Here is a 143,202-nt window from a genome sequence, read left to right as displayed (position 1 = left end):
TTTTGATGAGTCAATTGGTCCTCTCAACGTTTCCTAGGGATTGTGGGCAGTAGGGAACATAGAGCTTCAGGTGATGTTGAGAGCTTCCATTCAATGACCCTGAAAGTGAAGGCTGGCCTATTGTCCATTTGGATGGTCTGTGACATGGCAAAATGAGGGATGATATGTTCAAGGAGTGCCTGAGCCACCACATCTGCTGTTTCCCTACAGGGGGAAAATGCCTCTTTCCAGCCTGTAAAAGTGTCAACAAGAATTAGGAGGTAACAGAGCTTTTGATGAGTGGGCATGTGGGTAAAGTCAACCTGCCAGTCCTCACCCGGTTGGTGTCCTTGAAGCTGGTGCAGGGGCTGACATATCTGAAGGGCCCCTTGGGTTGGCCTTGGTACACATCTGGCACCAGGAGAGGACCTGTAAAATGCAGGCTTGAAGATGGATGGGGTCAAAGAGGGCTCTAAGAAATGGAACAAAGTCTTGGGGCCTATGTGTAAGGTCTGGTGGATGTCTGAAATGATGGGCAGTGCCTGGTCCTGAGGGAGGATGAGGAGGTTTTTTAAGTAGAACCATCCATCCTTTGTCTGCATGGCACCTTTTTTCAGGAGTTCATCCCTCTCCTCTGGTTGATAACAGGGCTGACAGGAGGGTGTCAAAAACAAATATTGATCCAGTGGAGCTGGAGGCCAGTCCCCAGGCTACTGAGCCAGCCCTGGCATTGCCTAAGGCCACTGGGTCCTTAGAGAACTGATGTCCCTGGCAGTGGACTATGGCTACTTCTGCCAGGAGCTGGAGGCCTCCAAAAGCTTGGCTATAAGGGGTCCATTGACAATGGGAGTGCCCTTGGTAGTGAGGACGCCCTTTTCTTCCAAAGGACAGAATGAGTATGGGCTATTAGAAAGGCATATTTAGAGTCAGTATAGATAGACGTCAGCCTGTTGACCCTTGGCTATTTGGAGAACTTTAGTCAAGGTGATTAATTCGGCCTTTTGTGAAGAGGTCCCCATCAGCAGGTGGGTTACTTCAACAGTTTTAGTGAAAGTGACCACTGCCTACTCTGCCTGTAAGTTTCCTGATGTGTCTATAAGAGAGCTTCCATCAACAAAGAGGGTGAGTTGGGGGTTTGTGAGGGATTGGTCTAGGAGACCAAGCCAGGGTGAGCTTAAGGCCTCCACAGCCTCCGGGCAGAAGTGAAATGGGGTACCAGAGGAGGAAGGGAGAGGGAAAGGGTTGCAGGGTTTAGGGCAGGGCTGGAGGCCAAGGTAATTTGGGGGTTTTCTAGGAAACAGTAAATGAAAGACCTGAACCCATGAGGGCCCAAGTAGGGAGAGAGAAGACTGACTCAGAATGTCTGAGAGGCAGTGGGTGGAGCATACAGAGATTGGTTGGGACAGGGTGATCTTGAGGGCTTCCCAGCCACTGCTAGGGCTCTTAAGCATAGCTGCCATCCACACTGGGGGGGCAGGGGTAGGGATGCTTCCTAGTTGTTTGGACAGAAAAGCAACAGCCCGATTTGAAAGCTCAGCTGTTGGACTAGAACCCCAGTGGTCAGGTAGAGTCTGGAAGAGCTAGGGCAGGGGCTGTTAGGAAGGCATCCCTCAGTAAAGAGAAATGGCAGGGGATGGCGGATGGTGGTTGGGTGGGTGAAGGGCCCTGTGGGGGTCTCTCTGGCTGCTTGGTACAGGGGCTTGGCTGTAATGGAAAAGTTAGGGATCCAGTAATGGAAGAATCCCATCAGGCCCCAAAATGAGAGAATCTGGCTCACCGTGTTTGGGGACTGTAACCCCACAGGGCTGGGACTCTGTCCAGAGGTGAAGGTCTTAGACCCCGGGCTGAGTTCAATACCCAGATGTACCACAGTGGGAGAGCATAGCTGAGCCTTAGATGGGGAAACATGATATCCCAGGGAACTGAGATAGGTCAGGAGCAAAGAGGGGGCCTGTTGGGACAGAGGTGGGGAGGAATTGCAGAGAAGAAGGTCATCTATGTATTGGAGGAGTGTGCTAGGACCGGGGTCCTAGGTGGAAAGATCCTGGGCCAAGGCTTGGCCAAAAAAATGAGGGATGTTCCAGAAACCCTGAGGGGTACCGTCCATGTAAGCTGTTTGGAGGTCTCTGGGTGTCAAGGTCCTCCTAGGTGAAGGCAAAGAGGAAGTATGAGTCAGGGGAACAGTTTTAAAAAAAAAAAAGTGTCTTTGAAATCCAGGACAGTAAAGTGGGAAGTTGTAGGAGGAATGTTAGAAAGAGGGTTGTAGGGGTTGTTAACCACTGGGTGTGTTGGAATAACTGTTTCGTTAATGAGGCAGAGGTCTTAAACTAAACGGGAAGCATCAGAGGGTTTACACACTCAAAGAATAGAGGTGTTGCAGGGCAAGTTGATAGGAATTAAAAGACCCTGAGACAAAAGGTGGGTAATAATGGGCTTGAAGACTCAGTGATGGGTTTCAGAAATAGGAAACTGGGGTCTGGAAGAGAAGAAGGAGTCCTTAAGGAGAACCAGGACTGACGGGATGGTGGTGAGTAGCAACTCACACTTGGGGATCTACTAGATTAGAGAGGGTAGGACAGGGCAGTCTGATGCAGGGGCCTGTGAGGCTGTTAAGGGGAGAAGAGGGTGGGAATCAGGAGAGAGTGTGGGGGCCAAAGTGAGTGTGGCCCCAAAGCAGCTGAGGATATTATGGCTAAGTAGAGGTACAAGGCAGGCAGGTATGACTAGAAAAGGGTGTGAGAAGAATCGCCTTGCAAGAATGCAGAGAAGTGCCAGGCAGTGGTGGCGCACACCTTTAATCCCAGTGCTCTGAAACAGGCAGATGGATCTCTGAGTTCTGGTCTACAGAGTAAGCTCCAGGACAGCAAGGACTAAATAGAGAAACCCTGTCTCACAAAACCAAAAAAATAAAGTTGGTGTCCAACTTTTGGGGCATGAATTTAAAAAAAAAAAAAAAAAAAAAAAAAAAAAAAGCCGCTTGCCTGTGGCTTTGCAGTCACCAGCATAGATGCACCACATAGAGTCTCAACGCCACCTGGACCAGAGTCCCTACCCTGCCAGCTAAGTTTTTGTTGCATCCTCTCTGCAGCAAACTCCAAAGGTTTTGGGGCCCTAAACCCACAGGAGTTAGCCGCTTTCACACACTCCTCCGTGCAGACAGACAGCTGACTCCACAGGCCCAGGCCCAGGCTCAGGCTCCAAACATGCTGGAATTAGCTGCTTCCGCATGTTCCCCAATGCAGACTGCTGGCTCCTTGGCTTCCACCCTCTTCCAGTGGGTCATAGCTTTCTCTGGACCCCCTCCTCAGGCTGCTGCCACACCATCATCTGAACTGTCATTGTCAGCAGATTTGGTGAGTCAATTGGAATTTCTTTTTTTTTTTTTTTTTTTTTTTGTTCATTTTACATACCAACCCCAGTTCCCCCTCCCTCCCCTTCTCCCGCCTCCTCACCTCCCTCCCACTCTGCCCCTATCCACTCCTCAGAGTGGGTAAGGCCTCCGACTGGGATTTCTTAAAGGGAGAAATTAGTTAAAAGGGAGTTTTCCCCCACATTAAAAAGAATGGGAAACGCTATTACAATGGAAGGAGCTGGTCTCTGTTTGATAACACATTAGACAGTTTGAAAATGAAACAATTAAATGAGAGGATAATTAACTTAGATGGGTTTGACATAATGTCAATTATAAACATTATACGTTTGATTAAAAACTGGTTAAAACAGAGAATAGAGATATTCAGACCCAGCTAGAGGATTTTTTTTTTCTTTTTTTTCTTTTTGGTTTTGGTTTTTCAAGACAGGATTTCTCTGTGTAGTTTTGGTGCCTGTCCTGGACCTCACTCTGTAGACCAGGCTGGCCTCGAACTCACAGAGATCCACCTGAGTCTGCCTCCCAAGTGCTAGGATTAAAGGTGTGTGCCACCGCTGCCCAGACAGACAGAAGATTTTAAAGGTGAACCAACCCCAGCATTGCATTATATGGTTACAGAGAAACAGCCTAAGGCTTTCAAACAGCCAACCTTAATCTATCCAGCAACCTTACAGGAACTGCCCAGTGATAGATATCCCCAAGATGGTAAGAGCTGAATGAACTCCTGTGCAAATGTTAGATTTGAGGAAACTCAAAGAAGCAATAATCTCGTATGGCATGCACTCAATGTTTGTGAAGCAGATGTTAAACTTGTGGTCAACTTGTAATAGAATTATCCCTCAAGACTAGAGAGATTTGGTTATAGCAGTCTTAGAGATTGGTCCCCAATTACAATGGAGGATCTGGTGGAAGGATGAAGCTAAACCCACTGAATATTGAAGTAGGGCTAGAGGTATTGAAATTTGCCAAAAACAACTTCTTGGGGAGGGCGATTATGCTGATGTACAAAGACAATCTTTTTTTTTTTTTTTAATCTCAAGACAAAATTTCTCTGTGTAGTTTTGGTGCCTGTCCTGGATCTTGCTCTGTAGACCAGGCTGGCCTCGAAATCACAGAGATCCGCCTGCCTCTGCCTCCCAAGTGCTGGGATTAAAGGCATGCACCACCAATGCCCAGAAAGACAATCTTTATATGATGACCACACCCTGGCTTTATACCCCATAACATAATGCTTGGGATAGAATTGAAGAAATAGAAAAGGGGCTGGAGAGATGGCTCAGTGGTTAAGAGCATTGACTGCTCTTCTAGAGGACTCAGGTTTAATTCCTAGCACCCACATGGCAGCTCACAACTATCTATAGCTCCAAAATCTGACACACTCACACAGACCTATATGCAGGCAAAATGCCAATGCACATAAAATGAAAATAAATAAATTTTAAAAAGAAGAAGTATTGAGTCATTTACTAACAGTATACAGGGCCCAAAAGAACCTTCACTAATTTCTTACAAAGACTGACTTCAGCAGTAAACAGAATGATACCAAATTCAAAAGCTAGACAGATAATAATTTAATCTCTGGCTTTTGAAAATGCCAATGTACAATGCAAAAGGGTAATTAGGCCTTTAAAGGCAAGATCAGCACCCTTGGAGGAATGGATGGATCTGAGGTACAATCAGTATTGAATATCCTGACCATGATGATGCTTAGAAAGAAGAGGTGGTTTCCAGAGGTTTGAAGAAAAATAGTCATGTCAAATGTTTCAATTGCAATAAACAAGGTCACCAAAAGGGACTGTAAACAGAGCATTCCTAGAAATAATGTTTTTTCAAGGAATAATCTCAACAGAATGCCCCTCCCTTCTGGATTATGCAGAAGGTGTAGCAAAGGCAGACATTGGGCTAATGAATGTAGATCAACAAGGGACAGACAAGGTAACCCTTGCCTTTGCTGTCAGGAAATGTCCTGAGGGGCCTCTCACAGGCCCCCAAGTCAAATTCCACTCAGTCCTTCACTGTCATCATGGAGGAAACTTCCCAGAGCAATTAGAGAACCCAGTGCCTATTATAAGAAACCACACTGCTCTGGATGATAGACAGCTGCAGAAGAGAGAACACAAAGTCAGGAGAAACCATAAATCAAAATTGATAAAGATTAGATTGGGAACTCCCTAAAGTTAGGGTTGTACAAGGTGTTTGTTTGTTTGTTTGTTTTTCAGGAGAATGAAGGCTAAGGAATCTGAAGAATATTGGACAAATGAAACATCTGAAGAAAAAGGACAAATCATCCAGAAAAAAAATGCCCCAAGAAAAAGAGTAAATTGGCCTATTGGTATATCCCGTATCTAACAGGATAAATTTCATAAATCTTCCTAACTGTTTGTTTCTGCTTTTCTCTACAGACACATAATGCATTTTTTAATGTAATCCCAGTTCAATTAAAATTTAAATCTGGGCTGGGCAACAGTGGTGCATGCCTTTAATCCCAGCACTTGGGAGGCAGAGCCAGGCAGATCTCTGTGAGTTCGAGGCCAGTCTGGTCTACAGAGCAAGCTCCAGGATAGGCACCAAAACTACACAGAGAAACCCTGTCTTGGAAAACAAACAAACAAACAAAAAATTAAAGCTGGATTTGGAGTTGGTGTGGCTCTCTCCTCTAAATCCAAGCATGCTTGTTAAAGGAAAATGCAAAATCTCTGTATCATGTCAGAAGAGCTACTTGATATGAGGCCGAAGAAAAACCAAAATTAAGGGACTTTTCTATTGCTACAAATCGCATGAACCTTTGGTTTTATTTTAACTCTTTAAAACTTTTTTAAGCTATGAATTTTATATCAAAATTTATAAGATTAATATATATATTTAAAACTTTTCTCATGATATTAATGGTTATATAGAGTACTAACTAATTCTTAAAAAAAAAAAAAAGGCTTCATCTAACTCCTTGTACATGATTTCGGGTTTGAGTCTCTATCAGTTTTCTGCAGTGAACCATGACCACATCTAACAGCAACATTTGAAGTCTCCAAAAAGATAATGGGGACCCACAATGACGATTCCATTAGGGCTATGATAATACCACTAAGCTGACAAACACCACCCAAAGATCAGCTTTGGACTACAAACTGCTCAGGACAATTTCCAGATGGCTAGCTGAGATGATCCAGCCTCACAGACTACTCCAGCCAGGACCTGAGACAAGCCCTGCACTTTCTTATTATGCAGAGACTGGATAACAAATGATAGAGCTGCCTCTCCCAGGACTTGACAATTCACCCAAATTTTCTTTTCAGGATCCCTTAAAGATGCCATCATACCCAGACAGCAGAAAGTAACTTTAAGAACATGATACCCACATTCCCAAGAGATAGGGTGGGTGGTTTTTGGTCATTCAATGAGTTATGGATAATTGTTATGGTTTTGGTTATAAATTGTTATTGGTAATGGTAAAAAAAAAAAGAAGAAGAAGAAGAAGAAGAAGAAGAAGAAGAAGAAGAAGAAGCAGCAGCAGCTAAACAAAGGAGATTATACTCAGGGCTCTTGTTTGAAAAAAAAGGAAAAAGAGGAGGCTATGGATATGATAAGATAAAAAGGTAGATTACTGAATCTACTAGTTTTAAATATTTTACATTGGATTGGATTTTTGTATATTGTATACAAATTGTGTGTATTGATACAAAGTTGAGATTATTTTTGTTAGAACATTCTGTACATACATTTCTAATCTTGTTCAAGGTATTGTACCTATACAGTTCATTTAACAATGTAATGCAAATTGTTAGTCCTTGAAAGTTATTATTATAAACTATTTAGGATAATATAGAAATGCAGGTTAGTAGTTAGTCACCTACTACAATTGAACTTGTAGTCAGATTATGTATGTTTCCAAGGTCAAACAGAGATATATTTTAGATAGGTCATCTTTAAACACTTCAGAGATCTGCAGAATATGGTATTTAAGGTGTTTTAATAACATAGATTCTTTTTGTATGACAAGGAGTCATGTCTGCTCCTGGCAACACCAATATACTTCAGAGAAGATGGTAGGCATCAAAGAAACTTCATATGGACTTTACTTTCTTTGTGGCAAAAGCTAGCCACTGGGCAAGAAAGTAACCTTGCTTTGACTGCTGACAATATGCTGTCCAAAATGGACAAGCAGGACACAAAATAAAGGACTGCCAAACCTTGCCAAGACAATGTAGGAAGGCCCTTCAGAAAATCCTGATTCATAGAAAAGTCTGTCAGATATGCTAAGCCTCTAGGCTGAAAATGGATGCCCCAACATTGCAGAGGAACCTTGGGTGACTGTCTAGGTAGTCAGCTGTTTCTGTCATTTCTCACATTTTTTGGAAGTTGTTTGCTCTACACTTCCTATTTACTCAGGTAATATTTCCTACTTGGGTCTCTGATGGAGTTGAAGACTAGATAGTTATAGTTTTCCTTGTTAACAAACTCAGAAAAGAAACTAAAAAGGTGTAAAGTGTATAAGTTTGAAAGATATCTAAAGATAGTTTTTGGTAGGTAATTCAAGTTAGGATAGAAAATGAATTAGGTACAACACTTTCAACTCACCAAAATATGATAAATAAGGGAGTATTTTCTCTGAATTTGTCAGTTGTTAATGGACTGGATGTTATTAATGCAATTCTTTTCTTTTTTCCAAAACAGGGTTTCTCTGTGTAGTTTTGGTGCCTGTCCTGAATCTCGCTCTATAGACCAGACTGGCCTCAAACTCACAGAGATCCGCCTGGCTCTGCCTCCCGAGTGCTGGGATTAAAGGCATGCGCCACCACCACCTGGCTATAATTCTTGACTGTATATATTGTATATAATTATTGTATTTATTGTCTATAGTTTTTCTTATATTAGTTATAAACTTCTTTTATTATTTTAGACAAAAAAGGGGAAATGTGGTGATATATTTTTAATCTAAGAAATAAAGCTTGCCTGAAGATCAGAGGACAGAACCAGCCACAGAGGTAGGCATAGAGATCAGGCAGTGGTGACACACACCTTTAATCCTAGCACTGGGAGGCAGAGGCAGAGATCAGTGTAGATTTCCATGAATTCAAGGCCACACTGGACAACATGAGGTTAGTCCAGTATAAAAGAGAAACAGCCAAGCAGTGGTGGCACACACCTTTAATCCCAGCACTGGGAAGGTTGAAACAGAAAGTGATATGGCTGGGCAGGGAAAGATTATAAGGTGGAAGAAAATAGGAATTAGGCCCTTTCAGCTGAGGACTCAGGAACATTCAGTCAGAGGATTTGTGGAGTTGTCAAGGTGAGAAGTGGCTCTGGCTTGTTCCTTTGTCTCTCTAATCTTTTAGCATTTACCCCAATATCTGTCTCTAGGTTTTTATTATAAGACCAATTAGGATTTGTGAAAAAAAAAAATACAGGGAAGTGTCAGGGTCTTAGACAGAAATGAAGGGGTCCCATCCACCCTGTGACAGAAATTGGTGAGGGAATTATGGGACCTGAGTGAGAGACAAAATAGGTAGCTCCTGTCCACCAGAAAAGCAATGGACTTACCTGCTACCTGGAGCATTACCCTGGGCTCAGTGAGGGTGATGGAATCTCCAAATCTGGATGGTGTTAGTCTTCTGCCAGGCTGAGGAGTCCAAAGGCTGGAAGAGTCTCAGATGCCAGTGTCCATGAGGCTGGACCTCTGTGGCATGAAATAGAGGATAAGCCCACATGGGGGCATTTTGATTTCCAGTGTCCAGGCTGCTGGCAGACAGGGCATGGCCTTGGCGATGGCTGAGGGTCAAGGCAGCGCCAGGACCACTGGCTTTCCTAGCTGCATTTGAAGCAGGTTCCTGGCAGAGTTGACTCAGACTGAGCTCTAGCAGGATGGAGCCTTGTGGATTTTCTTGTCCTTATGGGGGGCACCAATGGCCTCAGGGCAGCTGCCAAGGCGTGGGCTTGGAGTGTAGCCTTCTGTTCCAGCCAGGCCTGTCCAGAAGACTCAGCTGCCTCCTCTTGGGTGTTAAAAACTTCAGAAGGCTTGGGGACCCTCCTCAGCCCTTTTTAATTTCTTTCTACTATCTGGTGCTGACTGAGAAATGAAAGGGGTGGCTAGGACCGTGGGTCAAGGCAAGTACATTGAACCATGGTCTCTTGTAATCGATGTAGAGAAAGGGCCAGATTTTTGTCAGCTCACTGCGTAATCTCTCAGAGTTTATCAAAAATTAACAACTTTGTCCTGGACCATTTCCATACTCTGAAGGAGGCAGCAGACTATGAGGTCCTTCCTCTGGCGGCCGTTTTGACCTGGCTGATAGTCCCAGTAGGGTTCTGTAGCTGGCACTGCCGTGTCACCCCCAGGGACCGTGTTGACCACGAGGCGGGTTTGGTCTGTGTATTGTCTCCTCGCTGCTGCCCGAATTCAACCTCGCTTCTCGGGAGTGAGGGTGGAGGCCTGGATGACAGAGAGGTCAGGTCATAGGCTCGGGAGAGATAACTAAAACTCCTTGACCTGGTCAGAAGGATTAGCAGAGAAGGAACTAACCACTCTTCTATCTGTGAGACATCCTGAAGGGAGAAGGAGGCATGAATTCCCACAATTCCCCCAGATCTGGCCTCCTCTCAGAGAGGGCAGAGGAGGGCAGGAGGCAGTTTAAATACCCTGTAGGCACAGTCTTGAGCATCTGGGGGAGGAGCCTCCCCTTGGCGGGCTTTCTGAGAGGGGTGGGTTTAGGGATGGGGAGAGCGAGACGGAAACTTAGCCTCCAGCTGAACAGCAGGTGGTATTGCTGTACAGCTGAGACGACCACAGATTGGCAAGTCTTATGACTGGGCTCCCAAATATCCACCTAATTTCTTTCTTTCCTTTTTGATTGTGTGTGTGTGTGTGTGTGTGTGTGTGTGTGTGTGTGTGTGTGTGTGCGCGTGCACTCCACTATGCCCATATGGAGGTCAGAGGTCAACATCAAGTATCTTCTACTGCTCTCTACTTATTTTTTGAGACATGGTCTCTCATTGTACTTGGAGTTTACCATTTCAGAAAGGTGAGCAGGCCAACAAGGGCCCCCCACCCCTGCCAGTCTTCCTTTCCTTCCCAACACTGAGGTCACAGATTCACACCTCACTACTAGACCATTACTCAGGTGCTAAGGATCCAGGGTCAGTTGCTTATGTTTGTACAACACTTTACCTTCACCTAGTGACCATCTCCACAGCCCCTTCTCTTCCTCTTCTCCCTTCCCTGAGCTGTGTCTCAGTATGTAGCCCAGGCTGGCCTCAAGCTCACAGTCCTCCTGTCCAGCCTCCAGAGAGCTGGGTTTACAGGTGTGTACCACCATCCCTGGTTCCAGTCTGATTTTTTTTTTTTTTTTGAGACTAGGTCTCACTATATAATTCTGGCTCAGCCAGGTGGTGGTGGTGCACGCTTTTAATCCTAGCACTTGGGAGGCAGAGGTAGGCGGATCTCTGTGAGTTCAAGGACAGCCTGAGCTACAGAATGAGTTCCAGGAAAGGCTCCAAAGCTATACACAGATAAACCCTGTCTCAAAAAATCCAATAAATAAATGAATGAATGAATGAATAAAATAAAAATTAAAAAACTTAGAAATTAACTCTGGCTGTTCTAGAACTTACCATGTAGACCAGGCTGGCCTCAAACTCACAGAGATTCACTTGCCTCTGCCTCCAGAGTGCTGAGGTTAAAGGCATATTTACCACACCACCCTAGGCTGATATTTTTCATTTTTAAAAATTATTTATTGGTCCAGGCAGTTGTGGCACACACCTTTAATCCCAGTACTCGGGAGGCAGAGGCAGGTGGATATCTGTGAGTTTAAGGCCAGCTTGGTCTACAAAGTGAGTTCCAGGACAGCCTCCAAAGCTACACAGAAAAACCCTTTCTTGAAAAACATAAACAAAAACAAACTCTCTCTCACTATATATGTGTGCACATGTGCATGTGCGTGTATATGTGCTGGAGTTGGCTTAGAAGTTAAGAGCACTGGCTGCTTTTCTCTTCCAGAGGACCCAGGTTTGATTCCCAGCACCCACATGGTAGCTCACAACCATTTGTAACTCCAGTTCCAGAGGATCCAAAACCCTCTTCTGGCCTCCATAGGTACCAAACATGGAAGTAATGCACAGACATATGTGCAGACAAAACATACACATAAATAAAATAAAGGAAAAAGTTAAGATTATTTTATGTAAATATGTATATGCCTGGATATATATATGGACTACATGCATGCAGGAACCTGTGGAGGTCAGAAGAGAGCATTGAATGCTCTAGATCTAGAGTTACAGATGGTTATGAGCCACTGTAGTACTTTGTATGTAATTGGCTCCCATAAGCTCAGGGAGTGGCACTATTAGGAGGTGTGACTTTGTTGGAGTGGGTGTGGCTTGTTGGAGGAAATGTGTCACTGTGGAGGTGGGCTTCGATATCTCATATATGCTCAAGCTGCACCCAGTGTCTCAGACCACTTCCTATTGCCTTCTGATCAAGATGTAGCCAGTACCACATCTGCCTCCATGTGCTGCCAACCACACCCATCATGTCCTACCATGATGATAATAGACTAAACCTCTGAAAATGTAATCCACCTGAATTAAATGTCTTTCCTTTATAAGAGTTGTCATGGTCATGATGGCTCTTACAGCAATGAAAACCCTGACTAAGGCAGCCTCTATGCGGGCACTGGGAACTGGACCTGGATCCTCTGCGAGAGCAGTAAGTGTTCTTAACAGCTGAACCAGCTCTCTAGCACCAACCCTTCCCTATCCCAGTGTGATTTCTTTCTTTTGGTTTTTTGAAACAGGGTTTCTCTGTGTAGCTGTGGCTGTCCTGGTACTTGCTCTGTAGACCAGGCTGACCTTGAACTCAGAGATCCTCCTGCCTCTGCCTCTCAAGTGCTGGGATTTAAGGCATGCACCATCACCACCCAGCCTGTCATGATTTCTTAATTTAAAGCCTGTGAGTCTTGGTTCATAGAGTCCTGATGATATAATCTTTATAAAACAAATTCTTTCCAAAACTACATTGGCAAGCTAGAACTATGTGGTCCTATTGTTTGTTTTTACTGGAGAAAGCCAGATTTTTGGCATAAAAACCAGCCATGTTAATGCCAAGAAATGCCATCTCCATTAGCCACAGAGGTTATGTGGTTATGTTATGAGGCTCATCTCTTTGATACATACCAAGCTTTGCCAAGAGCATGCTCAGTGTGAGTGAGCCCTGATGGCCCAAGATCTCAACACAATTAAGTGTAAAGATGGGAAGCCCAAGAGAAATAAAAGCAGCATTGGGAGTCAGAGGTAGGAGGGTCAGGGGTTCAAGGTGGACCTCAGCTATTCAGTGGTTCCAGACAGCCACATGAGACCCTGTCTCATAAAACAAAAGGAAGCAAAGCTGGGTGTGAGAACATGCTCTTGTCATTCCAGCCTTTGGGAGGTGGAGGCAAGAAATTCAGGTGCTCAAAGTCCTTCACAGCTACCTAGCAAATTGAGATGAGCCTAGGCAATCCTAGACTCTGCCCCCCAAATCAGAGAGCTAGGGAGGTGGCTCAGCAGGTAGATCACTTACTGCCCAAGTGTAAACTTCAGTTCTGAGTCCATGTAGAAGCTGGGTGAGTGTGACTGTCTTCCCGTGACTCTAGTGCTTAGAAGTGGAGACAAGGGGGCTGGAGAGATGGCTCAGAGGTTAAGGGCACTGGCTGCTCTTCCAGAGGTCCTGAGTTCAATTCTCAGCAACCACATGGTGGCTCACAACCATCTGTAATGAACCTCTTCTCTCTGATGCTCTCTTCTGTCATGCAGGCATACATGTAAATTACATAAAATATATGAATAAATACATATTTTAAAAAAAGAAGTGAAGACAAGGGATCCCTGGGGCAAGCTGCCAAGAGAAGCCAACCCTCTGAGACAGCCACCTGATGTGGCCCTATGGTTTACATATGCACGTGTGCGCACACATACCATGAGTTGAGGGGTTGAGGTGGGATGGGGGAGGGGGAGGGACAAGGTCAACAAAGACATGGAGATTGAGTTTTGTTGGTATTCCAGAGTCAGGGGGGCTACAAGTTAGAAGTCAGAGTGAACTGGGGAGGAAGAGAGAGGCAAGCTTCCCCTCTAAAGTTGGCATGGATGAAAGATGAAACGTAGCAGATATCATTTGCCCCAAGACCATTACCAAAGCTCAAGGCCTGGTGAGAACCCCCTTGCAGCTCAGCTCCTTCCTGATTGCCTGCAGAAGCTGCCAGGTTGCCTCTACCTCCTGAATAGAATGCTGGGATTGCAGGCATGTGCCATAGAGCATCCCACTGCAGAGTCCGTGATTGAAAAGTGACAGATGAGCCCACCTTCTTCCTCCTTCTCTAGGAAATCACTCAACATGTTCAGGTGGCAGTGGTTGGACCTGGGGACAAGGCGACCTGTGGCCATGCTGGTGCCAGGCTTCCTCCCTTGCACTGACTCCACTACAGCTCAATGGAAGTCTCTGGACCACTGTGCTGGGGTATTTCCCTAAAGGACAAGCACATAGCATCTGGAATCTAGAGACCACATCATTGTCCCTGGGTGGTCCAGCCCTCCCCTGGCTCTTAACCTGAAGCAATTTAAATATCCTGCCAAGATGGATGCCTCCGGGAGACCCTGGATTCTATCCTGCCTGTACCTACTGACTCGAAGAGGAAGCTGGATTTCCAGATGTCCACAGCTGGTGCCAGGCTCCAGGCAGGCACCAGTGATCTAATCTTCGTGGGAGCTGGCATGGTATGCTGGCACTTCCCAACACCTGGAAAAAGCCTGGGGGATTGCTGTGCTCCCCGAGTCTTTGGCCAGCATCAGGAGAACAAAAATAGCATCAGTTAGAACTAAATCTTTCGGTTTCCCAAATTCAGCAATTCCCCTTCTCGATCTTTCCCCCTCATTGCATGCTTTTAATCCCACAGGAACAGAGAAGTTGAAGAAAATGCTTGGTGCTCAGTGTGTGCATAGCCCCATGTGATACTAAAGAGAGTCCAAAGTTCTTGGCTAAACGCTGTGGCCCTGTCACATCTGGCTCTAGTCATCCTGGCTCCTTCATTCTTCTGGTTCCCACCCACACTCCCAGCACCCACTTTCGTTTTTTCCAAGGCTTTCTCCTCATTTCCTCCTCCCACCTCCACCAGCTCCTGTCCCTGGAGTTCCTACAAGCTCCTATTGATCCTTCAAAACCCAACTCAGAGCCAGCCACTGGGAGGGAAAGGCAGGTTTGCCAAGAGTCTCAGACCAGTGTGGGCCACATAGCAAATTCCAGGACAACCCAGGCTACATAACAAGAACCTGTCCAGAAAAAAAAAATTAGAAACCGAAACAAATTGAAAACTATTGTGCCAAACAAAACAAAAACAAAAACTAGCATGCAGTCGTGTAAGATGACTCTGTCCCAGTTTCTCTTCTCCTTTCTTAGCCAGATACAATTCTTCCCTCCCTTCTGCTCCTCCTGAGGGAGGATGCTATTTTCTTGTGGTTCTATTACACTATATTAGTAAGTGGTTTACACAAACTCAGTGCATAATACGTGTTAGGTACTCAGGAAATCATACACACACACACACACACACACACACACACACACACACATGATCAGACTGGCCTTAATCCCCCTATGTAGGTGAGAATCAATAAACTTTTGCCCTGCCTCTGCGTCTGAGAGCAGGGATTACAGGCATACATGGCCTACCAGGCTCAGTTTATGCAGTGCCGGACACTAGGCAAGCACTCTGCTGACCAAGCTACACCCCCAGCCTGTGAGTTGCTTTCTGCTTCATTGTGAGACTAGGTCTCCCATAGCTCATGCTGGCCTTACACTTGTTTTGTAGCCAAGGATGACCTTGAAACCCTGGTCCTCCTGCCTGCTAGTATCTCCAAGCTGCTTGGATTCCAGGTATGTACTGCTACACACGGCTTCACAACTTCTTTGAACATAACGAGAAACTTCTAATGCCTTCAATCCCAGCACGCGGGAAGCAGAGACAGGCAGATCTCTGTGAGTTCGAGGCCAGTCTGGTCTACAGAGTGAGTTCCAGGACAGCCAGGACTACAGAGGAACCCTATCTCGAAAGAGAGAAACCTCTTTCTTGCCCCAAAATGAAGGCTTCCAAGTCTTTCTCCCAAGGACAGGGCTGTGACCTTCACTTTTGCCAATGTCCAGAGCCTGACTCACTGGAACATGAGGAGGGGCTCCAGATACTGGAGGGATGGTATTGATTCAATCATCTTGTATAACTCTACTCTGGCCAATTTGGGGGCCATCCTTCACTTGGGAAGGAGGGAGTCCTCTTTCTTCCTGTTGTGTCTTGAGTCCTTTCCCGATGGGGAAACGAAGCTCTGTTCTTGGAACTGTGACTGGGGACTTTCGGATTAGGGCCCAGGGCTGACCTACTTCTGCAGGATAGGAAGTGGGTTTTGGAAAACAGTGGATCGTGGCACTGAGCCCAGTTCTGAGACTGTAGTTTAACTGTTTCTCTCTCTGGACCTTGAATTCTCTCATCCGTCAGAAGAGGCCTGTGGTAGTTCTGATGTTCCAGCAAAGCTATGCGAGCAAAGACTTAGCAAGATCCAAAGATACATAGGATGTTGTCAATAAATGAGGCACTCCTGCCTTCCTGGTGATGATGGCACATGTAGTCCCAGCACTTAGGAGGCAGAGGCAGGCAGATCTCTGTGAGTTCAAGGCCAGCCTGGTCTACAGAGTGAGTTCTAGAACAGCCAGGGCTACACAGAGAAACCCTGTCTCAAAAAAGAAGAGGAGGAGGAGAGGAAGAGGAAGAGAAGGGAGAGGAGGAGGAAGAGGAAGGAGGAAGGAGGAGGAGGAGGAGGAGGAGGAGGAGGAGGAGGAGAACTTGTAGTGTAGGCTGTGAAGCCAGGTGACCTGGGTTCAGATCTCTCAGCTCATTCCCTGGGTGAATGGTCCATCAGTCTTTTTTATCTCCAGCAGAGTCATAATGAACTAGTGGAGGGTGCCTGGTGGGGACTGTGACTCATCCATAGAGCAAGTGCTTTAGCATCCACAAGGCCCCAGGGGACAAAATCAGTAAGTGAGAGTGTAAGTCCTCACGATGTGAGCCAGCTCTCTTCCTGTCCAACAAGCTCTCACCTTCGAATAATTGGAATAATATTCATAGTATGTATGTATGTTCACATGGACATGCATGTGCAAATGTATGTACACGTGTGAGTGTGCACATGGACTAGACATCAACCTTGGATGTCATTCCTCTGGAGATACTCACCTTGCTTCACAAGACAGGGTTCTCCCTGGGACCTGGGGCTCACTGATCAGCCATGTTGGTGTGCTTCTGATTACCAAGGGTGTACCAGTCTCTGCTTCCTCAGGACGTGGATTACAAGCACATACCACACAGCTGGTTCTTTTACATGGGTGCTGGGTCTCAAACTGGGGTCCTCATCCTTTCAAAGCAAGCACTCCACTGATGGAGCTATTAATGGGTTTTGAAAAGGAGACAGGGAGAGGCAGGGTAGATGGTTCTGTGGTTGAGAACATGTCCTGTTCTTGAGAGGACCTGACCCCAACTCGCAGCCTCCACGTCAGGTGGCTCACAGTCACCTCCAACTGCAGCTCCAGAGACCCAATGCCCTCTTCTGGCCTTCTGCAGACAGTCTCCAACATGTATGCTGACACACATACATGATTAAAAGTAAAATAAGTGAGCCGGGCATGGTGGCACATGCCTTTAATTCCAGCACCTGGGAGGCCTGGCAGGCCAAGGCAAGCCTAGTCTACATAGTGAGTTCTAGAACAGTCAGGGTGACAGAATCTGACCCTCTCTTTGTCTCTCTTTTGGTTTTTCTAGACAAGGGCTTCTCTGTGTAACAGCCCTGGCTGCCCTGGAACTCGCTCTGTAGACCAGGCTGGCCTTGAACTCAGAGATCCGCCTGCCTCTGCCTCCTGAGTGCTGGAGTTAGAGGCATTCGCCACCACTGCCTGGTTTTTGAGACCTTCTCTCCCCCCCCCCCCCCCCCCCAGAGCTGAGGACTGAACCCAGGGCCTTGTGCTTGCTAGGTAGGCGCTCTACCACTGAGCTAAATCCCCAACCCTGAGACCTTGTCTCAAAACAAATAAATAACCCAGTCTGTGGTGTCAGTTTCAGCAACAGTAAACAGATAAGGATGGTGTGCGAAGCTCTGGATCTGGGTTCGAATCTTAGCTCCCTATCTAGCTGGCTCCTCTTCTCCAAATCCCAGGTGCCCATTGAGATGACTATATCCATCTCACAGAGCTGACTTGAGGAGTGCATGACCACAGGCTTCCATCTGGGGCCAGGCCCACTGCCAGCCAGTGCTCGGGATAGCAGTCTCCTTCCTCGTCCTCTGGCTGGCATTCGGCCGCTTCCCCAAGCTGGCACTGCACACCGGGTTCAAAGTGGCCACCATGGCTATTACTTCTTGGCTGTTTTGTGTCTTTTCAGTCCCATCATCCTCCAGCCCTCAGAATTTCAAAGGAGGAAAAGCTCATGTGTTGTACCACTAGGTTGACAAACGTCCCAGAGGATCCTGCCGGCCAGTCACTGAGCTTGCCGCTCAGCCCCTCAGTCCCATTCACTCACATCTGACAAGGTCAGTGAGGAAGGAACACAGCAGCGATCCAAAGGGCTGTCAAAGGCTCTCAGGGACCACTCTCCCAGCAGGATTTCAGGCCACACAAAAGTGTGTGCCAGGGGTGCTCCATAAAAGCTCCCCCACTCTCGAACATCCATACGTCATGCCCAGAGATACCAAAAAAATGGTTCCCATGCCAACACTGCTGTTAACGTTATATATAAATGTGTGTGTGTGTGTGTGTGTGTGTGTGTGTGTGTGTGTACACAGCCACCCAGAGATGCATGGAAATAAACTCTTGGCACAATCCCCTCCCCCACTCCAAACCAGAAATAACCTTCAAGGATTGGTTGCTGGAGGGAAGACTTTTGAATAAACAGGCATCCAACCAAACCACCTCCCAGTGACACCCGTTTTGGTGTGCATCTGGTTTGTTTCCTGCACCTGGAATAAAGTGATAAATCACTGTTGAAAGAATAAATAAGTGATGGGTGAAAAAGAAGAGAAAGCTGGGGGTGGTGGCGCACGACTTTAATCCCAGCACTCGGGTGGCAGAGACAGGAGGATCCCTGGGAGTTCAAAGTCAGTCTGGTCTACAAATCGAGTTCCAGGACAGCCAGTGCTACACAGAGAAACCCTGTCTCAAAAAACCAAAGGAAAAAACAACAGGAAGGGGGTATAACATGCTGGGCTAGAAGTGTCCTGCTGAATGCCTGGTCACATCGAACCTGTTTTGGTTTGTTTTCTGATGGAGAAACTGAGACTCATGAGGAGGATGGAATTGCTAGGTCTGGAAGAATCTGTAATCGCAGCACTAGTGAGGTAGAGGACCTGAGGCAGGGGGATGGTAAATTCAAGGCCACCTTAGGCTAAATAGTGAGTTCAAACTCCACTTGTGATGATACATAGTGGGATCCTCTCTCTCAACTGATTAATTAATTTAATGAAATAAACCATTCTGGAGAGGACATGGCCATTGTCATTATTAACTCACCTTAGCTGCAGTGACCTACATAGAGTCAAGCCAAATGGATCAGTGCACAGTCTGGCAGGGCAGCTGAATTGGACTTGGTTACAAAATAACACACAACCTGAGCCCTAACCAAACCACACAAAAGAAAAGGACAGGGCATGAAGAGTTTGGGGTGAGTGAACATGATCAAGATACATTATTTACACACGTAAAAGACAAATAAAAGAGATTCTAATTTTTAAGTAGGGGCCAGGTGTGGTGACTGGCACACGCCTTTAATGCCAGCATTTGGGAGGCAGAGGCAGGTGGATCTCTGAGATCAAGGCCAGCCTGGTCTACAGAGGGAGTTCCAGATCAGTCAGGGCTCCATGGCTTGTCTACTACTAAACAAAAGACCAGACTGTGCTGGCTTGTTGTTGTTTTGTTTGTTTGTTTTTGTTTTTCAAGACGGGGTTTTTCTGTGAAACAGTCCTGGCACTAACTTCATAGACCAGGCTGGCCTCGAACTCACGGAGATTTTCCTGTCTCTGCCTCCCAAGTGCTAGGATTAAAGGCATGCGCCACCACTGCCCCCGCAATGTGCTGGCTAATTTTCTGTCACCTTGGCACAAGCTCAAAGAGGGAACCTCAACTGAGAAAACGCCTCCAGAAGACCTGGCTGCAGGACATTTCCTTAATAGTGACTGATGTGGAAGGCCCAGCCTATGGTGGGTGGGGCCATCCCTGGGCTGGTGGTCCTGGGTTCTATAAAAGAGCAGGCTGAGAAAGCCATGAGGAGCAAGCCAGTAAGCAGCACCCCTCCATGGCCCATGCATCAGCTCCTGCCTCCAGGTTCCTGCCGTGTTTGAGTTCCTGCCCTGACTTCCTTCAGTAATAAAATAGTGATGTGGAAATGTGAGCCAAATAATTCCTCCCCAAGTTACCTTTGTCAAGGTGTTATATCACAGCAGTAGTAACCCAAACTAAGACACAGACAAGCAAATATACAGAAATAAGGTAGTGTATTATATACATATACAAATATATCAATATATTTATACAAATATATAAAATATTTAATATACTATATTATGTTATACATATATTATATATCCAAATATATAAAAATAAGATGAATATATATATATATATATATATATATATATATATATATTTTTTTTTTTTTTTTTTTTTTTTTCCCTTGCTGCCGGGCATGGTGGTGCATGCCTTTAATCCTGGCACTCAGGAGGCAGAGGCAGGCAAATCCCAGAGTTTGAGGCCATGATAGGAGCCTTTGAGATAGTGTAACAAACACACACAGAATAAATAAATAAATAAATAAATAGATAGATAGATAGATAGATAGATAAATGAATGAATGAATGAAAAAATTCTGGGTGCCAAGTGTTAAACAGCACATAATTCTAGCACTTGAGAGGTTGAGGCAGGAGGATGGAGCTTTCTGGGACTTCCTTGGCTTGGAGGATGGAGCTCATGGGACCTTGTAGAGAGGCAGGGGAGACCCTGCTGAAGTTTTCAAAAGAACTGCCAGCAGATCCCAAGTCCCAGAACTTCCCTAAATACACAATGGGTGTTGGATTTCTATAATAATTAAAACATTGAGCAATTTGGTGGCTGGTTTAAGGCTGGTGTCACACTATAGGCCTGGTTGTTCTAGAACTAGAATGTAGCCCAGGCTAGCCTCAAATTCCAAACAGTACAAGGATCATGAGTGTGAGTCACCACACTGATTTTGTCTGTGCCGATTACTCAGAAACGATCTCATTTTAAATGGCAGCCATGTGACAGGCATGCTGGAGTTTATTTAACAGGGACAGAAACTGCAATCAGGAGGGTGACAGTCCCCGTCTCCTCGATTGCCTTCTGTAGCTGCGATAAAACACCGACCAAAATCAACCTGGGGTGCAAAGAGTTTATTTCATCTTATACTTTCAGGTACCTTCACTTCGGGGAGCTGGCACAGGTGTCTGGGGGGCAGGAACTGAAGCGGAGACCTCGGAGGAGTGCTGTTTACAGGCATGTTTCCCCTGGTGTGGAGGTTTGAATGGGAATGCCCCCCACAGGCTCATAAATTGGCAGGCTTAGTCCCCCGTTAATTGGAAAGGACTAGGAGGCGTGGCCTTGTAGGAGTGGGTGTGGCCTTGTAGGAGTGGGTGTGGCCTTGTTGGAGGAGGTGTGTCACTTTGAAACCTCAAAGCCCATGCCAGGTCCAGTGGCTCTTGACCTGCCTGCCTGCGGGTCCGGATGTTAAAGCTCTCAGCTACTGCCCTGGCATCATGGGTGCCGTCATGTTCCCTGCCGTGGTGATCATAGGCTAACCCTCTGAAACTGTAAGCAATCCCCAAATTAAACGCTTTCTTTTATAAGAGTTGCCTTGAGCAGGGCAGTGGTGGCGCGTGCCTTTGATTCCAGCACTTGGGAGGGATCTCTGTGAGTTTGAGGCCAGCCTGGTCTACAGAGCTAGTTCCAGGGCAGCCAAGGCTACACAAAGAAACCCTGTCTGAAACAACAACAACAACAAAACAATAAACAAAAAAAAAAAGAGTTGCCTTGGTCATGGCGTGATTAAGACACCTGGTTTGCTCCACTACTTATACAGCCCAGCCCCCTGCCTAGGGTGGCACCTCCCACAGTGGGCTGCATCAGTTAGCAAATAAGAAAAGTCACACACACACACACACACACACACACACACACACACACACACCCTCCCTGCAATCGCCCACAGGCCAATTTGATGGAGGCAATTCCTCAACTGAAGTTCCTCCTTTTCAGGTGACTCTAATGCCAACCAGGTTATAGTGAATTAGGGTTTGGAGTGGAGATTTAACTCAGGTCCGAAACACTAGGTTCTGAGTCTCTGTATTGGCCAGCCTGTCTCTAAAATGAGGGTGATGTGGGGCCTGGGCCTGGGTTATAATTTCTGTTCTTGTTACTATTTGGATTCAGAGATGCAAATTAACGTGCCCAAGTCAGGAAGCTGTGGGGAATGGACTAGAACTCACGTGTTCAGGACCCTGGTCCAGGGTTACCTTAAAGGTCCGCCCTGCCTTCTAAAGCTTAACAAGTCGGGGTGGATCAGTCACCGGGATGTGGCCCCAGGCCTGAGTTCTTTGTGTTTTGGCGCCACCTGGTGGTCATATGCTAACACTGCAGCAAGAAAGCAGAGCCAGCGCATACCCTCTGAAGAACCAGGGTTTTGCCCTGGTGTTTCAGACACAGGCTCCTTGCTGCCCTGGGTGTGTCACGCACCCCCCCCCCCCTTTCTATGCTCCCTGACTGAGTGCCCTCTCCACGTCAACTCCAGTCTTCATACAGCTCCAGGAACAGCTGTGAAAAACCTTTCAAGGCTGGTCAGATGTGGTGGCACACACCTTTAGTCTCAGTGCCCAGGAGGCAGAGGCAGATGGATCTCTGAGGCTTGAGGCCAGCCTGGTCTATATACCTAGTTCCAGGCCATGAAATGGCTATATGAAATCCTGCCTGAAAACAAACCCCCTGAAGCCTGCTTACGATGCCTACGCCACCACATTTGGTCTTACTTTTGTTTGTTTTTAAGACTTTTAACTTGTGGGTATGTGTGAGTGCCTGTGTGTATCTGTACCACGTATACCTGCTCTCCCAGATACGGATTCACTGCTTGTTCAGATTCCACATCCTCCCTTACTTTGTACTGCTGCCTCAGACGTGACATATTTACCTCTACCTTAGGTCATCACATGACACGCTCACCTGGGAGGGTCAGAGGACACGTTTCACCATGAGGCCCTGGGTTCCACCCCCATAAATGAGGTGTGGTGGTGCACACCTGTCATCTCCACACTTAGGAGATAAAGAAGCACAAGGGTCAGAAGTTTAAGATAGGTCATCCTCAGCTACATAATAAGCTCACAGCCAGCCTAGGCTAACACGAAATTCTGTTCTTAATGATTTATTCATGTATTTTTATGTAATTTGCATGTATGCCTGCATGACCGAAGAGAGAATCACAGAGAAGAGAGGTTCAGATTACATGACAGATGGTTGTGAGCCACCATGTGGGTGCTGGGAATTGAACCCAGGTCCTCTGGAAGAGCAGCCAGTGCTCTTAACTGCTGAGCCATCTCTCCAGCCCCGAAATTCTGTCTTAATAATCAGTCTTGGGTACCCCTGTGCATTTCTTATCAACATCAATCAGCTTAACAAATTCTGTTTAAGATGACAATGTATCGGCCGGGCAGTGGTGGCACACACCTTTAATCCCAGCACTCTCGAGGCAGAGGCAGGTGGAAGTCTGAGTTTGAAGCCAGCCTGGGCTACAGAGTTCCAGGACAGTTGGGGCTCATAGAGAGACCCTATCTCAAAAAACAAAGGAAAAAAAAGATGACATGTTGCAGAATATTACTTTAATTATGTAAAGGTGTATTACACTTCTTTATGCTGCATTTGTTTAATGATGTAAAGATGTGTTGCTGTTTGACCTTGCCTGCCTAAGCACCTGATTGGCCTAATAAAAAGCTGAATGGCCAATAGCTAGGCAGTAGAGGGACAGGTGGCGCTGGCTGGCAGAGAGAATAGTAGGAGGGATCTAGGCTTGAGAAGAGAGAAGGAAGGAGAGAGGGAGACCCTGGGGCCAGCCTGGGAAGCAGTCTCCAACAGAGGAAGCAGGAAAGTCAGACATATAGAATGAAAGAAAGGGAAAAAGCCTGAGGCAAAATGGAGATGAAGAGAAACAGGTTAACTTAAGTTGTAAGAGCCAGCAAGAAATGAGCATACGCTAAGGCCAAGTATTCACAGTAAGTCTCCATGTCAGGGGCTGGGGAGATGGCTCAGTGGTTAAGCACTGGCTGCTCTTCCAGAGGAGCCCGGTTCAATTCCCAGCAACCACATGGCAGCTCAGAACCTTCTGGAACCCATGGTAAAACACCAATGCACATAAAAAAATAAAAATAAAAATAAAAATAAAACAAAAACAAAAACAAAAAAACCAACCAAACAAAAAAAAACCCTGTAATTAAAAAAAAAACGTTGCCATTTCATGATTTGGGAGTCGGTTGGTGGCCCAAGAGAAAGCCTGTTACAATGACAATTGTTTTTTTTTGTTTGTTTGTTTGTTTTGTTTTTTGAGACAGGGTTTCTCTGTGTAGCTTTGGAGCCTGTCCTGGATCTCACTTTGTAGACCAGGCTGGCCTCGAACTCACAAAGTTCCACCTGCCTCTGCCTCTGAGTCCTGGGATTAAAGGCATGCGCCACCACCATCCGGCTATGACAATGCATCTTAGTGGCTGTAATGCCCACCAGCCCCGAAGCTCTTACCCAGTACCACACCCATCCATATGCATGTTCTCTCACAGATAATTCGGTTGGGATTTGGGTTGTGAGTATGCTGGACTTGCAGATCAGCTTGAGGGGGCACTTGAGTCATTTATGGTCTGGACCTTTCTGTGCATGGCCAGGTATGCCTCTGTGCTTATTCTCCCCTCCAGGGACACAGTACAGTTCTTCCTGAAGTCATTTGTCCTTACACCCATTGCTGTACTGGAGCCTGTGAGCATCGACAGGCTTCTCCAATCCCTCTGTGCACAGCATACCCTGCTGGCTCTCTGGCTCACAGTTAATGACTTCAGATTACTGACATTTCCCAGTTATTCTGAGGACACACCTCCGTAGTCTCCACAGTCCTCAGCTGGAAGGGGAAGGCCCAAATAGGCAGGAAGCTCAAGTCCTAAGTCAGGGGGGCGTTGTTCATGGTGGCAGGGATGTGTTGTTTACAGAGAGGAAGGAAGGGAAGAGATGTGGGGACCCAGGGGCCATCTGTTCTCTTGGTTGTTGGGAAAGGGATCTGTTAAGAGTACTGATGTGCCGGGCGGTGGGGGCCCACGCCTTTAATCCCAGCACTTGGGAGGCAGAAGCAGGGGAATCTCTGTGAGTTTGAGACCAGCCTGGGCTACCGAGTGAGTTCCAGGACAGCCAAAGCTACAGAGAAACCCTGTCTCAAAAACCAACGAAAACACTGATAACTGCAGGCTGGGCCTGGGGGGGTGGGGGCAGTGGGAATCTGACAGACGTCATGTGTCCCCTTCTTGGGGAAGGGGTGGGCAGCAACCAGTACCACCTCTATCCTGTGTGTGATGCCATCAGGAGAGAGGCCCGGAGCATTCTTCCTGACACACAGCAGAGGAACCAACACTCTTAACACCTTGATCTTGGCCTTTGAGCCTCCAGAACCATGAGACAATGAAGTTCTGTCATGTTAGGCAGTGAGTTTGTGGAAAGAGAAGCCTGTGTGAACTAGGAGGTGAGGAGGGGCTTCCTGGAGGAGTCGCTATTGGTGAGGCCTTGAAGGCTGGGAGTTTATGAGGCAGAGAAGCTGAGGAAGAACATGGTAGACAGGGATGTATATAAAACTGCTGGCTAGGGGCTAGAGAGAGGGCTCAGCAGTCGGAGAGCACCGGCTGCTCTTCCAGAGTCCTGAGTTCAATTCCCTGAAACCACAGGGTGGCTCACAACCATCCGTAGTGAAATTTGGTGTTTTCTTCTGGCCGGCAGGCATAATTCAGGCAGAACAGTGTATACATAATAAATAAATAAAACTTAAACCAAAACATAAAATAAAACTGCTGGCTCTTTCTTGAACCTCTTTGAAAATACCTATGCTACCCAAATATCTGAGACTGCAAAGCCCTTTGCTCTAAGACAATAGAAACACAACTTTTACAGTGTATGTGCATGCATGTGTGTGTGTGTGTGTGTGTGTGTGTGTGTGCGCGTGCGTGTGCGTGCGTGTGTGTGTGTGTGTGTGTGTGTGTGTGTGTGTGTGTGTGTAGGGGGAGGGCACAATTCTCACCAGCAAGGGGTACTCACACGAGCCCCTCCTTGAAGGAGTGGCCAGGTAGGCACAGGAAGCAGTAACCTGGTATTCATCAGACTCTGAGATTTCTGCAAGGGTGGGCAGCTTTGTGCTGACCAGGGTCCCTCTCATGGTCCTACAGGACACACATCACCCAAGAAGAACGGACACTCAGACCCGTGGCGCTTGGTACAAGTACTTTATTTTAATTACAATAGTGCCACACCAAAACTACAGTAGCACGAAACATAATAATACAAAAAATAGGTTCCCCAGCTCCAGACCCCACGTCCTTGTCCCCGCAGGGAAGCGCCCAGGCTTGAGAGGAGGGGTCTTTCTGAGAGCAGTTGCCCTTCTCCTATCTCTGGAGGGGTGGGGATGGGTGGGGGCAGGTGGCTGCTTTTACATCCATCCATCCCTGCTCACCCTGAGCAATGACTGTATTGCTGAACCCCAGCTCAGTACCCTGCTTTTAGACACCGGTGTTGGAATCTTTCCAGGACTGCCTCTCCACAGGGAGGCAGGAGGACCATGGGAAGTGGGGGGGGGGGTGCAGAGGATGCCCAAGAATGTCCATGGCTATGTTGTAGCAGGGCATGGCTCCAACACCTTCCTGCTTCCTGTGTGACCTTTCCCGAAGAGCAAAGAAACTGTGAACGTGCTTACAGGGACCAGGAACTCCATCAGGGGCCAGCTTGCAGCTCCCTGCCCAAGTGCTAAGGCCAACCCTAAACTGGCAGGGCCAAGACTACATTTCTGTGCTTCTTGGCCAAGGAGGATTATGGTATGGGGAAGGCAGGGTTACTGTGCAATGTGGGGGTGTGGCCTGCCGGGTGGTGGCACTACTGGGCTCCCTGGTCACAGGTCACCGGGGCTTGCCTCCCTTCAGCAACCATGATCTAACAATAAGTGCCACCTAGTGGGAACCCACACATCTCCTATTGGGTGATGCTGCTGGGCAGATGACTTCCCTGTACCCCGATCGGGCTGGGAACCTTCCATTCTCGGCATCCTCTGGCTCACAGCCCCCCAACCCCCATGACAGGAGACCCTCCACCTCTAAGAACTGGTTTAATTCTACTGAGTGCCACACACAGGAAGTTGGAAGCCTGAGAGAGGTCAACAGCTCCCCACACTGGACATCTGTAGGCAGGCTGAGGCAGTAACCCTGGGGGTCCTGGGAGAGCGGCTGCGGTGTTGGCTTCTAGTCAGGACATTTGAGGACTTCATGGAGAAAACCAAGGGCTTCAGGCGGGGGCTGCCTCCTTGGAGGAGCTCAGGGGCCACAGCCTCGGTGAAGGCACTAGAGAAGAGGTCCTGGGAACCAGGCCAGGGCAACTCTGGCTACAGAGCTTGGAGAGAGAACTGGACTACTTTTCCTTTACCATGGTGCCAAGGGTCAGCGAGGCAGACCACCTCAGGATGTCGAAATTTGCTACAGAGAGGCAACAGGTCCCCAAGGCCAGAAGAGCAGGACCAAAAGAAAGACATCTTTGGAGAACAGTGTGCATCTTATGGGAGTGGGGCCTCAGCCCTGAGGGGCTCCTATGGTCTGGTTCAGACTGCTTGAGGCCCCCATGGGGACGGCCCTACTCTGGCCTTGTGCGGCCGCAGCTATCATTTGGATATCAGCCCATCCTTGCTGGGGTTCCCATGGTTGGATTTCAGAGACAGGGCAGGTGAGCTGAGGAGGGTCATGCCCAGAAGCTAGGCCCTTCGGCTGATCTCTACATCTCCTGACTGCAGAAACAATCACGCCAACGATGGGCTAACGTAGTACTCAGTGTGATGGCTTGCTCAGCAGCCTGGGGTCCCCTGGGGTAAATCAGTGGGGTTTCCTTTGTCCACAGGTTATTTAGAAAAAGAGAACATAATAAATATACTAATCTTTCCTTTAAAAAAAAAGTGTTTTAAATGCATTTTTTCCCTGAAGATTTCCAGTGTATTCCATAATGCTTAAAAATAGTCTCCCCAAAAATATATCTTTAAAGCATTTAACACAGTGGTATTGTGGTATAACTGGCATTAGATGTGGGCGAGGGGCTGTTTCCCATGGCCATTGTCAGTGTGAGGCCCACTAGCTTGACACACAAACGCCCTCTAGCATCACACATGGGTATCTGGGATGCCAGGGCTTCATAGGGGGTCAGATCTTGGGTTTGAGTGATGAACCTCCATCATAGGCTTCGACAGGATGGCTGTATACCCTCCAGGGTGGGGAAGGGGCCCTAGGCAGCTGAGGGGCTGGGCGGTGGCCTGGAGGCTGGAAGGAGGGTCACAGTGCAGCCCAGCCAAGGAGCTGGCAGCAGGCCCTGTCCCCTCTTCCACGTGTCTGTGCTGCAGCCCTTACCAGACTTCGCATTTGTGATGAGGGTTCATGGGGGAGCCAGGAGGGCAGCGAAAGTGTTCTGAGAACTCCTTGGAGTTAGAGACGGAGCCGATGACCCGGAAGCGGGAGGGGCTGTGCGGGTCGGTGATGAGGCCTTCGTGGGAGCTCTCAGGAGTGCGGACGGAGCACCAGACCTTGGAAGGGGGTAGTAAAGGGAATCTGGGGTCACCGTGGGGCCCTGAAGCAGTTAGACTGGTCCCACTATGACATCAACAGAATGATCCTGAGCTCCCAGCGTGCCAGGAGGACCTCCAGGTGGACCTCTCTCCTTCCTTGCACCTCGCCTCCAAATAAGGGAATGTCCTGAAGAGAGTCTGCTGATTTAGGAAGGCGCCGTTTGAGGGAAACCTGCCTCTGGCTCTTTGGCTCTGGAGCTCTTGCACATTCCCACGGGGACCACACCTGCCTTCCCTCCCAGCGAGCTTACCTGTGCAAATCCTAGGAAGAACAGCTGGTTGTTGGTGAGACCCAGGGTGGGCAGAGTCTGTTCAGCTCCGTTCTTCTTCACCCAGTTCTGGTAAGCCTGGGAGGAGAGAAAAGCAGAGTTGAGACAGGACACAGGTGAGGATGGGCCACTTGTTCAGGGGAAGCCCCACCTACTGGGGCAGAGGCCGTCGGCTTCCTTTTGTGTTCTCATTCAAAAGGGGATGGGTTCAACCCTAAGGCCTAAGTCACAGCTGGGAAGAACCCCTGAACTGCCAAGTCATCTGGCTGCACTTTCCTAACAGGCCCCCGTGCAGCTGGTGCAGGTGCTGGGAGTTCTCAGCCAAGCAACTCAATTAGGCTAGCCCTGGGACTTGAACCCAGAACCCTCTCAGTGTCCCCGTTGTGATCTGAATGGGAAATGTCCCCCATAGGCTCACGTGTTTGAACACCTGGCTACCAGATGGAGATGCTGTCTGGGACCGCTGCAGACTTTTAGGAGGTGGCATCTCACTGGAGGAAGTGGGTCACTAGGGGTTGGGCCTCCAGGCTTTAGAGCTCAGCCCACTTCCTGTTTACTTTCTAAATCCTGACTGCAGAGGCAATGTGGCTGGCCCCTACTCTCACCTTCCCACCAAGACAGACTGTCCCCCATGGCAAACCAGAACAAATCCTTTGTTCCTTAAGTTGTCAGGTGTTTTATTACAAGGAGAGACATAACCAATCCAGTCCCTCTCCCATGCAGGCCCCTCCAGTCTGATGTAGTAGTGGCTTCTGGAAAGAATGGCCAGGCTGTGCAGTGGGCCTGGCCTGTGTCTCAGGAGGGTAGGTTTCCAGCAGGAAGCCTTTGAAGGGCTCTGAAGCTCATGGCTTCCTTGGTCAGCACTCAGCCACTCACCCCATTTATCCACCCAGCAAACCAAGGCCCATGGAACCGCTGTAATGAGCCTCTGTGCATGAGACACTCAGACAGCGCCCAGGCGAACGGAGCAGACATACCCGGTAGGCTGCCTTAAGTCCTCCGTTGTCGGCGATGTTCTCCCCGAGGGTGTGCCGACCGTTCACGGGCTCCCCGTTCACGCTGTAGTTGCTGTATTGCTGAACCATGCACTCAGTCTGCTGCTTGAATGCCTCCACAGACGAGTTCTTCCACCAGGGCCGGAGGTTCCCATCCTTGTCATACTCCCGACCTGTGGAGGAGGAGAGTGGTCACACAGTGGGACCCACTGCCTCTCCTCGGCCACCCTCTAGGCCATGTGGATGGGAGTGATCAACCTGTGTGATGGAGGTTTGGCCAGTCATACCAGAGACTGAGCAGGAAAACAGTCCAGGTCACTGATGGTGGTAAGTTCAAGGACCCAGAGGATGCGGTTAGCTTTCAATACTGGCTAAGGGACCCTAACCCCAAGGAATAGATTCCTAGCCAGGGCTGGCAGTGCCAGGATCACAGGCAGGCCCGAGATTTTCCTTCTGGGCTATGGGCTCCCCAAGGCAGGAGGCAATAAGTGGTAGTTTGGCTGTTAGCTAATGACGAGGGCTCCACTGCCATTTCTCTGACTACGGTCAGACCAGAGAAGTTTCTAGAATGGTAGAGAACTGTACACTCCCCGCTAAATACTATTGCCAACCTCTAAATATGAGCACTCTCCATGAGCAGGGGCTTCACAGTAACCACAGACCTTCCTACCACTACATGGGACCTTCATGGGACCACAGTAGAGAGAAGAGAGGCGTGGACACGTGACAGGACTGTCTGAAGAAGCTCATACTGAAGGCAGCACAGCCAAGCTTTGAACACTGATCCTTCTGTACTAAGATCCTTAGAAGGGAAAGGACCAGGAAACAGACAGGGTGGGCAGGAAGCTGGCCAGTTCTGCCTGAATGGGAGCTGTGGTGATATTGTGTTCCCCAAAAATATTATGCATCCTAATAAACTTATCTGGGGTCAGAGAACAGAACAGCCACTAAGTATAGAAGCCAGAAAATGGTGGCACACACGCCTTTAATCCTATCACTTGGGAGGCAGAGATCCATCCAGATCTCTGTGAGTTTAAAGCCACACTGGAAACAGCCAGGCATGGTGACTCACACCTTTAATCCCGGGAAATGATGGCAGAAAGCAGAAAGGTATTTAAGGCGTGAGGACCAGGAACTAGCCCGGTTAAGCTTCAGGCTTTCGAGAAGCGGTTCAGCTGAGATCCATTTGGATGAGGACTCAGAAGCTTCCAATCTGAGGAAACAGGATCAGCTGAGGAATTGGTGAGGTGAGGTGGTTGTGGCTTGTTCTGCTTCTCTGATCTTCCAGCATTCACCCCAATACCCAGCTCCAGGTTTGTTTTATTTATTTAGGTTTTTTTCAAGACAGGGTTTCTTTGTGTAGCTTTGCATCTTTCCTGGATCTCGCTCTGTACACCAGGCTGGCCTCGAACTCAGAGATCCGCCTGCCTCTGCCTCCTGAGTGCTGGGATTACAGGCATGTGCCACCACCACCCGGCCAGATTTGTTTGGTTAATAAGACCCTTTAGGATCCATGCTACAGGGAGCCCCAAGCAACGTGTACCTTGATCATCGAAAGCATGAGTCAGCTCATGGCCCACTACGACACCAATGCCACCAAAGTTCAAGGCGCTGGAGGAGAAATGCACAGGTGAGAGAGTGAAGCCCGGCTACGTGACCCCAGATCTCAAGACATGGTAGAGACCCACAGGGCTTTCTGGGCATGTGGCCCCTGGAGAGAGCAGGAGGCTGGGCAGAGCTAGCCACAGTTGACTATGCCCTCTGGGAGCTGTGCTCTCGTAAATCACTTCAGTAGAGCTGGGTCTTAATACCTATGAATGAACCGAGGCCGGGGCCAGGTCAGCCTGTCTGCCTAATGTCACACAGTTAATATCCAGCCTGGGATTCAAATCCAGGACTGGGGCTTTCAAAGCCTGCCTGCATGAGACACAGGCACAATGTCTGACCTCCAGCTGTGTTTTAAGACGCTGCCCAGAGAGGTCCTGACTCTGTGCCATGCTCCTCCAAGCCCTACTATGCAGGGGCATCCAGAACCAGGGAGGGAAGGGGGGAAGGGCCTGGGCCACAGAAGCTGTTTTGTCCACTATCTCTATCTCCCTGTTCCAGGCACCTGGGCCCTCCGGGCACCAATGGCTCAAGGAGACTGGCTGGCTAAGTGGTCAGCTATGAGGGCTGGGCAAGACTGGGCTGGCGGTTGCTGAGGTTGGGGGATGGTTGGTAAGAGCACCGGACATGACCTACTTGGGCGAAGAGCGGGTATAGAATGGCGCCTGCAGGATTCCGGCGGGAAAGACAATCTCGTTCTTGGTGGGCGAGTAGTAAGCGTTCACCATGGGTGGGGTCATACTCCACCTGCAAGGCACAAGCACATGTGAGTTCTCTGGCAAAGATCCTGGAAGGGGAGGTGGGCACGGCTTAGAGACCATTGTCAAGGGTCTTAAAAATGTGGATTCTGGACGGGCGGTGGTGGCGAATGCCTGTAATCCCAGCACTCGGGAGGCAGAGGCAGGTGGATCTCTGTGAGTTTGAGGCCAGCCAGTCTACATAATGAGTTCCAGGACATCTGGAACTGTAGAATAGAGAGACTCTGTCTCTTTTTCTTTCTTTCTTTTTTTCTTTTTTTTTTTTTTTTTTTTTTTTTGGTTTTTCGAGACAGGGTTTCCTCTATGTAGCTTTGCGCCTTTCTTGGAACTCACTCTGTAGCTCAGGCTGGCCTCGAACTCCCAGAGATCCGCCTTCCTCTGCCTCCTGAATGCTGGGATTAAAGGCGTGCTCCACCACTGCCCAGCGGAAACTCTGTCTCAAACAAACAAACAAACAAACAAACAAACAAGCAAGCAAACAAACGTGGATTCTGGGGGCTAGAGATGTAGTTCAGAGTGGTGTTTGTCTAAGTTGTACAAAGCCATGGGTTCAATTCCCAACACTGCATAAACCGAGATGACAGTGTATGCCTGTAATCCCATCCTTCACTAGACTGACCAGAGTTCAAGGTCACCCTCTACCGATAGGTCACACCTTTGAATGGAAAGGTCACAATGCATCTATCAGCAGTTCCCAATGAACAGGTGCTCTACCAAAAACCAGATCAACATAGCTGTGGATGGTGGGACATGCCTGAAATCCCAGCACTTAAGATGTGGAGGCAGGAGGATGAAATTGGAATTCAAAGTCATCTTCAGGGGCATAGTGAGTTCAAGGCCAATTTGGGTGACATGTAATCCTGTTTCAAAAAATACCTAAAAAACCAGGGGGGTGGGGGGAGCAAGGGGAGACAGCTCACTGGTAACGTGCTGGTTACTCGTGAAAAGGTTGAAGATCAGGGCCCCAGCAGCCATGTAAATGCCAGGTGGCAGACACAGGGTGGCGGCCTGTAATTCCAGAACTTGGGAGGCAGAGACAGGAGAACCTTGGGACAAATGTGTTAGCTAGATTAGTGACTCTGGTTCAAGAAGGTGACCCTTCCTCAACACAGGAAGTGGACACTGACTGAGGAAGACACTCACATCTGCCCTGTATGAGCTCAGAGGTGCACGCGCACCCACATACCTGCCTCACATTTATGCACATAAACAAAAAAACAAACCAGAAAAATCCACAATCAAAAACAACTCCACCAAGGCCAAACCAACAAGCCACCCTCACTCTCTGAATGTCCTTGAGAGGCAGTATAGCTGTTGAGCCCATTAAACCCAGAGCCCCCAGCCCCAGCCTCTTAATTTTTGGTGTGACCCATGGGAACGCTCACAAAGCACTCTAGCCTTCTTTCTGCTGTGTCCATTTTCAGAGTGGCTGGCAAAGCACAGGCTTCTGGACTGGGATACTGAATGTTTTCTATGACTTCTGGGAAAACAACTGATGTCACCTGTTACCCATGACAAAAATATGAGGCTTCAAAGTAAGTATTGGGTGGGCTGGAGATCCCAGCTGCCATAGGTCAGCTCACAAGTGCCTGTAAATACAGTTCCAGGGGATCTGATGCCCTCTTCTGGCCACCACATATACATGCAGGCAAAACACATATACCAAATATGAAAAATCTTGAAAGGGAAGAGGGAAATTATGTAGTTATCATCTCAAAAATTAAAGTAAGTAATAAAAAATATAATCTTGGGCAGGGTGTGGTGGTACATACCTTTATTTTTTTATTTTTTTGGTTTTTCGAGACAGGGTTTCTCTGTGTAGCTCTGGGCCTTTCCTAGAACTCACTTGGTAGACCAGACTGGCCTTGAACTCACAGAGATCCGCCTGGCTCTGCCTCCTGAGTGCTGGGATTAAAGGCATGTGCCACTACTGCTCAGCTAGCACATACCTTTAATCCTAACACTCAGGAGGCAGAAACAGGTAGATCTCTGTGAGTTCGAGGCCAGCCGGGTCTACAAAGCGAGTTCCAGGACAGCCAGAGCTGTTAACACTGAGAAACGCTGTCTCAAAAAAACAAAAAACAAAAATAAAATAAAATAAAATCTTTTGCTTTAATTTTTTATTATTATTATTTTTCCAAAAGAGGGTTTCTCTGTGTAGCTTTTGAGGTCCTGGAACTCACTCTATAGACCAGGCTGGCCTTGAACTCACAGAGTTCCACCTGCCTCTGCCTCCCAAGTGCTGGGAATAAAGTTGTATGATACTACTGTCTGGCTAATTTTTTTATTATTATAAAAGGAATAGGAATATGTATGTGCAAGTTTTAGAAAAGACTTTTTAAAAAAAAAAAAAAAAAAGATTTATTTATTTATTATGTATACAGTGTTCTGCCTGCATGCCAGAAGAGGGCACCAGATCTCATTACAGATGGCTGTGAGCCACCATGTGGTTGCTGGGAATTGAACTCAGGACCTCTGGAAGAGCAGCTAGTGCTCTTAACTGCTGGGCCATCTCTCCAGTTCCCTAGAAAAGACTATTAAAATCTTACCCCTTCCTGCTGGGCATGGCAATGCATGCTTTTCATACCAGCACTTGCGAGGTAGAGGCAGGTGATCTCTGAGTGTGAAGCCAGCCTGATTTATCTAGTGAGTTCCAGGACGGCTATGCAGAGAGACCCTGTCTCAAAAATCCAAAAACAAAACAAAACTAATGATAAAAGGAAATCTTCCTCTTTTCCTAACCATATGTCTGTAAATCTCTACTTCAAAACAACATGTGATCACAGTTGAATGTAGAGGCAGACATGAGACTCCAGCTGCCTTCTGTTAAACCAGAATGAAAGAAGTCTGGAGAGCCTGGGGTACAGCTCAGTGGTAGGAGAAAGCCCTGCTTCTACCCTAGAATGTGTCTGAAAAGAAAACTCCAACACTTCTCTCTCTCTCTCTCTCTCTCTCTCTCTCTCTCTCTCTCTCTCTCTCACACACACACACACACACACACACACACACACACACACACACACACACCCTATGAAACATTTGTACTTTAGGGCTGAAGAGATGACTCATCAGTTAAGAGCACTTGTTATCACAGAGGACCAGGCTGGCCTCTGCCTCCTAAGTGCTTGGACTAAAGGCATATGCCACCACATCTGGCTACAGGATGTGTTCTTAATTGCTGAGCTATCTAAATCTCTCCTATTCTCATTAGAGAGAGACAGGGTCTCACTATGTAGCCCTAGCTGGCCTGAAACTCTACCAGGCTAGTTTCAAACTCATAGAGATTTGCCTGACTCTGTTTCCTGAGTATTTGGATTAAAGGCATATGCTTACCATGCCCTGCACATAAAATATTTGAGAAAATGGTCATTTTACAAACTTTTCATAAAACCAAAAGAACGCTTGTTTTAAGAGCTTTTTGGGCCAGAGGTGGTGGTAGCAGCGGTAGCAGCAGCACACGCCATTAATCCCAGCACTTGGGAGGCAGAGGCAGGTGGATCTCTGTGAGTTCGATGTCAGCCTGCTCTATGGAGCGAGATTCAGGAAAGATGCAAAGCTAGAAACTATGTCTCAAAAAAACAAACAAAAAACAAAAACAAAAAAAACAAAAAATCCAAAAAACCACCTTTTTGGGTACTTGGTTTTTTTTTAAAAAAAAAAACTATGTTTCATGTTTGTTATGTAGCAGGGGTTGGCCTTAAGCTCCTGTTCCTCCTGCCTCCAGCACCTCCATTCTGAAACTGCAGGTGTACACATCACCCCTGTTTTTTATGAGGTGCTAAGGGTCAAGAATGCTAGGCAAGCACTCCATCACCTGAGCTACACCTGCCGATCTGAGATTGGAGCAGTAATTTTTTAAGCATATGGAAGGGTCCTAAGACCAAAAACTCTATATAGCTAACCTTAGAAAGTGAACTAAACAGCTGGCGGGGAGAGCCAGTGAGGAATGGAAAAAGAGGAAGGACATCTGTCACATGAGCCCAGTCACTGTTTTCCCAGTGCGCACCACAGAGGTATTTCCCTGGGTGTCATTAAACCATGCAAAGATATCAAGAAATTTACACATCACATCTATAGCCAAATAACCACCGATATGCCCATGGGCGCATAACACAATTTATGTGAGAGATCAAGTTAAATTTAAGATCAGATGAATTGGCGGCCATGCCTGTGCTGTACTTTGAAGCTTAAAAGCCCAGCTCTTGCTTTTACCATTGAAGACTTAGAGGAAACAGGTTTCTGAACCTCTTGTCCACAAGAGGGCGCCAGAGGCAAAGGGAAGTACAGTTCAACAGCGACACTGTTGGGGCCCATCCAGAACCTTCTTCACGCCCCTATGGAGAAGCCACCACTTTTGTTCATGAGGACCTGAGGACCACCTGTGGGGCCTGCCCCTCCCCGGGAGTTCTAACATTTCATTGTCACCAGGACATCACCAAGAGTGATGATCTTTTTCCTTCCCACAGCCAAGAATGAGAAGCAAGCTCTAAAACCCGCTGAGTCAGCAGAGCTGGGACAGGAAGCCAGCTCTCCTCAGCTACTCGCCAGCCCCCAGCCAGGACCCATTTTGGCCTTCTGTCTTCATCCCTCAGCCGGTGCTCACAATGGCTGTGTCTGGCTTTTGGCAAGCAAGTGAGGAAGCCATGCTTCACCCACCCCAGGTCACTCTGGGTCTCCCCGTGTGCAAGGAGCCCACACCTTGAGGAACTCACTGATCTCTGTTGGGGGCTTTCCTGAGCTGATCAGCTGTGACCCTCCATGAGAAGTTGAAAAAGCGCATGGCGTTCTCAAAGTAGAGATCAGGAACTGCTGTGTACTGGGGAAGCAAAGCAGAATCAATGATCAGAGCATGCTCAGGCTGGGAACCAAGGGAACAGATGTCCCACAAGGCCAAGCAATTAGTCTACAGGCCAGAGAATGGAATGGAAGGCTCAAGGCTACATGCTCTGAGTCTCTCTTGGCCTTGACCTTCCTCTTCAAAGACACTAAAAGCATCACCCAGAGGTGTCCAAGAGCATCACGGTGCTGTGAGATGTCCTGTTGCAGCACTTGGGACTTCAGCAAGGATATGCCCGGCACTGACAGACATATCATATCCTGTGCCTGCCGTAGCTAATATGGCAAATGCTAGCTATGAAGCTCGTTAAATGTGCTCGTGTGGCATTTATATTTTACTTTAACTGGGGTGTAGCTCCGACGGCAGAGTGCTTGTCTAGCACAAATGAGACCCTGAGGGGGGGTCCAATCCCCAGCACTCATAAGCTGGACATGGTGGTGAATGCTTGTGATCCCAGCACTTGGGAGAGGAGGTGGAGGTAGGAGGATCAGAAGTTCAAGGTCAACCTTGGCCACACAGAGTTCAAGGCTAGTCTGGACTACATAAAACCCTGTCTCTGTGTCAGCAAATAAAATAAAAATTAACTTTTTATTAATACAGACCTGATGCCTCACACCCTCATATACCCCTCAACATGCAGCCTGGGTTATCTGTCCCAGACGAATGCAGAGTTCTTGCTTAGATACATTCTAGATCTTTCTAGCTATTGGAAACAGCTGAGGAGTCCCGGGGCAGTACCTGGTGGCCTCCAGGAGTCCTTGGCTCTGACATCCTGATACCCAGGAGCACTTTAAATGGTTCTCAAGGAATCAGGCTGCAGACAGTCTCACGGCCTCAGAGATAACTTTAATAGATTTAGGTTTTAAATAGAACCACGAGGCGAGAGATAACTTTAATAGATTTAGGTTTTAAATAGAACCACGAGGCGGGGCTACTGTCATTTCAAAAGTGCCCCAAACGACAACTCTCAATCATGAGAACACGAAAGACCTAATCACATGGGTCAGAACCACACTCTGCTTAAGGCAGTTGATTGGCTGAAAGCTCCCAACAGCAGGGATGGCAATTACCCCTTGCTGCCTAAACTGAGTTTTGAACCACCTTTGGGGTGTATGCTTCCTCTTTCTGTTAGCGTTTCAAGGTCAAAGCCAAAAGTCTAATCAAGGTCGGAGGGAGGAAGAGAGGACCCAGGGGCAGGAGGATGTCTGGGAGCAGCAGCAGGAGGTGAGGGCTCACTTTGCTCACTGATTTTCATTGTGCCTTTGAAGATCTGCTTTCTTCCTTATTTCTTCAAAGTGATAATTTTAAAATTTGTATACACTTATGTGTGTATGGGTGACCATGGAGGCGAGAAGGAGTCAGATCCCCTGGAGCTGGAGTGCAGGAAGTTATAAGCTGCCCAACATGGATGCTGAGAAGCCAACCCAGGTCCTCTGTAAGAGCAGCGTGTGCTCTTAACCACTGAGCCATCTCTCCAGCACCTCCCTTACTCTGTTGATTTCTTTGAATTAGAGTCTACACTATAGTCTAGGTTGGCCTTGAACTTGCCAGGTAGCCAAAGATGGCCTTGAACCCCTGCTCGTCCTGCCACAGCTTTTGGAGAGCTAGGATTAGAGACATGTCTTGCCATGTCTGTAATTCCCCCATTCTTTTTTTCTGTTTTGTGGTGATGAGGATGGAACCCATGGTCTCACACACTCTAAGCACATGCTCTACCACTGAGCAACCCTGCCCTAGCCATTCTCCTATGATTTCCCACTCACTCTCTGGAGCTGGCCATTTCTAGTGGGGCACACAGCTTGTGTTCTGGTAATAACCACTGAGCAATGGCTGATGGTGTCTCCAGGGACACAGGAACTCCCACTGGCCCAGGACACAAAGGAACAGGAAAAAACGTCCTCATGCCCATATCCCCGAACCCCACCCCAGGTCACTTTGATACAGGCTGATAAACATGTTATCTCTACCACCTAAATCAGACCAACTCTGCCCTTTTCTCACATGGGCATCAGGGAGTCTGAAGGACAGGTGTAAGCCACTTACATCACTGAACACTTTGTCCAGCTCCTTGGGGTCCATGATGAAGTTGGGGTAGCCTATCATGTTGTAGATGGCATCCGCCTGGATAAAAGGGACAGAGTAAAACAGTACCAAGTGACGCTGGCCAAGCCTGCTCCAGCTCTGTGGGGTCTAGGGTCAGGGTTTGTGCCAAGGAGAGCCAGAGGTAGCCTCCCGCCTCCTTAGGGCTTCTACATCTTTTCCTGGAAATAGTCTGATCAATTCTTATGACATGTCACTTTCCCCAAGAGAGCCATTATGGTTTGGATGTGTGCCTCCAGAGTCTACGCACTGTAACTGAATCCTATTTGGAACAGTGCCGGGAAGGAGGTGATTAGGTCACAAAGCCTTCCTTGGCCCTCGTGAATGAGGGTTCAATCATCAAAGGAGCTGGCTCTTATGAAAGGGTTGGTCTAGCCCCTCTATGGCGCGCATGCTCCTTGCCCTTCCCCCTTCGGCTAGGGGATGTCTCCTGAAAGCACGCCATTGTGGGCTTCAGGATGTCAGAGTCGCAGAAGATTCACAGGGCACAATGGCACCCATGTACATCTTCACTGGAGAGACCCCGTCCCACCCACTCCCTCCTCCATCAAAGGCTCTGCTTCTGTACTGGCAGCCTAGTACCCTCTGAACTCCCAGGCAGCCTCACCTTTTCCTTGGCCGATCTCTGGGTGTCTTCATCCATCCACTTCAGGGTACTAAGGCTCTCCTCAAATGCCTTCTTGATCTCCAAGATTATCTCGCTGGCCTGAGGGGACAGAGGCCACACCAGTAAGGGCTGGGCTATGACATCACCTAAACACATCAGGAGCCCTGTGCAGAAGGATGCTGCCAGCCAAAGGCTAACCTCCGGTGCTGGGTCAGAGAGGAGCCAAGTTTCCCACACATCCTCCCCTGACAGTATCCAGCAAGACAAGACTGCCTCCCACTGTCAGGGCTCAGGTCGCCTAAGATGAGGCAGGCTCTGGGGAAAATCTTCTGTTGCAGGACTTTTCACCAGTGCACTGGGATTCCTTCAGAGAAGACTAGAATACACAGCCTCTCCCACACTGACCGGAGCAAAATACATTTCAACTGAATGAGCTTTGAAATCTAGAGAATTTGCTTCTGAGGGACAGTTTCAAAAAGGTTGCAATCACTCTGGAGATGAAGTAGGAAGCTTGGGAAGGTAACTATGTCATGGCCAGACCTGGAGGCCAAAGACAGGTGGAAGATTCTAGAGGATGGTGGCAGTGTCCCGCAGCAGGAGTGGCGGGATTGAAGGCGGAGGGCCCTTGACTCCGACTGGAGTCTATCTGTTAACGGCCGACTGACACAACTTCTGTGCACTCGGCACAATCAGCAACAAAGCCTGCAGCCGAGGCCGGGCATGTGGCTCTGTCGGTAGAGTGCCTGTCTAGCATGCACTGGGTTCAAACCCCAGCACCCCTAACCACAGGAGGCACTTACTATGTTCTTGCTGTCTTCAGCAAAGGTTGCTTTCACAAACATGGGGCCCAGGGCAAAACCCAGGTTGTTTTCTGTGTCACTCACACAAAACTTCCAGCGGGGGAGGCAGGTCTGGAAAACACACATGTGGGTGTCAGTGGGCTCAGCCCCCTTCCTCCCGGCCCCTCTCATCTGGCCATCCAGAGTTGCAGAGTGAGACCCTGTCTCAGACACACACACACACACACACACACACACACACACACACACACACACACACACACGTACACACAGAGTTGGGCATAGTGGCGCATACCTGTAATCCTAGGACTAGAGAAGTAGAGGCAGAAGGACCGGGGTTCAAGGTCACCATTTTGGGGTACACTGTGAGTTCAAGGCTAGCCTGGGCTACATGAGACCCTGTCTCAAAACAGAAAAAATAGAAAAAGGAAACCAAGATGAATTCTCCTCCAGGGTCTTGGAGCAGGTGAGGGGTGTGGTTGGTGTACGGAGTCAGTCTCTCTCTAGCCTCCACCTTGGCCTCCTCTTGCCTCCCAGGGTATACAGGGAACTTCTCAGGGGGCCAGGATCCCACCCACTCCAGCCTCCTAGAAAGTGCACAGCTCCAGCCACAGCAGAAGGCTCTCTTCTCACAAGGCCTCAAGTTCACAGGATGCCTGACCAGTTAAAACCAGTTTAAAAGGTGGCAGGCTGCAGCCAGAGTCTCCCTGAAGCCCTGGGAAGGCTCAGTCCCACTCGTCCCTGTTGGCAGTCCTGTGGCTGGTGCGACCACACACAAGGAGCCCTGCTCACACAGACAGCTGCTGCTGCAGGGTCCTCTTCACCCCGGAGAGTGGGCCGTAACTACCCTTCACACTCCACAAAGCCGGATTCCTGTCAGCCCCAGGCTGCTCACAATGCAACGCCCGTCACAGACAGGTGGACAGTCAAAGTGTGGGGGTTCATACAGCAATGTGTGGATAATCAAAGTACAGAGGATTTGTTTGTTTGTTTGTTTTTTGTTTTTTCCAGACAGGGTTTCTCTTTGTAGGGCTGGCTGTCCTGGAACTCACTCTGTAGATCAGGCTCTCCTGGAACTCACAGAGATCCGTCTGCCTCTGCCTCATAAGTGTAAGGATTAAAGGTGTGCACCACCACCACGTGTCCAAAATATAGGGTTTTCATACTCAATATGCCAGTTGGCCCAGCAAGGAACAGACTGTCAGGGATCCAGATGCATGGATGAAACCTCCATGTTTACTGATAACAAGAAGTTGGCACAATGTACATGGGAGTGCCCCACCAGGCACTGCCTGCTCAGGCTGTTAGGTCAAAAGTCCTGGGAATATTTCCTATCTGGACTGGGGTGGTGAGTACCTCAGGGATCTCATTTGTCAAAAGTCATACTATGTCATTTTAAGTTTTTAAAAGAAAATTTTGTGTGTGTATTCGCATGTAAGTATGGTATGGGCATGCTAATGTCACAGTGGGGGTGTGGAGGTCAGGGGTCGAGCATTGGTCTTCTTCCATTTTAAGGCCTTGAAGGCAGGATCTCTGTTATTCCACCAGCTCAGTGGGCCCACGAATGTCCTCGGATTCGTCTGTCTCTGGCTACTATCTATCTCTCCGTAGGAGTGCTAGGGTTACAAACTCATACAACTGCATTTGGCTTTTACGTAGGTTTGGGGATTTGCACTCAGGTCCTCCTGCTTGTATTGCCAATGTTTTACCCACTGAGACATCTCTCCAGCCCTATATATCTCACTGTATGTAGATTTTCCCTTACACGTTTTTTAGAGCAAGAAAGAAGGAAAGTGGGTACACTCTGGTGCATGTAACCCCAGCACATGGGAGAGGAGAGGTTCAAGGTTATCCTCAGCTATGTAGTGAGTTTGAGGCCAGCCTGGGCTACACAAGACTGCCTCAAGAAAAGACAGGGCAGGTGAGATGGCCCAGTGGGCAAAAGGGTTTGCTGCAAGTCTGAGGACCTGAGGGTTCAACTCTCGGAACCCCTGATAGACAGAGAACTGACTCCTGCAAACTGTCCTCTGACCTCCACACACATATCATTGTGTGAACGTGTGGGTACACACACACACACATATCACACACACACACACATCACACACTAGTAATTAAATACAAGAAAACTTAGAAAAGACAATAGTGGCCTCCACTCCCAGGCTTGTGAGGATCACATACCACACAAGGGAAGCAGCCATCCATCACTAGAGTGAAGGAGCTGAATGAAGGGTCTAGAAAGAGTCTACCTCCGCTGTCAATCAGTTTAGTTGCTACGATACCTCTTTGCTCTTTGTCTCAGCATCCTTACCTCCTTCCAGATGCTCCTGCCCACTTCCTGCTGGCTCAGGTCCCTTCCTGTGCTCCCATGGACAGCGGCTGCCCCCCCTTGGGTGGCTCTCTTCATTCCCTTCCCTTAGGAGACCCACAGGCACAGTTGCAGCAGAACCATGGTCTCCCTGGGACTCTGCCCCACACGTGGGTGCGCACAGTAGCGTGCTCACCTTCTTGGTCCCGTACATGACCTCCATGAACTTCTCATCGGCGTCCTGAAAGCGCTGATCTAGGAAGGAGCTTGTTTTCCGAACCAGGTTCCACATCATGTAGTTGTTGAGCAGGCTGCGGTGACAGGACCAGAGAGAGCTCAGAGAACCCTGGGCAGCGTTCAAACTCTGACCTGGGCTCTTCTTCAGCCTGTCCGCATGGCTGCTTATCACCCTCTAAGCACAGGGAACATAATCTCTTCAAGGTAAAGCCTAGCTCTTCCAACCATGGAAAACCCCTGTATACTGTTGGTACTCAATAAACGCCATTGCTTGATTACTTCATCCTAGTTAGAAGGTGGGGCCCATGGCCAGCTAGGTTCCACGATTGGCAGCTCCTTCTGACCCATCTCCAGGGTATAGGAAACTTGCCATGCTCGTAAAGAAGTCACTTTAGCACCAAGATGTCTGTTTAACTTAAACACCTGAGGAACATTTGCTTATGATGGAATACTGCGTAGCCAGGAAAACATTTGCAGAGTCGGGATGTTGTGAGGGAGGATGACAAAGGCCATGGGGAAAGCATCTGGTCCTGATGACGGAGGAATACCTTCTATCAGGAAACCTCTCTTTCTCCATGTGCCCACACAAACACACGGACACACATCCTGGGAGCTCCTCTTTTCCTGCTATCCTCCAACATTTCTGTCGTTAAAATCTAAAAAGCGTCACTGAGTATTAACTGAAGCTAGTACCTAGCACTTTCTGGTTGAAGTACTTGTCAGCACGACCTTCTCTTGGTTCTCCTACCTCCCCACAGCCCGACTATGTAGGTGGGAGAGGGATGGGGGGGGGAGGGAGATGAAACTTGCCCAGAAGCTACAAAGCTATGAGAGGGGATCAGGATTCGAACCTGAAGTCATAACCAGGAGCCTCCCACAGAAGTCCCCATCACACCTGAGGGCAGGGCGGCCAGCTGTCCCCGGCCATCTTGTCCCCTTAGTCCCTGTGCAGCACCCTTACCACTTATCGGTGTTGTTGATGAGGGTGGAGACTTGTCCCAGGTACTCCTTGTCATAGACCACGATGGGCTCAGACTCGTTGATCTCCACCGGGTAAAAAATGGTGTTGAGAAAGGGTAACCAGTTGATGGCAGGTGCCAAGGTCTGCAAGGGAAGAGCGCAGTGTGAGTGTGGCCGGGCCATGTCCCCCTCAGCCCAGGTCTCCAGGCCATTCCTCAGAAGAAGGCATCGTCGTGTTCCGATTAAGGGCAGAGTAGGATGCTGTGTGCCAGGGCGGAGCCAGGGCTGGCTGGCCAGTTTCTGTCAGAAACAGTCTAAGGAGCCAGGTGTCAAGACCTCATCTGAGGGGCTTGCAAAGCGACCTGGTGCTTAAGAGTGCTTATTGGGGGGCTGGAGAGATGGCTCAGAGGTTAAGAGCACTGGCTGCTCTTCCAGAGGTCCTGAGTTCAATTCCCAGCAACCACATGGTGGCTCACAACCATGGGTAATGAGATCTGGTGCCCTCTCCTGGCCTGCAGGCATATGTGCAGTCAGAACACTGCATACATATTAAATAAATAAATAATCTTAAAAAAAAAAAAAAGGGAGTGCTTTCTGATCTTGTCTGCCAGAACCAAGGTTCCTAGCACCCATGTTAGGAGGCTCACAACCACCTGTAACTCCAGTCCAAGGAGATCCAACACCTTCCTCTGGCATCTGCAGGTACCTAACAAAACACACATGCATATAAATAAAAATAAAATAAAAATGAAAAAAAAAGAGAGAGACCTCACTTGAAATCTGGTGCAGCTGAAGCCAGCACAGAGGAGGCAGATGCAGAGAGATCTCTGTGAGTTTGAGGCCAGCCTGGTCTACATAGCAAGTTCCAGGCCAATCAGGGCTACATGGTGAGACTCTGTCTCAAAATAATTAATTTTTAAAAATGAAGATAGCTGGGCAGTGGTGGTACATGTCTTTAATCCAAGCACTAGGGAGGCAGAGGCAGGCAGATCTCTGTGAGTCTGAGGCCAGCTTGGTCTACAGAATGAGTTCCAGGACAGCCAGGGCTACACAGAGAAACCCTGTCTCAACCCCCCCCCCCCCACACACACAAAGGGGGCAAAAATTTTAAAAAAGACCAGCCAGGGCCATCTGGAGTAATATGTATGAATCTTCTCCAATACATGTATGTGTACGTGGGGCTTGGTGGATGATGGCAGCTACCTCTCTGACTTCCCCAATTTTGCTGTAGTTCCACCTAAAAAAGGAACAAGAACCTCACATGGCTTGCTGGGGTTAAAGGCATGCATCACCATGTCTGGCTATCCCATTTTCAAACTCATTTATGGATTTGTGCATGTGTGTCTACCACATGTGGAGCTGAGAGGACCACTTGAGAGAGTCAGTTCCCTCCTTCCACTACGTGGCACCCATGGATCCAGCTCAGGTTGTCAGCTTGACGCATGTGCCCTTCACCTGCTGAGCCATCTCACCTGCCCTGTCTCATCATCTCAAACCCTCCCCTTCCCCCAGCAAAGTATCATTATGTAGACCAGGTTGAACTTACAGTGATCCTCCTGCCTCTGCCTCCTTCTGTGGGACTGGACCATCATGCCAGGCTCATCTTAAGCACAACTGAGTCCAGTTGAGTGGCATCAGCCATTCACTGCTTTGCCACCACCATCCCTCCTCCACCCAGGCTCAAGTTCCCAGCATCTAGCCAGGCTGAAGAATTCTACTCCCAACTTCCCGCCCCCATCCCCAGAAGGCGGAACCCATCCTCTCTACTTCCTGTCTCTATCCAGTCTATACCAAGAACCTCAGGTAAGTAAAGACACAAAGACGGTTTCTGTTCTTGTATTTGTTTCTTCTGATGCTTAAACCCAGGGTTTTGCTCACCAAAGGCCAGTGCTCTTCCACTGAGCTGCCCCCCCAGCCCCCAGCCCCTGAAGTTTGCCCTTTGGTAGCTGGCTGATTTCACTTAGCACAGCGTCCCCAGCAGAGTTGCACAACTTTGGAACGGTCAGCTTCAGCCCCGTGTCACCCACATGTCCCGTTATTTTTAGTGTGCCACTTTGCAGAACGTGAGGTCTTTCAGGGCTACAGTGACTGTGCTTCAGCATAAATGACCATCTGCAGCAATGCATGGTGGGCACCTGGCTCTTAGCAAGCCAGCCATCAATGGCAGCCATTCTGATCATTGTTCCAGTTCTGTCCCGAGCAGCCCTGGCCCTGAGGAATTTCAAATTCTGTTGTCCTTTCCCTTGAGGAAGTAGAAAATGTCAGGCAAATAAAGGAAGCTGTAAAAGTCCCTCACGTGGGAAAAAAAAAAAATCAGGTAATGCCATGAAGTTCATCTGTAAGATCAGAGTAGCACACAGCCTGCCCTCAGGGAGAGTAGAGGTCAGCCCTAAGACCCTCTGGGTAACAGGTGACTGTGCACAGGGAAAGGTGACTTTCCTAAGGTCTCATGTCAGCTACAGCCTGTGTAGGTCTGCAAAGCAGGTTCAGTCACCGCTGGGTTTATTTGCTTGTTGGCGGTGTTGGGCATTGAACTTGGTCTCCCACACACTAAGCACATGGGCTACACCCCTCGGACACTGCTTCTGGGCTTCAAAGGGCATTTCAGCTATTGCAGTACAGAGAGCTGGACAGACAGACGTGAAGCTGAGGGTGTGCCTGGCTCCCAAAGGCATCGGAGCTGGCTGAAGCTCCCAGGCAGCTCCCAGCAAGGGGTTGATTGGAGCCAGTGATGGCGAGTGTTCCCACCAGGGCTGACTGTACCTGGCTGGAGACTGAACAGCACGGTGGGCAGGGAGCCAGGGAGCCGCATTGCATCCCTACTGCAAAAGAGCTGAGAGCTGGGAGTGAGCAGAGCTGATGGGGTCCCCAGCAGGAACCAGCTCAGGGATTCTCTAACACGGAGACAACCCCCTCATCTCCCAGAGGTGCCTGCTCTGTCCTCTGGAAATGGCTTGCCCTGTACCAAGCATCCTTGTCCCCTGGCTCACCCTCTTTACCCTCCTCTTGGCAGATCCTCTGGCTCTGAGGAGGTTGGGAGGTGCACTCGTGAGTTCTTCAAATAGGGCTCAGACTCATCTATCCACCTAACAGCAGGAGCCTCTGGCAAAAGCCCGGGGGAGGGGGGGAATGGATACATTTACAAATGTCACTGCTCACATAATTTGTGAGAACCATGTGTCAATGGAACTCTCTGACAGAGATATGGATGGTGAAAATCACCACAGACTCTACACAACCTGCCCCTGTAGGGTGAGCAGATGTTCCCACCCGGAAGCGCCCTGGCTCTGAAGTAAGGTATTGCATATGAACACTAGGATTTTCAAATTTCTAGCCTCGACAGCTTCAGTGATTCTTAACATGTTTCCCTGGAGATGGCTGTTTTAGGCAACTGGGACATTCTGCTGTGACTCAGTCCCCCTGAGGACATTGATGAGCTCTATTTTCCACACTCGAAGCCAAGGAGCCCTGCTGAGTACCAACCAAAGAGGCTTGGGAAGCGAGAGAGACCAGCAGAGTGGTACACATCTACAGTCCTTGTGCTGGGGAGGCAGTGACAGGAGGATCATGAGTTTGAGGTCAGCCTGTACTAGAAGACCCTGTCTCAAAGCTGCCAATGCTGGGGTGTGATATGGACATCTCATTTATGGCTTGATCCTGTGCAGGGACAAAGCAGTGTTGTCTCCTGGGACATGATAGGAGACTCATGAACTCACAGAAGCTGTGGCTGTCCGCACCAGATCAAGCCAGTCAGCATTCGGCATGGAGTGAGAGGGTCTCCCAAGCCCCTACCCCCAGCTGAGGAGCTACTGACAGTTGATGGCTCCTGGAAAAGGGAGTCAGCTTTCTTTAAGGGCATGATCCATGGTAGGTTGACCATGCTACAGTGGATGGCCCTCCACACCCACGAGTACAGGGGCAGCACACATTGGACTTGGTAGATGATTAAAAAAAAAAAAAAAAAAAAAGAGGACATGAAGTTGGGAGTGGGTGTGGGTGGTATCTGGGAGGAATTAGGTAGAGGAGAGGGTGAATTTGGTCAAAATACATCGTATAGCTGGGTATGGTGGCACGTGGGAGGCAGAAAGAGGTGGCATCTGTGAGTTTAAGGTCAGCCTGGTCTACATAGCAAGTTCCAGGTTTGTAGGTTTGTAGTGTAATAGCACAGGCTGGCCTCAAACTACATAGCCTGTGTGTGTGTGTGTGTGTGTGTGTGTGTGTGTGTGTGTGTGTGTGTCTGGGGAGATGTCTCAGTGGGTAACAGCACACACTGCTTTTGTAGAAGACCCAAGTTCAGTTCATAGCACCCACATCAGGTGGCTAACAGCTGTCCATAACTCCATCTCTTGAGGGTCCAACACCCTCTCTGGACTCTGTGGGCACGTGTACTCCTGTGTCCATACAAGGGGACATACACATATACAGACAAATTAAAAATAATAAAAATAAATTTCTAAAAGAAAAAGCTAAGGCTGGGATGTGACTCAGGGGTAGAGCAGTTGCCTAGATGTGCAGGTTCGGATCCCAACCCTGGAAATAAAACGAGAACAAAGAGACCTGATAGTCTCAGACTCCTTCCCCAGTGGGGAAGACAGAGAGGGAGCCTAGCCTCCAACAGCCGTTGCCACGGAAGCTCTTACGAAAGAATGCAAGTGTCTGGGGAGGCAACAGGATGCTTGAGACTCATGGCTCTGAATTCGGCCTCTACTCCAGGCTAGCCTGAAGCCATCTGGTACAGCAGCAGGGCTAGCCGAGAACCACATTGGAGCTGGTGGTGCCTTTATTTACCCAAAGTTTGAAAAGAAAACTAGTCTTCCACTATCAGAGAAGATGCTCTGTGCTAAATTAATTACAATTATTTTAGTGCTGGAGACCCAGGAAGCGTTGCTAGTCACAAGGAACAACCACCAGCATTGCACAGGCTTACTTCTCTCCGCCTTGTTCCAGCCTCACGGGGTTCAGGGCTTCCCCAAGGTTAGAGATAGTTTCCTGTACCTGTATGCCTGTCCAATCCCAGGTGTCCCCCCCCCCCCCGCAACATTCCCTGGCAGCTGTCCTCCAAAGACCCTGAGAGCTAAGGTGAAGAACTGCTGTCCCTTGGGCAGGCAGGGGCTGTGTCCCACTTATTTTTATGTTCTGACCCAGAGCAGGGCTTAGAGAATGGGCCATATGCTACTTTACCAGGAAGGAGACTGAGGCTCAAGGGGTTGTTGAGTCATGTGACTTGCCTCAGCTCACACAGCTTGAGATGGAGCAGAGCAGTGCCATGTTCTGACCCCAAGCCCAGGCTAGCCCTTGTAGGCTGCTGCCTCTGAAGGAACCATCCCACCTGAGCATTGAGGAGCAGGCTAGGCAGAATCAATTATCTTTCTTTTCCTTTATTCTGTGGAAGAATAGCTCAAAGGTAAGGGAGAGGGGAGGTGGGGTCCAGACTTCAGTGACCACTGACTGAACACAGTATTTTTCTGGGCTGCTGTGCCCTATACCATTCCGGGCATCAATTTCAGCATCAGACTACTGTGAGGCCTGCATGGTAAGACCTGCAGGGCTAGAGTATACCAAATTATGCCAAGCAAACAACATCTCCTTCAACCTTTTAGCCTCAGAGTGGAAAACACTGCCAGATGGTGCCCGACACAGACTATCTGTCTCCATAACAACCCGCTCAGCGCCACTTCCCCTGGGAACCTGCAGGCAGCTGGCAGCTGCCGGAGGCCTGAGTGGGCTGTGGCTCCTCCTGGGACTCTTATGGCCTGGCTGAAGTGTGCCAATCATTAAACTTGAGTCCCTACCTTTCCCTGCCCAGGCCAGGGCCCAGCTTCTCTTCCCCCAAAGCCCTTAGCAGAGATACACAAACTGTTTCCTGGTGGGCAGGGCTAGCTGGGGGTGGGGGTGGGAGACAGGGGAGCAAGCCCATATGCACCTGAAGGAAGAAAAGAGGGTAAGATGTAGTGTACCTTCTGAGGGAAGAGATGGACAGACAAAAGCTGGCTGGTCAGATGGGAGGACCATGGAAATATGGTGGTTAAACTAGGGTTTTCATGAAACAGATATGGTGTCCTTCTTGGGGCAAGAGCAAGGCTCAGTCAACAATGTCACCTGATATAAGTCCCTTTCCCCTTGGGGCCTGCAAGGCTGGATAGCAAGGCAGACCACAAAGGAGGAACCAGCCGGCCACCAACTGAGGAGCCCTGAGGTCCAAGAAGCCACCAGGGGGCAGCCTGGACCGATGAAAGCGGCCACAGCAAGCCTCTAGCATCTAGCAGGCCTCCAGTTCTAGTCATACCAGAGCGAGCAGAGGTCCAAGTGGCAGTTACAACTCAAGGATGTATCACAGTCAAGAACAGAGCTCTAGGGAGCCAAGCCTGAGTCCATCCAACTCTCCAGCCACTTAGGAGCCTCTGGGCCCTAACCTTGAGGCAGGTGGATCTCTTGAGTTTGAGGCTAGCCTGGTTTACAGAACAGGTTCCAGGACAGCCAGGGCTACACAGAGAAACGCTGTCTTAAAAAAATCAAAACCACTAGTGATACAGTGGTACACACCTTTAATCCCAGCCCTTAGAGGTAGAGGCAGGAGGATCTGAAGTTCAAGGTTATCCTTGGCTACCTAGTGAGTTCAAAGCCAGCCTGTGATCCACAATACCCTATCTCAAAACAATGAAGTAAAATAAGCTTTGTAGGAGTTTTTCATTAAAAAAAAGCGAAACACTATATCCCACAACTCTGCAGTGCTCCATCACCAAGCACAGGGCACACAGTACATGAAAGGATGAAAACATTCCATCCTCAGGAGCTGTCATCACCACCACGGTCTCCAGGGAAACATCTCAGAAAGCAGCCTCGCTTTGGCATCCCTTCCTGTCCCCGTGGTCTGTACTGGTTAAGGTTCCTTCCCTGAGGAGATCAGGTCGCTTCAAGGACTGGTAAGGTGGGTCTGACGCACAGGTCCCCAGGGCCTCCACTGAAGCCCCAGCCCTGACGCATGGGTACCCTTCAACTTACCTGCAGCTCGGCAGCCGTCACTTTGTGGTAGATGAGCTCCTCATCACGGCGCTTCTCCTGGGGGATGGTGATATTGGCTAGCGCTGTCTCAAAGTCCAGGATCTGCTGCATCTGGGGCCGGATGGAGTCCTCATCCCCACCACCCAGGAGCTTTCCCAGCTGGACCATGTAGTTCAGGTATCCAGTCAGCACCTGTGGGATCCAGCACCCCAGAACTGTTGGCAGCAGCCACCTGCTGTCCTCTGAGCTAGAGGAGAACAGGACAGACTATAGTCCAGCACATAAAGCCCAGGAACTCACTATGTAGACCAGGCTGGCCTTGAACTCACACAGACCCACCTGCCTCTCCTTTCCTAAAGGTGTATGCCTGGCTTGTTTTACTATTTTTGAGACAAGGTTTTACTCTGTAGCCCAGACTGGCCTGGAACTCATGGCAATCCTCCCGCCTTAGTCTCCCAAATGCTGGGATTACAGGCATGTGTCACCAAGCCCAGCTTCTGAAACAGCTTCAAGAATGATTTTGATGCTGTGTCTGTTCACTGGCTCCCCACAGGCCTCAGGATAGAGCTGAAGTGCTTCTATAGGTTCCAGGGTGGGCTGGGGGGAGGGAGGAGGGGAAAGGGGAGCTTCAGGACCTCTCTCTCTAGGTCCATTCCAGAGTCAATCTTCTATCTTTTACATTTTTATTTATTTATTTTACAGTGTGTGTGTGTGTGTGTGTGTGTGTGTGTGTGTGTGTGTGAGAGAGAGAGAGAGAGAGAGAGAGAGAGAGAGAGAGAGAGAGAGAGAGAGAGAGAGAGGAGTGTTGGAGGTTGTATGCACTGTGTTGTGTGTGGAGGTCAGAGGACAGCTTTTTGGACTCAGTTCTCCCTTCCCACCTTTGTGTGAGTTCTGGAGATCAAACTCATTTGCCAGGTTTGTGTGGCAAGCCTCTCTGCCTGCTAAACCATCTCACTGGCCCAAATTTTATCCCTTTAATGCACCTGCTCTGAGCCACCTGCCACTGTGTGTCCCTTGATCTGAGTCAAGTGCCCTGCCTTACATTTCTTCAGCTGCCTCTCTGCTAACAGTGTGAGGCTGTGTCTCTAGCTGGGTGATCAGTCAAGTGGGGTTCATCTCTCCTAGACCTCGAGGTCCCTGGGGACCACCCCCCAGCATCGGGCACTGAGTAGGCACTGGTGAGAAAATGGAAGGACGTGTGTGTGAGCCTCAGGCCAGGTCTCCCTGAGGGCATCACAGGCACAGAAGGTTCTGGAGGAGCTGGCTCTGGGTGTACAAACTGACCACATCCTTGCTGTGACTGTGAGCAGTCCCTGGGTGTCCCTGAGTTAGAGGTGAGGTAAAAGTCTTATCAACTTAACAGCGGTGATGCCCACAAAAGACCTCATGCCAACAGATGGTGGCAGCTGTCACCACTGTCTTCTCTAGAGAAGGGATAAATGATGCCCCTGTGCCTCCAACGCCTGACTGGAAGTTTGGGGACGCCCCTCCCGCACCAAGGACTGCTTGTCAACCTTCAGGAAACTGAGTCCTCTGTCGAAGTCCAGCTGTGCTGGGTGTGCACAGCGGGGCAGGCTGGGCAAGCTCACCTTCTCATTTTCTGTCTTGTTCAGGTAATAGTCTCTAGAGGGCAAGCCGAGGCCGGACTGGTCCACCTGCAGAGAGATGCAGGGTGAGAGGGAGGAACAGAAGGAAGCTGATAGCCATTATTGATACATCCACCCAGGGACCAGGTCCATGCCCACCATCTGCATGCCCATCTGCAGGGACTTGGGTTCTTCTGAAGGGCTAGACAAACCTATTTAAACAACCCTGGGCCTAGGCAAAACACTCTATTTCACCAAACACTGTCCATGTGGTTCAAGCCACCCCAAGCTGTGTGAGCATGGCGAAAGTTTCTGATCCTTTGGATCTTTCTCTAGAAAATAAGGGACATAGCTGCTACCCTGCAGAACTGGAATGGGACCTTGTGGGGACAGTGGTGGTAAAGGAGAGTTGGACAGGGAGGAGGGGAGCATTCTAGAGAGCTGCCATGGCTTCTGGTCCCCTCTTGGCAAACCTCATCTCAGATAGGAGTTATTATAGTGCATTTGGTTGACAAGGAAAGTATAGTTCAGAGAGGCTGAGCCACTTGCCTAAGATCACACAGCAAGTGAGTAGTATGAATGGGCCAGGTGAAAGCAGAGAGAGATGGACACAAAGACTGGGGACTGCGGAAGGGGAGCAGAGGGTGTCACCGGTCGTGTCCAGAGGCTATTGTCATCTCCTAGGCTCAGCCCACCTGGATCACATTGCTGTTGGAGTTCTTGGAGTCGGCACTGACGTAGACGGAGAAGAAGGGCGAGGTGCGGTAGTGGGCTGTGACCACCTGCAGCGTGTCCTGGAAGTTGTCCTTGGCCCAGGGTCCTGTGATATTCCAGCCTCCAAGCTGTGGGGAGAGAGCAGACATGATGGTGTGTGTGTGCACGGGTGTGTGCTGGTGATGAGCTGGTGTGAGAACACGATGCACATCACAGAGTCTCATGTTCTGTGACTCTGGGGCAGTCCGTTCTCTGCCCTTCTAAGTAGGCGAACAGGGTGATGTCCACTGAGGGTTTCTGTGCATTTTTGTGTATGTGTGTTTTAGTACTTAGGGCATCATTCATCTTGGGTTTTTATTTTGTTGTTTTTAGATTCTCTTTACAGACAGGGTCTCACCATGTAGCCTTGGCTATTCTGGAACTCACTATGTAGACCAGGCTAGTAGCTTCGAACTCATAGAGATCCCCTGCCTCTGCTTCCAGAGTGCTGGTATTAAAAGTGTGTGCCAACACACCTGGCCACTTATCCTTAAGTGTGTTAAGAACACAAGGCTGTTGCTCCCTCGTGGCTGGGATGGAGGTGGGTTTCCTGAGTCGCATGAACACAGTGATATTAAAACTGAACTCCAGTGGTGTTTATGGGGAAAAGACTGAGAGGTCACAGCCGTCTAGTCCTGCAAACTAGTAATGAGGACTTGCTCCACAAGCATGGAAACCACATTGAAATTCCAAACACCCGCAATAAAAGCTGGGTGCACCTTCTTGCAGGCCTAACGACCCCAGTGCCGTAAGAATGGGAGAATTAGCTGGGCGGTGGTGGCACATGTCTTTAATCCCAGTGCTTGGGAGGCAGAGGCAGGAGGATCTCTGTGAGTTTGAGGCCAGCCTAGTCTACAGAGCCAGATCCAGGAAAGGCTCCAAAAACTACACAGAGAAACTCTGTCTCGGAAAACAAAAACAAACAAACAAACAAACAAACAAAATGGGAGGATTGCAGGGACTTGCTGGCTACCCTCATGTTCAGTGAGGAGACCCTATCTCAGGGGGTAAGGAAGACAATGACAAAGCAGGCCACCTGATGCCCTCCTTTGGCCTCCACGTGCCCAAATAAATATACATGAGCGCACATACACACACACACACACACACACACACACACACACACACACACATACACACACGCACATTCTACCCTTGGCCCCCCCTAGCTTGGCACATGCAGGCCCATGAGACCTGTGCAATAGCAGATGGACAGATACTGTTCCAGGGTCTCCAACCCCGATGCAAGACCTTCCCCAAGGTGAGCTGAGAGACAAAGCCCATGAGGGAGGAGGGGTGACTAGAAAACATTCCCAGCCACCTCTGCCTGGACTGGGAAGCATGGATAGCCTCGGGCAGCCCCACTCAGAGGCCACCCAAGACTGCAAATGTGCTCAGGACAGACAGGTTGGGGCAGGAGGCCAACGATGTAGCTCAGCTGGCAGAGTGCACATCTCGCATACACAATGCCCTCGGTTCAGTCTCTAGCATTGCACAAAACCAGGCATGGTGGCACATGCCTGTAATCTCAGCCCTCAGGAGGTCAAGGCAGCAAGATCAGAAGTTCAAGGGCATCCTTGGCCACATAGCAAGCCAGCCTGGACTATGTGACTCTGTCTCTAAAAATAAAAATAAAAATAAAAACCAACAAACAAAAAAACCAACAAAGCAAAGGAGAAATGGATGAACAAGTCAGTAGTAATCAGTAGGGTCCTCCTCCTGCAGAGAGCTATTTCTGACCCAAGAGTTTAGGGGGCTGCTAGAACAGCACACCCTTTTACATCATATACACAGAACCAGAACAGCAACAGAGAAGATTTTAATACCAATACAGTCCTCGCCTCTACCTAGACACACACCTTCCTCTCCCCCGATGTTGAAGCATCCTATACCCTCCACACAGACAGATCCACCCACACGGAGCCATGCACTCACATGCTCAGGCAGCCCCAACACCCACAGCAGACAGATGGGCACCGAGCTCAGGCTGGGTGTGGTAGCTGGAGGTGTGATGTGGCTGAGAGCAGGGGCGGAAGCCAGAGGGCCTTGCAGGAGGCTGAGCAGAGGGAAGCAGTGGACGTCCACCTGAGCACCCACCTTCTCAATCAGCTCCATCAGGGGCTTGGCCCGAAGCTCCTCAATCCTAGTTTCGTTCATACACGCACGGTAGTATACTTGGGCTTTCCTCTCTGCCTCACTCACGCTGGCCGTGGAATTTTCTAGAATGTCAAGAAATAACAGAGTTGTGTCCCAACTGGGTGAGTTCTTCCCGAATCCTCAGCACTCCAGGCTGTACGAAAGCACCATGGTAATTACTGTCTGTGGAGGAGAAGCCTTGTCCCAGGGCTGTATTTGAGGAACTCAGGGCAGAGTGGACAAGTCTAGGGGTACCCCTGAATTTTAGTTGTTATCAAAAGTGTGTCCCGTGTTCCTCCTCTCTGCAAGATGGCTTTACAGATGTGTCTCGAGTATAGCAATATGTACTGTGTTGGATAATTTTGTGTCAACCTGACATAAGCTTAAGGCATCTGAGAGGGAGGACATTAAGAAAATGCCTCCATAATATCAGGCTGTAGGCAAATCTGTATTAGTTGAATGATGGGGGAGGGGCCTAGCACATTGTAGGTGGTGCTATCCCTAAGCAGGTGGTCCTGGGTTCTACAAAAAAGCAGGGTGAGCAAGCCATGGTGAGCAGCACCAGTAAGCAGCACTCCTCCATGGCCTCTGCAGCAGCGCCTGCCTCCAGGTTCTGGCCCTGTTTGAGTTCCCATCCCGACTTCCTTCAGTGACGGGCCATGATATGGAAATATAAGTCAAATAAACTCTTTCCTCCCAACTTGCTTTTGATCACAGTGTTTCATCACAGCAGGAGTAACCCTAAGACATGTGCCTACCCAACAGGATGGTTGGTTTGCCTACCAGCCAGCACATGGCCCTGAATCCCTGCCTGCAAGGTGGGCACCCTGCCATGGTTTTCAGATCCCAGATGACCTTGCCTGGGAGAAAGGCAGGACTTGGATAAGGCTTGAAAGGCTTCATTCATTAGGAACTGACTTCCTGCTTCCTTCTGTGAGGGCTAGATATGTCTGCCAGGCTTATAGAGGGCTCAAAGCCTTGTTTTCCACCTCCCAACCTGGTGGCCCAGGCTGGAGCTGTAACTCATCTTACTGCGGGACAGGGTGGGCTTAGAGTTTCCCAGGTACCCAGAGGACTCCCTCCCACTCCTCCCCTCCTCAGCTCCTGTGCTACCTGCTACCTGCTAAAGGTCACATGCCTGCACATGTGTGGCCTGGAAGGTTCCTGTGGCTCCCAGGGTAGTCATACCACTTCATGCTGCTCAGGCCCTCAAGGAGCCTACTGTGCACTAGAGCCTCCATATATGAGCAAGTGAGTGCACACACATGCACACACATGCAATGCATGCACACATGGCATACAAACACATACATGAGTCCAGCTTCAGAGTGGGCAATTCTGTCATGCTGAGACCATTTTTCCTCTAGTTTCTGACCCTGAAACCTTTTCCTTTGCTTCCTTTCAAGATCTACCCAGCCCTTCCTCTTCCATGAACCAGGCTCTGGTGGGACCCTGTGCCTCCATTCACTGGGCCACACCATGTAACCACCAGGATACCAAAGGAAAGGCCTCTGCTCCATGGGGCTTGTGCACAAAACCCTGTGGAAGCCAGGCTCACTCCCAGGTCTTCTCAGAGGCTCGCTGATCTGAAGCCTCACTCTAGGCCTTCTGTACACTGGGCATGCCTGGATACGGGACACCAGGTTGAGCATGAAGTTTTACAGACAGGCATGGGACCTGCTCCCTGACTCCAGGGAGCTCATGGTCTGGACGAGGCATGGGATGAGAAAAAAGCCTACAGGGGACAGAGTACTTTAAAGAAGGCGATGGCTCTGGCTTTGGGCCGAGATCACGTCAGGTGCCACCACGCTCAGTTTGCCCCGTGATGTCACACCCAGGGCCCTGCAATGCTGGGCAATGCTAGGCAAGCAGTCTACCCAGGAAGGTGCAGACCAGCGCCAGGCGATGCTCTGTGTGAGCCGAGTCTTGAAGATTCAAAGGGGTTCACAGGATGGGGGAAGGGCCCTTGGAGGGGCAGGACAGCAGAGGACCAAGGAGAGCACAAAGGAACAAGTCTGTGGAAGAGAGACAGCCCATGTCACAGGCAGGTCATGCCATTTCCTAGGAAGTCTTTTTTTTTTTTAATTTATGTGCATTGGTAGTTTGTCTGCATGCATGTCTGTCTATCTGTGTGAGGGTGTCGGATCCCCTGGAACTGGAGTTACAGACAGTTGTGAGCTGCCATGTGGGTGCTGGGAATTGAACCAGGGTCCTCTGGAAGGGCAGCCAGTGCTCTTAACTGCTGAGTCATCTCTCCAGCCCCTCCTGGGGTGTCTTAATCAGTGGCTACATCTATCACCTCCAGAGTCTCATTCCCCATCCTTATCAGAAATGGCACCAAAGCTGTCACTGATCAGCAGGCCCCAAAGGAGTGATGGGATGAGGCCTCTGGTAGAGGGAGGCTGGGAACAGGAGAGCAGGGATGGGAAGAGGGAGAGCCCCGCACCCCAGGCCTCATCTCCATGGCAACATTCCCATCAACTCAGCTCTTAGAAGGGAAAGCAGAAGCACCAGGTGCTGGCCAGGCCCCAGAAGCTTTCTGTCACCATCCACACCTGGCTCTGGCCATGACCCTAAGAGGCCAGGGCCAGCATCAGAGGCAGAACTCTATGCTCAAAAATGAGCCTGGCATCTGCTTTCCCCAGGGCCCCAAGGCCACGGAGATAAGAGACCTAAAGACAGGCTTCCCAGGGACAGCCTGGCTGTGCTTATCACAGTGTGTTCTGAGTTCCAGCTGGAGGCCACCAGCTCCCCTTTCCCTGGCATCTGGAGGGAGAGAGGACACTTGCTTCATGAATGGCACCCTTTCATCTTTCTTGCGAGGCTTCCCTGACCAAGCTAAGTTCCCGTGGCCATGCTCGTGGCTCTCCCATAGCTCATCATTCAGTTCCCACGGTTGGCAGTTGCTGGGTTAGGTGTAAGGGGTGCATGGGCGAAGAGACAGCCAGCCACCAAGCAGTGGTGAGAGCCCCTAACTGCATCCTGGGATAGAATGGGAAGAGAAGCTGCAGGGAGCCCAGGAGGATGGAAGAGGAAGCCCTGCTGTAGCTTCAGGCTGAAGGATGAGACCACTCAAGGTGGTAAAGGGCTGCGCCTGGCCTGCCTCTGCCTCATGTCCTGTATCTCAGTCAACTGTGTCCCCTGGACCAGGCATACAGTAGGCCCTCAGCCACACGTGGTACAAGAACGGAGCTCAGTGTTCATGTAGAATAAGGCAGAGCATCATCTCTGGGGGAGAAGGGAGGTCAGTGAAGGGCTCTCTAGCAGGCCCGAGCATAGCAAACAAGGCCCACTCCCCTTCCCTCCCCCTTACTGAACCGTTAGATTATACTCCTAAAGCTAGCCCCCAAGGTCTAGTCCCTTATTTGGCCACTGATTCCTTCCCGAGACTAAACACCAAGATCCAACAGTCACACTTCATTATTTGGCTACACTGGCTGACCTGTCCAATCAGGACTTACCAATTCACCCTAGCACAGACCTTCTTTTTTTCTCCTTAAAACCCACCCCTGCAACAAAACAAAACAAAACAAACAAAAAATACCTGCTGCTGCTCCTTGCTGCCTGCCTTTGTCTGATACAGAGGCAGTAACCCCCACCTTTGCCGCCCCCAGCTTGCCTCTCCTGGGTAATTAATCTCCTTTGTGCTGAGAACTTGGTGTCTGGGTGTGCCCTGTACTGACTCCAAGGGGCCTCCTATCCCCTACAATAAGGCCAGTGACAGATCTGTAAGAAGAGGAAGGTAGGCAGGATATGTGGGCACAGTGGGGGATGGGCATTCCTATCTCTGCTAGGCGTATCTCACCTGTGCACCCATGCTGACCTGGTTGGGGTAGAAGCTCAGACACTGATCTCCTCCTCACTCCTCACTCCTTACACTCTGGAGTGTAAGCTCCAGAGGGACCTGAACTGAACCAAGCGAGCCATACAGAGCCGGGGAATTGGCTCAGTCGGCAAAGTGCCTGCTATGCATTCCTGTAGATCTGGATTCAGATTCCCAGCACCCACATAAGAGCCGGGTACGGCTGCATGCACTTGCAACCCCAATGTCGGAGGGCAGGGATGGAGGCATGGAGACAGGTAGATCCCTGAAGCGCACTGGCCATACAACCTAGCTGAATCCAAGAGCTCTGGGCTCAGTGAGAGATCCTGTCAAAATAAGTAAATAAAAGGTAGAGAGTCACAGAGGGAAACACTTGGCCTTGGCCTCCAAGTGCACACTCACATCCATGCACACACCTGTGGGAGAACACCATCGATGGCTGAATGATGTCACTTCAATAGACCGGGTGAACAAAGACGGGTCTTGGGCCCGGGGGTGGCAGAGAAGCGGTGGGAAGCACTTGGGATGTGAGAGAAAGAACTGAGCACTGGGCTCGGCTTCTTCAGCAGCCACCACAACGGAGTGCAATGGAAAAGCCAGGAGAAAATTCAGGAGAAAAGGAGACCCCCAGGGCTCTGGGGCGTGGACATGGTTTGGCAGCATGGGACCAGACAACAGAGTTGCCAATTGCCTAGTTACTTCCTTCCAGGGACCCCATGTTCCAGAAACTTCTACAGTCACTTCCCCAAAGTCCCGGAGAGGAAAGACAGCACACTGTTTAATCGGCCCTCTTTTTCCTCTGGGAGTTTTTCTTGGATCCCTTTCTCACATCGATGCTGGGCTTAGGAAGCAAACGCCCAGACAGCCAGGCAGGCAAGGATTGAGATAGGCTGCAGGAACAGGGTGCCTGGGAATTCCACGGTCTCCCCGGCTGCCACCGCATTGTCTGGGCAGAACCATGTGGGGCCTGGAGTCTCCATCAGGGCAAGGCCAGTGTTTATTTTAGATAAAACCACAGACTCACTCAGACAGCTCCAGGCCTCAAGAGCTGCATACAAGATGGGAGAAGAGGGGCTGATAAAGAGGAGGCCAGCTCTTTGTGACAATACCATTGATACTTCCTGGTGCCGAGTGCAGGCTAGGGGCAGGCCTGTGTCTCATCATCACAGGACACAGAGGGTTGGATGTGGTGTTATCAGTCAAAGAGAAGGAAAAAGAGGCCAGGAAGGTGAAGGAGCCTCCTGACAAAGGCCAATCGACTAACTAATGAACCTGCTGGAATTTGAACCCAGGTTCTTAAGCCTCCCTGAGAGAGCAGACTGCCTCTCTGCACGTGGGTGTGGCCATGTGTGCAACTTGTTATAACACATTTGTTATAACTTGGATCACACCCAATTTACAGGCAAGTGATTGGGAAGCTAGTCCGAGGTCACATAAGCAAGTGGCTGAGGCCAGGACTCGCCCTCCGGTCCCTCTGCCTTCTTGTTCCTGTTTGCCAGTCAGTATGCTGAAAAACCAGGCCAGAAGATAGTCCATCCACTCCCACCCATGAGAAGTCCACCTCCCTGCCCGAATCATCACATCCACCAAAACCGTTCTACAATGAAAGTGTGCCTGCTGCTGCTGCTGCTGACTCTACACCAGGGGAAGCCTTTGCAAGGCAAACGGAGGACAGGAAGAGGAAGCCGAGTGAGACAGCAAATACTGGGAAAGCATAATCAAAATGAAAATGAGATGATATGGGATGATACAGTTCGTGCCAAGTCACCAACATGCCCTCGTTCCATGAGACTGGAATGTTCTGTGTTCTCAGAGTGGCTGGTATCAGGGATGTAAGAGAGAAAAGGCAATAACATTTCCCTCCGTTCCCCTCATGCACCACCCCCAACCCCCAACCTGGTACTGGGGATGGACCCTGGAGCTTGTGCAAGCCAGGCAAGCACTCTCCCGAGAGCTGCCCCCCTAGCCTGGAGAGCTGATGGTTCTTTACGGACTCCAAGCTGCTTCAATTGTCACAGCAGGCTTGCATTAGCTATTTCAAGTATTCATCCTTGTTTTGCTTTTGAGTCTGCATCTCATATAACCCAGGCTGGCCTTGACTTCAATATATAGCAAAGGATGGCCTTGAACTCCTGACCTACCCATCTCTGCCTCCAGAATGCCAGGATTACAGCAATGCACCACCATGCCCAGCTTTATGTTCTCATCCTATAAGATGTTGTAAATCCAAAAGGTACATCCATGTCAGTGTGGCTCAGGCCTCAGGAGGCCCTTTGGTAGAAGACCTAACAGGGAAATAGGCTTAAAAAAGTTTAAAGTGTCCTAGAAACATGAGGATCTACGTTTGGAATGCCAGAACCCATGTAGAAGCTGGGTGTGGCAGCATAGGCCTGTAACCCGAAAACTGGGGGATGGAGACATGTCAATTCCAGGCCTCATTGGTTAGCCAGTCTAGCACTAACAGTGAGATCTAGTTTCAGGGAGAGATCCTGCTTCAAAAACATGTGAAAGGGCAACTGAGAAAAATATTCGGTGTTGACCTCTGGCCTGCACACAAATGTGCATGGGCAAGCACACAAGTCAAGTACACACACACACACACACACACACACACACACACACACACACACGACAGAGAGGGAGCTATTGTTCTGGAAGGATTCATGGCAGGCTGTCTAGATGGTGCAATAATATGAGCTAAGCACAGCTGGAAAGCCAAGGTCAAGGCCCAGTCTAAAGGCTGCTATAGTCGGGGACAGAAAGCCCAGAATTTAGTAAGTGAAGACGGGAGGGGGAAAAGCCGAAAATCATCTTTGACTTCATAAGGAGTTCAAGGCCAGCATGGGCCACAGACTCTGAGGAAGGACAGAACAGAAGGAGGGAGGGACAGAGAGAGGGAAGGAAAAAGGGAGGGAAAGAGGGAAGGGAGGAGAGAGGGAGGGCACAGCTTGTTCAGAAGACACAGCTTGTTCAAAGCTACACTGCACGTTCATGTTAACATCTGTGCTGTGTTATGGAATATTAGTTAAAGATGTGTTACATTCTTTCATGCTGTGGAATATTTGTTTAATGATGCAAAGCTGTGTTACATTCTTTTATGTTGCATTGTTTGACTCTGTAAAGCTGTGTTACTTTGCCTGTCTAAAACATCTGATTGGTCTAATAAAGAGCTGAACGGCCAATAGCTAGGAAGGAGAGGGATAAGTGGGGCTGGCAGGCAGAGAGAATAAATAGAAGAACAAGCTGGGCGGCAGCGCACGCCTTTAATCCCAGCACTCGGGAGGCAGAGGCAGAGGCAGGTGGATCTCTGTGAGTTCGAGGCCAGCCTGGTCTACAGAGTGAGTTCCAGGACAGGCCCCAAAGCTACACAGAGAAACCCTGTCTCGAAAAACAAAAAAACAAAAAAACAAAAAAACAAAAAAAAAAGAAGAAGAAGAAGAAGAGAAGAGGGAAGATCGAGAAAAGGAAGAGAGGAGGACACCAGGGGCCAGCCACCCAGCCACCCAGCCAGCTATGGAGTAAGAAGTAAAGAAAGGTATATAGACTAGAGAAAGATAAAAGCCCAGAGGCAAAAGGTAGAGGTGATAATTTTTAAAAAGCTGGCTAGAAACAAGTCAAGCTAAGGCCAGGCATTCATAAGAAAGAACAAATCTCCGTGTATTTATCTGGGAGCTGGGTGGCAGGCCCCAAAGAGCAAAGAGTTAAAAACAACAACAACAACAACCTAAGTGCTGTTGGGCCAGCAGCATAGTCCTCACTGACATTCCAAACGCCCCACTTTATCTCCCTACTTCCTGAGAACCTGCCCCGGGCTACCTTGCAGGTGCGGGGACCCCTTGTGTTCCAGTGCCTGTCAGCTATTAGCCCTGGCTCCTTCTGAGGTCTGCCAGCTGATCCTTTGTCTCAGGGAAGCTGAAACTGGCTGGGCCTTCAGCCCTGGAACATCACTCACTCATTTGCTATCTGCTCCTTTGGGGCTTTCCCAGGTATCTTATAGCTAAAGAACCACTTCTAGATTAATTTCCAGGAGGGAGGCTGGGGAAGGTGACCCTAGGACATATCATGGGTGTATGTGTGTGTGGCAGGCTTCCTGATCGGTATGACATGGAGGTGACCTCAGCTATGTGGGGCCCAGCGCTTGCCTGGCCTGTAGAGCTTAACCAAGTAGCCACTGGGGAAGTAAGCCACAGGCCTAACTCCCAAGCAAAACCAGGCCTCTCCAAAGTGGATATGGTTTTCAGAGAGCCAGGAATGAGACAGCACAGGCTTTGAGACCCCACGGCTCTAGGTCTGAACCCCTAGCTCCACCATTTCCTGGGAAATCCATTTTTGCCTCTGAGTGTCATCTGCAGCAGGGCCACAGGCCTGTACTTCTGTTGATACAGCAGGAAAAACCAACTAAAAACTTGGTACCTTACAAATACACCCAGTACCACCTTCCCTGATAACTGGTCCACATCAGGGTGAGACATAAGACTGTCTTCCTCTGATCCCTCGCCACATCCTTACCAGTGATCTGTGTGAGAGTCCATGCTATGGAGGAGCCAAGGGCCTAGGAGGTGCCCTCTACAATCATGCAGTTTGCTCAGGAGGAGTCTACTTGGAATTCACACAAAGCCACCAGAAGGGCAACTGTGTTTTGCTGAGCACTTTAGGGGCCAGGCCCCATGTTCATCCCTCTGAACCACCGTGTGCAAGTCAACATCCCTGCTGGATGACACTGAGAACCATGTTTTGTGGAGTTTGGAACTGAAGTGTAGAATAATAGGGGGGTGAGCAGCCAAGCTGGTCTGTAGGGGGCTTCCGAACTCTGCAGCGTGGCCCTGGCACCATTAGGCCCTTTGACTCCCAGGTCTTTTTATGATTTATTTATTTTTATTTTATGTGCATTGGTGTTTTGCCTACATGTACATCTGTGTGAGGATGTCAGATCCTTTGGAACTGGAGTCACAGACAGTTTTGAGCTGCCATGCCGGTGCTGGGAATTGAACTCAGGACCTCTGAAAGAACAGTCAGCGCTCTTAGCCCCTGAGCCATCTCCCCAGCTCATTTCCCAGGTCTTAATTGGTTGTTACTGCACGGGCTGATCCTGACCATTAACTTGACCCTGAGCGGCAGAGTGACTAGAAAGTCATAGCTCAGGACTGGAGGCCACTCCCTGTGAACCCTGACAACTTAGTGGGTAAAATAAAGAGGTGAACTGAGATTCCTGCTAAGGAGCTGCTAGGGACTGTGGGGGGAGGCTGGGTAGGTAGCCTAGCAACAGCCCTGGTCTGAGGCTGGGGGTGGGAAAGAAAGGTAAAGTGTCCTTAACCCACTTGCAACAGAAGGACATGGCTGCCTAAAAAAAATCAGCTGTTAAATCGGGAGTCATTTCCTATCTCCTGAGATGACTTTCGTCGCTTAGAGAGGATATGTCCTCTTTTAAGTAGCTTCTTCTGTGTCATCTACTCCTCAGAACGTTGAAGAGCTTTAAAAAAAACCTGACAGGCTTGGCGTGGTGGCTCACATCTGTAATCCCAGCACTGGGGAGGTGAAGGCAGGAAGACTGCTTCAAATCCAAGGCTAGTCTGGACTACACAGTGAGACCTCGCCTTCAAAGTCCAACCAACTTCCAAGACATGGTTAAGTATTCATGAATCTAAGCTGTATTCCTGACAGATGAATTAATAGATGTTTCGCTATCTGGCCCTTTCCTAGCTTTGGGAGCCCCTCCCTGCCCCAAGAGGGCAGAGGGTAACAAGAGAGGGAGTCAGAAAGGGCTTCTTGAGGTCAGCACATGTGGCCCAGTGCATGCTGGGACTCCTAGGAGAGGAGGTAGTGGGTGAGCAGGATCTTAGACATTAACCAGGAACATAGTGTAAGTAGGACAGACCTGGGGGTCTAACCACGGACTCCACAGTCCAAGGGACTTTGAATAGGCAGGTATCCTTCAAGGCTGATCACCAGCAGCCCAAGTGGAGCAGCCAAATCTCTGATAAGCTGTTATCATACTCTCTTTCCTTGTTGTTTTTTGTTTGTCTGATTGTTTTTGTTTTTGACAGGGTCTCATGAAGCCCAGATTGACTTTAATTGAACTTTTGATATCCTCCTTCCGAGTACTGGGATCGCAGACATGTACAGATACCATACTAGGTTCCACGTGAGCTGGGGACTGAACCCATGGCCTTGTGCATGCCAGGCAAGCACCTGACCAACTGAGCCATGTGTTCCACCCTCTGTGACACCACCGTTGATCAGAACACACACTCTGATCTGGAGCACCTCGCCTCCACTCCTTGCACTCACAACACTGCACACTGTTTCAAAGAGCTCAGAGCTAGTGCCAGCCAGGAGTGGGGCTGTGCCTTGAAAGCTTCGGCTAGAAGCTCTGTGGACCGGCTCAGTGCCAACAGCCTCACACAAGCTCTCTAGTGCTGCAAACTGTGGGTGCTACTGATCTCAGGTCACAGATGAAGAGACTGGAACTCAGAATTAACTCGCTCACTCGGGCTCACAGAGTGAGGGACATGGCCCTCCTCAGTCCCTTTGTCGGCCCCCTGGTTCTTACCCAACAGATGCTTGATGATGGCCTGATTATGTTCCCAGAGGTTGCTGAAGGTCCCCCAGCGTGAATGTCCGTCGGGCACGGGGTTGGCCTTGATCCAGCCCCCACAGGCATAGCTGAAGAAGTCCTGGCAGGGGTCTACCGTGGGGTCCATGGAGTTTAGGATGGAGCTGGTCACTGAGACGCAGGCCTCACTCAGACACACCGGAGGCGTTCCTGAGGGTCAAGGACAAGAGACCAATGAAAGGGGAGCAGTGCTGGTGGCCTGGAGCCCAGGGGCCCAGGGGCCACAAGCCCCACCTGACCTAGCGGGGTGGTTACTAGATCTCTCATGAGAGAGGAACTCAGCAGATTTAGAGTCTCTTGGCACTTAGAATAAAACCTCTGTTAGCTGCACAAAGTCCCTTCCGTGGTTTCAAAGAGCTCGGAGCTAAGCTGATTTTCTCTTAGTGATCCTTCCTCCATGAAGACTTCTGATCCTGACGCCAACAAATTCATTTTCTCATCCACACTTTTGTCTTTTCAATACAATTAACAATGAATGTCTTCTAGGTTCTCTCTCTCTCTCTCTCTCTCTCTCTCTCTCTCTCTCTCGCTCTCTCTCTCTCTGTGTGTGTGTGTGTGTGTGTGTGTAAGAGAGAGTCTTACACAATGTGCATAGCCTACAATGTGCATAGCCATACGCATGTGTGTTCATACACCATACATATGCACACATGTATGTATATATAAATGCGCACGCGCGCGCACACACACATGTACAAACATACACAATTATGACAGAGAATGTAGCTCAGTTAGTAAAACCCTGGGTTCAGTCCCAAGTACCACAGAAAACAGAGCATGGTGGCACAGGCCTGTAATCCTAACATTTGGGAGGTAGAGGCAGGAGGATCAGAAGTTCAAAGTCATCCTCAGCTACAAAGAGTTGCAGGAAGTCAGCCCGAGGCGCATGAGACCCTATCTGAAAACAAAAACAAAAACAAAATTATTGCGCTATTGCCATCTGAGCTGAAAAGAATCTTCAAGTGCTGGGAATGGAGCCAGGGCCTTCCTAGCACATGCTAGGCAAGTGCTCTACCACTGAGTCACAGCCCACGGGAGCCTTTCTGTGGCAGGGGTGACGGTGTCACTAACACTCAGATCATCGGAATCTGAGTGGTACATCCCAGTTCCCGGCCACGGGGAGGGCCAGAACCTAATGAGGGGAAGGGAACGTGCGTGTTTGAAAAGGGCTATTCACTATTATGGCATAACTTCATATTGGGAAAATAATACCTATTGTTTTTACTCAGCAAACTGCAGGAAGTCTGGCCTGACAAAATCTTGGCCGGAAATGCCCAGAAGACAGACAGTGGGGGACTTAGGTTTGAAAACAACATGAGCAGTCGGGTGGTGGTGGGGGTGGTGGTGGTAGTGGTGGTGGTGGCGGCGGCACATGCCTTTAACTCCAGCACTGGGGAGGAAGAGGCAGGCGGATCTCTGAGTTTGGGCCAGCCTGGTCTACAGAGAAAGTTCTAGACAGCCAGGGCTACATAGAAGAGCCAAGGATATAGAGAAGCTGTCTTGAAAAACCAACAGAACAACAACAAATCTCTGGCCCATCAGGAACTTAATGTCTATGTGACTGACTAATGAATGGGGTGGGGGTCCTATCTGATCAAGGGACATTTGGGACCCTCTCATCTAAGCTCCCTGTTCCTTGGAAACCTCCCCAGGCCCTCTTGTGTTGTGCGCCTTCCTGCCTCCGGCATCTGCGGTCCTATCATGGACTGTGCTGTCCACCTCCCTACAAGGGGATGAAGTCGTTTTCACACATCCTTTCCCAGCTCTGTGCTTGGCATCCATTGCTTTTCAATGAATGTTTGTGGAATGAATAAACGACCTACTGAATGAAAGTGTTTTAGGACCTGGTCCCCTGCTGGAGAGGTGCCAAATACTCCTTTCTTTTGGGACACACACAATCAGCTGAGAAGGCAGAAACCAGCTCAGATGTAATTTATTCATCTGACAGGACCTGGCCTCCGTGTCATCTAAGACGCTTTAATTTTTTAAAAACACATATTTATTGTGTGAGTATGTGCGTAAGTATACGGGTGAGTGTGTGTAAGTGTATTATGAGATTGTATGCCACAGCATGAGTATGGAGGTCAGAGGTCAGCTTACGGGAGTCAGTGCTCTCCTTCCACCAGGTAGGTTCTGGGGATCGAACTCAGGTCATCAGGCTGTACAGGAAGTGCCTTTACCCACTTAGCCATCTATCTGGCCCCCAAGATGCTTTAATATACTTTGCAGAACAGGCCTAGGGAAATAGGTTAGTCAGTAACCCCAGAACCCACAGACAAATGCCAGGAGTGATGGCACATCCTTGTAATCCCAGTGCCAGGGAGGTGGAGACAGAAGGATCCCAGGCCTGCTGGCAAGCTGGGCGAGCATAATAGGTGAGCTCCAGGTCAGTAAGAGTCACTATCATGATGGAGGTGAATGGCATTCCTAAGGATGATATCCAAGGGCTGTTGTCTGGCATATTCACACACATACACACATGTGCATGTGCACACACACCCCAAAAACAAAAACCTTCCGATAGAGAGATGGCTCAGTGGTTAAGAGCACTGGCTGTTCTTCCAAAGGACCCGGGTTCAAATCCCAGCACCTGCATGGCAGTTCATAGCTGTCTGTAACTCCAGACCATAAAAGTTCCGGTATTCTCTTCTGACCTCTGGAGGTACCAAGCATACGTGAGGTGCACAAACACACAGGCAAAATGCTCAGACAGATAAATAAAATAAATAAATCTTAAACAGTATTAAAAAATTCCTGGAAGAACCAGGAATTTTGCTGCTGTTTGGAAAGCGGCTGCAAGTCTCTGAGGGAAGCTTCCAAAGCAGGGAGGTGGGTCAGAATGTTCTCAGGGGCCCGGACACTGCTTAGAGGTGGGGCTTCTAGAACTGTCTGAAGAGCTGCTTTGCCTGGCCTGGTGTTTGCTCAGATGCGGCCAAAGTCAGGGCCTGCTGAAGCATAATGAGGTTCTGCCAAGCCCCGAGGCGGCTGCTGCTTTCTCAGGTGGTGCATGGATTTCCTGATCCTTAGCCCAGCTCAACCCTAAGGCAAGAGGCCATTCGTCTGGCAGAGAGAGGAACGGGGCAGAAGCAGCTGCTGGACTCCTCCCAGGAGTTCCACCTGGCAGCACCAACAGCTGTTTGAGGTCTGGGGATCAAACTCAGGCTGGCTGGCTTGGCAGCAAGCTCTTTACCCACTGAGCCATCTTGTCAGCCCCCGCCATGCTCTTTATTTTGGATCTGTCCTTTGGGAGCACTCTTTAAGTCCTGAAGAAACATGTTGGGGTTCCTGAGGGGAGTCCCAGAGCAGCATACTTGCTGGGGTCTAGCCTGCTCTCCATTTTTGGGCCAAGAATGGGCAGACAGTGCTGGGATCACCCTCCTTGGCAGGATGTTCTGAATTGAAGCAGGATGGGGTAGCTGCAGAAAGGAAATGTTCTATTTTGCACACACTCATACATACACCTCCATAGTCTCACACACACACACTCGCACATAATTGTGTGTGTGTGTGTATATATATATATATACACACACTAGAGAAAGGCTGCTCCCAGTTCCATTCTCCTTTCTTTGTTCAGTCATTCATTTATTCAGCTTCTACACACTCATGGCACACAGGTGCTATGCTGAGCACAGGGTTGAAGGATCAGAAATAAGGACTTAATCAGGAAAGTATGAATTCAGCACCTCTGAGCCAGGCACACTTAGAAAAATAACTCTATAAACCATTAGTTAGCCAACTAAACAATCAAACCATTATTTCTTAAGCACCTTGTAGATACTTAGGCTAGTCACAGAGTAAGCACTCATGAAATGTTTGTGGAATGGATGAATGAATGACTATATGTCGCACGCTGGAGGGCATATGAATGACGTCCCAGCCCTCGATTTAAGAACACCCCCACCCCCAATTCCAGGATGGCTGCCCTCAAGCAACTTCACAGTGGAGGAAGGCTCAATATGATGGGGTGAGTGACATTTGGCGGGAGGGACCCCAAGCAAATCCCTCCTTTGGTTTCTCTGACTGACAAAACAAGGAGACAGTTGGGGGCAGGAGACTGGGAGAGCCTAGACCTCATCCACCCTTCCCGGATCCATCAATGCTAACTCAGCAAGGAGGCAGTGGCCATATCCATTTGACTGACAGAGAACCAGACTCCAACCCTGACAGCAGATCAGGCCGCTTTCAATGACACCACTGTAACAGTGGGGTCAGAGGAACCCATCATGACAGCAGGGTCAGAGGGACCCGTCGTGGCAGTGGGGTCAGAGGGACCCATCACAACAGGAGGGGCTGTCATATGACCATCCAGTGTGGAGGACAGTCATGTGTGCACAGAGACACACAAAGGCCCTGGGCATAAAGGACAGTCTTTCCAGGGTGCTGACATGCCCTGGAATACACTGTGATTACAAAGAGAGGTGGGGCCTTTGCTCTGGATTCCTCTGAAACCTGGAAACCTGCGAGCAAAGCCAGCCTTCCCACTTAATCCCCCTGCAGCCTTGGGTGAGCTGGTCTCAGCGCCTCCACCACACCTCACAGGGCTCAAGGGAGGAAGAAGTAAGTTACACATTCAAGGAAAGGTGCACGGAAAATGCCAAGTAAACAGAAGCCACGACTGTCGTTCCCTGAGACTAGGGATGGCAGTCAGTCACGTCTTCACAGCGACAGAGCCAAAGCTAACTGGAAAAGTCCTCAGGGATACCAAATACATATGTCATCAGCGTCATCCCTCAAACTGGGCACCCCCACCCCCATTTAGAGAAGAAACAAATGTAAGTTTTGGGAATGAAGTGGCTTGTTCAGCCATTAAGTTTCTGGGCCAAGGTGTGAACTCATGTCCTTTTCATTGTGTGGCTTTGAGGCAGGGTCTAACATAGCCTAGAAAGGCTTCAAACTCACTAAGTGATCCAGGTTAGCCTTGAAATCCTGATCCACCTGCCTTAGTCCGCCAGTGTATTGAGATTATAGGCATGAGCCACTGACTTCAAAATCTTCATGGCACCCACTCTATCCACCTCTCTGCCTGCATCCGACCCCTAGGCATCTCTCTCCTTGGCTTTGGAGGCCAATCCCAGCTTGAACAAAGCCCCCCCACACACACACACCTTGCACAGAATCATAGAGCGGAAGTGAGGATGGTTAAGCCTACCACAAATAACAGATGCACCTACTTGCCCGGTACTGGATGCCCAGGGCTGCCAGGCAGGCCACCAACCCTGATGCCAGAAGTGCCACCAGCACTACCAGTCGCTTCTCCACCGAGGTCCGAGCCGCCCAGCACCTCTGGCCACTCCGGGGACTTCGGAAGTTCACCTGCAGGAAAGGAGGCAAGGCTGTGAGCTCAGGGCCCCCCTTCCCAAAGAGGAAGGGGCTCTGCTGCAGGCCCAGACCCCGGGGAGGCATCAGGCTGCCCGTCTGTCTCAGGGGTGGTCCAGTTCCCACGGAATCTGCCCTAATCCAGGAACAGAACCACCACCCTGGTCAGTAGCTTAGATTTGCCCCCAGACATCAGAACTAGCAGCTCAGCCCAGGAGGGCTTGTATTTTCTGTGACACCCGATACCGGTAGATGAAAAAAAATCTACAGCTTTCCCATTTCTCCAGTACGGAGCTCAAAAAAGAACAGGATGTTTGGACTTGAAGGCATTCAGAGGGCGGCCAGCTGGGCCCTCCTCAGAGCTCCTGCATCTACAGAGCCAGAGACGAGCATGACATGACCACAGCTCTTGCTTTCTGCAAGTGGGGACACATTTGGCTCATCAAGCCTTTCTAATCCTATCAGGGGTGCCTAGTGGCTTCTCTTTTTTCACATGAAGAAACTGAGGTTCCCGGTCACTTGTCACATCGCTGAGTGGGGAGGTCTGAGATTTGAAGCAGTGTTTGGAGATTCTAGAGCCCACCAACGGGCCAGAGACATGGGTCTTAGGAGATGGTGGGAGACAGAGGAGAAACAGCTCCATCTGGGCAGGTCTTCTAAGGGAGGAAAAATGTGCCAGGCCCCCACAGTCTGGCTAAACAGGAAAGGAGGTACAATGAGGGGAAATGGAGGGTGTGGCAGAGGACTTGAGGGGGCCATGCTTGCCGATAGCACTCAGTACCCTCAGCCCACGCTCTTCTTCACACCCAAAGCCAGCAAGGGGGTGGGAGTGGGGCTGGGGGTGGGGAGTGGGGAGGTCTCTTCTGTTCCAAGAGGTACTTCCTGCAAAAGCCAGCAGGGGCACAGACAGGAAGAGTCCCCAGAAGGTGGGGCTGTTCAGTGACGTCACCTTGTGCAAACAGCTGGGCACCAACTCAAGGGGGAGAAATGGATTCCTTTGCTTTCAACTGCTAACAGCCAAGAGGGGAGGCAGATAATGAACAGATGGGTGGACATGGAAGGCTTCCTGGGGCAGTGATGTCTGAGTTAGGGACAGAGAAATGAAAGGGGCATAGCTCTGAGATAGAACAGGAACTTCCTCCGAAGGACTGTCAAGAGATGTCACTACACCTGCCCTGTGGGGTGGACAAGGCGGAGGAAGTAACTTGCAGGGAACCAGAGAGGAGCAACAGGAGTTCCTAAGAAGTCTCCAGCATCCCAGGGGACCTAGGGATGCCTGACTCTGTCTCACTGAGTCCTCACACAGCTGTGCAGGGACTGCCCCCAGAGCAGGTCAGAGCACAGGAGGCACCCCACAATTGGCACATGAGATCAGAGATGGGTCACCTTAGGAAGGGCATCTTAGCCATCCTGGGGTACCTCCTGGGTGCTAAAAGGGAGAGAGGGACATGGGGACTTCTTTTTTTTTTTTTTTTTTAAAGATTTATTTATTTATTATGTATATAGTGTTCTGTCTGCACTTACCCCTGCAGGCCAGAAGAGGGCACCAGATCTCATTACAGATGGTTGTGAGCCACCATGTGGGTGCTGGGAATTGAACTCAGGACCTTCAGGAGAGCAAGCAGTGTTCTTAACCTCTGAGCCATCTCTCCAGCCCACATGGGGACTTCTTATGGAAGAAAAACTGGGGTCTAAAACTGAAAAAGGGATGCTGAGAACTGGGACACTCCATGACTGTGTGTGCGGAAAAAGAGGTGTGCACCCCATAGTGGTGGCCAGGTGGTAGTGGGGTGGCCAAGTGGTGGTGAGGGCTGCTGAGGAGACCCTCTCAGCCTTCTTAAACAGGAAGAGGTAGAGGTTCTGACCAGGGCTCTCTCTCCTGTTCAGAGATAGCCTGGGACATGAGCTCCCATGGACACTTTCGGCCACCAGTTATCTCATTCAGGCTTACCTCAGGTTCCAGTACACAGAGAGGCCCCAAGGTCTTCAGCCAGGTGCAGCCTTGCCCCGGGGACACTGACATCAGTGTCCCTTCACCTGGCTGTCCTTCTACTCCAGGACTTGTCCCAACCTTCCTCTTCCACCTCGTGGCCTCTCCTGCCCCATGGCCATGACTCGGTGAACAGAGCACAGAGGCAGGGAGAGCCTGGTCTAAGAGGCCTCCTCTGCCAACTCTGGGGAGCTGGTGGGACAGCAGGGAAATGCCACCTCATGGGGACACCAAAGCCTTGTGGTGAGGGGAACAGGAGACAGCCAGGTGCAAAGACACCCAGGCGGTGAGAGAGAAGGAAGGGAGGGGGACGGCAGGTTAAAAACAAACGGAGAGCAACTTACAAATGTTGGAGAGCTGACATTTTTGCGCCTGGCACCCATGTGCTCTGTTTTGTTGATTGGTGGGGGAGCTCCCAAGCACAGATACTAGTGTGAGCTCTAGAGGAGACACAGCTAGTGGGGGCTTATGGGGCTAAAGCGGGAGGGCAAAATCAGAGGAGCCATCTCTCTAGATCATGCGGTCCTGTCCATGAGGTGTCGCCCCCCCCAACCCCCTCCCAAAGCAAAGACAGGCAGGCTGGAGCATCATTGTTCCATGTCAAGCTAAGTGTTTAAACAGATGGCATCCACTGTGGATTAAATTAGAATTAAGTCAGAATTGAATTTAAAAGCCACAGTTCCAAGCAAGAACGGCAAACAGAGTTTGAAAATAGGATCATTAACTTTTGTTACATTTATTGCTTGACTTTCAAGGCTGGGCCAAGCACTTCCAGGTTTCTGGACAAGCCTTGCCTCTGAGGGCAGAGGGAATTAGGAACAGCTCCTGGGGGTGAGTCACCTGGAAGCTCTGGGCTGGGAGCAGGAGAGGCTGGGCAAATCGTGGTACTGTGGACAGGACTAGATGGTATTAGGGTACCTCGGTCCCTTTTCTCTGATTCCCCAGTACACGTGCCCCGAAGTGGATCCCATGAGATGAGGAAGACAAGAAGGAAATATGTGTTTTCACACTTTCTTTTAGAAACTAGGGCATGCCAATCATAGGAGACCACGCTGTGGCCACTTGGAAGGCAGGAGGATTAGTGGCAGGCAGCCCAATCCATTTTGGGAGAGGTGACTGGGGAGTGGCTGCTGGCCAGGTAACAAAGATGATCCCTCAAAGACAGAGCGTTAAAGTCCCTGTGGCCTCTCAGCCCGCTGGTGGGCTTAGCATCCTATTTAAACATTGTGAGGTAGAGACAGAGAACAGGAGAAATAGAGATGCCCTCCCAAGAGAGAAGGGGAGGGGGAAGAGGACCAGGGAGAGGAAAGGAGCTCCAGACAGCAGCAGAAAGGGAGACCCAGAGCGGGAGGGAGAGAGCGGAGGTGTCCAGCCCTGGTGTTCCCAGGGTTTGCAGAGCACAGCAACAAAGCCTATTATAAGCGGGGATAAATATTCGGTTACAGAAGTGAGCGCCCGTCTCACCTAGGCTTGTAGCAAGATCGAGTTCTACAGGTGAGGATGGGTGCCTGCCCCGGGGCCCAGGAGAAGAGCCAGCAGTACAAGGGTGGGAACCGGGCTGAGCCTGATTTCAGAGTCTAAAGGCCCCCAGCAACCTGGCTTCAGAGAGCAGCAAACAGGGGTTGTGTGCCAAGGCTCTGGCAGGAAGCCCACCGCTTCCAGCCCAGAGGCCCAGCGGCATGACGGTTGGCAGGAAGACCAGGCTCTCTGTTTGAGACTCGGCCTTCCAGAGCAGGCAGACCATGACAGCTCAGCCTCCCGGGGGTGGGGGCTGCCTCTGTTGGGGGGATCATTTTGGGGAAGTTCCTTCCAGTAAAGTTTCCATGAGGTAGACTTCTGGCTGAGGCCGCTGAGGTCAGCTCTGAGCAGAACTATGATGTCTTCCCAACTCTGCCCGGGTCCCACCTGCCATATGCTCCTCCACACCTAACCTTGAAGACACTGGTGACAGCTTAACAGCCCCTCCTGTGGGAGTGGACTCCAGAAGAATCAACCTTCAAGAGGAATCAGTCTCAGGAAATGTGTGTCTTCCCAGAAGGAATTAGGCAGCTCTCCAACATGAGGGAAAAGAGATCAACCAGGACCCCAGGGGTGTGCCAAGGCAGCCTCTGAACCTGTCTCCCAACTCCAATACTAGGGAGCTGGGGTGAAGTCCCCAGGTATGACCATTTTAGGTTCTAGATCCTGCTGGCCAAGAGTCTTACACTGTAACTGGTAGACAGAGCTGAAGGTCCCTCCTGACAAAGGGGAAGTGATCTAAGAGTCTTAAGTGGGTCTGTCCTTCAAATCGCTCTCCTAGGACAGCCCTATGCAGAGGGTGGTAGGTACATCATGGTTCTGAGATCTTTCCTTTGGCTTACTTTTTCCCCAGAAGTAACTGGATATTTTTCAAAGGTTTTGGTAGACAGCTGTGGATAAACCCCTAAGCTGGCTGCAGGTGTAATCTCAATTATTTTCCTTCAAGCTACTGCAATCGGGGTGTGTGTGTGTGTGTGTGTGTGTGTGTGTGTGAGAGAGAGAGAGAGAGAGAGAGAGAGAGAGAGAGAGAGAGAGAGAGAGAGAGAGAACAAACCAGGTAGCTGGCATTTACAAAGCAGCTTTGGAAGGAAAACCCTATTACACACAGGGCATCACAGAGGTGTCAGACATGGTAAGTTTCTGTGACAGCTAAATTCATTTTCAGAACACCAGGCATAACATTTTTCTTTAAACCAATATTGCCTCATTTGAATCTTAGCTCTAAGAGGTGGGATGCTGACAATAACCCATCTTGTAAAGAAAGCTGTATGAGTGACATGCTTTTGAATCTTTAAAGCTCCTGATGGAAAGGCAGGGCTGCATGGCCTTAAACTTGTGCTTAGAGGGCTGGGGCATGCAGCTGAGCAAACACTAAATTCCGGGTGTGGTCCCCAGGACTGCATCCAACTCTGCATGCCTGTAATCCCAGAGCTTGGGAGGCCGAAGCAGGAGGATCAGATGTTCAAGGTCATCCTTGGCTGCACAGTAAGTTCATGGCTATCCTAAGCTACATGAGACCCTGTCTCAAAAACCAACAACAAAAACAAAAACAAAAAGAAACAAAATATGAACATATAGGCCAGGTGTGGTGGTGTGATTAGGAGAAAAGTGGGGGATTTCAAGTTGAAGGCCCAGCTGAGATTCTATCTCATCAGGAGGCAGAGCCAAGCAGATCTCTGTGAGTTCGAGGCCAGCCTGGGTAAGTTCCAGAAAAGGTGCAAAGCTACACAGAGAAACCCTATACAGAAAAACTGTGTGTGTGTGTGTGTGTGTGTGTGTGTGTGTGTGTGTGTGTGTGCATATATGTAAAAGGGAGGGGCTGGCAGAGCTAAGCTAGGGAGGACTCAAGAGAGGGCCTAAGTTAGACACTCCCCAAAATACATATATACATATAGCTATATATGTATTACACATATGTATATACACACATTCAAATGCAGAATACTAGAACTCATGATTTCTAAGTGGAAGTAGTTTGTTTTTAAAGCCTCCCTGTGTGCATGTGTGTGCTGTTAGGGAATCAAATCCAGGGCCTTACACATGATAGGGGAGAGGGGAAGGGAGAGGAGGGGAGAGAGGGGAGAGGGAAGAGGGAAGGGGAAGAGGGGAGGGAAGAGGGAGGGGAGGAGGGGAGAGGAGAGAGGAGGGGAGAGCATGAGATGGACGGCTCTTGGCCTTTAGCAAGAGACCACTGGCTAGCTTGTGTTTGCTCTGAGGAAGTCATGGAGGCTCCACATAAGACTTGCAGGGCACCTAAGAATTGCCCCCAAATTCTCAGCAACCTTCCTGCGTGTTTCTGCAGGGGAATCAGGAAATACACCTACACAGGCAGCTTGCTTTGGGGGCACCAAGACTGAAGTTCAAGTCACACAACAAGCATGCCTCATAGCCGCCCTGTGTCTCATCTTCAGCACCTGTGATATGGCTACTGTGTGGCTACCAGCCCTTACCTCACGGGTCACAAAACAGTCACCGGAGCAGTGACAAAGGCCACTCCATTTCCTCTCACCCTGTCTGATAGATGAGGGCCGCAAGAGACTCTGGGGCTTACTCAGAGTCTCCATGGAGTCAGAATTCACAACCAGACCCGTGGCTTGAGAGACAGACAGAGAGCTCTCTGTGCGCTGGGGGACTCTCAGTCAGATGAATGTGCTGCTGGTGTGAAAAGGCTGTATCTACCCAGGTGGACCACTGCTCTGACTATTATTTTCATGTGACTTTGGAGATGCTTTCACGTTGACACGTTTGGAACCTTCTTTGAAAAGTAGGACTGACAGAGACTGTGGATGAGAAGGGAACATGTGGCTTATAGCCCACTATGAGGAGTCCACAGGGGAGAGGCCCCGGGCAGACTGGGTGTGACTGTCCTGAAGTAAGCCGTCAGCCCTCTCAGAGCCTCAGTTTCCTCTCATACAGGTAGAGGAAGTAACCCCTACAGTTTAGAGAAGTCCTGAAGGCTGAGTGGATGCTGCAGGGGGCGGGGGGGGGGGGGGGACGGACACAAGTCCCAGTGAGAGGAGGCACTGGGGAGAAGGAGCTGGGAGTCTCCCTGGGCTTACGTCACTAACCAGAGGAGCCCAATGGAGGCCTGGCAGGCTGAGGCTCCACTCCTTCCGTAAGATAAGTTCTGATTAGGCGTCCTTCACAAGGTACCCAAAACTCTTCTCTGTCCCTCCCTTGGGACAGAGCAGAAATCCTCTTGGTCCTGGCCCTCTCTGGGATGATTTCTCAAGAGCCGGATCACAGAACTGCCCCGGGTGTTCCTATTCAAAACTCAGCTTACCCAGCCATGTCTAAACCCTACCGGTGTAGAGGGCTTGGCCAGTAAGGTCTGCCCGGGGCAGGGGAGAAAGCCTGAGCAACAGCCCTCCTGCAAGGCACTGTCAAACCAGATGTGGAATCTGTGAAATTCCCACGGGGCAGACCCTAGAAGGAAGGAACCAGGCTTCCGGAGAAGGCTGGCAAAGGGCGGGGGTGGGGGTGGAAGGGTGTGGTGGGGGTTGGGGGACAGGCCATTCCTTCCTCCAGTTAATACAGGTAGTCAGAAAGGAGGGAGGGGAATGAAGAGGTAATGCTTTCAGGGAGGCCAGACCGCCATGAAGAAGCTGAGATAGCTTTAGACTATCCGTGCTGGGTCCGTGTAACTCGGGGCAAGTTCCCCACCATTAACACACACACACACACACACACACACACACCCAGCTGTTCCGAGAAAAGTTCAGGGCAGGAGAGTGTTTCTGTCTGCGTTGTGGCCTGGAGGATCTTGGTTAGGATGGAACTATAATTGGGATAGTAGCCAGCCTCAGAGTGTGCTGCTCCGGCCCGGTGCAGGACCCACCTCCTTCCCCTCCCGGCCAAGTAGGGGCGGGGCACCGCTGAGCTGGCCAAGGTCAGAGTTCCTACCTGCAAGCCATTGGGGTACACGTCGCCCTCCGAGAGTGAGTCCACCAGGTCCTCTTCATCCAGCGTGGCCCGCTTGTAGGATGACATCTGCAATGCCAAGTGCAGTACAGACTCTCTCAGCGTCTCCATAGCCAAATGGGGAAGCAGCCCCGGCGCCCCGCCCCAGCCACCCGAGATCAGCCCACGGATAGATGACCCTCCCCGCGCGCCACACCCGCCTCACCCCCAGAGCGGACAGCGCGGCGGCCAGTGGTGGCCACACGCTCCGCATGCTGTGCCCCACGGTGCCCAGACCCGGTCGGATCCCCTGGTGTCTCCACACGCCGGCTGCCGGGGGCGGGGCCCTCTGGAAGGTGGGCGTGGCCTGTTGGGCACATGTCCCTTCCCGGCCTTCGGCGAGAATTGGGATGGGGACCTCTTTCTTCCCATGCCCAGCGCCAGACCCTAGCCGCAGGACAGGGCCTCATGGAGGCCTCATTCATAATGGGGTCCCCAATAGCAGAGACCAAGAGTCAAGGTCAGCAAAGCCTAGCCGGGTCAAGCCAGATTCCTTCGCCATCAGCCCTTAGGTGAGACAACGGGCCTTCCAGAAAGGCTTGTGGTGGTGGGGTGGTAGGGTGGTGGGGTGGAGGTGGAGTCAGGAATCCCCCCCACGTCTCAGTTCCTTTCTCCTCTAATTCCGGAGTTTTAAAGCCAGAGCTCTGAATGAAGTTCACACAATTCTAAGAAAGTCCCCTGAAGCTATAAAAACTGCTGAGTGAATTTGGAGGGTTCAGCTTTCCAAAGAGCCATCTCTTTTCTTTTCATTCTTTATGTTTTTCTTTTTTCAGGCTTTAAAAAAAAAAAAAAGTGTACAAGGGCCTGGAGAGACGGCTCAGCAGTTAAGAGCACTGACAGCTCTTCCAGAGGACCTGGTTCAATTCCCAGCACCCACATGCCAGCTCACAACTGTCTGAAATTCCAGTTCCAGGGGACCTGACACCCTCCCACAGACACATATGCAGGCAAAATACCAATGTACATAATTAAAAATGAATTATTTTTTTTTAAAAAAAATAATGTGTATGAAAGCTTGGCAGTGGTGGCACACACCTTTAATCCCCAGCACTTGGGAAGCAGAGGCAGGAGGATCTCTGAGTTTAAGGACAGCCCCATCTACAAAGTGAGTTCCAGGACAGCCAGAGCTACATAGAGAAACCCTGTCTCAAAAAACTATATATATATAAAAGAGTATGAATGTTTTGTCTGTGTGAATGTATGTGTACCACAATCATGCCAGTGGAGGTCAGAATGGTGGATTGGATCCCCTGTAACTGGAGTTAGGATAGTTGTAAGCCACCAAGTGGGTGCTGGAAACTGAACCTAGGTCATCCAGGAGAGCGGCCAATGCTCTTAACCTCTGAGCCATCCCTCCAAAGCACCATTTCTGTTCCCTCCCAACTTGATTCTCACTATTGGGCATATATGTAAGTGAACCAGTGTCCAGGTGTGAGGTGGCTGTCCAAGGTAGGGGGAGGGGTCAGTGAGGAAGGTGGTTCCTGGGGGTTTCCAGGCTTTATGGGCCAGCAAGATGGCTCAGCTGGGTAAAGGTGCTTGCCTTCAAATCCGACAGCCCACTCAACTGCCAGAGTCAGCCAGTCATTATAAATGAAATTCTCATCACCCCACACTTGCTTCAAAGTCCCGTGTTCTCCAACTTTTTGCCAGGCTTGGGGCTGCCTATCCCTGACCCTTCCCTTCAGCTACCACCCACCAAGGTTCCAGATCGCTCCTCTGGCTTTTGTTCAAATCTGCGGATACCTAGGTTGCTCCTTCTCAGCCAAGTCCTTTGTAGCTGCTGCTCCCTCCCAGGAACATTCTTTTCTGGTTTTGGCTCCTCCCACAGCCAGCTCCAGTCTCAAATTAAATGCCACCTGCTCAAATGTCCAAAACACTTTAGGTAGCTCCCCACACTCTTACAGCAGTCTCTTATATTATTTCAGTCTGTTACATCAGTTTTGTTTTGGGAGGCAGGGTCTTATTATGTAGCCTGGGCTAGCCTTGGACTCCTGAACCTTCTGCCTCTACCTCTACCAGCACTCAGTTAATATTTTGTTGCTGTTTTTATGGGCCTATTACCTGGTGCTCTTCCCCTTGACCCCCATAACTCAGCCTACAGCAGCTGGGCTCTTGTGGGAGACTCCCCATCACCCATGGAGTAGGTGCTCAACAACAGTTCTTAAGATGAATAGTGGAGCAAGGAGTGTTGGGGGGTTAAAGTGTCTTCAGAGTCTCACAAAAGCCTCAGTGTCTAATGCACTGCCTAAGGGAACATAGAAACACTGTGAAAAGCAAGGTATGTGTGGAGGGGAAGTACTTCTTTCTAAAGATTTATTTATTTGGGGGCTGCAGAGATGGCTCAGTGGTTAAGAGCACTTGCTGTTCTTCCAGGAGATCCAGGTTCGGTTCCCAGTATCCACATGGCAGTCAGAGCCAACTGTTAACTCCAGTTCCAGAGAATCAAATGCCCTCTTCTGGCCTCAATAGGCACTGCATGCATGTGGTGCACTTAAATTATGTACTTGTATGTAAGTGAAATGTTACAAAAAAACAAAAACAAAAACCCTCTGTAACATGAAATGCCACTTTAGAAAAGATTTGTTGAGGGTCATAGTGTCAAACACCTTTAATCTCATCACTCAGAAGGCAGAGACAGGTGGATCTTTGATTCAAGGCCAGTCTAGTCTAAAAACAGTTCCAGGACAGCCAGGGCTACACAGTGAGACCCTGTCTTGAAAAACCATTTTAAAAAATTGCTTACCCTTATTTCATGTATGTAAGTGTTTTGCTTGCCTGTATGTATGCATACCATATGTATAACTGGTGCCCATGGAGGCCAGAAGAGGGCACTGGGTCTCTGGAACTGGAATTCCAGATAGGTGTGAGCTGCCATGTAGGTGCTGGGAACCCAACTTGGGTCCTCTGCAAGAGCATCCAGAGCTCTTAACCCCTGAGCCATCTCTGCAGCCCCACCTCAGGGGGTGGGAGGGTGAGGATAAACCAAATTCCTGACACTTCTGCCTCTCTCTCACTGGGTGGAGGAGTACCTATCACCTTACTCCAAACACAAGAGATTTGGCTGCATTAAGTGACAGGCGGTAATCACTGGAGGAAAGGGCCCTGGAAAATGTTTTGATTCCCCCTCAACACTTCCCCTAGGACCAAGGAGAGCCAGAGCAGATCCCGCTCCCTGTCCTCTCGGCCTGGTATCCCTTCCCTTTGGTGGGTTCCCTTGGCCCCTCTTATGCAGAATGAAACCCAAGCTAAGGGAAGTAGCTAGTGGGCAGGTTAAGCAATGGCTCCTCCCACTTCCAGTTCATTTCAGAGAGCTCCCCTTCTGGGAAACCTCCTGACCACTGACAGCATCCACCCACTGAGGTGTCCTCCCAGCACCTCCCCGGTGCTGCCTCCTTAGAGCAGGAATCTCAGGATAGGAGTGGGCTGTTCCCTCGAGGCCCGGTCTGGGGCCACAGCCTCTAATGTTTGAGCAAAGGTGCTTATGGGTGGGTGGACAGCCATGTCCCATCCATTCCAGCGCAGCTGGTAGCGGCTTGATGACATGAGCGGGGCTCCCGTACCTCTCAAGAGAAATAAGCATTGCAAAAAAGCTGCAGACTTCTCAGCCCACAAAAGCCCCACCCCATCTCTGTCATGTCAGCTGGGGTCTGAAGTGAAACTGTGCCTATCCCGGATGTGCTGAGCAGCTCACTCACCTCCCCACAGTGGGGACCGTGTTACGGCTGAGTGGGTGACATCCAGCCATGGCTGTCCTCTCTCTGGACCTGCCAGGTACTTCACAGATGATGGGGTCCCACAGGTACCTGGGCTAGCCCAGCAGCTGCTTCTTCATTTATAGAGAAAGGAAGGGGAGGTGGTGAGCGGAGCCTACATTTACTGAGTGACACTTAGGATGTCAGGAGTGTCCCTTCTATCTCAGCCATTCACCCCCCTCAGGCAACATCCTGTCTCTCTATTTAGCAAATAGATGAGTGAGGGCCAGGGGGCATTCACCCCTCCAGTGCCCTGGCTGCACCATGAGGTGCTGGGGTACAAGCTTTTTTACCTTCCTGCAAACCCACCCATACTAGACTAGCTTCATTAAGTTGTCCCCAAGGAGCTAGGCCCAGCTGAGATTTTATCTCTCTCTCTCTCTCACACACACACACACACACACACACACACACACACACACAAAGTGTGGCCAGGCAGTGGTGGCGCACACCTTTAATCCCAGCTCTCGGGAGGCAGAGGCAGGCGGATTAGGAGTGAATAGGAGAACAGCCTGGGCTACAGAGTGAGTTCCAGGAAAGGCTCCAAAGCTACACAGAGAAACCCTGTCTCGAAAAACAAAACAAAACAAAAAGTTGTCCCCAAGGAGGCCAGGCCACACTTTAAGTCAGTCAGTACCAGAGTCAGGTCACAAGCCTGCGCTCTGGACACCAGGGCCCATGTTCTTGGTGGAAGGCAGGACTACTTCCGGTGGGGACCTTATGGAGTCTGGATGCCCTGGGAAGACTAGGCCCTGGGCTGGTGGAATGACCAAGGCTTATTTTAATGGCCTCATTTGTGGTTAGATGGGTACCACACCCTGCCCTCGAGCTCCAGGAAAGCAGAACTGCTGCTTTGTGGGGATCCCCTGCCCCCCCTCCAGAAATCTGGGCTGCATCTGGGCCTGGAGCGCACAAGAATTGCTTGGCTGAGATCAGGAATGGTGAAGTGGGAATGGCAGCTCCCTGTGGAATGTGGGTCCCGGCCCCGATGCCCGCTGTACAGGGAAAGTGAGGAGAAGCAGATGAGAGCTGTACCGGATCTGGAAACCTGCCCTGTAGCGGGTCTGGACTAAGCACAAGTAAGACACAAAGACACTCACATGTTTCTAATGACAAAGACCCGTGGCCTGGTGGTGCCCAGGAACGCCATGGGTCCCAAGAGCTTTAGTCACTCAGAGGGCTCTTGTGGTTGGTTTGCCCAAGGCAGGGATCTTCAGGGAATCTTGGAGCGTGTTAGAAGAGACAAAGAGAGTGGTGTTTTGTGCCTGGGCTGGCAGGCCACACCCTGAGCTGTTTTCACGTTCTGTTTCTAAGTCTCCATTGCTTAGGGGGTCACCCCAGTGGCCAAGTGCCCATCAGTTGTCAGCCAGCAACAGGCTGGGATCTGTGAGGAGCTACGTGTCATCCTGTACACACTTACTGGACAGGCACGAAGATGAAGTCGGTAAAAGCTCTCACTTCAAACCTCAGGCTGCTAACCCAGTCTGACACTTCCCAGGGCACAGCAGCTGCCTGGGTTGTTTGGATTGTTATTACAATGTGTGCATGTGCCTGCAGGCCAGAGGACAACCGAGTCCTGTCCCTCAGCACTGGCTGGCCACCTTTTTTGTTTGTTTGTTTTGTTTTTTGTTTTGAGACAGGGTCTCTCACTTGGCTGTAACTCACTGAGTAGGCTAGACTGGCTGGCTAGAGAGCCCCATGGATTCTTCTGTTTCCACCTCCCCAGCTCTGGGATTACAAACCCCTGTCTCCACATTTGGCTTTTTTTTTTTTTTAATATATAATTTATTTCTATTTTACATTCATTGGTCTGTCTGTGTGAGGATGGAGTTATAGATAGTTGTGGGTGCTGGGAATTGAACCTGGGTCCTTCGCAAAAGCAGCTAGTGCTCTTTTTTTTTTTTTTTTTTAAAGATTTATTTATTTATTATGTATATGGTATTCTGCCTGCATGTATCCCTGTATGCCAGAAGAGGGCTCCAGATCTCATTACAGGTGGTTGGGAGCCACCGTGTAGTTACTGGGAATTGAACTCAGGATCTGGAAGAGCAGCCAGTGCTCTTAACCACTGAGCCATCTCTCCAGCCCCCACAGATGGTTTTCTACGCTGGCTCTGAGGACTGAATGTAGGTCCTCCTGCTTGGACAGCAAGCACCTTACTGACTGATCTCTCCCCTAGCTACTGTTACTTCGGAAACAGGCCCGGCTCTAATCACAGACTGGGTATGGTGGCGCACACCTGTAATCCCAGGATTTAGGAGGTAGGGCAGGAAGATCAGGAGTTCAAGGCTATTCTTGACTACACAGTAAATCCAAGGCCACCCTGGAAAACAAGAGACCCTGCTCCACATACACACAGAAAGAGAGAGGGGAGGAGAGAGGGAGAGAGGAGGAGAGAGGGAGGAAAGAAGGAAGGAAGGCAGGGAGGGAGGGAGGGAGGGAGGAAAGAAGGGAGGGAGGGAGGGTGAGAGATGTCAACATCAGAATTCGAGTAGAAGGCCAGTTTGACTATGTAAGAATCTGTCTTAAACAAAACAATAAATAAATGTAACTGGCCAAAGTTAGCACTATAGTTCAGTGGTAGCTAACCTGCTCGCATGCCCAAGGCCTTGAGTTTCAGCCCAAGTACTAAGTAATAACAACAACAACAACAATAATAACTGGCTACCTCACCCCAAGTTGCTGACTCTTAATAAGGCTCTTTTTTTTTTTTAAAGAATTATTTATTTATTATGTATACAGAATGTATGACTGCAGGCCAGAAGAGGGCACCAGATCTCATTACAGATGTTGTGAACCACCATGTGGTTGCTGGGAATTGAACTCAGGACCTCTGGAAGAACAGTCAGTGCTCTTAACCACTGAGCCATCTCTCCAGCCCCAACAATAAGGCTCTTTTATGGCCTTATCTTATTCATGTCTATGATCATCTTGTGGAGCCAGTCCTGAGACACTTATTTCACAGGTTTGGAAACTGAGGCCTGTCAGTGAACACAAGACTTGAGTCCAGAGTTTCTTCATCTTCCCTCAGCCCCCCTTTTCTTGTTGCTCCCCGACTACCCACAGGGCCTAGCTCTTAGTCAGGGCTCTTTGGAGGCCACAGGCCACTCCATCTGAGCTGTGGGAATAGAGGGCTAGAATTTGGGAGGTGGGGGAAAGAGACTTGGCTTTGGGCCACCAAAGGTTCTGACGGCACTGGCCTAGCAGGGAAATGGGATATTGGGCAAGAGGTAGAAGGCGCAGGAGGCCTAAAGCCGAGCTTTAGGGGACCACCAGAGGTTAGACTGTACAGGGGGTAAGGATGCTGGCTGCCCTCCTCTGAGTCACATGGCAGGGAGTGGGTCACTTATGGTCTGTATGCAGTATAATGGAGACGCCACTTATGTCCACATATGTAGACCCCTGTTGACTGGTGTATCCAGACCCCAGGATTGTGCCACCAGCTGCTTTGGTGCCCATGGTAGAAGTGGCCCATGCCTGGCTGGCTACCCTCACTTCTTCCTTAGTGTATGGATGACCCAATGTACTCCCTTCCCCCTCCCAGGTACCCCAAAAGTCACCTCTGGCCTCCACTCACAGCCTCAGAGGCTCAGCTCCCCCAGGAAGCCTTCCCTTATTAGCTTCCCAGTCCCTGGACCTCCCTGTGGCTCATCTCCCACTGAACTCTGGGTAGAAAGATGCAAATTAACTGACAAGATCCAGCCTGTCTCCTGCTAACAGACAACTTCCTGGGGATACAGAATGAAGACTGCCAGCTGTCACCTCCACCTTCTCTCCACCCCAGGATCGGACTCTTTGTATCTCTCTTGCGTCATCTCTCACACCCTCTCCCCACACTATTGGGGACCATAGCAGAACACAGGGTCGGGTCCCCTAATGCTCAGGTTTCCTGTTTCCAGGCCTTTGCATGCCCCCGGCCCTCGGATTTCTTTGAGAGTGGACTTCTCAGCTCAGCTATCTTCCTCCAGGCAGTCTTCCAGAACTTCACCAGGACCCTTCCCCTCTCCTCTCAAATAGGCCTTCAGTATCTCGCCCTAAGCACAGCACAGCTTTGACATCTCAGTTCCTTCCTATGCTTTGGCTTTCCTCCACCTCATGGGGATGGCAGGAGTTCCTAGCACGTGGGGTCTTCAAGGCACACAGGCTCCTTAGCTGGGTGCCTAGCAGGCAGGGAAGTGGAGCCCAGTCACTGTCCCCTTGCATGTGGCAGGCTGAGAAAGAGCCAGCTCTTCAGGAGGGAAGAGGCCCCTCATGTAAAAATAAAGGGACGGCCGGGCAGTGGTGGCACACACCTTTACTCCCAGCACTCGGGAGGCAGAGGCAGGCGGATCTCTGTGAGTTTGAGGCCAGCCTGGTCTCCAAATCGAGTTCCAGGAAAGGCGCAAAGCTACACAGAGAAACCCTGCCTTGAAAAATAAATAAATAAATAAATAAATAAATAAATAAATAAATAAAAATACAGAGGGTGTTCACACATGCCCAACAGCCACCCACCTGGAAAACCACAGAGTCTGGGTCCCATCCCTGCGGGTCCCATCCCACAGCAGACATTTCTGCCCTAACTAGAGCAGCCACCGCCTCCTACCTCCCCTCCTCGCACCTGTTTGGTCCTGTCTGTCTCAGGCATCACCTCCTGATCTTCTCAGAGCACCGTGTACAAGGCAGACCGGAGAGCTGGACCTGAGTCCAGAGCCACCAACAGACCTTGGTGCTCCAGCACCCTTGTGAGGGACAACCAGGCTGGTTAAGTCCCGGGCTGAAGAGGCCAGGGGTGCCGGAACAATTTGCTGATCTAATCACATAAAACTTAGGACAAAGCTAATCTGTCTGGTTTAATGATATTTATAACATGCCTGACCTGCTTGGTAATTAGGTTCAACCAGGAAACAGCTTGTGGAAGTGCTGGTAATTAGTATTTGTGTTACTGTGGTGGGCAGGCTGCGGCTGGAGAGAGGAAGAAACAGAAGGGACAGGGAGCTCGGGCACACCCCAGATCTGTGAACCCCGGAACAACCAACTTATGTGGATGATCCTGTCCAGCTCTCACTGAGGTCCGAGGTGGGCATGATGAGCCCTTCTCAAGGTTGAGAAAACAGCTCAGCAAGGTCCATTCCCTAGTCTATGGTCGCACAGCCAGTGAGTGACAGCTAGGGTTCACATAGGTTTCTTATGGGGACAGGAGGGTGACCTGACAGATGTGACATCAACTTGTCCTGAACAAACACAAAGAGAGATGCTGGAGTGGCTGAGGGTGTAGCTCAGATGATATAGCGCCTGACACAAATGAACCCAGAACCACATCCACGGGGTGTGGCAGTGCACACCTGGGATTCCAGCATCCGAGAGAAGGAGGAGGCAGGAGGATCAGAAGTTCAAGACCACCCTCAGCTCCACGGTATGCTGGAGGCCAGAGGACACATGAGACACTTTGTCTCAAAAAAAAAAAAAAAAAAAAAAAAAAGGAAGGAAGGAAGGAAGGAAGAAAAGAAGGAAGGAAATAACAACAACAAAAATTTGGGGCTGGAGAGATGGTTCAGTGATTAAGAGCAATGGCTGCTCTTGTAGAGGACCAGATTTGATTCCCAGCATCCACATCTGTACCTGCAGCTCTAGTGGATCAAAGCCCTCTGTCATCTACAGGCACTAGGTATACATAAAGACAAACACTTATACACTTAAAATAAAGTAATTTGAAACAAACCTCAGCCCAGCACCCAAAATACAACATAATATAAATGAAGCTGGAACGGTGTACAGGAAGATGAGAACTTCAGTGTCATCCTCGGCTACACAGAACGAGAAGTCATCCTGGGCTAGCTACACGACACCCTGCCTGAAACAAAGATGAGGCCGAGTGTCTCTTTCATGGGGAATTCTGCATGTAGATTTCACTTCCCTGGGCTAGACTGAGGACCTGTCAGTCCCCTGTCCTTAGATGGCCAATGGTGCTTCACAACCACCTCACAGGGGTCCTGTGAGTGTGTACTCTAAGCCGGGCACCATGCTGGCACCAAGCACTCTATACATCTCTTCCTTCTCTGCCATCACCTCTAGCTGTATGACTGTGTATCTCTTAGAACTCTGGGGAGAGAAGCGAGGTATGGTGGAGCACACACTTAATCCCAGCACTCAGGAAGTAGAGGTAGGCCAATTTCTGAGTTTGGGTCCAGCCTGGTCTACAATGCAAGTTCCAGGACAGCCAGGGCTACAAAGAGAAACCATCTTGAAAAGCCAATCATCATCATCATCATCATCATCATCATCATCACCATCATCATCATCTCTGGGTTGTGATAACTTCATACATCTCAAAAGTGGGTTAAAAAAAGAAAAGAAAACAGCAATCACTTACTTAGAGCCTCCTCTATACCCACTTAGGGACTTACAGGCAGGCTACCCTCTATACCCACCCAGGGACTCACAGGCAGGCTACAGCCCAGGGGAGAATCTGGACATGTCTGCAGGGCCTTCTATACCATCTTCCTCAAAAACAAGAGGCTACAGATGCTTCTCTCCCCAGAGTGGGTCCTGAGAACGCAACAAGGACCCTGGAGTGAGAGTCGGGATGGAGTCCAGCTAACCACTCCCCAGCCTCACCCCTGGGAGGCAGAAGGCTGCCCTGCCAGTGATCCTTATCCCCACTTCTCCAGAGAGCAGGCTTGTCTGGACACAACCCCAGGAAGTGGGGGTGCCCAGGCCCTAGTACCCCTGAGGCAGTAGCATGTCTTGGCCTGGTCTGATTCCACCCTCGCCTTCCTGGGATGGGCCCCACTTCATACCTCCCACAACCCCTCATCAGGCATCTACCAGGCTCCCCGCCCCCTCTCCACACCTCGCTGTATGCCATTACCACTAACATTGGGTCCCATCACCCAGCTGCTAAGAAAGCATGGACATGAAATTGGTCCATGCCAGGGCAGTCTCAGCGGGCAAGGCTAGGCCTTCTCAGGCCTGTTCCGGGAAGCAGCACCTCACAGGCTGGCAAGCTACACCTAGGGTGGCATCGTCAGGCTGAGCAGCCTTGTCTTCCCTGAACCCTGGAGGAGTATGGGTAATGGTTAGGAACCCAGTCCCTAGGAACAGCTGTGTTCAAATCTCTGCTCATCTTGGGACTTGGTCTATAGCCTGAGGCCAATGTCCTCAACCCCTGCCTGTGGCTCAGCTTACTCAACTATGAGATGGATTTATTAAAAATCATTACAGGGATTAAATGACTCCCCAGGACAAGGACCTGAGACAAAGGAATGGCTGGAGCAAACATCAGCTGTTCCTGTCACTGCTGCCTATAGGCTCACATCCCACTGCCAGCTGGTCAAATCTGGTCCGCAGATGTGTCAACGCTTTTAAAATACCAGCATGGTATGGATTTTACACGAAAATCAATATTTTTAATTTTCCTTTGTAAAAACAACACAAAAACACATGAATGCTGTTAGGTCCACATTCTCACATAGCTAGAGGGTAGACAGATGCCCCGTGAACAGACCACAGGTCCCCAAGGCCTCACAGCCCCGACTCACTCCTCCTGGCCTCCTCCTCTCTGAGGCCCAGGCCTGGCGGTTCCTTTTCTCCATGCTGGCGCCATGACATGCAACAAAGAGAAAAGATGCCTCCCACTAGGAAGCTCCTCAGTCAAATGTGGGGAAATGATTCATGGGAAGCTTTAGCCAGACTGGCTAAGCGACGGACGGTGACAGATGCCGGGAGAGTGGTGACCTCAGAAGGCAGATTGCCTTCCTAGAATGGAGAAAGGCTGGGAAAGAGGGACATTTTGGAAGTGTCCCATCTTGATTTCACTGTGGTTGCTTACATATGTGTGTTTATCAAAAGACATCTAGCTGTCACCTGTGTGTTTTAGTCTCTGCAAGTGATACCTCCACAGAAAAGAAATGGAAGCGGAAGTGTGGTGGGGAGGGGCTCAAGGTCTTTGGGTGTGAAGGCCGGGCCTGCCAAATGTGACAAACACATGTGGAGATGTCTCCTGGGAACCAGTCGGCTCTCCTTGAACAATGCCGGCCACATCAGAGGTGGAAATCTAAAGTTTAAAGCTATCAGGAGCTGATCTTTGAAGAACTGTACAGACCCGTGGTGTCTAAAACAGAAGCCATCAGAAGCATGTGGGAACCTAAGTACTAAACTGAGGCTGGGGGTGTAACCCAGTCAGTAAAGCGCTCTGTCTAGCATTCAGATGCCCTGAATTCCAACCCCAGCACCACATAAACCAGGGAGTGTGAGGTATACTCAGAAAGTAGAGGCAGGGGGATCATCCTCAGCTCTATAGTGTGTTCAAAGCCAGCCTGAGCTATGAGACCCTGCCTCAAAAAGTATTTATTTATTTATGTATATATTTACTTATTTTGGTTTTTCAAGACAGGGTTTCTCTGTGTAGCCCGGTTGCCCTGGAGCTCACTCTGTAGGTCAGGTTGGCCTCAAACTCAGAGATCCACCTGCCTCTGCCTCCCAAGTGCTGGGATTAATAGTATGTGCCACCCCACCTGGCTTTTTTTTTTTTTTTTTTTAAAGAAGATGTATTTTACTTTTATTTGTGTGTGTGTGTGTGTGTGTGTGTGTGTGTGTGTGTGTGTGCGCGCGTGTGTCTGCATGCATGCATGCACATGGAGGTCAGAAGAGGGCATCAGATCCCCTGGAACTGGAGTTACAAGCAGTTGTGAGCTGCCCTATCTGACCTCAGGGTAAAGCCACTTCTGGGCATCCAGCAGTCCTGCCCCCAAGCCTCAGTGACCTCGGTTTAGGGTAGCATTGTGCCCCCCTCCTTCTTAAGACTGGGCATGCCCGCTCATGTTTCTAGGGCGCACAGGGCACTAGGGGCCAGGAAGGGCTTGCAGGAGAACTGCTGTGTCAGCGCCCCACCCTGAAATTCTAGAGCAGCGGGGCATAGGAGCAGTGTAAGGGCCAGTGGGAACATTTCTATTTGTGAGAGTTTGGAAAATGAGTGGGCAGTGAAGATAAAACAGGCTGGGTTCAATGCTGCGGGCCTGGGAGGAAGCTGCTGAGCACAGGGAAAACTCTCGCTGGCCGTCATGGCCCGTGGTTGGACTAGGCTCTGGGAACAGTACTGCACACTGTGCAAAAGTGTCTGCTGTGGTCACAGCGCTGCAAAAGGGAGCCACACCCATCTCTAGGGAGGTTCCTCTGCCTGGAGGGGTACAGATCCCATCAGAGACAGGTGGAAGCGGGCTTGCCATAGGGGCTGCTGGGAATAGAGATGGCAGGGCTCAGAGCTTATAATCAGACAGATCTGTTCTCCCAACCTCCATCCAAACCTCTTCAAAAGCTCTTCGAAGCCCAAGATGCTGGTATTCATCTGCTCGTCCGTCCGTCCATCCATCCATCCATCCATCCATCCATCCATCCATCCATCCTGTACCTGCATTCCAGGAAATGAACCTCCTAGAGGGAATATATCAGTAAACAAGACAGAATCCTCACTCTGAGCAACATGAATTGTGGTGTGGGAGAGAAATAATGTGGCTGAAATAATAGCATCAAACACATTGAGTGCTTGCTCTCTGCCAGTCAAATACTACATGCTAAGTGCTTTAAATGTATCTCTCTATATATATTAAAGGTATCCTCTCAAAAGTAGCAATATGGCCAGGCAGTGGTGGCGCAGGCCTTTAATCCCAGCACTCGGGAGGCAGAGCCAGGTGGATCTCTGTGAGTTCGAGGCCAGCCTGGGCTACCAAGTGAGTTCCAGGACAGGCACCAAAACTACTTGGAGAAACCCTGTCTTGAAAAACAAAACAAAACAAAACAAAAAAAAAAAAAGAGAGAAGGAAAGAAAAGTAGCAATATGTAATTGTTAAGGTTCTCTTTGGTAGGTGAAGAAACAAGCAGAGAGGCTACATCCTGTAGTCAGCCAGGGTCATCCAGCCCTGGATTGGGGAGGGTGTCTAAACCCAGCAGCATGACTTCTGTTTCTGGTCCTGAACTGACCATGTACCGGTGACCTCATGCAAGAAAGGACAGCAGGGAGGGGTCGTGTGGGTGTTGAGAGAAGGTCTCTGCAAGCTGGTGACCCATCACCTGAGACCAGAAAGACCAGGGTGAGTCAGGAGAAGCCTATTTCTGTTTAGTTTAGGTTTTTTTTTTTTTTCCCCCCAGAGCTGAGGACCGAACCCATGGCCTTGTGCTTGCTAGGCAAGCGCTCTACCACTGAGCTAAATCCCCAACCCTGAGGAGAAGCCTATTTCAGCAAAAGCTCCTGAAGCAAAAGGGAGAAAGGAGTGGGACAGTGGTGTGTGTGTGTGTGTGTGTGTGTGTGTGTGTGTGTGTGTGTGTGTGTGTGTGAGAATCCTGCCTTCCAGCCCTGGAGCATTCTACAGACTAGTAACCTAGGCTCTGAGAGAAAGCCCACCCCTGGGGCCACTGAGCCAGAGACACAGCAAGGAACAGACCTCTGCCATCCATCCTGTGCTTCTTCCAAAGCCCCACGTGTCAGCTGCCTGTGGTAAAGGTCTCTGAGCCAACTTTAGGTGCAGGAAGACAGGCCAACAGAGTGGTCATCGTCCCTCCCACCCAGCCTCTCTACCCTTCATGCTGAGTGCAGTGTGGGCGGCCCAGGCAGGGCTGGCCACCGGCTTCAACATTCCCATGTGGGATCAGTACTCTCTGAAGGTCGGCTATCGGGTCACATGGAAACTGTGATATGCTAAGAAGGTTGATGTTAAAGCCAGACCACATCCAGCTTAGCCACTTAGGAGCCATGTCACACTGATTGGGTCTTGCCACTTCTCAGAATCTCAGTTTCTCCCTCTGTACCGGAGTGCCACAGCTTCTTCCTCACAGAGACTCTGAGGGAGAAAGGACCCCTTGGGTAAGGTGCCAAGCACAGTGGCTGGCTTTGAGGGGCTCAGAAAAGCAAGGACTCCAGCTGGCACAAACACACTGGGGAGACCTTACTCTGCACCCCAGAGGACATCCTGGTTCCCTGCCCCCACCAGGCTTGGGGCTATGGATTCTCCGTACCTCAGCGAAACGAAATAACCAAAGACAGGAAGTGGGGAACTCAGACTCGACAGCCAAGAGAGCGACCCACTGTGCCCACGCAGACAGCTGCTCTGAGCACTGGGCTCTAGACAGGAAATGGGAGGAGACAGGCAAGCCTCTAGCATGGAGGTGCCTAGCAGAGGAGAGGCCCAGTCTGCTCAGGGTGGGATCCTGCCTCCAGCATCCCTTTACATGCTCACTCTTCTCTTTCCTTTCTTTCTTCTAAGATTTATTTATTTTATATGTATAGGTATGTTGCCAGCATGTACAGATATGTGCAACCACATACATGCCTGGTGCAATGGATCCTTGGAACTGGAGTTACAGACAGTTAGTTGTGAGCTGCCATGTGGGTGCTGGGAATTGAACTTGGGTCCTCTGGAAGAGCAGGCAGTGCTCTTAACCTCTGAGCCATCTCTCCAGCCCCACACACTGTTGTTTTCTTAAGACCACAGTGGGTTCCACTTGTGTCCCCAGAAATTCTAGAACAAGTCACTCTAGAAACCTGGCTGGCCTGCTCTTGGCAAAGGGCCATGAACAAGCCCTCTACTCACATGGGAATGGTACACCGCCCCCTTAGGGACACTGTCTCCTTCCCTGGATCCAGGTCTTGACTTAAGCTCTCCTGTCCCCTCCCTGTGGCTCTGCTGCTAGCGAAGCCCTAACTTCCAGGGCTGGATCTATACTGAATCTCTTCTGTTCCAAAGCAACAGTTGAAGTTCCCAAGCCTGGCTGGCTTGCTATCCAAGCTCTAGCCAGTCGGGGGACAATGGAAACCTCAGTCCCCAGCCCCAACCTCACAGGCTACTTATTGTAGGGATTCCTGAGCTGCTGGGTCCTCCCCACAAATGCAAAAGCACCTGTCACTGTCACCAGGGAAAATTCCTTCTCTGGAATTGGGGATAACAAGAGGAAGGTTGCTTGGGATAGGGCTGGGAAACCTGAGGGGGTTCCAGCATGTCTTCCAGAAACATTTCAGGTCAGACAGGCCAATGAGGCAAGGTCCACAAGGTTGTACAGAGCCCAGCAAACAGGCTGTGTGACCTCAGGGAAGTTTCTTGGTCTGGCTGAGCCGCCGCCACTGCCACCTTTCCCTTGTAAATAGGGCTTTAGCCTTTGAATGAGAAGAGAAGAGCATGAGGAAGGAGCCTGGGCGTGGAGGGCAAGCTGAAGCCTGGCTGGTGCAGAAGGTCCCCGGGGCTCGGCTGTTTTCCGGGGCCCCTCTGTTTTCCCGTTTGCACACACTGCAGCATTCAGCGCACACTCCCACTCAGGCCTGCTCAGGGCTTCTCTGGCTGGAGTCACTGAAAACTCCCCAGTACTGGGCTACCAGCCAGGGCTTCTTAAAGTCACCAGCCTCCCGCCGAGGGCTCAGCAGGGCCTAGCCAAAGCCCATCACTCACCGCTGGAGATTAACACATCACAGCTTGCAGAAGGGCAGGGTGCCTGGCAGGAGCCTGGCACCAGCTCCTTGTCCTCCTGGGCTGGGAAATGGTTAGGACAGCACCCCATCATCCTGTCCTCCAAGAGAACCCATAGGACCCTCTGTCTTCCTTCCCTATCACCTAGGCCACACCGGGGGTTCCAGAGTTCCAGGGCCATATTCCAGCCACGGACACTGCAAGCCTTGTTCCCACTGGGCCAAGAGACATGGACAGAGCGCTGGGCTGGACTGGGTCACTCGACCCCACTCTTGGTTAAGAACAAAAACTCAGGAGCCAGACTGTATGGAGTTTAGCTGCGTGACCCTAAGTGAACAATTTAAGCCCTTTGTGCCTACTCTCCTACCTATAAAATGACAAAAGTAACAGTATCCACCTTCCTGCTTGTTGGAAGGCCAATCAGTTCTTTATAAAGGGTTTGGAACACAGCCCGGTACTGCCTGAATGGATGAGTGAGTGAATGAGTGTGTCACGTGCTCAAGCTCTGCTGCCCAGACATCATCTTCTTCAGACAGCTATCATAACTCTTCCTCCAGCTCTCTTTGCCATTGATACACATCCCAAGAGCCCTTCCCACACAGGATCATTGAGAAGCTTCCTTCATTGGGATCCTCAGGTTTGTAAATGACATAATCTCAACTCCAGCTGGATTTTTGCCGGGCAGTAAGTATACTTCTGGCTGGCATTTCCTCGATGGGATGGAGGATCAGGCATCGGGCAGGACTAGATCCAGGCCTTCTGACATGCTTTTGGGAATGTCTCCCTCATGCTGACACAGGGCCCCCCTCTGCATGTCTACCCACACTCACTCCCACCTCCAGAGACCAGACATCCTTCTCAGTGGGGGAGCCAGTCATGCTCATGGGTGCAAACCTAAAAACCTTCTCCCTGCCTAGGCTGAATAATGAAGCCCCAGAGGAGGACTCAGGTTGGCCAGGCCTTGTTCTTGTGCCCTCCCCTATGACACAGTAGGGTGGGGTCTAATACTGTGATCAGGAGCCTAACATGGTGAGGGGATAGTTCCCAAAGCTGCTGTTGGTGGAGATGATGGGGCCTGGGGATAGCACAGTTTGACAGACTCCACCTGGGCTTATGCCAGCTAAGCTACCGTCAGGCCCTACATGCTCTCCTTCTTGTCTGTACAGACACCAGGGTGCTGCTAGGGATGGCTATGGGACCCACCTGCTACCAGAGCATGGAGTCTTCAAGGCCCAGGCTCTGGTCACCTCAGCCCCCCATGCCCAGTTCAGCAGAAAATCTTAGTGTGCACTCTCCCAAGCTCTGCAGAACCAATCCCACATCCCTCAGGAAACAGGAGATGGGACACTGTGCCCCGTGGAGAGGACAAGATCTATGCTCAAAACAGGCATCTTCCAATAAGACAATGCAACCTGGGCAGCCGGGACTAAGGGAAGCCATTTCGAGAATCAGGCTCCAGCACTCTCTGGGCCATTGCTGGGGTATCACACCAGCAGCTTCCTCCCATCACACATGCAGGACATCCACAGCTCCCACTGATAAACACAGCTTTCCGATATGCTGCACACCAGCCATGCTCTGGGCTTCTGGGGCAAGGAGACAGCCCACCTGACCTCATGCCTTCTCACAGACATGTATCATACAAGTATGAGATAGGCATATGGCATGTAGGACACCAAAAAACAGGACAGCATAGCAGACTATGGGCTGCTGACAGCCTTCATTCAAATCCTCACTGTCACCTGCCACCCATATGACTTGGGTAATGTGACTTGCCCAGGCCAGTGTTTCTTTATTTTTTTAGATGTTTATTTATGCATATACTATTTTTAATTTTACACTTAATGGGGAGGAGGAGAGGGGAAGAGAGAGAGATCAGAGGACAACTTACAGGCGTTGGTTGGGAGTCACTTTTCTCCTCCTTCTGTGGAGGTCACTGGCTCTGGCAACATGCTTTTACTCAATAAGCCATCTTGTTGGACTTTTGCTGTTTTTGTTTGTTTGCTTGCTTGGAGATGGGGGTCTCACTGACACCCAGGTAGGCCTCAAACCATGTCGATCCTCTTACCTTAGTCTCCCATGTGCTGGTATTATAAGTATAAGCCACCAGCTTAGTCTCTTTTTCTATTCTGAGACTAAGTAGCCCAGGATGATTTTAAACTTCTGATCCTCCTTCCTCTATCTCCCACGTGACTCCCAAGTGCTATGATTATTGGTGTGTGTATCACCAGGACCATTGCATGTGGTGCTGGGGATGGAGCTCAGGGCTTTGCCCATGCAAGGCAAGCATTCTACGAAATGCACTACATCCTCAGCTCGTAAGCGTCTTTATTAGCCAGAGATAAGAATCCCAGGGCCACAGTTTCCAATGAGAATAGAATGGTACAAACAGGCTATGTGTGTTGGACACTGATGCTGTTCATTTGCTCCCCTTACACCTCAGAATACATGCTTAGTGTCCCCCAACTTTGCAGATGTGAAACCTATAAGAGCCAGAAAGAGAGTCTGCGTGGCTCCAAATGCCTGTCCCACTTTGCCTCTATCTCCACCAGCCCACCACGATGCAGAGCTTCTCTGTCAGCATGAAGGGCTGGTCCCACCTCACACAATGCCCAGGTCTCTTGGGACACCAAGGCTCCACACTGTCAGCCCCAGCCAATCAGAGTGGATCCTCAGTCAAACATGCTCCTGAGCTTCGGTTACCTTGGTGACCAGGAATGTCTCTGCCTCAGGAAGTCCACCCAGGCTCAGCTTCCCACCAGGTCTCCAACACTCCACCCACCCACCACCACCGCCACCACCACCACACATGATCATCTTGGGGTGGGAAGAGCCCAGAAGGAGAGGCCTTAGAAGGGCTGGTTCCTACTGACAGCAGAGGAGCAAGGGCTGGACTGGTTCAGAGGCTACAGTCTGGGCTCAGAGCCCCAGGTACAGGGGAGACTTGAGGGGCTTGAGGGAGACCTAGGTTCAGGGAAAAGAGGCTGGGAGTGAGCACCAGGCTCCGATTCCTTGAGAACCAACTGCTCCCCCAGTCTTGGAAGCGGAAGAGAAGGGAGACTATGAACTGTGCTGTGGCCCTGTCACTGGCTACTGTGTGGCTCTGGACAAGTAGTCTCACTGCTCTGAATGCATGTAAAGTGAGCACATGCAAGCCGACTTCGCTGGCCCTGGCAGGAATGAAGGTGAGGACACAGGAAACGGCACACAGGAATCAAGAGAGGCGTTCCCCGGACACCTGCCGTGACGCTGGGTGCTGCTGTGACCACACAGGAATGTCCTGGCCACAGAGACAGGGAACAGAAAGCTGGAATGTACTCCGGGTTCAACCGGAGGACTCGGTGGCCGCTCTTGCTGCTTGTGGTAAACAGCAATGGCATCAACAGGACAAAAGCCACTTCCGGGGGATGACTCAGCTCTGAGCCATGCAGGTTCTAAGGTAGCCACGCCAGCAACGCCACGAAAGGGATGTGAAATAGAGGCACAGAGAGGGTAAATACAGCCCAAGGTCACAGAGCTGGTGAGAAGAGGTCACAGGTCTCCGCTGCTCTCAAGTACTAGGTATGGGACAATGCCAAATGGAGTGTTCAGGAAGAGGGTCTCTGCCTGGGATACTCACACAGACGACATTCCCAAACCCCCTCTTGGGTCCCCGAAATGCTGGCTCTGTAGCCACCCAGCCTGGGTTCCCCTCCCCTCTAGGGCTTGGCTCTGCTCAGCCCAGCTCCAGAGCCAATTTACAATTGCATAATGGACAATTAGAAGCAAGCTTTCTTTTCTTCCAAGGGAGCAATCAGCCTGATGGCAAAGACAGAGCAGAGAGGACCCAGGAAGCCTGTCCCCTGATCCCTGCCAAGACGGACAGCCTTAGTCCTGACCCAGCCTAACTGGAAAAATCAGAGCTCAAGTGTCCCATCGGCCTCCATCTACCATTCCCCCCAACCCCATCCTCATCTACCTCCTATTCTCCCCTCTAGGAAGACATCCTGACAAGGCTGGCCCATGGCTTTCCTGTGATGCTGTGGCTCCAATGTCATCAGGCCTCTATCTGATTGGTGACACCTGGCCTGTCCCACACGCTCTGTAATTATGACTACCTAGGCACTGTACCAAGAGTTAACATTATACTTGCTAACTCTACATCTACCGGTCACTCAGCGCATAGTCTCACTTCACAGTAGGAAATGGAAACACACAACTAGCAAACAGGGAAGCTCATGCTACAATGACTCTCCTCATGGGATGTCAGCTAGTGCTGGCCCCGTTCCCACCTCTGCAGGTCCCATGGGTCAGTCCTAGACACAAGAGTCTCAACACCCCCCATCCCCCCCCCCCCCCCCCCCCCCCCCGTGGTCTCCTAGGCCAAAGGTGACCAGCCAGCTGGCTCCACTCAGTCTAACAGCTGCCAGGATACTTCAGAAAGCCCTGCACACTGACATCTAGGCCACCAGGCATCTAAAGCCTGCCCCATTCCCCCGTGTTCCCACATCTCCACACAACAGCTTCAGGAGAGAAGCAGCTGGCCTGGGTGCTTCAGTAGACCTGGGGAACATGATTAACTGTTCTCTGAGGTAGGAAAGACCCTCCTCTCAAAGGATTAGGCAAGTCCCTAAAAACGTTCCCCAGCATCTGGTACAACTCAATGACCAGATGCCTGCATGGACCAGACACCATTCGGGACACGGCTCATCACCAGCAGATCCGGAGGCTTCCTCTGTTCTCCTCCCTAACATATACTTAGTGACATACATCCCCTTGGAAGCTACTGTGGTCACCAGGAATGATAAGGAAGCATAAGAACACTGGAGACAGCAGGAAAGGGGGAGGAACCCAGAGCCTGGATGGACCCCAGGACACCAAGTGAACACAAAGCAGACCCAATGGTGAAGGACAGGCCAGCCGCAGAAGTAAACAGCCTGTGCTCTGTGACTCATGTGATTCATGTTTAATGCATCAAGCCATGCCGTGTCATTGGACACAGCCACTGTGGTGATATATTGCAAACCTAATAAACTTTGCCTGAAGACCAGAGAACAGAACAAACCACTAGATTAAACATAGAGGCCAGGCAGTGGTGGCACACACCTTTAATCCTATCACTCAGGAGGCAGAGATCCATCTGGATCAAAGCCACCCTGGACTACAGGAGATTGACTCAGTCTAGGAGAAAAACAAAGCCAGACACTGGTGGCACACACCTTTAATCCCAGCACTTGAGATCTCATGACTTTGCTTGGGAAGCACACACGCCTTTAATCCCAGAAAGTGACGGCTGGGCAGAGAAAGGTACATAAGGCGTGAGGAGACAGGAACGAGAGGGCTTTTCAGGCTGAGGGGTCCTAGAGGTAAGAGGTGGCTTGTTCCTTTGTCTCTCTGATCTTTCAGCATCTACCCCAATATCAGGCTCAGAGTTTTTTATTAAAAGACCGTTCGTGTTAGTCACTCAGGACAGGAGATTCCCCAGGAGAGGGATTGGCAAGCTATGGGTCCCCAGTACTCAGAATGTTCTATTTCAGAGGCTAGATTGGCTTTGTCTGTCATCCCATGTTTTCACTGAGGTCTGTGCTTTTTTCCTTTTTTAATTTTTTTTATGGTATTTTGCCGGCTTGTATGTCTATGTGAGAGTGTCGAATCCTCTGGAACTGGAGTTACAGACAGAAGTGAGTCACCATGTGGGTGCTGGGAATTGAACTGGGTCTCTTAACCAGTAGTCTTAACTACTGAGACATCTCTCCAGCACTTGAGGTCTGTGCTTTTGATGGATCTGAAGTACCTTGCTTCACACCAAAAAAAAAAAAAAAAAGGCCTGGGCTTTGGAGGAAGATGGACATGGAAGCCTCCTGAAATGCACAGAGGGTAAGGGCTGGTCCCACAGGCCTCAGACAAAGGGCCCACTTGTCACCAGGCCAGTCCCAGCCTATAATGATGCTCAGCTGGTAGCATGCCAGGCCTTAGGGTATTGGGCAGTCTTGGCCTCTCCATCATGGGTCTGCACTGGCTGGACTTCTCCAACCTCCCTATGGCATCTCAAACTTGTGTTTCTTGCCTGGGAAGGAGGGTCCATGTCACACAGACCCTTCCCTTCAACAGACGTACTCCCTACCCTGGCCCTCCTGAGCCCGTATCCCGTTGTGGAGTTGTAGCTAGCCTGGACCCAAATCAACCCTCCTGGTGACATTTACAAGTCCCTGGCTATAGCAGGGCTAGTCAACTGTACAGTGCATGTGTCCATCTGGCTCAGAGACAGACTTGGATGGGACCTGAACATTCTCCAACCAAATTGGAGTCAGTGACACCTCAGCTTGAGGTGTTTCCTTGAAGGCATCAGAGGACAGGTCCAGGTGCTATCTATGGATACTGTTGGTTCAAATGTGACTGTAGCTAGGGGAAATGCAGGGAGTAGTTTAAGCCTCGGGTCTGGGAAGTAGGGAGCAGAAGGCCCTCATGGAGATGCTCAGTGCCTGAACCACTAGAGGAACTATTCTGTGGAACACGTGACAGGCTTTATCCAAGTTCCTAAGCCCTCTAGAGCATTACTAGGGGTAGGCTCTCCATGGCAGCTGAGTAGTATGGTTTGTGACATAGGGTTTGGGTCATGACAACGGGGGGGGGGGGGGGTGTCTATGGTCTACAACTCTGTCCTTTCCTGACCATGCCATCAACACAGGGCAACTTGGCCTAAGGTTCCTTCTTGGGGACCAGAACTTCACCTGAACTATTCTCTGTGAGTCTCTGGGGGCAGACTTCCCCTCCAAGCTCCAGTGCCTCCCTCCGTATGAGGGATGGGACGGTATTGAAAGTCCGCCCACTCCTCTTTTTTTCTTCTTCTTTTGAGACAGGGTCGCACACTGTAGCCCAATACAACCTCAAACTCACTCCCGTCTCCCTTCAGACCCAATGGTTAGGATTATGGCTGAAACCCTAGTTTTGAGGACATTAAATTAGTAAGCCTGTCTGAGACCCAGTCCATGGGCCTAGGCTGCCAGAGTTGGTGAGATCTTTTTCCCGGTGGGGACAAAGAGGCCATACAGAGAGACCACTGCATCTGACAGTCATCCTGGCTGGGCCTGTCCCTCGCCATGGGATGGAGAAGGCTTGGGGAAGTTCTGTGACGGAACACTCACTCGTCTGGTTCACACAAGGCCCTGGCTTCAGCCCAGTACCTAAATAAATGATCAAAACAAATTTCACCTTTTTGGGGTTGGGGAGGGAGAGTAGACCCAGGAATGAGTCTATAGCAAGAATGAGAGTAGGTAGGTAGGTGGAGGTATCTCTGAGGTGGAGCCTGATGGGGAATAAGGGCTAGAACTAAGTTTGCCTGGGAAACACCACCACTGACGTGGGTTCAGGAATACTGTCCAAGTCCACTTCCACATACCCATCCTCTGCTGTGGTTTAAATGTGTTCCCCAAAGTTTGTGTGTTAGAGACTTACACTCCAGACACACCTTAGTGTAAGAGGATGTGTGGTCTTTGGGAGGTCACTGAGACTGGATGTGGCTGGGAGGGTGGGGAGTTCATGGTGGCTTCATAAGAAGAGGAAGACAGGGGTGGGCGTGGTGGCACACACCTTGAATCCCTGGGAGGCAGAGGCAGGTGGATCTCTGTGATTTCGAGGCCAGCCTGGTTTCCAGCCTGGCCTACACAGAGAGACCCAAAATGCCATGTTCTCACCCTGTTGGATACAATGCCTTGGGTCATGTATGAAATGGCAGGAAGGTCCTCACAGATACAAGCACTGTGTTCTTGAGCTTTCCAGCCTCCAGGACAACTAAACCTCTACTCTTTAAAAATGACCAAGTCTTGGTTATTTTGTTATAGCAACAAAAAATAGATCAAGACACCCATCCGGAAAACCGAACTTTGTGGTTTTCAATGGAATTAGGTTTGTACAACTCCTATGATTCAGTTTCTACATTAGCTAAGTAAAAATAATAAACCAGACCACACAGTGTACTAAGACACCGTCTGCAAATGGCTTGGCACATACAAAGTGTACAATAAATGTCAGCTCCATGGCACCTCCTCATCCATCCACCAGGACACCCCAGCACAAGTGAGGTGCAGGAAGGCACTAGCAGCTGGCCCCTGGTTTGTCTCTGTCCTCCACTGAGCTAACAAGTGTCCGGATGTTTATACTAGATGGTCAGGGCCCCCTGCCTGTCCAGGACAGGCTGTATAAACACATGAGGTCCCACGGTGCCTGCTGAGAGCTTCCCACACACACAGTGCTCACCTCTGGGTTGGCCTCATTTTGTGTTACCCTTTGCCCAGGCAGACACTGCCTATGGATGTTTGCTGTGTCCCACTGGTACCTGCAAGACATCCTGACCAGGTCTATGATCACTTCAGATAAGGATAGAGGGAGAGAGCTGAGCTCTGCTACAACAAGTGCTGGAAGGTTCTACTTCCACATTTATACAACGGGGGTAACAATAGCGCCAGCCCCAGAATATGATGACCGTGAAGTGACGTTATGTGGCCAAAGCACTCCAAACAGTTCCCGGCCCAAGGAAGGAGCCAGAAAGATAAGAGTGGACAAAATGTATTATTGTTTCCTGGGTAGAGTATGGCCAAGAAGTCAATGAGACACTGAGAACACATCCCAGTACAAAGAAAAGAAAAAAAAAAAAAACCTCCCAGCTAGACTGTGCCAAGCGCTTTCCTTCCATTAGCTCACCAGCTACTCACAGCGACCTCAGGAGCTACATCACTGCCCCACATTTGTAGAAAGGAAGCATGTCTCAGAGGGGCCAAGTCACTTAACTGGGGTCACACAGCCCCACCACATCATGGTCCTATAGAGACTTGTTTCTGGGCTTCCCTCTCCATCCCTCTCTTCATTCTGGGAAGCTAGATAGGGGCCCTGCTGCTTCTAAGCCAGTGGTTCTCAACATGTGGGTCATGACCCCTCTGTGGGTCAAACGACCCTTTCCCAGAGGTCACCCAAGAATGTTAGAAAACAGATATTTACATTACGATTCATAACAGGAGCAAAATTACAAAGTAGCAACAAAAATCATTTTATTGTTGTGGGGGGCATGTCACCACAGCATGAGAGGAACTATATTAAAGGGTCATGGCATTAGGAAGGTTGAGAACCACTGCAAAGACATCTGGGCAACGGGGCACTTCCTGAGGCCCAGGGCTCAGCTGTCAGGCCACCCTTGCCCACTGCCGGAGGCCTGTCACTGAGAGGCCTCTTGGTATGGAAAGAGGAAGAGGGACTTCCTCATCCAAGTACCTCACTGATACAAACCCATGACCCTTACGGGCACCCAAGGCCGCAGGTGTTATTAGCCCCTTTCACAGAGGAAGAAATGAGGGTCCAGTCACTTGCTTAGGGTTCACAGTCACTGAGTGGACAGGACAGTGACTCACACAGCTTACCCAACAGGCTTAGGTGTCTCTGAGGAGGGAAAGGACAAGGAAGGACATAGACACCTTACACAAATGATAAGGCCTTCAGGGAAGGCCAGGTGGCGGGCGGGACACACACTATGGGCTCAAAAAGAATCTGTAAAGCACATACAAGGGGTCTCCCCACTGGGAGGAGGGACCCTCAGACAGACCCTGAATCTGCTGGGAGCTAGGCCTGACCATAGGTAGACAGCACCTTCCTGAGGAGTAGAGCCTGCATGCCGGGTCAGGCATGGGTCTGCTGTGCCAATCATTAGCTGACTCCATTTTCCAACAGTCCCGTTGCAGAATTCCATTTGAGAAAAGAGACATTGAAACACGGATGGGCCAGCAGTGTTCTCTAAAACCATGCTACTTGGAAGGTCCTAATGACACTCATGTCTCTGGCTACCTTCTCTCTCTGAAGACCCTTGACTGTGTGTGGCTCCTGTGACTACCAAGCAGCTGGGTCAATATCTAAGGTCAGGGTTAACGCCCTGTGTCAGTTACTTTTCACATCACCGTGACTAAACATCGGAAAAAAGCAAAGTAAGGAGGAAGGTTTATTCTGGGTCACAGTTTGAGGGTGCAGTCTCTCCAGTGTGAGGGCACCACTTATCATGGTGGGGAAAGCATGGTCACAGAAATGTGGGTGACCAGACCTCACATCCACAGGTAGAAAGCAGAGAGAGACAAGTCCTGGTGCCCAGCTCTCTTTCTCCTTTATATTCAGTTTGGGACACCAGTCCAGGGGATAGTGCCACCCACATTCAGGGTGGGTCTTCCCATCTCAATTAACCCAGTCCAGGAACTCTCTCACAGACATACCTACCTCCTAAGTAATTCTAGATCCTCTCACATTGCCCCTTCTTACACAGGAGGAAACAGAAAGGAAACAGGAGGAAACTTCTTGGAGAGAAGTCTCAGGGTAGCTTTCCATGCTGTGTACAGGAGAGTTGTACATGGATATGCCCCACTCCTACAACTCAGGGCATGCTCCAAACTAACAGTGTGCACGGCCCTGTGACAACCCCCCCCCCCCGAAAATATCTATCTCCTGACAGAGACTTCTCTCTGTGTGACATGGACCCCCCGCAAGGAGGATTTGATGGTCCTTTGCAAGCTGAAGCCAAAGTGTCCATCCTGGCTGCACAATGTCCACAGAAATACCAAAAGATGTCCCTGAGGTAAGTGGCCGGTCAACCTCTCTCACCTAGCCAGTACACACAGCAGGTGAGGGCACAAACTAGGGCTGTACCAGGGCCCTTCCACAGGCCCATCCTTGTGGCCAATCCCCAGGACTTTTGACAAAGATGGCAGGCTCCAGTTGGTCCAGGACCAATGAAATAGCAGAAAGTGGTGTCATTTGGGGCCCCCTCTGTCAGGAGTTGAACTAAAGAGCTACCCAGGTGGGCAGGCTAGAAAAACACAGACGTGAAGCCATGGTGGCACATGCCAATAATCCCATAACTTGAAAGGTGGAGGTAGCAAGGATATGGAATAATTATCCTGGGCTATATAGCAAGTTTGAGGCCAGCCTGAGTTACAACATGAGACCCTGCTTCAAAAACAAACAAGCAAAGAAACAGTGGGTAACCTCAGAGGACCCTCTCCGTGTGCTTTATCTCCAACAGAAGAAGGGAGTCTCTCCAGGCTCACTCCTCATCTGCAGAAAGGGAAGACTGGTTTGTGCCTTACATGATAGCTAGTGGCTTAAACAATGTCACAGCCATGGGATATGGACACAGGTGCTTGGGGACAGGGCAACATAGTTTACCCAGAGCAAGCCACATGCTGCTTTGAGAGGAAGCAACGATGCAGCCAGGCCAAGGGGCTGCTCTCTTGTAACCCATTGGTCCAGGTGGGACTGAAAAGGGCAGGCCATAGGGATGTTAGCGCATCACCGATCAGAGGACACAGTGGGTGGGCTCAGATCAGAAGGAGCAGGGTAGTCAGAGAGCAATACCTTACCTCCTAGGGCAAAGGTCAGTGGTGGCCAGGAGGAATGAAACCTAGGTCCCTGAGATGAGAGAATAAGGATGGGCTAGCCTGGAATAGGGGTTTGTTAATGAGCCTTAGCACCTCGGGGCCATAGGTAAGGTCAGAAAGGAGAACAGGAAGAGAGGAATTTATCAGGCATCCACGCGTGCAGCCCCAGGGAATGACATCTTTTGCTTTATGTTCCCTACAGTGTCCCTGGGATCTGGCTGCATTTTCAGATAGGTACATAGAAGCCAAGACTTCAGTCCTGGGTGTCCAAGGCCACACAACGAGAAAGGATCACTATTCTTCCCCTCTCTCCCTTTCCTTCCCTTCTCCCATCTACACCACTCCATTTTCTTTCTTTTTTCTTTCTTTCTTTCCTTCCTTCCTTCTTCCTTCCTTTTTTTTTTTTTTGGCTTTTTTTCATGCTGGGGATGGAACTGAGGCCTTTACTCAGCAAGTACTCTACCAACTGAGCTACATACAGCCTGCTTCAAACCCTATTTGGTGGTCTTCTATCGCTCTTAGAATAAAGGCAAAACTCCCAATAAGGTCTACAGCCTACAAGGATCTCAGGCTCTGTCACCCTGCTCAGCCTCATTGCACAAGAGGCCCCCACCCTCATGACCCTGTGTCCTAGTTACTGGTTTTTTTTCCTTGTTTTTCTTTTCTCCCATTTATGTATCTATTTATTTATGCATGCTTTTCACATTCCCTTAAACCACAGGGCCTTTGCTCACACTATTTTCTGACCCCATAAGGCTTCCCTTCCCATCATGTCAACACGCCTTCTCCTCTGATCACAGAGCACCTCCTCTGCAGGGAGCCTTCTCTAAGCTCCCAGGCTGGGGCAACTTTATACTTCCTCTGACAGTCGGCTAAAGCTCACCCTTGCCCTTGTGTTTCATTGTTAACCAGTAGTTATTGGTGGAGTGCCCACTATGCTCCAGGCCCTATCCAAGGTCCTGCAGGGACAGGAGCAAGCATGTGAGGTCGGATCCCCACATTCATGGAATTCAGGGTTCCAGGGCAGGAAGTGGAAAAGGCATGGTCTAGAAAAAGGTGTGGAGCGGGGAGGAAGCGGAAGCTGTGTTCCAGGACTTCCTGTCTGGCTGAGTGGGAAAGGCACACAGGCAAAGGCTGGCTGGCAAAAGCACACCAGCGTCTGTGGGGAATGCTGAGCCTCTTCATGGAGTAACAGGCAGCTATGGAGGGTTTGAGGCAGAACTGTGACCTGTCTAGATGTAAGTGTCAGAGACACAGCAGGAATCTGAGGAGGAGGAAAAGCAGGAGGGCACAGGTGGAAGCTCCACCTTCATCCAGGTGAGCATGTGGCCTGGCCAAAGCTATGGAGGGAGACAGATGCAAAATGAGTGCAGAGAAAGTGAGACAGAGCTGACAGAATCAGGCCACAGATGGGGGAAAAGGGATGTCCATTGACACCTCAGATCCCACGCCGATAACCCCTAGCTGGGGTCTGGAGTTGGGCTCATTTCCAAAGACAAGGCTTCCTGTGCTTTCCCAAGGTGCCCTGGGGACAGAGGTATGACCTGTGCCTGGTGGGCTGGGGGACACACCAGAGCCTGGGCTGAGTCTCCTTTCTGTCTGAAAAGTATGCCGACTCCACATTCCACTCCCAACAGTACTTTCTGACTTTACCATAAAAGTGCTTACTCTGTGCCCCAGGGCAATCTCATGCCCTACTGTGAAAGCACAAATACAAAAACCTAGCATGAAACCTCAAGGGGCCAAGCGGGCGAGGGACCAAAATGTACTTGAGCTTTAGCCAGGCTGGACACTGCTGGCTGCTTACATCCAGCCAGCCAGCCATTCACTCACTTACATATCCATTTCCCTCAACTGTTCCTTTTCTTTAAAGATTTTATTGTTGTTGTTGTTGTTGTTGTTGTTATTTTTTCAGACAAGGTCTCTCTATGTAGCTTTGGCTGTTCTGGAACTCTCTATGTAGACCAGGCTAACCTCAAATTCCCACAGATCCGCCTGCCTCTGCCAAACAAGTGCTGGGGTTGAAGGCAGCAACCACCACATATAGACCAAAGGTTTAATTTTTCTAATTAAAAAATTGTATTTACTTTACGAATGTTTTCCTTTATGGATGTGTGTGTACCATATATATATGTGTCTGGTGTCCACAGAGGTCAGAAGAGGTCACTGGATTCCCTGGAACTGGAGTCACGGATGGTTGTGAGCCACCATGTGGGTGCTGGGAATCCAACACAGGTCCTTTGCAAGAGCAACACGTGCTCTAAACCCCCGAGACGTCTCTCCAATCCCCTAAAGATGGCTTTTTCATTTTCTTTACACAGATGCTGCCCTCAGAGACCAGAGGGCATCAGATCCCCTGGGATGGAATCATAGGTGGCCGTGAGCTACCATGTGGCTTCTGGGAAGTGAACTCCAGTCTTCTGCAAGAGCAACAGGTGTTCTCAGCCACTCCAGCCCCTGCCTCCAATGATCATTTCTTTCTTTTACACTTATTTATTTAATTACTGTGTGTGCCTGCACATGTACCAGGGTGTGGATTTGGAGGCTACAGGAAAGTTTGCAAGAGTCAGGGTCTCTCCTTCCACAGCGGGTTCCGGGGATGGAACTCAGGTCGTCCTGCTGAGCCATCCTGCTGAGCCGTCCCCTCATTACTGCTTTTGCAAATACCTGCATGCCAATTATAATGCTAGCACTGTGCTGGGTGGGTTCAGCAGGGGACGAGGCAAAAACAGTCCTTGCCTTCATGGACCGTCCAGCTAGGAGGAGGGGCAGGAGGAGTGAGATAAAAATGCAACCTTGTTGTGGAGAATGCCACAAACAGCTGAACAGCAGAGGGCGCCGGGCAGGAACCCAGTGGCAGGAACTCAAATCCCAGCTCCTCAGAGATGAAGGCAGGAAGGAGGAAGGAGTGGGAAGACTGCTTGAACTGAACTACAGACTGAGTTCAAGGCCAGCCAGCCCAGGCAACTTCGTGAGACCCTGGCTCAGAATCCAAAGTAAATGAGTGCTCTGTGTGTGTGTGTGTGTGTGTGTGTGTGTGTGTGTGTGTGTGTGTGCGCGTGCGCGCGCGCGCGCGCGCATGCTGGGGATTTAGCTCAGTGGTAGAGCGCTTGCCTAAGCACAAGGCCCTGGGTTCGGTCCTCAGCTCCGGAAAATAAGGGAAAAAAAAAAAAAAAAAAGAGGGCTGGGGCTGGAGCTCAGTGGTAGAGTAATTATAAGGCATGCATGAGGGCCTGGGTTTAGTTCTCAGTCACACAACCCCCCCCCCCCCCACACACACACACCACAAAAGGGACAGAGACTGGGAGGTGAGGGCCAAGTTTGAATCCATGCCCAGAGAGAGCCTCTCTGAGATGATCTCTGAGTATAGCCTCGAAGGAAATAGCTGCTGTGCAGATGTTTTCACAGCTGTGACTGTTGCTAAGTTCTCCTGCCTTACAGACAAGAAAAGGGAGTCTCGAATAAAAAGGCGTAGTTCAGGTTATCTAGGAAGTGTCTGGGATAGTGGACGGGCACCGGACTGTACCCAGGCTCGGAGTTTGCCACAAGGGAAGCTGGGATGACCATCCTTGCCAGTCCTGCCATCCATTGCTTCTCTCCTTCACTAAACCCAGCTTTCTAAAGCCCCATAACGACTATGGTCAACTAGCTGGTAAGGGGGGTACGGAAGGCCCAGGAGGACTGAAGAGGAGGAATGGTCAGGAGGGCAGGCTCAGGGACACTCTATGCCCACTGTGGACCTTCTGAGCTCACTCGCGATTAAGAGGATCTATATGACACATCCTAAATCCTTAGGTGGGCAGAAGAAAGGGGAAGGATCTAAACCGTCACAGCCAGGCCACAAGGCAGACACCATCCATGGGGGACCAAGAGGAACCCTCTATCTACTCAACCCAACCCAGTTCTGGAGAGGTGACCCGGTGCTCTCAGAGCTGGCGGCCACTGCTGTAAACAGTTCTGGCTCCTCCACACAACAGCGGCCCCAGTGTCCTCTGGTATGTGGCTGAAGTGTCTGCTCCTCAGGAGCTGAGAACTGAGTTGAAGGGGACCAAAGGGGGACTGTCCCTACCCTCCCCTTTCCCCTCCCTCCTCCCACATAAAGGGAAACTGTCTCCTCGCTAGAAAAATGACTCATTTTCCTTGGAGGGCTGAGGCAGAGCAAGTCAGGCTGGGAGCCTCCGGGTCACTAAATCCACCTTCCACCCAGCCGGGGCTGAGACGGCTCTGGACCCTGGAAAGACAGAGGGAAGCAAAAGACAGAAAAGCAGAGAGAGGGTGCTGCCTCGCCTCTCCTTACCCAATCCCAAATGTGTCACTGGGTGTTGCCCACACTGCTCAATTAGAACTGACTGAGAAAAAAATTCCTCAGGACTTTCCTGAGTGAGTTCTGTGGCTGACTCACAGACTGCATGACAGACATGAGGCACCAAGAGAGAAGAGCCCGCCTTGGTTTGCAGCCCCTTGGTGGAGGGCCCAAGATCTCAGGAGAGATGTGCAAGTGTGCTGTGTTTGGGATCCTGCTTTCTTTCTAAAACTGCACATTATGGGCAGCTAATGGCTCAGTGGGTAAAGACGCTTGCTTTGCAAGCCTGATGACCTGAGTTCAATCCCCGGAACCCATGTAAAGATGGACGAAGAGAACTGATTCCACAAAGTGGTCACCTGACCTCCACACATGTGCCCTTGCCATCGCACACACAAATCATAAATAAAACATTGTTTCAAAGTTTTAAAAACATTATTATTATTGTTGTTGTTATTATTATTATTATTATTCTCATTGGTGTTTTGCCTGCATTTTGTGTGAGGGTGCCAGATCCCCTGGAACTGGAGTTACAGACAGTTGTGAGCTGCCATGTGGGCACTGGGAATTGAACCCAGATCCTCTGGAAGAGCAGTCAGTACTTTTAACCGCTGAGCCATCTCTCTAGCCCCAAATAAAATAATTTTTAAAGTCCTTTAAAAAGCAGTAGACAGGGAGCTGTAGAATTGGTTCAGTGGTTAAGAGCACTGGTTGCTCTTGCATGGACCTGGGTTCAATTCCCACACCCACATGGCTGCTCACAACCATCTGTAACTCTAGTCCCAGGGGAGCTGATGTCCTTTTCTGACCTCCGTGGGCACCAGGCACACATGGTATACATAAATATGTATGTAGGCAAAACAATCACACAAAATAATAAAACAAATAAATCTTGGGGGGGGGAAAGTGATAGACTGCCAGAGGCAATTCTATGCATTTTTCATTAGCTAACACTGAACCCTTAGCCCTATCTCCCTGGTGACCATGTGAGTATGAGTTAGCCCCAGGATCGTCCATCTGCACATGGCACAGCCCTGCCAGGGGCTCCTTCCCTCCCTTCGCCCCTTCCTGAATGCAAGTATGGAGCCAGGGCATACACTGTGTCCTCTGGGATGTTCCTGTCACCAGGATGCCCTAGCACAGGTCTGGGCTACCTCCTCCTTCAGCTCTGAACTGGCTTACACCCGCCTGCACTCCTCCACAGCTCCCAGCAGCCTTCTCCTCCTCCCACTGACCTCCCAGCAGCCTTCTCCTCCTCCCACTGACCTCCCAGCAGTGGCCTTCCTGACCCAAGCAAAACACCAGTGACCTGGAAGATGGATGCTCCTCAGGGTTGTCAAAGCACTCATTGAGAACCCTGACACCTCTTGGCCTTGGGACTTGGGCATGTTCCCTCAGTTTCCCCTTGTAAAAACAGAACACAAGCCAGAGAGTCCCAGTTACTCAGGAGGCTGGGGCAGGATTACTGGAGCCCAGGAGTTCAGGACCATCTCAAGCATTATAGCAAGACCTTTTTTATTTGGGGGGGGGGGGATGGGACAGGGCAGGACCTATCTCTTTTGGGCTGTGTTTGAAACAAGCCAATGTATTTGCCACTTAGCTCGGGGCTTGGCTCAGCGTTAATTCTCAATAAATCACGGTTCTATCTCTGCTCCCTGGAGCAAACTGGGAACAAGGCGGGGGGTACAGTAAGAATAACTGGCATTAAGGGTCCTGGCTGCTGTCCTCAGGTGCCAGGGGAGGTTTAAGGGCACCCTGGCTTCAGGAGCCATCAGGGGTCTGTCACTATCCACCCTCTTTGCAAACTTGATATCCTTTGCCCTGATGCAATGATTCCCATAATGGAGCCTCCCCACTGGCCCACAGGTATGGAGACCTGAAGCTAGAGGGCACTAAGCTGCAGCCTCTGCGATCCTCCTGCTCCTCAGCCTGCCTCATGTTCTTCCACCCCATGTCCTCAGCCAACACTAGCTTCCTGAGCAGAAATACTCACGTGGGGGAGACTGGGGAGTCGTGGGGGAGAGGAGCGGAAGACAGACTGGGAGTTACATGTTCTGAGCACCTACTAAGCATTAGGCAGATGTCAGAATGCAGGACCCTGGGAGGTTGAGGGAAGGGAGGTGAGGGGTCCTGGTCTCTAAGCAAGTAGGGAAGCTGGTTCCCAGAGCATGGAGACTGGGACCAGGGACCCGGACAATCCCAGCGGCAGAGGGACAGCAGCTTCAGGGCCTGGTGACAAGGAAGGGGGACAGCAGCCTCAGGGCCTGGTGACAAGGAAGGGGGACAGCAGCCTCAGGGCCTGGTGACAAGGAAGGGGGACAGCAGCCTCAGGGCCTGGTGACCAGTGGCAGAGGGACAGCAGCCTCAGGGCCTGGTGACAAGGAAGGGGGACAACAGCCTCAGGGCCTGGTGACAAGGAAGGGGGAACCCCAGAGAGAGCCGAAGCAGGGGATTCCCAACTGTGGCTCCCAGGAAGGAGTGAATGCCCCAAAGGAAGGAGGTGGAGGCAGCTTCCCAGTTGAACATTCTGGTAACTATGCCCTCAGAGATAACAGTGGCCAAAGAGAGCCAACCAGGAAAGAAGGTGGGAACAGAGAAGTGGCTGCCAGGGTCTTCCCACTCTGGAGAGTCAGATGAGGGACTGCCTTAGCTTCTGAGGAGACACCATAGGCCCAGACTTCGGCCATGCAGCTCCTTTCTGTGGCAGAGGCATCATGGCAGACCCCTGGGACCCCCTTCCCATCCCCCAGGGAAGGGCTATTTGCACACCGTGGAGCTAGTGGCCATTCCCACTTCTTATGGACCTCCCAGGTCCCAAGGGCCTGGGTCTCTCCAGGGTCAGAGAGGTCACAGGGAAAGAATCTGGAGGTCAGAGTGCTGCCCCTCCCCCACTGGCTGCTTCAAAGCCGAAACCTCTGTCTTCACCGCATTCCCTGCCTTGAAGTCCCAGGCGCTGCAGGGATGGGGAGGGGGAGTGGCGGGGAGCCACCAGAGGCCTGAAAGAGGACTCCAGAAAAGCAGCTGCCAGCAGTGTGGATCCCAGTCAGGGTTTGGCTGGAAGGCCCGGGCAGGGGGTCTGTCTGTCTTCCACCCAGCATCTGGGCTCTGTGGCTGGGACACCAGCCACTCACACAACCCGTCAAAGCAACGGGCTGGATCTCACCCTGCCTGCCTCTGTCAATTGCAATGCTATACCCTGTCAACTCCATTCCTCCTTGTCTGTCCCCTCCACCACCTTGCCAATCCCAGGCATGACCCCTCCCCCAAGCCACCTCTGCCCAAGGGCCAGAATGAGCAGGACAGAAGGCAAGAGAGATCTTGTCAATGCCCAGCTGGCGATCCTGCCAATTCAAAGGAAGCCTCTGCTCTGCCAATTTTTGCTCTCAGGGCTTAAATATGACCTTTGGTATTGAAGAAATCAAGTTTGACTTGAATGTATACACAGCCTTACGGCTCTGTGTTCATTGCTCTGGGGGTTAAGTTCAAAGCTCTCACCTGGCGTATATGGCTTTACAGGGCCCAACCCATGGCCGCCTCTTGGCCTCACCTTAGGTCACTCTCACCCTTACTATTGACTCCAGCTCCATGGAACAACACTATATAGGTCACTTACCTCAGGGCTTTTACACATGCAAATATTCTTTTGGCCAAGAGCCTACGTGAGCCATCTCTTGTTAACTTTGAACTCACTCATCGAACTTCTCCAAACAGGTGTCTCCCATCAGGGAACAACCTTTCTGCCTGGGGATAGGATGGCTCCTCAGGCACTATGCTTACAGTACACGCTGCTCTTTACTAGACAGCCCACACGTGGTTAGCACATATTGGCAGGCACCATCACTGTTATTTACCTATTTCTGTGGATGTGCTTGTGTGTATGTGTGGAGGTCGGACCACAACTTGTGGGGGTCATTTTTCTCCTTCCACAATGTGTATCCCCAGGACACAACTCACACTGTCAGGTAGCAATCTAGCTGGTCCTTCACTGTCACCAGTCACCCTATATTCCACTATAGCCGTGGTTGGCAGAGTGGAGTCTGTATCTTCCAGACTCTGTGCAGGAGGCAATAGGGAGCTGGGTAGCCTTGGCAGCTCAGGGAAACAGGTTTACTCTCAGCTCAGCCACTGAATTAGGTACATTTCTTGATGATGCAATCAAATGCCAGACAAAAAGCAACTTAAGGGGGCTTATAGTTTAAGGCAAGATACAGGAGCGCAGATGGCTCAGTGGTTAAGAATATGCACTGCTATTGTAAGGACCCGAGTTCAGTTCCCAGCACTCATGTCAGGCAGCTGACAACCACCTAGAACTCCAGCTCCAGGGTGAATCAACATCTCTGGCTTCTGTGGGATCTTCAAATATGTGCACACACACACCCAGCAGGAAGGCAAGAGTCAGGGCAAGTGGCAGCTAGTCACACTGCATCCAGGGGTCAGGAAGACTTGTTCAGCTTGCTTTCTCTTTTTAATTCATTCTGGGACCTCCAGGCCATGGGATGGCACTGTCCACATTCAGGTTAGCTCTTCTCACCTCAATTAACCCAATGTAGAAAGCCTGAACGACATGCTGAGTTTTGCCGGCTAGATGATTCTGCATCTCATTAATCTGACAGTCAGGATTAAGTATTACAGCACTCTAGCTGGCTTTGGGAAAATTGCCCAAACTCTCTGAGCCACCATTTCCCCAGCTGACTGAAGATTCCCCAGGTCTTCACGACTGTCAGAAACCTTCTCAGGATTCCCTAAATTCTTTGCATCCTTTCCCCCAAATGAGTGATCTTCTGATGACGGAAATGATGAAAGAGCACCGGGGACAGCGCTGGGCCACGAGCAGCTGTGTAACCAAGTGGAGTTGACCAAGGGAGACCTGTCACCTTCCAAGGTGAGAGTCAGGGAGTCTGCTGGAAATGTAGGCTTCTGAACCCCACTCAAACCCTAATGAGTCAGGATCTCTGGAAAGAAAGTAAAGATGCCCTAGTAGCCAGTATCTCCCTTGCTTGTCCCTCTCACACCTAAGAACCTGAGAAACCCATACAGTCTGCTCCCATGGTCCCGAAATCCCAGCGGGTGGGAGTGGGGTGGGGGCAGGGCTGGTGCAGGCTGACAACACTGTCCACCAGAAAGGTGTAGGGCCCGTCACATCCCAGGTTGTTCCTACGAGCTTAAAAGCATGACACAAGCCTCAGAGTTGGACCTGTCCAGGGCCAGGGGTCCAGTTCTTCCTCTTGCTTAGGCCTGTGACACTGGACACTGGGCTCATCAGTTCAGAACCACCTCCCCTGTGTCTAAGGGCAGCTAATGACCTTGTTGCTATGAGGAGAGGAGGTGCTGGGCAGAGGGTCCCTGCAAACCAGAACAGGAAACACTCTTCTGTAGCCACGGACACTCTAGGGATGGAGTCAGCGTGTCCTGGGGACAGCCCAAGTCCTAAGCATCTACAAAGGCAGAGACTCTCCCTGGCAGAGGGGCATGAGTTTACGAAGGACAGAGGCAGAAGGTAAAAGAGAAAGCAACTGGTGAGTTGCCCGAGGCTCTGTGGAGACCAGGACACAAGTCACATCTAGCTGAACATGCCATGTGGGTGAGAACACAGACTCTGGAGCCAGGCTGTCCAGGTTCTGGCTTTGCCACTCCTGGCTCTACCTAACTGGTAGACTTCAGGAGCCAGCTCAAACACCAGATCCCTGGGCCAGTTAGTTACCTGTTCCTCTGGTCCTTCAAAGTTGCCCACACACCCACACAATACCATCCAACAACTTCCCTCCTGGCTTGTCTAGGCTCCCACAGGGCTCTCACTTCCTGGAGAACCCCAAGCCTGGCACTCAGCAGATGTTAGTTCTGCTAGAGGGCCACCATTCTCTGCCTTCTAAGTCCCCTCCCCCCTCTTTTAAATGCATCTATCCTGATCTCCGTTTCTCCCTCCAATGCAGCTCCTGGATTTGCTAGGGTTCGAACTTTTGGATTCCTTTTCCCGGGGGTCTGAATCTGCTCATCCCAGAGCTGTGCTGAAAGGAAATCTCAGGAGACCTGCTAGGACTTTCTTCCCATGGCAGGTGAAGCAGAGTCCACATAGCTGTCCCGACAGAATTACTGTAGGGTGGGGTGTAAACTGCAGAAGAGCAATGGATGACAAGGTGCTTAAAGACCTGGGCTCAGAAGACCACGAGATAGCTCGGCCAGTAAAAACACTTGCTACCCAGCCTAACAACCTGAGTTCAGTCCCCAAGGTCCACATGGCAGAAGGAGAAAACAGATTCCCACACACTGTCTTCTGCCCTGCACACACAGCCACACACACAGACCTGACACACATAAAACACTTGGACTCTGTAACCACAACACCCAAATTCAAATCCAGGTCCTGAGACTAGAGAGATGGGTCAGCACTTGCTACTCTTGCAGAGAATGTGGGTACGGTTCCCAGAACCTACTCGGTGGTTCACAACCATCCATAACTCCAGGGGAATCTGATGCCCTCTCCTGACTTCCACAGGCAGCAGGCACCCATGTGGTGTACATGCATCTGTACAGGCAAAACACTCATACACAAAGAATAAAATAAATAAATCTAAAGAAAAATTTAAGCCGGGCAGCGGTGGTGGCACACGCCTTTAATCCCAGCACTCAGGAGGCAGAGGCAGGCGGATCCCACTAGGGATGGAGCTGCAGCTGCTACCTCAGGGACTGGAAGGATGAGTCTCAGAGAGGAAAGCTCACCTGAAGCGAGTCCTTTGCACATCAGAGGCAGATATGGGGTTAAAGCTCCCATCAATGCATGGCCCCTGCTCGTGACTACTAGGCCACACTGCCACTATAGGGTGCAATGAAGGATGCAGCAAGCCACTCTGTTTTCACTCCGGCATGACCCTCAGTGCCTGCCTGCTTGCCACTGAGACACAGCTCCAGCCACTGCGGCCTTGTTTGTCTATGTATGTGTACCTGTGTGCGTGCGTGTGTGCGTGTGTGTGTGTGTGTGTGTGTGTGTGTGTGTGTCTGTCTCTTTCTTTCTCTGTTTTTCTATCTGTGTATGTGTGTGTGTGTGTCTGTCTGTCTGTCTCTTTCTTTCTGTCTGTGTATGTTGAGGTGATGGTGAAAACTATGGGCCTGCATCAGGGGTCTCTCGATTATAACAGAGAAGCGAAATCAGACAGGCCCCAACAAGGATCTTCTCACCTCCCATCTCCCTGCACCCCTCAGGCCTGGAGAGCAGCATGGGGACAAGGACAGCCACTTCCAGCTCTTCAAAGACGGAGGGCAGGGGCTTGGGAGATGCTCGGGTGGGTAAGAAGTTTGCCTTATAAGCAAGAAGTCCTGAATTCTAGCCCAGAACCCGCATAAGAAGCATGGTGGGTGGGATTGCTGGAGCCATGACTTGCGCTCTTGCAGAGGACTGGGGTTCAGTTCCTGGCACCCTATCAGGCAGACACACACACACACACACACACACACACACACACACACACACACACATGCGCACACTACTTAGGTCAGAACCATCATAACAGTAATAGTCCCCATTACTAAAGACTGACCCTGTGCACTGCCTACAGGCCTGAGAACCTGTCATTTGCCTTCAGCCATGCTTCACAGCGGAGGGTTTTAACCATCCTATGTTAGAGAAAACCAAGGCTCACAGATGGTCGTTCACCAAAGGACCCAGCTGGGACTCAGTGACAGGTGAGACCAGAACCCATGCCTGTTGGCTCTAGGAGCCACATTCTGAACAAAAAGAACACAGTATCAGGACCCTGGATCGGGTTCTAAGACACAATACTGAACTTGCTGTGTGGCCTGGGAAAGATTCTTGTCCTTTCTGGGCCTGTTCTGTTTTGTTTTTATTTTTTGATGCGTGTAAGTGTGATATTGACAGTGTACACATATATGTATGTAGGTATATGCTCCCGTGTATGCGTGGAGATCAAAGGAAGACGTCCGGTGTCCTGCTCTATTGTGGTCCACCTTGTTCCCTTGAGGCAGGCTCTTTCACTGCACCTGGAGCTATACTGGCAGCCAGTAAGCCTTGTGAGCCTCTTGTCTCTGTCCCTCACTGCACTGGGGTTTCAGATGAGTGTTAGACCACACCCATCTTTTTGCGTGGTATTAGAGACTGAATTCAGGTCCTAGTGCTTTGAGCAGCAAGCATTCTTATCTACTGAGCCATTTCCCCAGCCTTCTTTCTAATCTTTGTCTCCCCAAGAGGAAGTACGTGTAGAGGACGCCTACGTCCCATTTCCAGAGAATTCTGTGAACTCTCTTGACCTATTATGTCTCCCCCACCCTGCCCACTGTTCCTGGAAGTTCAGGAAGAAGTCCACTGACCATCTAGACACTCGAGGAAAAAGAAGTGCCACCCAGGAACCACAAAGCCACAGGAATGCCTGGAATGGGGCAATAGCCAAGGACATAGGCCTGGGTGTCCCTGTAGCCACGGCTGCTCCCACCCTCATTTCTCAGTAGGCAGGAAATGTAAAGACAGGGAAAGCAGGCTCAGGCCCTCTGGGTTTCTGGGAGCCAGGTGGTGAGAACTGGGTCTCTTGGGAGAATGTTGAGGCTGAGTTCAAGTGTAGGTTTAAGATGGGTCAATCTAGCTGGTGATGACAACTTTAGCTCACTGAACCTTCCTACCAGGAACGGTGGTCTGGAAGCATTTTGCATGACCATCCTCTACCCCCTCCATTCCTAAAGTACCTAAAACCTAGCCTCTGGAGACACAGCACAGCCACAGCCTTAGGCCTGGGCGCATCTCTTGCTAGACACAACCTCTCTGCCTCGCTCCCGCCCCCTTCAGTCCATCTCGCACATAACAGCCAGGGCCTTTCGAAAACAAACCCAAAGGAGTCGCCGCATTGAAGACCTCCAGGGACTCGACATGGCTCTTGGAATGAAATGCCGATTTTTCACTTCCCCTCCAGATAAGGCTCTCACGACTAGCTCCCTTCCTGTCTACCTCCTTCTATACCTTCCCCTGATGCCTCTGCTCCTCCATGCCAGCCACCTTCCACCTTAACATGCCAAGTCCTTTGGCCCTGCACAGGCTCTCTGCACCTCCTGGTCTTTCTGCCCCAAAGTCCTCCTCCACATCTTTACCCAAACTTCCTGCTCTGGCCGCCGACTAGAGCCACCACATCGCAGCCATTTCCCCGTGCCGTGCCGTCTTCCCTCTCTCTGAAATGATGTCTCTGGCAGGTGGGCCTGCACCAGGTGTCGGGACTTTTCTCCACTGGACCTGAGCTCCTTGCAGGCTGGGATTTGATGACCACAGAGCTTTTGTCCTTTGGATGAGTTGGGACCTCATTTGGCTTTTATGACCCTGTAGGTGAAGATGGGGTGAAGTGCCCAAGGCCAGAGCCTGGGAGTGCTAAGATCACACACCCAGCCTGGCCTGATGCCAAGACTGGCTCTTTAAACCTGCTGGGGTGGGGCAGACTTAGAAGGAGGCTATCAGGAAGGGGACCGAGAGAGGAGAGCCATCTGCTCTCCCGGGGCCTCCTGTAGAGGTACAGGGTAGTCAGGGCTAAGAGATAATCTTGGTTCAACCCTGGAGATAGAAAGGCCCTACTGACAGGAGCAAGTGGTCCCCAAATAGGGAGACCACCAGAAGCCAGTGATGGGGACCTTCCATCCACATGATGCTTTGCAGAGGAGGGGAAACTCAGGCTGGGGGAAGGGAAGCTACAAGCCTAAGTCATATAGCCAATCAGTGGCAAGACAGACTCGAGGGTGAGGGGTCCCCTCCAGGGCCAGAACCCCTTCTCTAACCTGAGGAACACCAGGTGCAGTGGAATCCAGGGCTGGCAGAATGCAGCTCAGGGTCTGCCAGGCCCTAAGGGCAGGGGCAGGGCTAGCAAGGAGGAGCCGGGGCGAAACAAACAGGCCCTGGAAGCATGTTCTAGGCCAAGCACTGGGCTGGTGACAGGGAGGGGAACGGTATGCTCTGAAATGGAACATCTACGTCAGAGGATGGTGTGGCAGCCACATAAGTCAGACACGTATGGACATGAACAAGAATGTCACATTGGGTCCAAACTGAGAGCAACCCAAATGTCAGTCACAGACATTTAAAAGTTTATCTACTCAACATGACACAACTCAGCTTAACAAAGAGCAGATTCTGGAACAGGCACCAGGAGCAAAGTCCCTCGGAGGCACTCAGTAGTGACCAAAGCTGATGGGAACCAGGCCCCGAGGAGCTTGTGAGAGTTGACACTGATAAAGTTCAAACCAGGCGACAGAAAGGACAGCTAGCACATCTGGGCAGCCTGCCTGTGATGCGCCTATGGGAGCTGGAGAAGGGCATCCATCTTGGTCCAAATGTTATACAGAGGAACACCCTGGCAAAACCAGGCTGGGTAGGATGCGTGTACCCTGGGGATGTTGCCTATGTTTATGGGAGTCCATGATCTCTGTCACTGGTGTCATCTGATCACTGTTGGGCAGTGACAGTGACAGCAGCTGAGCTCTGTGGAGTGCTGGTCTCCCCAGCACTGAGCTGGGCTTTGTGGAGCCCCTAGACTCCCCAGCACTGAGCTGGGCTTTGTGGAACCCCTGGACTCCCCAGCACTGAGCTGGGCTTTGTGGAACCCCTGAACTCCCCAGCACTGAGCTGGGCTTTGTGGAGCCCCTGGACTCCCCAGCATTAAGCTGGGCTTTGTGGAACTTTAAACCCCCCAGCACTGAGCTGGGGTTTGTGGAGCCCCTGGCTCCCCAACACAGAGCTGGGGTTTGTGGAACTCCTGGACTCCCAAAAACTGAGCTAGGCTTTGTGGAACCCCTGGACTCTCCAGCACTGAGCTGGGGTTTGTGGAGCCCCTAAACCCCCAACACTGAGCTGGGGTTTGTGGAGCCCCTAAACCCCCAACACTGAGCTGGGGTTTGTGGAACCCCTGGACTCCCCAGCACTGAGCAGGACTCCTGAAACAGGATCTGTTCTAACTCCAACTCTTGCAACTACTGTACCAAAAAGTTTCAACAGTTCCACACTAGAGAGGAAACCAAGGCATAGAGCAAAAAGTGACACAACCAAAAGGGATGGAGGCGTAGCTCAATGGGTAGAGTGCCTGCCTAGCATGCATGAGGTCCTGGGTTCAATCCCCATCACTGTGTAAACCTGGGGTGATAGTACCTGTAACCCCAGCACTCATGAGGTAGAGGTAGGAGAAACAGAGGTTCAAGGCCCCCACTTTCTAGGCTACACAGAGTGATCCAGGCCAGCCTGGGCTACATAAGACCGTATCTTAATTAATTAACTAAGTATTTTTTTAAGTGATAGAACCAGATTAGATTCTGGGCTTCCTGGTCTCCAAGACTGACTCCTGAGACTCAATCAATTCCCCAGGACCCTGTTTTGCCCTGCTCTGCCTTCACAGTCTGTTCACTCTCAAGCCTGTCAGTGCCACTGCGGTCCCTCTTCTGGGGCAGAGGGGACTGGACTACTCACATGCTCAACAGACTCATTTCTGCAAAATAACTGCTTAGGAAATGCGTCCTTCCTCCCTCTCCATGAGCTGCCTCAACCCTCTGCACCCCTCTTCCAACCACACGTCACTGTGGTCTTTGCAGTCTTGGACCTCAGCCCATTCATCAGGAGCTCCGCCGTCTGACTGGGGGATCCTACTCAAGCCCAGGGCTCCCCCAGCCCAGCTCCTGACCTCAGAGCACCGGGAGGCCTCAAGGTCACAGTCCCCACCCTTGGCCGCAGTTCCCAAGTGACGCAAGCCAGCGTCTGGATTCAGAGAATCATAAAACATTTCTTTGGAATAACAAGGGCTTCCACAGCCATTTCTCCTGTCTCTTCCTGTGCCAACTCTGCTGAGTGTGCTCTCCTCGCTGACCATCCAAAACAGGGGCTGTGGGACCCCCTCCTCAGGGCACAAGGCCAGAGCTCAAGGGTCATATGAAACATGCCCCCCATCCCCTGACAGGGAAATGGTAAGGCTAGGTACAAACCAGGCCCACACAAAGCTAGGCTCGCTATGCTTACTGCTCTACAGGGGGTGCCTAAAAATGGTCATTGACTGTTCCAGCCATGTCATTTTGCAGATGGGGAAACTGAGGCCTAGGAAGGAAGAGTATCTTATTGGGGTCTCTGCACTTGGCCTTGGTTCTCCTGGAGTACCTGCAGGGGCAGCAGATGGGAGGGGGAGGCTCTGGCTCCAGGCAGAAGTAAATATTGACATGATGTGTTTACACTGTAACCCGAGTCCTCCTGGCTGCCTGCCGCCTCCACCCGCCTCCACCCGCCTCCGCATCCCAGCCAAGAAGGCAAAGGAGCAGGCCAAGAGGTGGGCTTGGAGAAGCCACTTCTGGGCCAGAGGCTGTGCCACCTACACACAGGAGCACGTGGTCCGAAATCCCAGGACACCTGGAGTCAGAGGGCCTGGGTAGTGCCAGGCAGGGAGTGACTGTCACAGAAGCCAGGGAGATGGGAGGTCTGGATCGGGTTCCAGACCTAGCTCAGCCATTCCTCAGCAGTGGGACCCGAGGATAGTGAGCAAAGGCAATCCTGTCAAAGGAACCAGGCCACCAGCCTTTCAGCCTGGCCAGCGTCCAGCCCCAGAAGCCCCCAGTACCTCTGCCTGTTGCCCAGTGGTCCTGTTCCCATCCTCAGGGGCTTTCTCAGGAAGGCTAAATGAAGTGGCAGCTAAGGGCCAAAGGCTTTTGCTACCTAGTTCAAGTCCTCAGCTTCCAAAGTGAGCTCTGGACATTGACTTTCACAACCCCAGACCTAAGAAACCTTGTCCCTGGGTTTGAAGAGACGATTAAAACATGTAAGAGACTGAGGGTGGTGGGCGTGGGCAGGGGCCCTCTCTCTAAACTCCTGAGTGGTTCCCTACTGTCCTTAGAATCAAGGGCAGATCCCCCACATGACCCTCCCCAGGGGCAGCTGCTCTGGCCGGCTGTCAGACATCATCCTTTGCACCCCTCATGAGCAAGCGCCTTCCTCACCTTACATGCATAGCTCCCCATGGTCTGAAGCCCCTCCTGGTCCCATTCACACTTCTGTGGTGGTGGAGACTGAGTTTTGAGTTTTGCTATGCATCCCTCAGCTGGTCTCAAACTTTGGGCAATCCTCTTGCCGCTGTTTCTTCAAGGTCAGGGTTATAAGCTTACATCATGAAGCCTGACTCCACTCATTCATTCTTCAGGCCGTATCTTGAGGACTGAAGAATGTCATGGTCTCAAGGAGCCTCTTAAGATCCCCAGGACAGGTTCCCCATCCCATCCCCCCACATCTCCATAGCAACAGGAACTGCGCTTGTCATTTCCTGCCCATAGGCTTGCCTATCAGACTGTGGCAGAGACATGTCAATCTCAGCCACACTGACCACAGCCCCGGGCCTTGTGCTGTCCCAGGCCGACTTGGTGGGTGCGTGAACTGACGATGAGCGGCCAGGTGCACACAGTCACTGCAAGTGGACGAACAGAGCAGATATGCAAAAACAATTAGCTGATGGTCCCCCTCCTTGTCTCCTGCTCTCCAAGCCCCCCACTCCCGGGAGGATGGAAGTCTCTGTAATTCTATCTTAGAAACTGCAATCATTCCTTCCCAGAAGGCAACAGCAGCTTTCTTTACCAAAAACTGGGGCAATTCAACGAAACATGAGTAACCATCACTGCTCAGCTACTTGGCCAAGAACAAGTATAGGGACATGAATAATCCAGTGTAATCCAGTTTCTAGGACAGGCCCACTGCCCAGGGCAGGGTGGTCACCACCATACACCTCCTATCTTCAAATAATAACACTGTCCCTTGTGTTTTTAATAATTTCTGCATGTTTCCATGACAGTACCCTCACAATGACATCCTCAAAAGCAGAGTACATCTGCCCCTCATGAGAGGGGAGGAGGCAGAGAGAGGGAGGATGCCTGACCTGAGGTCACACAGCAAACTGATGAGACATCTGGATTCAAATTTGGGCTCTGGATCTTGTCTTCAACTCAACCTCTGTCCAGTGAAGATCTCCTCCATTCAACAGTGGTCCAAGCTCAGTCGCCCTCCTCCAGTGTGGAATGTGAAGGACTGGTTCACAGGAATACACCAGAACAGTGTGGGAGTCCAGGCTTCTTCCCTTCAACCCCTCTGCCTCATTAGTCCTCCTAGTACCTAGCAGGCCCATGCCTTCTCCATACCGCCTCGCTGTGCTCCTGGACCACCTCCTTCCTATCTCTGTGCCTGCCACTGGGTGGTTTGAGGACATCTGGAGGTAGAGAGATATAAAAAGCCTCTTGGGAGTCCTCATCCCACAGCTTGGGCTGAGGGTGAGGGGGCGCTTTCCACAGGAGGCCGTTAAGAACCGTGCTGATTCTCTGCCAAGAGGTTAGGGAACTGGGTGGGGAGCTGGGAGTACCAGGGAGATCCAGCACCAACAACAGGAAACAGCCTGTATAGGGCAAAGGAACCCCATTAGGAACCTGGGAGGCAGAGGACAACTGGGCTCTGCTGGAGGGGTGGGATGCTGGATTTAAGACTCAGAGTGAAGTAGCCCTGAATCCCAGCCCCTCTTGGGAATGATGGCAAAGGAACCAGCTTTAGGGGAACCCAAGGAGGCCTGGCGTCAGTCCTCACCCCACCCACTCATGATACATCAACACTGTGCGTCAGCAGACTACAGTGGGCTCCCCCCACCCCAACCCCGGCAGTCAAGGCTTCTGCTCTCTGTCCCTGCTATTTCCCAGGTCTGCCTTGTCCTCTCTCACCTGCTCCCACATACCTGAATGGTAAACAGCCCTATTCTGGCCCTATCCTGAGTATTCTGTGTCCACACACCTCTGATCCAATATCACACAGGTCTCCCCCCCCCCAACATGTTTTACTATTCTGATTATATTGGCTTAATGACTCTCCCATCTCTCCAGCCAAAATGGAACACTTGCTGGGTACTACACAGCCACCCCCCTGAAGGATGCGATAGCTGGCCTGAGGATGTTCAGGGATGGGTAGAAGCCCCGTCAACACAGGGTTTGTGTCCCTTTTCCTCCCTTGTACAAGGTCCAGCACAGAGCAAGATCCTGCCGTCTTCTCCCTAAACATGATAAATATGAGCAGCTCTTCCAGACCAGAAAATAGGATGGAGGGTTAGCAGAACTTCCTAATTTGAGCTCAAGGTTGCAAAAGAAGGCAAATGGTATTCCAAACACTCTCACTTGGGTTTATCTCAGCCTGATCCCCACACCATCCCAGGAGACAGGAACCATCACCCATCTCATTGATGAGAGTGCATGATGGGCTATTTATAATACAGCCCGACCAAAGATCCTGCAGGGACGTGAAGGAGCTGGGATTAGAACCCCAATCTGTTTGGGGACAAAGTCTACAGTCTTTCTGGTGGGCTGGGAAGCTTTTCAGGTGTTAGTCAGGGATAGCCCAGCCAGCTGAGAGCAGGTGTTGCTCCTGCAGAGGACCCTCAGGGGTCATTCCAAGCACCTACATGGGGGCTCATAACTGTTACTCCAGTTCCTGGAGCTCCAACACTCTCTTCCAGCCTCCGTATGTCCCGGGCATGCATGTGTTATTCTTACACACATGCAAGTCAAGCATTCATACAAATAAAATTAAATTTAAAAAAAAAATGTTACCAAGGAGGAGTGGATGGTTAGTTAGTTTGAGCCCAGGCTGCCCTTGAACTTAGGATTGGCCTGTCTCAGTCTCCCAAACACTGGGACCAGCAGCATGCACCACCACACCAGACTTTCTGGTGTTTTGTAAGGAGGAAAAAGTGCTCTCTTTGTGAGCAGCTCAGGTCAGGGTGGGTACAGAGAGAGGATGTGTAACTTCCAAGTCTTTCCCTCTTTCACCGCTCTCTCACATCCTCAGTCTTTAAATCAAGAGCTGGTCCACAGGTGATGCATTCCCCAGCCATGAAACTATCCAAGCAGCACAGACCTGGGAGGTTCTTAATGGGGAAGGTAAGTCGGGTCCAAGATGATCTCTGGCCACCTTGGGGGCAAAATTAAGTCATCAGTCTCTACAGGGACAAGTGATGTCTCGTGGGAAAGATGCCAGTGGGTAAGAGAGGAGAGTCAGAGGACAGAGGAAAGGGGTATCTAAGGGTATGTTCCTATGGGGGGGGCAGGGGCAGGAGCTGGGGTGCAGGGGCTGGGTGGCTGATCCTGGAGCTGTCACTGCAGCCTTTTCAGCTCTATGTACCCCTTCATTCCTCACTGAACCCCTCAGGCTTGGAAGTGACATCATAGAGGCAGGCAAGTCTCTGGGACCAACTGCAGAGAGCCCAGACAGATCTCAGGCCAGACAGAGTGCCTTGGATCCAGTGCACAGGCCAAAGAGCCAGCTCTAGAGGAGGCAGTCAGAGGTCCACAGGGAGAGAAGCACACCTGGCATGTGGTGGAGGCAATAACAGGCCCTGGAAAGGCAACCTGACGCCTTGGCTCTGGGCCAGAGACAACTCACCTCCCAGAAGCTCTCAAAAGCAACTGGATTAGATGGATGTCACTCCTAGGGCTTAAGCCCCCAACGAAATCCCCTCCCTCAAGGATCCCCTTTATTCTGGTGCTTTTGCCCAAAGGAGTCAGCACTTGGCCCCTCCTCTGAGGAATCATTACAGGGAGATGCTGGGAACACCAGATAACTCACAGAACCTCAGACTGTCCGGTCCTCTCAGTGCCACCTCACACCATGCGCCACAGCAGGATCAGCAAGCAGTAAGAGAAAAGTATTCAGTCTCCCAAGATGTACAGAGCGTTCTCGAACCCCAAACCCACTTGAACTATGCGGGATGTGAGCTCCAGGCCAGCCGAACCCTGACATCTCTGAATCGACCCGGCCTGGCTGCCCAAGATCTCCACGCCAAACGAAGCTCAGAGACTTACACATATCCCAAACCTATCTCACCAACTGCCCCCCCAAACCCAACGCGCCACCCCAAGTCTTCCACGCAAGGCCAGAACTAGCAACCCAGAAACAAGGTACTCGCAGCCCAAACGACCCCCGGCTCCACGCCTGAGTACAGCGGGTCGCCGGCCGCAGCTGCAGGGGACGCCCAGCCCCCCCGCGAGCCGGCCAGGATGCCATCGCCGCGCTACTGCTGGGACCGTCGGGGCTGCACGGAGCCCCGGCGGACTGCGGGCGTACTCACCATTGCTCGCGGGCTCAGAACGACCCGGTTCTGGCTGCGCCTCCCGCTGGGGCTCTGGCTTCGGCTTCGGCTTCGGCTGCTCAGCGAGGCGATGCGCTCTCCGCTCGCACAGCGCGGCTAGCTGCCGGGGGCGGCGCGCGCTGCTCGGGCGCCCAGGCCAGGGGGCGGGGCCCTCCGCGAACCAATACCGAGGCGCGGAGGCTGCGGGCCCGGGGAGCAACAGCCAATCAGGCGCGTAGGCCGAACCCCCACCCCCACCCCCTTAGGCTTCTTAACTCGTAGCGTGCCGGAGAGCAGGAGACCCTGGCTGCCCCGGTTGCCGGCGGGTCCAGGAGCGCGCGCCCAATCCTGTAGCTCCGGATGCCTAGACTAGACCTCGCCGGGACCTGCTTCTAGGGACAGATGGAGCGGGCGACAGGTCCACCTGTACCCAGTTAGGGTTCTGGGAGTCTTGGCGACCTTTGTCTGCACTGGAGTATGACCCTGATCGCTGCAGCTGCGAGTGTGTGTGTGTGTGTGTGTGTGTGTGTGTGTGTGTGTGTGTGTGTGTGTATGCAAGAAGGGAGGGAGGGAGGAGAGGAGGAGAGGAGGAGACGGGAAAAGGGGGAAGGAATGGATTCTGCATGCCTGTGTATTTATGTGGAAAGACAGAAGACTATATTTGGGGATTGTTACGCGCGAGAGAGGGGCGAAGGAAAGAGAGGTGGAATGAAGGTCTGGCAGGCGTGGGCACTTATATTTGCAGTAGAGAAACTTTCTCCTCATGCCTGCTGCGCAGGTGCAGAGGAGGAAAGCACAGGGAAACTGTGTGTGCTGTGTGAGCTGGGCGTTTGTGACCTGTTGCGCACACATGTGGGTGTGGTAGAAAGAGGCTTTGTGCCTCTGTTGTCAAAGAGTAGACAGTGAATCCCGTTTGGTGCACGTGTATGCGCATGCACAGTTGAGGAACATGGCAGAGATTTGCCACAACTTTGTAGACGATTCGGTTTGTGAGACAGAGAAGTCAATGTATCCTGTGTGGTGAATGTGTGTTTTGTTTGTGTGACTTTGTTTTGTGACTTTGTTTTTTAAAGACAAGTCTTAGGGCTGTAAAGATGGCTCAGTGGTTAAGAGCATGACCTGCTCTTACATAGATAGGGGGGAGTGGGGAAGGGGGTAGAGGGGTGGGGGTTGGTTCCCAGCACCACTATCACATGGCTCACAACTCTCTGTAACTCCAGCTGTAAGGGATCCAGTGCCCTATTCTGACATCTTCAGACACCTGCATTCACACATTCACATAACCACACACAGACAACAAACACATACACATAATTAAAAAAGACAAACAAACTGCTGTGCCATGTAATACTCGCCTTTAATTCCAGCACTTGGGAGGCAGAGGAAGATGGATCTCCAAGTTCAAGGCCAGCCTGCTCTACAGAGAGAGTTTCAGGACAGGCAGGGCTACATAGAGAAACCATGTCTCAAAACAAACAAACAAACAAACAACCAGAGATGAGTCTCGCAGTACCTAGCCCAGGCTGGCCCGAAAGCCCAGTCCTGCCTCTGCCTCTAGAGTGCTTGAGGTTACAGGTATGCTCACTACGCATCACTCATGTGACTTCTGTCATTGTCTGTATTTGCATGGCGTCAAGAAAAGAAACAAATGTATAAGGAATGTGATCTATATGTTGAGAGACAAGGACATCCTGGAAGAATCGAGGTGGGTTTCTGAAGGACGGTTAGGAGCTGGTGAAGCAGGAGAGGAAGATCTGGGGAGTCTCACCTACCATCCGCAGAAGGCAAGGAGGAGGGGAGGGCTGAACTGGCTGGAGAGGTGGTAGGTTTGGGAAGAGCAAGAACCACTATGAGGGAAGAGTAGAAAAAGCTGGCTGCAATCCCCTTCTGGGGCCTGTCCCTGAGCACCCTTTGACACATCAGGAAAGAAAAGGCAGCCCCAGGCTTGGGATGCAAAGCAAGGTTGTCTGCTCCTGGACTGTGTGTCTGTGGGAGCTTGGAGGGGTAGACACAGTGCTCCATAGCCCCTTCCACTTGGCAGCACTCTGGATGTTCGCTCTGGAGGTGCAGGTGCAGGGAGGAGATCACAGAGTATGTACACTGACAGCAGCAGATAGGAAGCCTGGGAGGAGTTCAGGCTGTGCCGCATGTGGGGGGCTTCCATGACGACAGCCTAAGAGAACATATACACACCGTCTGCCCCTGACCTGTTTCTTCCCTTTTTGGTTTTTTACAAGACAGGTTTTCTTGTAACCCAGGCTGGCCTCACACTCCTTGTATAGCATGTAGTGGAAGTATCCTGGGACTCCTGATCCTCTTGCCTCTGCCTCCCAAGTGCAAGAGATTACAGGTGCTCACCCCCATGCCCAGCATTTATGGTGGTGCATGCATGCTAGGCAAGCAGTCAACCAACTGTTGCTATGGCTTCAGCCTGGGCTAAGCTTTTTGGCTCCTCCTCAGGTGACCTCCCAGGAGTCTCAATGTGTCACCTGGAGAGATATCATAAATCCAGAAAGAGTGAAAGCCTACCCAGTTACCCCAGCTCTGCACTTGTCAGTACATGGTTGTGGATGGTTCTCTCTCCTCTCTGAGCCTCAGTTTTCTCCTCTGTAAAATGGGGTTGCCATTCCCACCTGTCTCATTCTACCAATAAGAAAGCTCTGGGAATTTGCGTACAATGTGGATACTTTGTGGACCGCTACATTTAAAACCTGAAGCCCACTTGCTTTGCTTAAAAAAAAAGTTCAGAAGCTGATTGTAGTGGAGTATAACCTTTCATCTCAGCGGCATGGGAGGCAGAAGCAGAGGCAGAGCCAGGCAGATCTCTGTGAGTTTGAGGCCAGCCTGGTCTACATAGTGAATTCCAGGTCAGCCAGAACCACAAAGTGATACCCTGGGGGGGGGGGGCGGGGGGGGGGGAGCGGGGAGGACCAGAAAGAAACAAAATGAATGTGTTGTCAGTCAGGATCACATCTGCCTTAAAGAGGGAATGATTGACAAGTGGCACTGAGCCTCCAGTCCGCTTTGTGATGCCAGGGCTTGGGGACACAGGGTGAATGTGTTCAGTTAATAAAGAGTCCTTTAACAATTTCCATAGCATCTATGTGCCCTTTGTTCTCCATTAAAGTCCAGCAATAAATTACAAAGAGGGTGTGGCGGCACAGGCCTGCAGTCCAGCACATAGGAGGTAGAGGCATGACGGGCAGGTGTGCAAGGCAGCTTAAGCTATGTTAGTCCAGGCTGGCCCGAGCTACAGGAGACCTTTTTTCTTTCTTTTTGTTCATTTTGTTTTGTTGTTGTTGTTTTGTTTTGTTTTGTTTTTCGAGACAGGGTTTCTCTATGTAGCTCTGGCTGTCCTGGAACTCACTCTGTTGACCAGGCTGGCCTTGAAATCACAGAGATCTGCCTGCTCAGGAGACCTTATTTTAAAACCAAAACCAAAAGAAAAAAAGTTCAAGTCTCATGACCACATTTGGCTCACACATACCATAGACATCCTGGAATGCTTTATCACTGGTTCAGCAGTAGCAAGATGTGGTCCCAGCTCTGTGAGGACGATGTGGGGGAGGGGCTGGCAAGACAGCCCAGTGGGTAAAGGTGCTTGTCACCAAGCCTAATAATTTCAGTTTATCCCTGGGAAGTCCTGTGGTGGAAGGAGAAAATATCCACAAACCATCCTGTTGTTTGGTTTTGTCTCTTCTGGGGGCCGCCACCCAGCTCCCAAATAAGTCACACACAGAGGCTTATACTTAATTATCAATGCCCGGTCTTAGTTTGGCTTGTTTCTTGCCAGCTTTCCTTAACTTAAATTATCCAGTCTACCTTTCACCGCTGGGCTTTTCCCGTTCTCTTACTTCTGTAAATCTTACTCTTACTCCGTGGCTGGCTGTGTAGCGGGATGGCTGGCCCCTGGAGTCCTCCTCCTTCTCTGGCTGCCTCATTCTCCTATCTTCTCCCAGATTTCTCCTTCTGTTTTTCCTCTCTGTCTGCCAGCCCTGCCTATTTCTCTCTCCTGCTTTGCTATTGGCCGTTCAGCTCTTTATTAGGCCATCATTAGGCAGGCACAGCTTCACAGAGTTAAACAAATGCAACATCAACAAAAGTAACACACTGCAAAATAATATTCTACCACCTCATCCTCTGACCTCCATGTGCTCACGTACCCAGACCCCTAACCCTGCCTGCAGTAAACACATAAATACATAAAAAAGCAAAGGAGAGAGACTGTGCCTTCTCTGTCCTAAAGGGGCACATGGGTGAACAGGACCTGCAGCCTGACAAAGCTACTGGCTGGGCCAGCACCAAAGCCAAGAGTAGAGTGGAGACCTTCTCATGCCATGAACAAGGCTTGTCTGTGCCACCCTGCTGCTCTGGGGAAGGCCACTTCAGGCCTAATGGAAATCGGGTGTGGGTGGGGGGTGTCAATGAGAAGAGCCTCTGGCACCTCTATCCCTTACCCAGGGATCTAGAGGTCATCTCCAGAAGGCTTTCTGAGAACCCAGGAATGCCTAGCATTTGCCATGTGCCTGACAATCCCAACACTTCTGAAGTGAAGAGGCCATGGTTCAGCCTGCTTCCGTGTTACTGGCGAGAGAATTGAAAAGAGAACAGCTAGTGTGCCCCCAGGCCTGCTCACGCCTGGAGTCTAGCACTTGGGAAATGGGGGCAAGAGGATCAGAAGTTCAAGGTCGGGCCTGGAGAGGTGGCTCAGCCGCTAAGAGCACTGGCTGCTCTTGTGGGGACCCAGGTTCTATTCCCAGCACTCTGGTGATGGCTCCCAACATCTGTCACTCCAGTTCAGGAGGTTCTGTTGCCCTGTTCTGGCCTGCACGTTGTATACAAACACACACAAAGGCAAAACACCTATAAACATAAAGTAATACAATAAACTTAAATTTAGAAAAGAAGAAGCTCAAGGCCGTCTCCAAATTCAAGGCCAGTTTGGACTATATAAGATCCTAATGAGAGAGAGAGAGAGAGAGAGAGAGAGAGAGAGAGAGAGAGAACTAGACAACAGCAGAGATATCCACAGTGTGGTCCTCGTAAGAACCCTCTGCAGACAGCATCCAGATGCAGTAGGGTATCCGAGTTCACCAGGCCCCTCACCAGAGACCACAAATAGCCGGCCCCTCCCTTCTTCCCCGACTACTGGGCAGCTGCCCTGGGCTTTACTCGGTGGTTAGAGTAGAGGGAAGGGGGAGATGAGCTGCAGAGAAAGGGTGGAGACTGCAGGGAGAACAGAGAGGAGAGGACCCAGAGTGGAGAGAGACCAGGACACGGATTCTGGGGCTGCTGCATGAGGTGTTGAGAGAGTGTGGACAGAAGGGAGGAAGGAGGGAGCAGAGAAAGTATCAGGAGGTGGAGGCTGGGCCTGGACTATAGAAACGGACAAAAGAGAGCAAGGTGGGTGGGGAAAGCAGGAAGGGAATTTTGGAAACTTATTGGGGTGATATGTGAGATTTCATTTCATAGACCCAAAAAGCTGAATAAATAGTTATATTGTTTTTCAGGTGGATGAGTTAAAGGTAAAGGCACTTGCTGTAAAATCCTGATTTCTTGCTGGATAGTGGCGGTGGGGGCGCACGCCTTTAATCCCAGCACTTGGGAGGCAGAGGCAGGCGGATCTCTGTGAGTTCGAGGCCAGCCTGGTCTACAGAGTGAGGTCCAGGAAAGGCGCAAAGCCACACAGAGAAGCCCTGTCTCAAAAAACAAAACAAACAAACCAAAAGATCCTGACTTCTTGAGCTGGATCCCTAGAGTCCATGGTTTGGAAGGAGAGAATTGAATTCCTTCCACCCATTGTTCTCTGACTACCACACACTCACATGGCATGTGCGTGTGCACACACACACACACACACACACACACATACACACATACACACACATACACACACACATACACACACACATCATGCAGACACATAAAATAATAAACAAATTTTTAAAATTTAATATTTGCAACAGAGGAATTAATGAGTCTAGTAAAACAAGACAGGCAGGCCTCAAGGTGGCTCAGCTTCAACAGATTACATTGTTACTGGCTTCCCCTCGAGCACCAGGCCCACACGAAGGCAAAACATGCATGCACAGAATAAAACCATGATTTAAAAATGTTGGAGTGAGATGTGTGTGTGTGTGTGTGTGTGTGTGTGTGTGTGTGTGTGTGTGTATAGGGTCATGATTCCAGGTTGACCTTTGTCTTGACTAGGGTTTCTATTGCTGTGAAAAGACACCATGACCACAACAACTCTTATAAAGAAAAACATTTAACTGAGGTGGTGGCTTACAATTTCAGAGGTTTAGCTCTTTATCATCATGGCAGGGAGGATGGTGCTGGCTACATCTTGATCAGAAGCAATAGGAAGTGGACTGAGGCACTGGGCGAGGCTTGGCCATATATGAGACCTCACAGCCCACCCCAACAATGACATTCTTCCTCCAGCAAGGCCACACCCACTCCAACAAGGCCACACCTCCTAAGAGTGCCACTCCCTTTGAGCTTATGGGGGCCAGTTACAGTCAAAGACCACAGCCTTGCACTTGTGGTACTCCTGACTCCATCACCTGAGCACTAGAATTCATGTTTGGTTTCAGCCTGGGCCTTGTATATACTAAGCAAGCACTCTACAACATCGCTACATAGCAAGTTCAAGGCCATCCTGAGCTATACGAGCACTGTTTTTTGTTTTGTTTTGTTTTCTTTTCTTTTCTTTTAAATTCACCCCTGGACTGTCTGGGGACTGCTGTGGTTAGAGCTTTCCTGGAAAACTAGCCTCAGAGGCAAAGCAAAACCTGGCAGTCCCGGGGCTGGGCGGGGGCTCCACTGGGAGGCCATCGGCTGCTGTAGTTACGGGCGGTTGCAGCCTTTGGGCTGAGGTGAGGCACCCTTGAAACAGAACCAGGTTGTTCCGCCTGCTGAGTCCAGGGCATGGGAAAGGTCAGAGCCACCCTGCTAAAGTTGTCCCCTCCCCTTGAATGCCCTTCTCTCAGCAGTCAGCTGCTTGAGTCCAAGCCATCACAGCCCTTGTGAGCCTTTCCTGGCCACTTTGATCTTTCAGGGGGCAGATGGGGTCTTCCCCATCTCAGCTCACTCACACCTCCCTGTGGCTGTCCATATACACTCCTACCCTCCCCTGCCCCTTTGGCCTCCTCCCGTGGTCTCCTCAGCCTGACTCTAATTCTGCAGCCCATTTACAGGCCCAGCACACAGTGCTCCAGAAATGTCAATCAAACTCCTCTCTTCAATGACTATTGTTTTAGACTTCATAGGACCCCCATTTAACAACAAAAAAAATCCTGGGGATCAGAGGGGTGAAGTGACTTGTCCCGTGTCACACAACCAGTCTGGCAGTGTGGGATTTGAACCTGCTTCTCGTTCACGGCTCTTCCCCTCCACTATGATGTATGTGTCACCCTACAGCCTGCTCCCATGGGGGTGGAGGGAGAATGTGGATGCCCCCTGCACCTGCACAAGGTGTGGCCCTTGAGTATGGAGAGAGCTACGTAAAATCTGTAGGGCTCACTCTCCTTGGATATGAAAGGAAAGGTTGGATATTTTTAGTTTGTGATCCTGCTAGTCCCTTTGCACCATCTAGGGAGCTGTGAGAAGTGCCTGATGGCTGATCCTTCCTGGTCAATTGACTTCTAATCCCTAGTGGAGAGGTCCCAAAGTATATCAAACCTCAGGGGCTTTGTATTCCCCGATAGAGAACACACAGCTAGCAATAGGTAGGAAATCACTTTTCCCTGCAGGATGCAAAGAGCAGGACATGGTGCTGTGCAGAGGTGAGTTCTGGTTCCCACCTACCCCTTCCTTTGCCAAGCCTGGTGTGGACAGCCTCACTCAGCGTGGTTGTAGGTCACACAGCTGAGAAATGGCCTCATGGGCTTTCATCCAATTCTGTTGCTAGGAGCTACAGGCCCTTGAGAGAAAGTCCTGGGCAGGTACAGGAGGAGAGTGGGCAGGCTGGTCCCCTCCCAGCCTGCAGGTCTCCTAACATCCGGGTTGGCTGCTGTCCCTGTGACCTGTGAGGTGTGCTGAGATCCATGGCTCTCTAACCGCATGACTCACACTGTTTGGGCTGCTGCTGTCTGTGGAGACACCATGAAGTCATTGTGCCCCGGCCACCTCCTAGCCTAACACGTGCCCGGGCACCTCCACTACCCACTGAGGTCCAGGCTCCCGCTGTGGCAGGCCAGAAAAGACATGTAGTCAGTGAGTATGGCATCATGGGTGGGGTGGGCAAAAACAACTCTGTGGGAGACTGACGCTACTAACCTTGATGCTGGTCACAGACAGACCTCATGTCCATCACCGCCCCTCACTTGTGTGTGGTCTAGGGCCAACCCTCAGCTTTCTGTGAGCTCTACAGATGGCGTGGAAAAGGGCTTACAGCCAAGTGTGGTGGCTCATGCCTACATTTTAGTGCCTGAGAGGCAGAATGCTTACTTTATTCCAAGGCTCTGATGGTGGATATTCCATCCCTAAGGCTTCTGTGGTGGGTGCTTTTGACTAACAGCTTAGGGATGGGATGATTTGTTTCAGCTCATGGTTTGGAGGTTTTACTCTATGGTCCTCTGGTTCTATTTCTTTCAGGCCTATGGAAAAGCAGGACACTGTGGTGAAGGAAGCTGCTTACCTCATGGAAGCCAGGAAGCAGAGAGGGAGAAAGAGGCTGGGGACAGATGGACCCTTCAAGGGCACATCCTCAGCGGCTCACTTTCTTCACCAAGGCCCTGCCTCCTTGTTTCTACCACCCTTCTGATGGTGCCATCAGATGACAGACGGATCTGCTGGCTGGGCCAGAGACATCGAGATCCAATCATTTCCCCCACAGCTTCACTTCTAAACCTTGCACTGGAGACCAAGCCTTCCACATATGTGTTTGGGAGAGCATTTCATATCCAAATCATATCAGGCTTGCCCTTACTAAATGATGTTTCAATAAAGCACCCTCCTGGAAGAGAAGGAAGATAAGCCCGAGTGAGATGGACCACATGAGTCTTATTGATAAAACCTGCTAGGGACTGTCCACACCGCATGACCTGTATGACAAGCCCTGCTTGTGCTTTAGCACTTGGACAAAGGGCATCTCCCAGATGAAAAAGCCTTTTGTCCTTTGTAGGTTCAGAGACAGTTCATCACATTTTCCCTGCCTAAGAAGGTGCTCAGAGCAGGCTTCAGCTGATTATACACTTCCAGAAAGTAGGGCTGCCAACCTCCAGAGAGCCATCTTGGCAAACTTTAGGGTGGGTGAAATGAAATGGAGACAAGATAACTTCCTTGGCTTAGAATGGTTCATAAAATATTTTTTTCCGAGGGCTAGAGAATTGGCTCAGCGGTTAACAGCACTTCCTGCTCTTTCAGAGGCCCTGGATTTGGTTTCTAGCACCCACACAGGCAGCTCACAATGGCCTGTAACTCCAGACATGGGGAATACAATGCCCTCTGCTGGCCTCCACGGGCACTACAGTCATGTGGTGCACATACATACAAGTAGGCCCACACACATACAAATACATATTTAGAAAATACTTTTCCAGTAATCTCTGTTTCCTAATAGTAGTTTATTGTGAATGCTGTAAATGTTACTTTGTTACTTGATAATGTGTAAATTGTGAGAGAACGATAATGAAAGTGGATTTCAATTGGAGATGGGCCGGGCTGGGGTCAGGGATGCATCATGGACAAGCAAGGCTGGAAAAGAAGTTAATACATGGCAGACACTGTGACAGAACCAGTGAGGACCGAGGAATGGGCTATAGCTAGAGTGTGGCCCGAGACCAAAGAAGGGCAAGACAGATAAGCACGTGAGTGTAGGCAGAAGTTTCTCTTCTGCCTGTCTGTTCCCAAATACCCAGCAACCGCTTCCCAAATAATTGGCTCAGAGGCTTAACATTATTTATAAATGCTTGGCAAGTAGCTCAGGCTTGTTACTAACTAGCTCTTACACTTAAACTAACCCATAATTCTTGTCTGTGTTTAGCCACGTGGCTTGCTATGTTTTCTCAGTGTGGCATTCTCATCTTGCTTCCTCTGCATCTGGCTGGTGGCTCCTGACTCCGCCCTTCCTCTTCCCAGCATTCCTTTTTTTTTTTTCCCTAGCATTCTTAGTTTAGTTGACCCACTATACTTCCTGCCTGGCTGCTGGTCAATTAGCATTTTTTAAACCAATTTGAGTGACAAATTTTTACAGTGTACAAGAGAATTTTTCCACAACGTATAAGGGCAGATGAGATTCCAAGATATAGTTCCGAAAGGAGGTAAACAGGCTGGATTTGAACCCAGGCCCTCCTACCAGGCAGGGAAAGGAGCAGTTGGCTCAAATTCTCAGGGCAACTGCTCTTCAAAATATCTATAAATATATTGACAGAGTCTTCCTTTGTAGCCAAGGCTAGCCCCAAACCCTGTTCTTCCTGACTCTCTGGAGGCACATGCTTGCAACTCTAGCACTTTTGAGATAGAGACAGGCGGGAGCAATCCAAGGTCACCTTCAACTACACAGTGAGTCTGGGGCCAGCTTGAGCTACATGAGACCCTGTTGATGGTTGGCACACTTTGTCAGTTTTACAGGACCTAAAACCACCTGGGAAATGGGGCTCTGATCGTGTCTGCGAGGCTTGTAGTGATTATGTTCATCGATGTGGTAGGACCCATCCTAAGCGTGGCGGCACCCTTCTCTACAGGGGATACTAGACTGTGAAAATGGAGAAAGTGAGGGGCAGCAGCAAGCGTTTCATCCTTTCAGGTTCCTGATTGGGGGTGTGATATGACCAGCCACTTCACATTCCTGCTGCCTTGACAACCATGAACTGCACCTTGAACTTTGAGCTAAAATAAATCCTCCCCTCTGTCCTCAGACTGTTGTTCTTGGAGCGTTGTATCCTAGATGCAAGAAAAGAAACAAAGATAATTTGTCTCACAAAACAACATGTGCGTGTGTGTGTGTGTGTGTGTGTGTGTGTGTAAGTGTATGTGTGAGTGTGTATGAGTATGAGTGTGTGTGCATACATGCTTATAGATACAAAATATTCCCTCCCAGAGTAGATAGACACTAATTTTGTTATTACAGTTGTGTTGAGAATTTTTTGGCAGAGCCTTTAGGGCCATGGTAAATATTCCAATGTGGTGTATTATTTATTGAAGTTGGAAAACAGCTGAGCCATCCACGCTATGTATTCACCCCAGAGAAGCACATTCTCCAGACATGCTGGAGAGTCATAGCAGGAAGCTCGACTCATGACACACAGTCGCTGGGAGTGGTTTGCATGCTCCTCGTCAGAGGGACAGGTGAAAATGGTCTATTTGTCACACGGAATTGTGAGTGGCAGCATATATGAAGAGACTTGGGTGACATGGGTCAATCTGAACACAACTCTAAAGCACAATGCCACACCCTAAAAGCAAGGGTGCACATAGTGGGACAGCATCATTTAAACCTAAACAGCACTCAGATGCTGAGGCAGGTGGATCTCTGAGATCCAGGCTAGCCTGCTCTACATAGGGAGTTCCAAGACAGCCAGGGCTACACAGAAAAGTCCTGTATCAAGAAACCAAAAAAGCAAACAAACAAAAACTTGACTGGAGCTTAGCATAGAAATGATGTCAGTGAGAAGTCCCTAACTGAACCTGAGATCTGTCAACTCTGGGGAGGAGTGGGTATGGGGATTGCAGGGGGCTATGCAGGGGCTTCAACCATTTCTGACAGTTTTAATTTTAAAAGGAAAGAGATACTGGGTGTGGTAGCATATATTTGTAACCTCAGCACTCAGCAGAGGCAGAAGGATCAGGAGTTCAAAGTCAGCTTTGGATGAATGAGACTAAAAAGCTGGACTCTAGGGGAAAAGAGGAGTTGAGGGAATCTGCTAAAACATAAGGCTGTGTGGACCCTCATCTGTACATGTGCATATGTGTACTACTATTCTCTATGGTCTTGTTTGCTTGCAGTGGTTCATTACAGTGTGTGTGAGTGTGTGTGTGTGTGTGTGTGTGTGTGTGTGTGTGTGTGTGTATGCATAGAGGCAGCCACACTCAATAACTAATCAGTTGATCATGACTGTTTCTGAATGACAAGAAACACTTGTTATTTTATTTTTTTAAATTAATACATATCAGGCTGGAGAGATGGCTCAGCCATCAAAGGCTAGGCTCACAACCAAAAATTAATATATTTTAGTTATAAGTAACAGGTTCTATTATGACATTTGCATACACATGTATGATGCATTTGATCCTATTCACCTCCTTCCCATGACTCTCACTAGTCCCTCACCTGCTCCTGCTGATTCCCTTCTGTCTTAGACACTGCTCTATTGTTATGAAGAGAGACTGTGACCAAAGCAGCTTATAAAAGAAAACATTTAGCTGGTGGCTTGCTTACAGTTTCAGAAGGTGAGTCAGTCCATGGCCACCATGCAGGGAGAATGCCAGCAAGCAGGCAAGGACGGCGCTGGAGCAGTTGCTGAGAGCTCACATCCTGATCTGAAAATTGGAGAGAGAGAGAGAGAGAGAGAGAGAGAGAGAGAGAGAGAGAGAGAGAGGGAGGCATGGGCTCCTGAAACCTCAAAGCTCTTCCCTAGTGACACACTTCCTCTAACAAGGCCACGCCTCCTAATCCTTCCCAAACAGTTCCTCCAACTGGAGACCAAGCCTTCAAACATGTGAGCCTATGGGCTCCATTCTCATTCCAACCACTATATTTTCTGTTCCCCAAATAGTCTCCCTTCTACTTTCAAAGCATTTTTTTTAATAACTCAGCAGGTTTCACTAGTTTGCTTACCGAGTATGGTTGAGAGCTTGCTTACCTGAGCACAGGCCCCTCAGCAGTGACTATACCATTGAAGAAAATGTCTCTCCCTCCCCTGAATTTACTCCTTTTTATTCCTCTGGTTTTTCATTCTCCATATAATCTTGTTTTTTTATAGTGAACATATGTAACCTGAAAAATCTTTTAAGACATAAGTATATCTTAAAAAGAAAAGGAAAGGAAAAAGAAGGAAGAAAGAAAGAAAAGGAAGGAAGGAAGGAAGGAAGGAAGGAAGGAAGGAAGGAAGGAAGGAAGGGAGAGTGAACATACCCTGGGCAGACACAGCAACGGGGCAAAGACCTGGCAGTGCAGAAGCTGCCAGAATGTTGGTACAAGACAGAGAAGTAAGAGAAATACAGCCCACCAGAAGGGGAGCCCGAGCAACATTGGACTGTGGGTACCAGGCCAGAGAGCTGCACTTGACCCTGAGAGCCACAGAGCCTCTCACTGGCTCTGGTCTCTGGGGAACCTCGTGCGTGTTCCTAGGAAGAGGCATCCACTGGGATTTCAGAACGCAGACTTTTCCCTTTAGTTGGAGCTAGCAAGAAGGACCCCAAGCAGATTCTGCTTCTTCAGAATGGCCCGGGCCAGCGCTGCCTACCCAAGTCAATGCCCGTGTCTGCTCGGACCTTTCCACTGTTAGAGCTGTCTGGGATGGATAAGGAAATCAAGAAGCTGGACTCAGCGTGGCTGTCTTCTTCAGTGTCCTGAGCTCAGCTCCGGTCTGGGAGAAGTCCAAGGGCCTGGAGGATGCTTCCAACTTGAACTAAGAATTTTAATGATGCTAAAGTAACTGCAGCCACCAAAAGAGGACACTCCCAACCTATGAACGAAGATCATTTCAACTGCAAACTATAAAACTAGATGGCGGGATTGGGGATTTAGCTCAGTGGTAGAGTGCTTGCCTAGCAAGCGCGAGGCCCTGGGTTCGGTCCTCAGCTCTGGGAGGGGGGGACGGGGGGGGGAAGACAAAAAATACTAGATTACTTTATAAAGAAAAAAAATCACTTTGGGGAGTGCATACGTTTTAATACATTTGATAAGAGAATGGCCCCCAGAGGCTGGCACACCAAAGGTCCTTCGTGGTCCATAGAGGTGCTACATTTAAAACAGGGGCAGGACTGGGAGTGTGGCTCAGTGGTGGAACATGTAGGAGGCCCTGGATCCTTCCTAGGGACAGCAAAAACAGAGCAGACTAAACACGAGAGGATGGATACGTGGTGTGTGCAGTTCAGGAGAGGACAGACATACATGTGCAGCTGGGAGGTCATAGGGCAAGCCCATGAGCTCACTCAACCCAGACAAGACAAGATAAACTGAGCCATCCCCAAAGGGAAAGCAGAAACATCACAGTGTCTCAGAGGTGGAGCGGCAAGGTCAGGAGTCCAAAGTCGTTGTTGGCTAAACAGGGACTTCAAAGCCAGCCTGGGCTACATAAAACCCTGTTTCAAGAAACAATAACGCAGTTAGGCAATGGTGGCATATGCCTTTAAAAAAAATCCCAGCACTCAGGAGGCAGAGGCCAGCCTGGTCTACAGAGTAAGCTCCAGGATAGCCAGGGCTACATGGAGAGACGCTGTCTCAAAGAGAAAAAAAAGGAACAATAATGCTGGGTGTGGTGGAGCAAGGTGCACACATGAATCCCAGCATTCGGAGGCAGAGGGATCACTATCAGTTCAAGGTTAATCTGGTTGACACAGTGAGATCCAGGCCATCTAGAGCTACATGGTCAGACCTTGAACTTGATTCTCGTGTGTGTGTGTGTGTGTGTGTGTGTGTGTGTGTGTGTGTGTGTGTATGTGTGTGTGTATGTGTGTGTGTGTGTATGTGTGTGTATGTGTGTGTGTATGTGTGTGTGTATGTGTGTGTGTGTGTATGTGTGTGTGTATGTGTGTGTGTGTGTATGTGTGTGTGTGTATGTGTGTGTGTGTATGTGTGTGTGTATGTGTGTGTGTGTGTATGTGTGTGTGTGTATGTGTGTGTGTATGTGTGTGTGTGTGTATGTGTGTGTGTGTATGTGTGTGTGTATGTGTGTGTGTGTATGTGTGTGTGTATGTGTGTGTGTGTGTATGTGTGTGTATGTGTGTATGTGTGTGTATGTGTGTGTATGTGTGTGTGTGTATGTGTGTGTGTGTGTGTGTGTGTGTGTATGTGTGTGTGTGTGTGTAATAATCATGCAGTAAGGAACTCTTTCAGAGTCCTTTCCCACTTAAAAACATGTGTTTAGGCCAGGCGGTGGTGGTGCACGCCTGTAATCCCAGCACTCGGGAGGCAGAGGCAGGTGGATCTCTGTGAGTTCGAGGCCAGCCTGGGTCTATAGAGCTACTCCAGGACAGGCTCCAAAGCTACAGAAAAACCCTGTCTCAAAAAAACAAAACAAACAAACAAACAAAAACCCCACCAAACCAAACCAAATCAAAACAAAAACAAACAAACAAACAAACATGGGTTTATGGTTTCTCCATGTCTTCACGGAGCAATTTCTCTTATTTTATTTTAGAGACAGGGTCTCATGTAGACCAGGCTAGCTTTAAACTTACTATGTAACTGAGGATGACTTGAACTCCTAATCCTCTGCCTCCACCTCCTGAGTCAGGTTTATGTGGTTCTGGGACTGAACGTAGGATTTTATGCATGCTGACGAGAATGCTACCAACTGAACTACGTCCCCAGCCCTGATTTATTGTATCTTTTCAGTGTGCGGAATATCCCGTTGTCTGGATGGACTGCGGTTATGTCTGTCCATCACCGGCTGAGGGGCATCTGGGCTGTGTTTAAGCTTTGGTACTTAGGCACTTTGTAGTTTCTGTAAATACTAGTGTTTTAAGAATCGGGTTAGGGATTTAGCTCAGTGGTAGAGCGCTTGCCTAGCAAGCACAAGGCCCTGGGTTCGGTCCTTGGCTCCTACAAAAAAAAAAAAAAAAAAAAAGAACCTTTTCCCGCCGGGCATTGGTGGCAC

At 50.3% G+C, this 143,202-nt stretch overlaps 1 protein-coding gene across 2 annotated transcripts; it reads right to left on the bottom strand.

The window, feature by feature from the left end:
- Positions 1 to 25,910: 25,910 nt before the first annotated feature.
- Positions 25,911 to 127,575, bottom strand: Ece1 (endothelin converting enzyme 1). Of its 2 annotated transcripts, none has more exons than XM_036178521.1 (19): positions 127,436 to 127,575; positions 78,413 to 78,499; positions 70,857 to 70,998; positions 65,620 to 65,832; positions 55,208 to 55,329; positions 53,053 to 53,199; positions 52,361 to 52,426; positions 50,772 to 50,963; positions 43,771 to 43,913; positions 42,769 to 42,883; positions 40,265 to 40,375; positions 39,465 to 39,563; positions 38,801 to 38,878; positions 36,633 to 36,736; positions 31,799 to 31,909; positions 31,101 to 31,168; positions 29,540 to 29,730; positions 28,545 to 28,640; positions 25,911 to 28,251 (listed from the first exon to the last, which is right to left on the bottom strand). In XM_036178521.1, exons 1-19 carry the CDS (start codon positions 127,436 to 127,438, stop codon positions 28,075 to 28,077), a joined length of 2,265 nt encoding a protein of 754 aa, XP_036034414.1. In that variant the 5' UTR covers positions 127,439 to 127,575; the 3' UTR covers positions 25,911 to 28,074. The 2 variants fall into 2 exon arrangements, with proteins under 2 accessions (XP_036034414.1, XP_036034413.1); XM_036178520.1 differs by lacking the exon at positions 127,436 to 127,575 and adding an exon at positions 78,636 to 78,734.
- Positions 127,576 to 143,202: the final 15,627 nt, after the last annotated feature.

The sequence above is a fragment of the Onychomys torridus genome, chromosome 2, assembly GCF_903995425.1.
Source record: "Onychomys torridus chromosome 2, mOncTor1.1, whole genome shotgun sequence".
Lineage (NCBI taxonomy): Eukaryota > Metazoa > Chordata > Mammalia > Rodentia > Cricetidae > Onychomys > Onychomys torridus.
This window is presented reverse-complemented; position numbering and strand designations above follow the sequence as displayed.

Bases quoted from the DNA above. Each gene is read 5' to 3' on its own strand.
- Ece1 (XM_036178520.1), bottom strand. From the start codon at position 78,683: ATGCGGAGCGTGTGGCCACCACTGGCCGCCGCGCTGTCCGCTCTGGGG. The intron at 50,964-52,360 runs GTGAGCTTGCCC...TGGATCCCACAG, and splicing joins ACAAGACAGAAAATGAGAAG to GTGCTGACTGGATACCTGAA. The intron at 38,879-39,464 runs GTGAGGCTGCCT...CCTTTTATCCAG, and splicing joins AGAGATCGGCCAAGGAAAAG to GCGGATGCCATCTACAACAT.